This window comes from Daphnia magna, linkage group LG6, assembly GCF_020631705.1.
Source record: "Daphnia magna isolate NIES linkage group LG6, ASM2063170v1.1, whole genome shotgun sequence".
NCBI classification, from domain to species: domain Eukaryota; kingdom Metazoa; phylum Arthropoda; class Branchiopoda; order Diplostraca; family Daphniidae; genus Daphnia; species Daphnia magna.
In genome coordinates, this window is record NC_059187.1 from 26556 (window position 1) to 148451 (window position 121896).

The following is a 121896-nucleotide window of genomic DNA, read 5'->3' on the forward strand; positions in this document are numbered from 1 at the left end:
ATCAACGGTGACGTCTTGCGGCAGACGGGCGCTTCGCGCCCGCTGCCGCGTTTACAATTATCCTTATTGCAACACAACCGAGCCCCTCCTCCTAAAAATCACATTTATCGGTTTTATCTCTTTTTCTCCAAAATTTCACACAAACAAGTTCAAAAATGATGTTATTTCGACTAATTTTGATATTCTGCGTCGATCTAGACCATTCCTTCTATTCTACGATTTATGGTTCAAAAGTTAGCTATTTTGCATAAGGTTTCCTAAGTTCTCACTGTAGTAAAATGATGATTTCTCACGAATCTTTGATATTTTAATATTGAAATGCGTAGATTCCGACTAATTTTGAGATTTTGCGTCGATCTAGACCATTCCCATTGCTCTAGAATATACGGTTCAAAAGTTGGCAAATGCGGCTCAAATTGAAAATTCGCTTTAACTCCTCAACCGTTAGCCGCACGATTAAAATATTTATGTGCCGAACTGCTTTTTGCTTTCCCGACCGTGCGGTGCTGTCAGATTTCCGATTTACCTGAATGAAAATTTTGACTCCGGAATTTTCAGAAAAATCGATTTTGTGGCTCATTCAGTCGGAATATTTATGTGGCAGCTCCTTATGTGCCCACATTCTCCTAACGTCAAATTTGTGATTTACCTGAATGAAATTTTGACTCCAATTTTAAATCGTTTTGTGGCTCATTACAAGTCGCCCGGAATTTTTGTAAGCTCCTCTATGTGCACTTATTTAATTCTACGTGCGTGCTGTCAGATTTGATTTACCTGAATGAAAATTTTGACTCCGGAATTTTCAGAAAAATCGATTTTGTGGCTCAATTACAAGTCGCCCCGAGGAAATATTTATGTGGCAAGCTCCTCCCTATGTGCCCCACATTCTCCTAACGTCAAATTTGTGATTTACCTGAATGAAAATTTTGACTCCAGAATTTTCAGAAAAATCGATTTTGTGGCTCAATTACAAGTCGCCCCGAGGAAATATTTATGTGGCAAGCTCCTCCCTATGTGCCCCACATTCTCCTAACGTCAAATTTGTGATTTACCTGAATGAAAATTTTGACTCCGGAATTTTCAGAAAAATCGATTTTGTGGCTCAATTACAAGTCGCTCAGAGGAAATATTTATGTGGCAAGCTCCTCTCTATGTGCCCCACATTATTCTAACGTTAAATTTGCGATTTACCTGAATGAAAATTTTGACTCCGGAATTTTCAGAAAAATCGATTTTGTGGCTCTATTACAAGTCGCCGCGAGGAAATATTTATGTGGCAAGCTCTTCTCTATGGGCCCCACACTACCCTGGTGTTGGAATTGTGAACTACCTGAACGAAAAATTTCACTGCGAATTTCCGAGAGAAAACTCGTTACTACGCCAAAACTGCCGTTAATATCTTTACGAAATACATCGGAACGTATTATCTAACAAATTCTGCATCTTTCTAGACCGCTCTCGTTGTCCTAGGATGAACGGTTCAAAAGTTGAAGAACACATTGCAGCATTCACAAGTTCTCATCATAGAAACATGGCTATTGCCGACGAATATTCAGAGTTCATCGAATGAAATGCATAGAATCTCACTAATTTTGACATTCTGCGCCGATCTAGACCATTCCCGTTGCTCTAGCATGGACGGTTCCAAAGTTAGCAAATACGGCTAAATATGCAAATTAGCTATAACTCCGCAACCGATAGCCGCCCGGTGAAAATATTTGCACGCCGAGCTCCTCTCCTCCTTCCCGATCAAGCCCTCAAGTCAGATTCACAATTTACCTGAACGAAAAAAATCAACGGTGACGTCTTGCGGCAGACGGGCGCTTCGCGCCCGCTGCCGCGTTTACAATTATCCTTATTGCAACACAACCGAGCCCCTCCTCCTAAAAATCACATTTATCGGTTTTATCTCTTTTTCTCCAAAATTTCACACAAACAAGTTCAAAAATGATGTTATTTCGACTAATTTTGATATTCTGCGTCGATCTAGACCATTCCTTCTATTCTACGATTTATGGTTCAAAAGTTAGCTATTTTGCATAAGGTTTCCTAAGTTCTCACTGTAGTAAAATGATGATTTCTCACGAATCTTTGATATTTTAATATTGAAATGCGTAGATTCCGACTAATTTTGAGATTTTGCGTCGATCTAGACCATTCCCATTGCTCTAGAATATACGGTTCAAAAGTTGGCAAATGCGGCTCAAATTGAAAATTCGCTTTAACTCCTCAACCGTTAGCCGCACGATTAAAATATTTATGTGCCGAACTGCTTTTTGCTTTCCCGACCGTGCGGTGCTGTCAGATTTCCGATTTACCTGAATGAAAATTTTGACTCCGGAATTTTCAGAAAAATCGATTTTGTGGCTCAATTACAAGTCGCCCCGAGGAAATATTTATGTGGCAAGCTCCTCCCTATGTGCCCCACATTCTCCTAACGTCAAATTTGTGATTTACCTGAATGAAAATTTTGACTCCAGAATTTTCAGAAAAATCGATTTTGTGGCTCAATTACAAGTCGCCCCGAGGAAATATTTATGTGGCAAGCTCCTCCCTATGTGCCCCACATTCTCCTAACGTCAAATTTGTGATTTACCTGAATGAAAATTTTGACTCCGGAATTTTCAGAAAAATCGATTTTGTGGCTCAATTACAAGTCGCTCAGAGGAAATATTTATGTGGCAAGCTCCTCTCTATGTGCCCCACATTATTCTAACGTTAAATTTGCGATTTACCTGAATGAAAATTTTGACTCCGGAATTTTCAGAAAAATCGATTTTGTGGCTCTATTACAAGTCGCCGCGAGGAAATATTTATGTGGCAAGCTCTTCTCTATGGGCCCCACACTACCCTGGTGTTGGAATTGTGAACTACCTGAACGAAAAATTTCACTGCGAATTTCCGAGAGAAAACTCGTTACTACGCCAAAACTGCCGTTAATATCTTTACGAAATACATCGGAACGTATTATCTAACAAATTCTGCATCTTTCTAGACCGCTCTCGTTGTCCTAGGATGAACGGTTCAAAAGTTGAAGAACACATTGCAGCATTCACAAGTTCTCATCATAGAAACATGGCTATTGCCGACGAATATTCAGAGTTCATCGAATGAAATGCATAGAATCTCACTAATTTTGACATTCTGCGCCGATCTAGACCATTCCCGTTGCTCTAGCATGGACGGTTCCAAAGTTAGCAAATACGGCTAAATATGCAAATTAGCTATAACTCCGCAACCGATAGCCGCCCGGTGAAAATATTTGCACGCCGAGCTCCTCTCCTCCTTCCCGATCAAGCCCTCAAGTCAGATTCACAATTTACCTGAACGAAAAAAATCAACGGTGACGTCTTGCGGCAGACGGGCGCTTCGCGCCCGCTGCCGCGTTTACAATTATCCTTATTGCAACACAACCGAGCCCCTCCTCCTAAAAATCACATTTATCGGTTTTATCTCTTTTTCTCCAAAATTTCACACAAACAAGTTCAAAAATGATGTTATTTCGACTAATTTTGATATTCTGCGTCGATCTAGACCATTCCTTCTATTCTACGATTTATGGTTCAAAAGTTAGCTATTTTGCATAAGGTTTCCTAAGTTCTCACTGTAGTAAAATGATGATTTCTCACGAATCTTTGATATTTTAATATTGAAATGCGTAGATTCCGACTAATTTTGAGATTTTGCGTCGATCTAGACCATTCCCATTGCTCTAGAATATACGGTTCAAAAGTTGGCAAATGCGGCTCAAATTGAAAATTCGCTTTAACTCCTCAACCGTTAGCCGCACGATTAAAATATTTATGTGCCGAACTGCTTTTTGCTTTCCCGACCGTGCGGTGCTGTCAGATTTCCGATTTACCTGAATGAAAATTTTGACTCCGGAATTTTCAGAAAAATCGATTTTGTGGCTCAATTACAAGTCGCCCCGAGGAAATATTTATGTGGCAAGCTCCTCCCTATGTGCCCCACATTCTCCTAACGTCAAATTTGTGATTTACCTGAATGAAAATTTTGACTAATTTTAAAAATCGATTTTGTGGCTCATTCAGTCGCCCCGGGAATATTTTGTGGCAAGTTCCTCCTTATGGCCCCCCATTTTCCCAAACGTCAAATTTGACCCCAAATTTCATTTTATTTCGTAGATGTAATTTTGAGTTTTGCTGATAGACCATTCCCATTGCTCTAGAAAATACGGTTAAAAAATTGGAAAAAGGGAAAAAAAAAAAAAACCCCCCCCCCCCTAGCTAAAATATTATGTGCCGAACTGCTTTTGCTTTCCTGACCGTGCGGTGCTGTCAGATTTCCGATTTACCTGAATGAAAATTTTGACTCCGGAATTTTCAGAAAAATCGATTTTGTGGCTCAATTACAAGTCGCCCCGAGGAAATATTTATGTGGCAAGCTCCTCCCTATGTGCCCCACATTCTCCTAACGTCAAATTTGTGATTTACCTGAATGAAAATTTTGACTCCAGAATTTTCAGAAAAATCGATTTTGTGGCTCAATTACAAGTCGCCCCGAGGAAATATTTATGTGGCAAGCTCCTCCCTATGTGCCCCACATTCTCCTAACGTCAAATTTGTGATTTACCTGAATGAAAATTTTGACTCCGGAATTTTCAGAAAAATCGATTTTGTGGCTCAATTACAAGTCGCTCAGAGGAAATATTTATGTGGCAAGCTCCTCTCTATGTGCCCCACATTATTCTAACGTTAAATTTGCGATTTACCTGAATGAAAATTTTGACTCCGGAATTTTCAGAAAAATCGATTTTGTGGCTCTATTACAAGTCGCCGCGAGGAAATATTTATGTGGCAAGCTCTTCTCTATGGGCCCCACACTACCCTGGTGTTGGAATTGTGAACTACCTGAACGAAAAATTTCACTGCGAATTTCCGAGAGAAAACTCGTTACTACGCCAAAACTGCCGTTAATATCTTTACGAAATACATCGGAACGTATTATCTAACAAATTCTGCATCTTTCTAGACCGCTCTCGTTGTCCTAGGATGAACGGTTCAAAAGTTGAAGAACACATTGCAGCATTCACAAGTTCTCATCATAGAAACATGGCTATTGCCGACGAATATTCAGAGTTCATCGAATGAAATGCATAGAATCTCACTAATTTTGACATTCTGCGCCGATCTAGACCATTCCCGTTGCTCTAGCATGGACGGTTCCAAAGTTAGCAAATACGGCTAAATATGCAAATTAGCTATAACTCCGCAACCGATAGCCGCCCGGTGAAAATATTTGCACGCCGAGCTCCTCTCCTCCTTCCCGATCAAGCCCTCAAGTCAGATTCACAATTTACCTGAACGAAAAAAATCAACGGTGACGTCTTGCGGCAGACGGGCGCTTCGCGCCCGCTGCCGCGTTTACAATTATCCTTATTGCAACACAACCGAGCCCCTCCTCCTAAAAATCACATTTATCGGTTTTATCTCTTTTTCTCCAAAATTTCACACAAACAAGTTCAAAAATGATGTTATTTCGACTAATTTTGATATTCTGCGTCGATCTAGACCATTCCTTCTATTCTACGATTTATGGTTCAAAAGTTAGCTATTTTGCATAAGGTTTCCTAAGTTCTCACTGTAGTAAAATGATGATTTCTCACGAATCTTTGATATTTTAATATTGAAATGCGTAGATTCCGACTAATTTTGAGATTTTGCGTCGATCTAGACCATTCCCATTGCTCTAGAATATACGGTTCAAAAGTTGGCAAATGCGGCTCAAATTGAAAATTCGCTTTAACTCCTCAACCGTTAGCCGCACGATTAAAATATTTATGTGCCGAACTGCTTTTTGCTTTCCCGACCGTGCGGTGCTGTCAGATTTCCGATTTACCTGAATGAAAATTTTGACTCCGGAATTTTCAGAAAAATCGATTTTGTGGCTCAATTACAAGTCGCCCCGAGGAAATATTTATGTGGCAAGCTCCTCCCTATGTGCCCCACATTCTCCTAACGTCAAATTTGTGATTTACCTGAATGAAAATTTTGACTCCGAAATTTTCAGAATTTTAAAAAATCGATTTTGTGGCTCAATTACAAGTCGCCCCGAGGAAATATTTATGTGGCAAGCTCCTCCCTATGTTTCTCTAACGTAAATTTTTACTGAATGCGTTTTTTCCGGAATGAAAAATTTTCGGAATTTTAGAAAATTTTGCTCAATTACAAGTCGCCCCGAGGAAATATTTATGTGGCAAGCTCCTCCCTATGTGCCCCACATTCTCCTACGTCAATAACGTCAAATTTGTGATTTACCTGAATGAAAATTTTGACTCCGGAATTTTCAGAAAAATCGATTTTGTGGCTCAATTACAAGTCGCTCAGAGGAAATATTTATGTGGCAAGCTCCTCTCTATGTGCCCCACATTATTCTAACGTTAAATTTGCGATTTACCTGAATGAAAATTTTGACTCCGGAATTTTCAGAAAAATCGATTTTGTGGCTCTATTACAAGTCGCCGCGAGGAAATATTTATGTGGCAAGCTCTTCTCTATGGGCCCCACACTACCCTGGTGTTGGAATTGTGAACTACCTGAACGAAAAATTTCACTGCGAATTTCCGAGAGAAAACTCGTTACTACGCCAAAACTGCCGTTAATATCTTTACGAAATACATCGGAACGTATTATCTAACAAATTCTGCATCTTTCTAGACCGCTCTCGTTGTCCTAGGATGAACGGTTCAAAAGTTGAAGAACACATTGCAGCATTCACAAGTTCTCATCATAGAAACATGGCTATTGCCGACGAATATTCAGAGTTCATCGAATGAAATGCATAGAATCTCACTAATTTTGACATTCTGCGCCGATCTAGACCATTCCCGTTGCTCTAGCATGGACGGTTCCAAAGTTAGCAAATACGGCTAAATATGCAAATTAGCTATAACTCCGCAACCGATAGCCGCCCGGTGAAAATATTTGCACGCCGAGCTCCTCTCCTCCTTCCCGATCAAGCCCTCAAGTCAGATTCACAATTTACCTGAACGAAAAAAATCAACGGTGACGTCTTGCGGCAGACGGGCGCTTCGCGCCCGCTGCCGCGTTTACAATTATCCTTATTGCAACACAACCGAGCCCCTCCTCCTAAAAATCACATTTATCGGTTTTATCTCTTTTTCTCCAAAATTTCACACAAACAAGTTCAAAAATGATGTTATTTCGACTAATTTTGATATTCTGCGTCGATCTAGACCATTCCTTTTATTCTACGATTTATGGTTCAAAAGTTAGCTATTTTGCATAAGGTTTCCTAAGTTCTCACTGTAGTAAAATGATGATTTCTCACGAATCTTTGATATTTTAATATTGAAATGCGTAGATTCCGACTAATTTTGAGATTTTGCGTCGATCTAGACCATTCCCATTGCTCTAGAATATACGGTTCAAAAGTTGGCAAATGCGGCTCAAATTGAAAATTCGCTTTAACTCCTCAACCGTTAGCCGCACGATTAAAATATTTATGTGCCGAACTGCTTTTTGCTTTCCCGACCGTGCGGTGCTGTCAGATTTCCGATTTACCTGAATGAATTTTCTGTTTTCAAATGCTCAATTCAAGTCGCCCCAGGAAATTTTTCAACTCCTCCCCACGTATTTTATTTACCTGAATGAAAATTTTGACTCCGGAATTTTCAGAAAAATCGATTTTGTGCTCAATTACAAGTGCAATATTTAAATGCGTAGTCTAATTTTGGATTTTGCGTCGATCTAGCCTTCCCTTCTTATTACGTTTAAATGCCTCAATTTCTCCTCCCTTCCGCTTAAAATATCCAACTCTTTTGCTTTCCTGACCGTGCGGTGCTGTCAGATTTCCGATTTACCTGAATGAAAATTTTGACTCCGGAATTTTCAGAAAAATCGATTTTGTGGCTCAATTACAAGTCGCCCCGAGGAAATATTTATGTGGCAAGCTCCTCCCTATGTGCCCCACATTCTCCTAACGTCAAATTTGTGATTTACCTGAATGAAAATTTTGACTCCAGAATTTTCAGAAAAATCGATTTTGTGGCTCAATTACAAGTCGCCCCGAGGAAATATTTATGTGGCAAGCTCCTCCCTATGTGCCCCACATTCTCCTAACGTCAAATTTGTGATTTACCTGAATGAAAATTTTGACTCCGGAATTTTCAGAAAAATCGATTTTGTGGCTCAATTACAAGTCGCTCAGAGGAAATATTTATGTGGCAAGCTCCTCTCTATGTGCCCCACATTATTCTAACGTTAAATTTGCGATTTACCTGAATGAAAATTTTGACTCCGGAATTTTCAGAAAAATCGATTTTGTGGCTCTATTACAAGTCGCCGCGAGGAAATATTTATGTGGCAAGCTCTTCTCTATGGGCCCCACACTACCCTGGTGTTGGAATTGTGAACTACCTGAACGAAAAATTTCACTGCGAATTTCCGAGAGAAAACTCGTTACTACGCCAAAACTGCCGTTAATATCTTTACGAAATACATCGGAACGTATTATCTAACAAATTCTGCATCTTTCTAGACCGCTCTCGTTGTCCTAGGATGAACGGTTCAAAAGTTGAAGAACACATTGCAGCATTCACAAGTTCTCATCATAGAAACATGGCTATTGCCGACGAATATTCAGAGTTCATCGAATGAAATGCATAGAATCTCACTAATTTTGACATTCTGCGCCGATCTAGACCATTCCCGTTGCTCTAGCATGGACGGTTCCAAAGTTAGCAAATACGGCTAAATATGCAAATTAGCTATAACTCCGCAACCGATAGCCGCCCGGTGAAAATATTTGCACGCCGAGCTCCTCTCCTCCTTCCCGATCAAGCCCTCAAGTCAGATTCACAATTTACCTGAACGAAAAAAATCAACGGTGACGTCTTGCGGCAGACGGGCGCTTCGCGCCCGCTGCCGCGTTTACAATTATCCTTATTGCAACACAACCGAGCCCCTCCTCCTAAAAATCACATTTATCGGTTTTATCTCTTTTTCTCCAAAATTTCACACAAACAAGTTCAAAAATGATGTTATTTCGACTAATTTTGATATTCTGCGTCGATCTAGACCATTCCTTCTATTCTACGATTTATGGTTCAAAAGTTAGCTATTTTGCATAAGGTTTCCTAAGTTCTCACTGTAGTAAAATGATGATTTCTCACGAATCTTTGATATTTTAATATTGAAATGCGTAGATTCCGACTAATTTTGAGATTTTGCGTCGATCTAGACCATTCCCATTGCTCTAGAATATACGGTTCAAAAGTTGGCAAATGCGGCTCAAATTGAAAATTCGCTTTAACTCCTCAACCGTTAGCCGCACGATTAAAATATTTATGTGCCGAACTGCTTTTTGCTTTCCCGACCGTGCGGTGCTGTCAGATTTCCGATTTACCTGAATGAAAATTTTGACTCCGGAATTTTCAGAAAAATCGATTTTGTGGCTCAATTACAAGTCGCCCCGAGGAAATATTTATGTGGCAAGCTCCTCCCTATGTGCCCCACATTCTCCTAACGTCAAATTTGTGATTTACCTGAATGAAAATTTTGACTCCAGAATTTTCAGAAAAATCGATTTTGTGGCTCAATTACAAGTCGCCCCGAGGAAATATTTATGTGGCAAGCTCCTCCCTATGTGCCCCACATTCTCCTAACGTCAAATTTGTGATTTACCTGAATGAAAATTTTGACTCCGGAATTTTCAGAAAAATCGATTTTGTGGCTCAATTACAAGTCGCTCAGAGGAAATATTTATGTGGCAAGCTCCTCTCTATGTGCCCCACATTATTCTAACGTTAAATTTGCGATTTACCTGAATGAAAATTTTGACTCCGGAATTTTCAGAAAAATCGATTTTGTGGCTCTATTACAAGTCGCCGCGAGGAAATATTTATGTGGCAAGCTCTTCTCTATGGGCCCCACACTACCCTGGTGTTGGAATTGTGAACTACCTGAACGAAAAATTTCACTGCGAATTTCCGAGAGAAAACTCGTTACTACGCCAAAACTGCCGTTAATATCTTTACGAAATACATCGGAACGTATTATCTAACAAATTCTGCATCTTTCTAGACCGCTCTCGTTGTCCTAGGATGAACGGTTCAAAAGTTGAAGAACACATTGCAGCATTCACAAGTTCTCATCATAGAAACATGGCTATTGCCGACGAATATTCAGAGTTCATCGAATGAAATGCATAGAATCTCACTAATTTTGACATTCTGCGCCGATCTAGACCATTCCCGTTGCTCTAGCATGGACGGTTCCAAAGTTAGCAAATACGGCTAAATATGCAAATTAGCTATAACTCCGCAACCGATAGCCGCCCGGTGAAAATATTTGCACGCCGAGCTCCTCTCCTCCTTCCCGATCAAGCCCTCAAGTCAGATTCACAATTTACCTGAACGAAAAAAATCAACGGTGACGTCTTGCGGCAGACGGGCGCTTCGCGCCCGCTGCCGCGTTTACAATTATCCTTATTGCAACACAACCGAGCCCCTCCTCCTAAAAATCACATTTATCGGTTTTATCTCTTTTTCTCCAAAATTTCACACAAACAAGTTCAAAAATGATGTTATTTCGACTAATTTTGATATTCTGCGTCGATCTAGACCATTCCTTCTATTCTACGATTTATGGTTCAAAAGTTAGCTATTTTGCATAAGGTTTCCTAAGTTCTCACTGTAGTAAAATGATGATTTCTCACGAATCTTTGATATTTTAATATTGAAATGCGTAGATTCCGACTAATTTTGAGATTTTGCGTCGATCTAGACCATTCCCATTGCTCTAGAATATACGGTTCAAAAGTTGGCAAATGCGGCTCAAATTGAAAATTCGCTTTAACTCCTCAACCGTTAGCCGCACGATTAAAATATTTATGTGCCGAACTGCTTTTTGCTTTCCCGACCGTGCGGTGCTGTCAGATTTCCGATTTACCTGAATGAAAATTTTGACTCCGGAATTTTCAGAAAAATCGATTTTGTGGCTCAATTACAAGTCGCCCCGAGGAAATATTTATGTGGCAAGCTCCTCCCTATGTGCCCCACATTCTCCTAACGTCAAATTTGTGATTTACCTGAATGAAAATTTTGACTCCAGAATTTTCAGAAAAATCGATTTTGTGGCTCAATTACAAGTCGCCCCTGAGGAAATATTTATGTGGCAAGCTCCTCCCTATGTGCCCCACATTCTCCTAACGTCAAATTTGACCCCACATTCCCTCACGAATCTTTGATATTTTAATATTGAAATGCGTAGATTCCGACTAATTTTGAGATTTTGCGTCGATCTAGACCATTCCCATTGCTCTAGAATATACGGTTCAAAAGTTGGCAAATGCGGCTCAAATTGAAAATTCGCTTTAACTCCTCAACCGTTAGCCGCACGATTAAAATATTTATGTGCCGAACTGCTTTTTGCTTTCCCGACCGTGCGGTGCTGTCAGATTTCCGATTTACCTGAATGAAAATTTTGACTCCGGAATTTTCAGAAAAATCGATTTTTGTGGCTCAATTACAAGTCGCCCCGAGGAAATATTTATGTGGCAAGCTCCTCCCTATGTGCCCCACATTCTCCTAACGTCAAATTTGTGATTTACCTGAATGAAAATTTTGACTCCAGAATTTTCAGAAAAATCGATTTTGTGGCTCAATTACAAGTCGCCCCGAGGAAATATTTATGTGGCAAGCTCCTCCCTATGTGCCCCACATTCTCCTAACGTCAAATTTGTGATTTACCTGAATGAAAATTTTGACTCCGGAATTTTCAGAAAAATCGATTTTGTGGCTCAATTACAAGTCGCTCAGAGGAAATATTTATGTGGCAAGCTCCTCTCTATGTGCCCCACATTATTCTAACGTTAAATTTGCGATTTACCTGAATGAAAATTTTGACTCCGGAATTTTCAGAAAAATCGATTTTGTGGCTCTATTACAAGTCGCCGCGAGGAAATATTTATGTGGCAAGCTCTTCTCTATGGGCCCCACACTACCCTGGTGTTGGAATTGTGAACTACCTGAACGAAAAATTTCACTGCGAATTTCCGAGAGAAAACTCGTTACTACGCCAAAACTGCCGTTAATATCTTTACGAAATACATCGGAACGTATTATCTAACAAATTCTGCATCTTTCTAGACCGCTCTCGTTGTCCTAGGATGAACGGTTCAAAAGTTGAAGAACACATTGCAGCATTCACAAGTTCTCATCATAGAAACATGGCTATTGCCGACGAATATTCAGAGTTCATCGAATGAAATGCATAGAATCTCACTAATTTTGACATTCTGCGCCGATCTAGACCATTCCCGTTGCTCTAGCATGGACGGTTCCAAAGTTAGCAAATACGGCTAAATATGCAAATTAGCTATAACTCCGCAACCGATAGCCGCCCGGTGAAAATATTTGCACGCCGAGCTCCTCTCCTCCTTCCCGATCAAGCCCTCAAGTCAGATTCACAATTTACCTGAACGAAAAAAATCAACGGTGACGTCTTGCGGCAGACGGGCGCTTCGCGCCCGCTGCCGCGTTTACAATTATCCTTATTGCAACACAACCGAGCCCCTCCTCCTAAAAATCACATTTATCGGTTTTATCTCTTTTTCTCCAAAATTTCACACAAACAAGTTCAAAAATGATGTTATTTCGACTAATTTTGATATTCTGCGTCGATCTAGACCATTCCTTCTATTCTACGATTTATGGTTCAAAAGTTAGCTATTTTGCATAAGGTTTCCTAAGTTCTCACTGTAGTAAAATGATGATTTCTCACGAATCTTTGATATTTTAATATTGAAATGCGTAGATTCCGACTAATTTTGAGATTTTGCGTCGATCTAGACCATTCCCATTGCTCTAGAATATACGGTTCAAAAGTTGGCAAATGCGGCTCAAATTGAAAATTCGCTTTAACTCCTCAACCGTTAGCCGCACGATTAAAATATTTATGTGCCGAACTGCTTTTTGCTTTCCCGACCGTGCGGTGCTGTCAGATTTCCGATTTACCTGAATGAAAATTTTGACTCCGGAATTTTCAGAAAAATCGATTTTGTGGCTCAATTACAAGTCGCCCCGAGGAAATATTTATGTGGCAAGCTCCTCCCTATGTGCCCCACATTCTCCTAACGTCAAATTTGTGATTTACCTGAATGAAAATTTTGACTCCAGAATTTTCAGAAAAATCGATTTTGTGGCTCAATTACAAGTCGCCCCGAGGAAATATTTATGTGGCAGCTCCTCCTATGTGCCCCACATTCTCCTAACGTCAAATTTGACCCCACATTCCCCCCACGAATCTTTGATATTTTAATATTGAAATGCGTAGATTCCGACTAATTTTGAGATTTTGCGTCGATCTAGACCATTCCCATTGCTCTAGAATATACGGTTCAAAAGTTGGCAAATGCGGCTCAAATTGAAAATTCGCTTTAACTCCTCAACCGTTAGCCGCACGATTAAAATATTTATGTGCCGAACTGCTTTTTGCTTTCCCGACCGTGCGGTGCTGTCAGATTTCCGATTTACCTGAATGAAAATTTTGACTCCGGAATTTTCAGAAAAATCGATTTTTGTGGCTCAATTACAAGTCGCCCCGAGGAAATATTTATGTGGCAAGCTCCTCCCTATGTGCCCCACATTCTCCTAACGTCAAATTTGTGATTTACCTGAATGAAAATTTTGACTCCAGAATTTTCAGAAAAATCGATTTTGTGGCTCAATTACAAGTCGCCCCGAGGAAATATTTATGTGGCAAGCTCCTCCCTATGTGCCCCACATTCTCCTAACGTCAAATTTGTGATTTACCTGAATGAAAATTTTGACTCCGGAATTTTCAGAAAAATCGATTTTGTGGCTCAATTACAAGTCGCTCAGAGGAAATATTTATGTGGCAAGCTCCTCTCTATGTGCCCCACATTATTCTAACGTTAAATTTGCGATTTACCTGAATGAAAATTTTGACTCCGGAATTTTCAGAAAAATCGATTTTGTGGCTCTATTACAAGTCGCCGCGAGGAAATATTTATGTGGCAAGCTCTTCTCTATGGGCCCCACACTACCCTGGTGTTGGAATTGTGAACTACCTGAACGAAAAATTTCACTGCGAATTTCCGAGAGAAAACTCGTTACTACGCCAAAACTGCCGTTAATATCTTTACGAAATACATCGGAACGTATTATCTAACAAATTCTGCATCTTTCTAGACCGCTCTCGTTGTCCTAGGATGAACGGTTCAAAAGTTGAAGAACACATTGCAGCATTCACAAGTTCTCATCATAGAAACATGGCTATTGCCGACGAATATTCAGAGTTCATCGAATGAAATGCATAGAATCTCACTAATTTTGACATTCTGCGCCGATCTAGACCATTCCCGTTGCTCTAGCATGGACGGTTCCAAAGTTAGCAAATACGGCTAAATATGCAAATTAGCTATAACTCCGCAACCGATAGCCGCCCGGTGAAAATATTTGCACGCCGAGCTCCTCTCCTCCTTCCCGATCAAGCCCTCAAGTCAGATTCACAATTTACCTGAACGAAAAAAATCAACGGTGACGTCTTGCGGCAGACGGGCGCTTCGCGCCCGCTGCCGCGTTTACAATTATCCTTATTGCAACACAACCGAGCCCCTCCTCCTAAAAATCACATTTATCGGTTTTATCTCTTTTTCTCCAAAATTTCACACAAACAAGTTCAAAAATGATGTTATTTCGACTAATTTTGATATTCTGCGTCGATCTAGACCATTCCTTCTATTCTACGATTTATGGTTCAAAAGTTAGCTATTTTGCATAAGGTTTCCTAAGTTCTCACTGTAGTAAAATGATGATTTCTCACGAATCTTTGATATTTTAATATTGAAATGCGTAGATTCCGACTAATTTTGAGATTTTGCGTCGATCTAGACCATTCCCATTGCTCTAGAATATACGGTTCAAAAGTTGGCAAATGCGGCTCAAATTGAAAATTCGCTTTAACTCCTCAACCGTTAGCCGCACGATTAAAATATTTATGTGCCGAACTGCTTTTTGCTTTCCCGACCGTGCGGTGCTGTCAGATTTCCGATTTACCTGAATGAAAATTTTGACTCCGGAATTTTCAGAAAAATCGATTTTTGTGGCTCAATTACAAGTCGCCCCGAGGAAATATTTATGTGGCAAGCTCCTCCCTATGTGCCCCACATTCTCCTAACGTCAAATTTGTGATTTACCTGAATGAAAATTTTGACTCCAGAATTTTCAGAAAAATCGATTTTGTGGCTCAATTACAAGTCGCCCTGAGGAAATATTTATGTGGCAAGCTCCTCCCTATGTGCCCCACATTCTCCTAACGTCAAATTTGTGATTTACCTGAATGAAAATTTTGACTCCGGAATTTTCAGAAAAATCGATTTTGTGGCTCAATTACAAGTCGCTCAGAGGAAATATTTATGTGGCAAGCTCCTCTCTATGTGCCCCACATTATTCTAACGTTAAATTTGCGATTTACCTGAATGAAAATTTTGACTCCGGAATTTTCAGAAAAATCGATTTTGTGGCTCTATTACAAGTCGCCGCGAGGAAATATTTATGTGGCAAGCTCTTCTCTATGGGCCCCACACTACCCTGGTGTTGGAATTGTGAACTACCTGAACGAAAAATTTCACTGCGAATTTCCGAGAGAAAACTCGTTACTACGCCAAAACTGCCGTTAATATCTTTACGAAATACATCGGAACGTATTATCTAACAAATTCTGCATCTTTCTAGACCGCTCTCGTTGTCCTAGGATGAACGGTTCAAAAGTTGAAGAACACATTGCAGCATTCACAAGTTCTCATCATAGAAACATGGCTATTGCCGACGAATATTCAGAGTTCATCGAATGAAATGCATAGAATCTCACTAATTTTGACATTCTGCGCCGATCTAGACCATTCCCGTTGCTCTAGCATGGACGGTTCCAAAGTTAGCAAATACGGCTAAATATGCAAATTAGCTATAACTCCGCAACCGATAGCCGCCCGGTGAAAATATTTGCACGCCGAGCTCCTCTCCTCCTTCCCGATCAAGCCCTCAAGTCAGATTCACAATTTACCTGAACGAAAAAAATCAACGGTGACGTCTTGCGGCAGACGGGCGCTTCGCGCCCGCTGCCGCGTTTACAATTATCCTTATTGCAACACAACCGAGCCCCTCCTCCTAAAAATCACATTTATCGGTTTTATCTCTTTTTCTCCAAAATTTCACACAAACAAGTTCAAAAATGATGTTATTTCGACTAATTTTGATATTCTGCGTCGATCTAGACCATTCCTTCTATTCTACGATTTATGGTTCAAAAGTTAGCTATTTTGCATAAGGTTTCCTAAGTTCTCACTGTAGTAAAATGATGATTTCTCACGAATCTTTGATATTTTAATATTGAAATGCGTAGATTCCGACTAATTTTGAGATTTTGCGTCGATCTAGACCATTCCCATTGCTCTAGAATATACGGTTCAAAAGTTGGCAAATGCGGCTCAAATTGAAAATTCGCTTTAACTCCTCAACCGTTAGCCGCACGATTAAAATATTTATGTGCCGAACTGCTTTTTGCTTTCCCGACCGTGCGGTGCTGTCAGATTTCCGATTTACCTGAATGAAAATTTTGACTCCGGAATTTTCAGAAAAATCGATTTTGTGGCTCAATTACAAGTCGCCCCGAGGAAATATTTATGTGGCAAGCTCCTCCCTATGTGCCCCACATTCTCCTAACGTCAAATTTGTGATTTACCTGAATGAAAATTTTGACTCCAGAATTTTCAGAAAAATCGATTTTGTGGCTCAATTACAAGTCGCCCCGAGGAAATATTTATGTGGCAAGCTCCTCCCTATGTGCCCCACATTCTCCTAACGTCAAATTTGACCCCACATTCCCCTCACGAATCTTTGATATTTTAATATTGAAATGCGTAGATTCCGACTAATTTTGAGATTTTGCGTCGATCTAGACCATTCCCATTGCTCTAGAATATACGGTTCAAAAGTTGGCAAATGCGGCTCAAATTGAAAATTCGCTTTAACTCCTCAACCGTTAGCCGCACGATTAAAATATTTATGTGCCGAACTGCTTTTTGCTTTCCCGACCGTGCGGTGCTGTCAGATTTCCGATTTACCTGAATGAAAATTTTGACTCCGGAATTTTCAGAAAAATCGATTTTTGTGGCTCAATTACAAGTCGCCCCGAGGAAATATTTATGTGGCAAGCTCCTCCCTATGTGCCCCACATTCTCCTAACGTCAAATTTGTGATTTACCTGAATGAAAATTTTGACTCCAGAATTTTCAGAAAAATCGATTTTGTGGCTCAATTACAAGTCGCCCTGAGGAAATATTTATGTGGCAAGCTCCTCCCTATGTGCCCCACATTCTCCTAACGTCAAATTTGTGATTTACCTGAATGAAAATTTTGACTCCGGAATTTTCAGAAAAATCGATTTTGTGGCTCAATTACAAGTCGCTCAGAGGAAATATTTATGTGGCAAGCTCCTCTCTATGTGCCCCACATTATTCTAACGTTAAATTTGCGATTTACCTGAATGAAAATTTTGACTCCGGAATTTTCAGAAAAATCGATTTTGTGGCTCTATTACAAGTCGCCGCGAGGAAATATTTATGTGGCAAGCTCTTCTCTATGGGCCCCACACTACCCTGGTGTTGGAATTGTGAACTACCTGAACGAAAAATTTCACTGCGAATTTCCGAGAGAAAACTCGTTACTACGCCAAAACTGCCGTTAATATCTTTACGAAATACATCGGAACGTATTATCTAACAAATTCTGCATCTTTCTAGACCGCTCTCGTTGTCCTAGGATGAACGGTTCAAAAGTTGAAGAACACATTGCAGCATTCACAAGTTCTCATCATAGAAACATGGCTATTGCCGACGAATATTCAGAGTTCATCGAATGAAATGCATAGAATCTCACTAATTTTGACATTCTGCGCCGATCTAGACCATTCCCGTTGCTCTAGCATGGACGGTTCCAAAGTTAGCAAATACGGCTAAATATGCAAATTAGCTATAACTCCGCAACCGATAGCCGCCCGGTGAAAATATTTGCACGCCGAGCTCCTCTCCTCCTTCCCGATCAAGCCCTCAAGTCAGATTCACAATTTACCTGAACGAAAAAAATCAACGGTGACGTCTTGCGGCAGACGGGCGCTTCGCGCCCGCTGCCGCGTTTACAATTATCCTTATTGCAACACAACCGAGCCCCTCCTCCTAAAAATCACATTTATCGGTTTTATCTCTTTTTCTCCAAAATTTCACACAAACAAGTTCAAAAATGATGTTATTTCGACTAATTTTGATATTCTGCGTCGATCTAGACCATTCCTGTTGCTCTACGATTTATGGTTCAAAAGTTAGCTATTTTGCATAAGGTTTCCAACCGTTAGCCGCCCGTTGAAAATTTTTGCATGCCGAGCTCCCCTCCTCCTTCCCGATGAAGCCCTCGAGTCAGATTCACAATTGACCTGAACGAAAAAATCAACGGTAACGTCTTGCGGCAGACGGGCGCTTCGCGCCCGCTGCCGCGTTTACAATTATCCAGATGGATAACGTCTGTATTTCCTGAAAAGAGTTACTTTGTATTACTACTATTATGTCATTGAATTTAGTTAATTCAATTTGTTATTAAGTTAAATAAATTAAAATTACCATTTACCTTACTATTCAGCAATACATTAAAAAAGTAAAGTTTAATTCAGTATTGTTTTTCTATTGTTTTCCGAGTAAACTTTATTTTATAAATACTTTACCACAGACTAAGAGGGTAAAGACTACGAACTGGGATAGGGTTGAGAGGAATGGTCAAGGACATGGTCGTCCTATGCCGTATGGTGGCGCGTCGATCAGATGATCTGAAAAGAATTATTTTTCCTCGTCTCCCTGCCGACTTGAGTCTTCACACACCGTAAGTTTGTTATTTAACTACTTAATATTCCAACAATGTTTTTTTTTGTAAATAGAGCTTAGATATTCCCCATTTAGTATTAATTATTTCATATTTTTATGTGTTGTCTACACATGGTCCATAAAATACTTTATTACACCCCCTTTTTCCCATTTTCAGATGGGAAAGAGGGAGGGGTAAAAAAGAGAAAAAGGGGGTGGGAAAAAGGGAAAAAGGGGGTGTAATAAAGTATTTTATGGACCATGTGTAGACAACACATAAAAATATGAAATAATTAATACTAAATGGGGAATATCTAAGCTCTATTTACAAAAAAAAACATTGTTGGAATGTTAAGTAGTTTAATTACAAACTTACGGTGTGTGAAGACTCAAGTCGGCAGGGAGACGAGGAAAAATAATTCTTTTCAGATCATCTGATCGACGCGCCACCATACGGCATAGGACGTGCATGTCTTCAAGGGGTTTATAGAAGATCGTAGTCTTTACCTCTTAGTCTGTGACTTTACTAAACATCTTTAGTTAACATTTGGGTGTGTATTGTTACGTAATAATAGTATTTATTCAAGTATGTCTACGAAGTACGAACGGATCTATGTTTCTGAGCTCGTCAAGTGATGTTATCAAAAGTTATAGTGATAAGCTTGAAATGTTTTATTTCAAATGCAAAAAAAGAAATCTACACCATTAGAAGAAATTCCTGGTTTCATCAGTCTCATTTAACGATTCATGAAATCTTGACCCTAACGTATTATCCTGGTGGAGTGAAATGTCACAGAAGTATGTGGAAAATGATTTTGATTTAAGTATGTTTCCATTTTTTATACTTAACTATATTATACTTTATTTTTTTTTTCATGCTATGCTTAACTGTACTATTATACAATGTACTTTACTCTTATGTCGTTTAATATTCTATTACCGTTATAGTGGATTATACTATTTTTTACAATACTGTACCATACTATACTGTTTATTTATACTATACTTTTCTATAATACACTATAACATTCTGTAAGCTACTTTTCTATGTTTTAATATACTTTACTATTATTTTTTTAACTCATGGACCACCCATTGATTGGTATAATTTTTGCCATGAAGTTTCGGTAGATATTGTTATTAATAATTCTGAAAAGATTGGTGGCATCGGCATTACTGTAGAAATTGATGAATCAAAGTTAGGCAAAAGTATTTAATTTAAAAATTTTTGGTATTTTTATGGTTCTAATATAATTCTTGTATAGAAAAATATAATCGAAGGAAAAGGGTTGATGGAGTCTGGGTATTCGGTGGAGTGGAAAGAGGGTCCGGAAAATGTTTTCTTGTTACCGTTATTGATAGATCCGCAAATACATTGCTGGAAGTAACCAAAGAATGTATTTTACCTGGATCTATCATAATATCTGATTGTTGGAAAGCCTATGATAAGCTAGAGTAAGTATTAAGTGTTATTTATTTTTTGTGTCTTATGTGTATTAAGGTTAAGAATGTGGATTTGGAATAGGGAACGTAATAATTGCATTCATTTAAAAGTAAACCCTAGGTTGCATTTTAAAGATCCAGAAACTGGAGTCCATACGAGCCAATTAGAAGGTTAATTTATTGTAATTAATTTTAATACATCATTTGTTTATTCTTTTTATTTTTTTTATTGTGGAATTTAGCAAAAAAAGTCTTCCAAACGCAAATAGGAGTAAAAAATTTTTGCTTGATATCTAGCTACGTTTGTGCTTGTGCGTTATGCTTATTTTGTAAGTAGTCTGCCATTGTTATTCAAAAATTGCTCCATATACTTCAATGAAGCTTGTCGTAGCAGCCACGGGATTCATCCTTTTAAATTTCTCCATATGGGGATTAAGAATTCGGTTTTTTATTTTTAGATTAAAATTTATTTTCTTTTAAAAAACATGATTGTTATGTTAATACTTGTTATGTCTTCCACATATTTGGGATTCATTTTTTCCCTCACGGTGGTTCCTTGTTTTCCTCCTTTTCCAGATCCTTTATGCGCTAAAAATTAGATATTAAAAGAATTTTTATTTTTTAGTAAAAATTTATTATTCTTACTTTTTTAGTATTCATTGATAAAAATTGACGACATCAATTCATTCATGAATTTGTAAATAGTATAGTGGGAATTTTTTACAATATTTATAGTCCAATCTTCTGAGACGATTACGTTAAGTTTTTCAAGGTGTGTTTTCAAACGCATAGGGATATTAAATGGCTGAGTGATTGGATATTTCTGTTTGAATTAAATTTTAGTCAAGTTATTAGTTCTTATTTACATATTTTATGTCGTAATTATTACCGTCAATTCAATGTTTTCTATTGTTAAATCTGATTCATCATCAGATATTTCATTATAAACCTCTTACAGAATGCGGATAGCAGGATTCCTGTAGTCCGGCAATGCCTCTATCCACCATCTTCCGCACCTTTTTTAAACAGGATTTCTTATGGGATTATTTTTTCTAGTTGAATAATTTGGTAGAATCCGCAAGAGTGCGTTCGCAAACAGGGGGGGTCGCGTCAGTCACTTCCTCTATTATATCATTACGTTTAAGTTGTGACATTTTGTAATTGCCCTTGTTATATTTATGAGTTTCATGTTACACGGTAATACGATTCTCATACAGAAATAATGAAATATAATCACATTTTAATTTTCGGAGTGAACTTATGCATTTATTGTTACACGTTTGGACTTATTACATCCCTTAAAGACAGGTTGGTATAAGAAGAATAGTAAAGACGTTTAAGTAAAAAAGTATACTGAATGAATATTTTTTATTAGTAATTCAAATTTCATTACATAGTTATGGTGTATTCTTCTCATTTTGATTCAAAGTTATGCCACCCATACAAAACCGCTTTCTTAACTTTTCTAATCGCGGAGTGAAATCGGAGATTGGAATCGGGGATTGAAATCGGGGAAGGCACAGAGCACCGAATTCACCACACCGAGCACCGAAATCACTTCCCCGATTAAGATTATCCCCGCACCGGATCGACTAAAAAGAACCCCGATTGGCGAGGGGTCAAGCGCTACCCCTATAAGAATTTCCGTATGTTAAGTACAACTATTGCGGATTTTTCATTTTTCAAATATATATATATATATATATATTTTTTTATTTTTTTATTTTTCATATTTTTTGCTTAAAAATATTGGTGGAATTTTTTTTTCGAGTTGACAACCTCCGCTATAACTCCTCAACCGTAAGCACATCACAATAATTTTATAATTTAATAATCAACAGCTAATAAAAGCATCCAAATTCCATCACATTAATGAACCATGAGGCAAGTGGTAACTCTGGAACAACCGAGAGGTCACCGACTCTATTTCTCGAGGTTCACCGCTTGAGAAAAAGCGGATAAGAGGTAGAAATAGGTATCGGCCCCGATCCTAATCGGGTTTCGAAATTCGGGCCTTAGGGCGGGACGTTCGGGGCTCGGGTTGAAAATTTTTTAATCCCGATCTCAATCGGGATTGTATCGGGGTGCCTAATCGGGGATGCAACCCCGATGGTATTCAATCAATCGACGTAAAAACATAATCGATCGAGTCGAAATCAATTATTATGATGAAAAACGGGGAGTTCTCCCCGGTTGCCCCGATAAAAATCCCGACCCAAATTCGTAGTTTGAATTCAGGCGCCTTTTTTGCAAATGGCGTCGGGGTGAGCGGGTTAATCTCCATTTTTGCTCCGCCCCGTGCTGACGAAGTAGCACCCCGATTCAGCCCCGATTGCTGGGATGGGCGGGGCATTTAACCCGATTTTGGCTAATCGGGGCCGATCACTACAAAACGCCATTATTTGGTAGCGTTCCTTTGTTGTGTAGCTATATGGCATCACTGTAGTCGCTAGATATTTAATATAGCAGACGACGTAAATACTTGAAAATGGCGCTATGAAAAATCTAGAATTTGACGTTTGCTGTCTTTTGAGGAAAAATAGACTAAATCTGGCGTTGCATCTGATCACTATCATTGAACTACTAAGATATAACAACAAGGGATCAACCACGAGCATATCGAGGCGCTTTTTGGCCAATCGGGGTTCACATTTCGGGGCATCAGGGTGGGGCTTTCGGGACTAAATCGGGGTACGCGCTACCCGATAGCTGCAACTAATCCATTTATAGTAAAACCTAATCGATCGAGTATTTCGACCCGATTGCCCCGATAACACCCCGATTATATTTATTCTGCCCGCCTACCCCGATTTTTTACAATAAATGTGGCTTGATATTAAAAATAAAATCAAATGAAATCATTTTCTTTCATTTGATTCCATTTTCTCTTGGTTTATCCGGTGGGTGATAGTAAAAATAATAAAAAGGGAAATTGCGGAAATTTACAGTATTTTGGGAAAAAACTAGAAATTAAGGAAATTTACGCTAATCAAGCAAATAGAAAAATAGGCAAATACGGACATATTTCCCAAGGCTCACCCTGGAAAAGAGTAGGCGACCCCTGAACAACAACAAGCAAAAACTTTCCTTAAGAAATGGATTTTGCACCAAAAAATCGCTGGCTAGGTTCAAAATTCTTAAAATTAAATTTTAGACAAAACCAATTTAACTAAAAGTTGTTGAAAGAAGCCCCTGATCGCCAGGGTTTCTTGTTTAAGGCCCAGTCGTCGGGAACTCGGGGCCACCGGATTTGATCCCAGGCCCAGCTTACCCTTGGCATCGCAGTCCAATGCGATACCAATGCGGCGAGCTACGACTCTAATTCATATTACTTCATTTTCGATAAAGTTCGACTACTGAAACAACTTGTCAATTGTCACGTCAGATTTGAGGAAAATGTAACAGGTGGCTGCTGTACTAAATGGAAAATTAAAATTTTTAATACAATGATCACGTCCCACGTCACTTTCTTTTCGATTGGCAAGTTTTCCGCCAGTGTTCTTCTGCGTATCTGCCTGTTGCCGTTAACACAAAAACCACATTTGCGATGAAAATGTGTATTCCATTTTAAACCAGTCAGGTAGGTCCTTAAATACCATATTATTGTCGTAGGATCTCTTTTTAGTAAAAAAACTTCAAAGACCAAACAAGTTTTGCAAGAAAGGTCCCTGCTGGATTTCCTTACATGTAATTTTTAGTCTACATTGCTGGCATTAATGCTTGCCTCTTCAGGGTGGTATACATTTTATTTCAGCATGCATGAATCATATATTTAACCCAACTGGGTTATCGTTGCTTAACTTGCTTAATTTGTTAATCATTTATATTATCTTGATGGCTTAATTTGGTCCTGCAGATGTAGCCTACACCATCTATAGTTTCTCGATCTTTTCATTTGTTGCAGAGCAGCACATCCCTGTATGGAGAGTAAGAGCTTGAATGCTGATGTCTACAAATGTAATGCATCATGCAAAGAGCATGCGTTCATTTCGTACGATATTTATGTGGAAGCATCGCGACGGCAGACGCTTTTAGTTAGCAGCACGTTACTATATATGGGATGTTCCGGCTTGATCTCCGGCAGTCGGTGCTCGACCACCATTGACAGCACAATACATCCGGCATTCCTTCTCCGTCGTATCCTTGTGGGAGGCGTTTTCCCGAAGACTGCACAAAATCATCCAGTGTTCCTTTACGCATAATTTGGAAAATGTCTTGTTAATGACTGTCTCCTTTGCGGCCACCAGCAGCACCATACCAAATCAATGGCTTTATTAGTCTTTATTCCATATCGTTTAGGCACCGCTACTCTCGTCTTCACTTGCTGCATGCTGATAACTGGTAAGTCTTGATGCCAGCATTCTTTCATATTTCTTCCAAGTTGATTACAATAGCAGCGCATCGATTGTACAGTAAAGGCCGTATCTCGGTCTTGTCGAATGCTCTGTGAATGCACTTTATTGCCAGGCAGAGGTTTTTGTATCAACCCAATGCTTATATTTGGTTTGCAAATGATTGAGTCTGTTTAAAGGGCGATTATGCTTTTGCTGCGCTTCCGGACATGAGCAAACCGGACAGACGATATTATTCAAATTCTTTGCTGGATACTTGTACCCTTTTATGTATATGATTTGGGAGAATAAAGGGAGAAATAGCGCGACAGACACCGACGTAGCCTGCGGATTTGTGCGTTCTTGTGTAATGGCCTTAGACGCCCGTATGTTTCTTTTTTTTTTTCCGTAGATGTTGTCCTTATACATGTCTGTTCTCTTTTGCGTTTGTGGGCGTATATATGTACTCATTTCTTTGTCCTGCTTCCCTTTTGAAAAGTATTTGGTCTGTCTCGGTATCGACATATGCGAATGGCTTGGCGGATGGGTGGGAGAGGCTTTGCCACATCATCCGCATATTCTCTCCTACATAGCCAAGCATTTCGTGTGCAGCACGTTCCCTCGTTGCCTCATCCAATCGATAGATTAGACGCAAGTACTATAGAGCCACAAGCCTTTTCTCTAATACGAACTAGAGGCTGTCTGTAGCACGTCACATGCTGTGCTCAAGAGACAATGGTTGTTGTTTTTTTCTTTTTTTTTTTTTTCGCGACCACTTTTTCTACTTTTTTCACTACTGAACATTCAAGACCCTTTTCTGTTGATGGGAATTTTGAATAGGATCGATATCGGGAGATTCGTTACGCGTGATTATTGCGGCTCAATCCTGTGTTTGTGTGTGTGTACAGATGAAGACATTGTTAGCTAGGTGCAGCTAGTTCTGATATAGCAATGTCTTCATCAATCATCTAGTGATGTCTTCATCTAGTATTACAGACCCCAAACGATGTACGCTGCCTTCTTCCTTGCTGCTGCCCTCTGTCTATTGTGCAGTCAAAGTTAATTAGTTATTCGTTTCTTGTTCGCTTTTCATTTCTATATAGTAATAAGAATCTTTCATCAGATTTGCATCAGTTAGTGTACACGAGGAGAACTGGAAAAAATCTTGTAGGTCTACAAGTTTCGAGGGATGTACCGTGTAATATTGGCGAATAACGTAGTAAACAAGCAGCTGCTGTTAAAACTGATGTCAAGTTAGTGGGGTATCGACGTATAAGAGCTCATTCTTTGTCACAACAATAGCCTACATATACTGTAGATATAGGGAAGGGTCTGCTTATACGAAGAAAAAGAAAAGAGAAGATTTCACCGGGTTTAAGTCTGTGTAAATGTTTTTGGCACGAGAACAAACCAAAAGACAGCAATACTAAAAAAAAGGAGGGAAGGGGGGGAGAGAGACAGTTGTCGGGAAACAAATGATGTCACGGTTTCCGATCGTTCCCCCGGAGTGCATCTTCAATAACAACCGGAGCAACCACTCTTTTCTTTTTCTCTCTCTCTTTTCTATGTCTCTGTTGTGTGAATCTGTGCGTCTCTGCTGTTGCTTCTACATATGGATCTATAAATATGAAAATAGTTTGCCTAAACTGAAAAAGAAACGGGGGGAGAAGCGATCCAAAACAAACAGTCTAATATATATAGTCTATTCACCCAAAAATAAATGTTTGGCTGATTGCTTGTATACCTATGTGTTGCAACGTATGAGATGTTTTGGATGAAGAAAAAACACTCTCCCGATATTGTATTGAACTTTTTTTCGTATATAGGCTACACGTCTAGTGCTATAGCTAAAGACCACATATGGCTAAACTGTCTTTTAAATGAAGTCTATTTTCATTTTTAAAAAAAAGGAAATGCTTGAAATTTGAATGTGTTGGCTTGAGGGCTGGTGCCTTGATGTGTAGCTAGATTTAAGAACGATTATTTATTAAGGGGTTTTGGAAGTGGTGAAGCGCAAAAGTGGCTGGATCTCTTACTCCATCTTTTTAAATGGCTGGGCCCAAAACGCTTTGATTGTGTTCGCTTCATTTCGTTTCTCCATCACTTTCATAATATCGACCAAAAAGACATTTTGCTTTATTTTTTACTTGCCTACTGCTCAGAAGAGCAACACGAGAGAACAAATTCGCACAGAGGAAAAATGGAGTTTGTTTCGTCTCTGAAATGAAAAGAAACTCATCAAGGTAGACGAAGAAAAACTCTAGAATAGGTAGTATAATTGATTTGCAAGCCTGTCGAGAATCGCCAGCAAATTCGGAAAATCCGGAATCCTAGAGACGAATAAATGCACTTGACACGTCGACGATGTATAGAAAAATGCGTGCGGGATGATGATGTCTTCTTTGACTTTCTTTCGGCAGCAGCACGTGTCTAGACAAACGGAAATCAGTGCACATCATCCGTCAGTCGATTGCACTTGCGTTCCCTCCTTCATCACTCATCTATTCAGTACAATTGTAAATACCCATTTTCTTTTGAAAAATGAACCTCACTTAATCTCGCAGTTTTTCTTCTACGCTTTCATCGAATGCCGCACATAACATTTGTCGAGTGGGCGTCTAGCTGTGCGATCAACAGCCTTCGATGCTACGATTGTGTCCTCTTTTGTTTTCCACTGTCATTTACAAAAACTCAAGCCACACTTTTCTTCATAAAAGAAAAAACCTTGGGAGTAGATTGTCTTTGTTCTTCCCATTGGTTTTTCTCATACCAGCACTGAAGAGTTAAACACAAAACTTTTCTCTTGGCCGATGTAATATTCATGGAAGGCAAGCCGTTAAAAATGACAAGATAGTCGGATTGTCTGATGGTTGCGTCATAGCACGTCAATCATTGACCATAAATTCAACTTTCCCTATAAACATTTAGAGTTTCTTGTCGTTCATTTTTCAATATCCAACCTATATTGTCCTACAATCTTTCAAACCAAATAACGGATACGAAATATAATCAAGACAACATGAATAGTTAGGGACATAAGCAATGGGTATTGATTATATACATCGTGCCTTACTGGTTAAAATAGATAAGCGTCGCTTTAAATGTTGTCGTAGTTGGAAAAAGACCGATGGTGTTAGCCCCGCGCTTCGACGACTTGCTACCTAGTTGAATTTTGTTCAATATAAATTATTAATTCAAGGTGACTCACAGAATTATCCAGTTGATAAAGCTCATTTTTTAAAATTATGAATAAAATTACAGTTTTCCGTTAAACCTTTCAGATTCTGGCTTGGTAGTCCAGTGGAAACAATTTCCGTTAAAAAAGCTTGCCATTTTGGCACTTAAGAATGAAAAGTTTTGAATTCAATTCTTAAAATTATTAATATTTTTCATTTTTAAGGTTCCATAATATTTCATTCATCCTTTTGTCCTTAATTATTTTGTGTCATTCAAAATATTGGCAACATTGGTCATTCTAAAAAAAACCAAAAACTGTTTTTGTTCTATTAATCTAATCAATTTACGTTAATATGTTGCGAACTAATAAATTTAAAAAGTGAACTATATTCAGTAGACTATACTGAATACAACTTTGTCGTAAAAAAGGAAAGTTTGTAAGGTCTACTACAGTTAAAAACTGTTAAAGCGTTAGAACTGTCATCATCGGTACTTTGCCGAGAATGACATTATATATAGGGGCCTTTTTAGCTAAGGAATCCCTCTGATGCTGACTGGATCTGCCTTATGGCTGGTAGAGTATATCGTTGAAAGGTAAAGTTGTCTTGTCTACTGTAATAAATGTCCTATGAAAAAGAGATAGGCGTAAGAAATATCATTTTGTTTGAGCTAATTGAAGATACTCGTCAATATAGTGGCAACACCTGTATCGAAAGGTAGTTTACTTATCTTTTAGACTGTTCTCTTGACAAATAACAGAAGTTGTACAGTAGAATAGTTGACGTGATGTTGAATGTGTAAGCTAAGACGTGAACAAGAAACGCATGTCGACCGAAAAAATTGACAGCTGCTGCTGGATGGTAGGCGTAAAGGCTGGCATCGACTGTCTGGAGGCTTTACGAACTCGTGGGTAACATGCAAGACGAACGGACACGTAATTTATGTAACCAAAGAGCGAGAAGAAGAAGGTGATGACACATTGACAAGTAGAGCAGCTCGTCTCCCTCTTGCTCTGTGCGCTATCAGATACAAAGAGAAATGTGTAACCTAACATAGACTGGGCTTTTCTATATATTTCCCGTGTCGCTATATACACAGCCAGTGAGCGTTAGATTACACATGTCGCCTTCTGATGGAAAATGGTGCAGTGGAAGAAAGTAAATCGAATTTAGCTTGGCTGCAGAGGCGACAGAGCAGATGACCAAAGTTGACAACAACAACAACACAGACCGGTGTTCGACTATACTCGTATCTACTGTGACAGCAACGGAGACGTTTGAGTTGGTGTGCAGTACAGCATCTTTTTACTTTCTTGCAAACTTTAAAAGAGGATCTCTACTTTTCGTTCGTGTTCTGTGTAGTCTACCATCGCTTCCCATCAAATAGTCAAGTCGAATTTATATACAAGTTTTCTCTTTGCCTCTTCTTTTTTTGTTGCGCCGTTGCGTCCAACAAGAAATTCGACTGCTGCTGATGGCAGGTTGTGAATGCAACTGCCGTTTTTGAGAACAGAAAAGTGTCGCATGTTTTCTGTTTGACATGTAAACCTATCAGGCATTGGATCGAGCTCCGACGGAAATGTAGAGGCCATTTGCAATTCACGATGTAATTCTCTTTTCTTGAATCGCTTTCAGATGTGTACTTTAGAAAGAAAATCTCGTCGATGCACGTGCTATTCTACAGATTAAACGACCTGGCAACGACAGCCAAGTAAACGTGAACAAGGGAAATGTATGCGCGTCTCGAAATCTTTTAAGCTCTTTGTGTCCATCAGCATGTTTTCGTGCATATTGGACTGGAGGAACAGCAGCACGAGCAGGGATTAATATCCCAACTGTATATTGGTTATTTTTATTTTGGCCGAGTTTTTCAATATATGCGAGCAAACGGACATGTCCGAGAGAGCAGCAACAGCTTCCGTCTGTGAACGTTGAAGCGAGTCTAATCGATAATATGCCGAGCAGCAGCGTCGGTGGCCACCTTTTATATAAACAGGCTTGTACGTTTTAGACGTATGAAACAAACGTGCCACGTGCTGCGAGCACTAAATAGTGCAGTACGAGATGTAAGAGTTGAATCTGTAGATGCGCTTTGTCTGTGCGTTTCGTATCGAAAGAAGAAGAAAACCAAGAAGAAGATAGAATTGTCTAGTATGGCCAAACAGTGCTCGTCGTCATCAATGAGAGCGGCACGTTCATCCGCCAAAATTGCTGAAACAGCAACCATCATCCGCGCACGGCGAAAAAGTGTAGAGTCAGTCACGCGGAACGCCCGCCTACATGGACGCAGTCGACCTGACGTTATCGCCCGCATCAGCAATAGCTGCCAGCCAAAGAACAATGGCACTCGTCATTCTCGATTGTCACGCAACTCTTTTTCGATTGACGTGATTCGTCAAATTTTCGTGCATATTCATCAAGTCTATTTGGCCGGCAAGAGAATAAAGAAAACGCATTCCTGATCAACGGCGAATTTTCGAATGTGTGCGTCAAACACACAAACAGTCTTAACTGGTGCGTCCGACTGTGCTGCCGTCTATTCTAAATGGGCTGCATTATTTCGACAATAATACAATTAGAAGCAATTAGTTGAAGGCTGAACTTTGAAACAGCGGCGGTTGCAAAAGTGATCTCCAAAGTTTCGCTATTGAAAACTGTCGACGCCACTGACGCCGAGACCAAGATCCAAACTACGCCGCGTCTTGTTCTCCCATGCAACGTCTAAGATTCTCAAACGCATTTGTTATACCAAAAGCTCTTTCTCTTCGACATCATGTGAAGAAAACGTGCTGTTGGTAGCGCTCGGTAGAGACGCGATAAATGCGGAATCGATCCACCACATTTATCTGGTAGAGTCGACTGCTTTTCTTGCGATACGCCGCCAAAAGAATAGACTCTTGATGTGTAGTATTGCTCGCCGGATGGGCACAGCCGCATTTATTGTCTGCGGCTCTCCATTAAAACTGGATTCCCCTTTTCTTTCGACATCTCCTTACTTTTTATTTTTTTTTTTGGCCCCACTATTTTCATTCTACACATTAATATGGCTGCGCAGCATTTAAAAAGGCATTCAAATGGTTTTCCATTTGAATGCTGCCCTTTTTTTTTTTTACAATCAATCGAGGAAAAAAAGAAAAAAGGGGAAACCAACTGGTAGCAAGAAAAAAATTCTTTGGAATTGAATTGCACACGTGCATTGAAGGGATTTGCCTATTAGTTGCTTCAACCTCACATTTCGTCATGTGGACGCAGTACACTATAGACTTGGATCTGTTCTATTGTGCTCGCCTTTGCACAGCGATCGATATGTGTAGTGTGTACTATACGCCTTTGTTGGGTTCCATCGGAAACTCTTTTCATGGCTCTTGACGACGTTCTACGAGGTCATATTTCCTATTACACACACAGATAGCCTATCAATGTGCTTAAACTCGGATGCGTTCATATGTACGTCTGTAGCAGACGGACGTAACGATCATTTCGACGCCAACGTCAATCTTCATCAAGGCTCTCAAACTCGCTAAAGATGTTTGGTTAGAAAAAAAAAAGGGCCGCATTCTGCATGTCAGTCACATGATCCATTATGCAATCGAATGATTCGAAATGTATTCCGTTTCTCTTCTGCTGCGCCTCCATGTCTACGTATATCCTTAGGGGTATTGTTCGACAGGATAGTCGAGACTCGAGAGGCAGCAAGAGACACACACACGAGTCGAAATAATCACGAGCAAAGTCTGATATCGAAACGTTCTTATTCCTCTCGATCGCCCTTGACGATGTGGCCCCTTTTTCTTGGCATCCAACAGCACCCGAAACAATAAAAATAATAAAAAGAAAGAAATAAATAAATAACGTCGGATGTTGGAACAGAGGAAAATAAATATATGGTGAAAGAAAAAGAAAACGAGCACGCCTATATGAAGCTCCTGCGCGTCGTTGCATCTTTTATAGATTGACCCTGACGACAGCGAGCACTGGCTCGATCGATAATCAATTATTTTCGTCGTCTCCCTTTTATTTTCTCTTTCGCAGCGTCTGCTTCATCGGTTCATCGCGTCTTGTGCGAACATATTCCTCACTATGAGCCTCCATCACCTACAGCATCATTATTTCTTATTACCTGATTGTTTTTTGTTTTTGTTTTTTTTCGTTCTTTCTCACTTCCCTGTTGCTCCAACGTCAAACTTGCAGCGGGAAATTCCATTTTAATTGGTTTCATCTGGCCGTGCCCTTTTGCCATGTACTTGTTCGTTTAGCCAAAGTCTTGTTTCCTAATAGGATTGCACGCCAATAGCAGCAGCAGCGGCAGCAGCAGCAGCAACGTGATTGCTTCATCCAATCAACACGCTGGCAGCGGAATGATGGACACATTTGCGTCGTCGGGAACAGCAGCAGCAGCTGGTCCTCGTTTCCAAAATCAATTGCCATCAGACGTGACTTTTACTCCCGATCGAGGATTCACCATCGAATGTCCAGTTTGGGGACAACCTACACCCCAAATCACTTGGCTCACATCCAAAGGTTAACACAATTCTATTCCCCTTTTCATTTGAGTTGTATAATGAACGGAATACTTGATTTTAAAGAACGTTTAGGCAGCAGCGCGGCAGGCAGCGGCATCTGGAATCCAGTCGAATCATCTTCTACGTCTGCACCGTCAACTGCAACGTCAACTGCAACGACAAACAATCTAATCACGTTATCACCGAATGGCAGTTTGACTTTGCACACCTTCCGGCCGGAGCAGTTCCGACCAGACGTTCACGCTGCCACCTACAGGTGTTTGGCAGCCAATTTCATTGGTCGCATCCTCTCCACTCCTGTGCGCGTCCGTGCAGGTACTAGTCTCGTCAAACTAACAATTATATTCGCCTTTTAAAACACAAAAATTGTCTTACTTTTCTTTTTGGCGCCAAAAAAAGTGATTTTGCCGCCATTCGAGGTCAACGTCGAGAATCCTCGAGTTCGTCGTGGCAGTACGGCTGTTTTTCGTTGCTCTGTTCCTGATTCTGTTCGTGATTATGTTACAGTCACTTCTTGGATTCAAGACAATCGATACGACATTTTTCTTACTTCCAGTCAAGGTAGACTATGCCAAGTGGAAATCAACGACTGATTGCATTTTCATGTGTGTCACCTCGCTAACTGTCGATCGACAAATGAAGTAATACGGGCCACGTTGACCTAAGGAACCATAAAAAAAAAAACACCCTTCTGCTCAGGCTCAATGAAATTATCCTCAAAGTTTTGACCTCTTTGTTTGATTTAGTATACGTAAATATTTGTTAAAACTAAAAAGATTGAATTGTTCCTATGTAGAAAATATCGTTACTCCTGGCTTTTGTTTGAACTCAAATCTGCTGCCTTTGCATATTTGGCAATCGCTTTTCTTTTCGAGTCAACGTTTACCAAGCGGTTTATTCAGAAATGGCTACCGTCGGCATGGGACGTCAGTTGCAACGGCTCAAATGGAACACAGTTTCTGAAAGTTGAAAAAGTTCCTCGAAAAAGTTTGGTTTTCAGTGTTCACTTTCCATGCCTTTAGCAATTAAAATGATTAAAAAACAACATGAAAAACTCAAAAAATTGTTTTCGTAAAACAGATGGACGTCACGTGATGTTGGCCAATGGCGACTTGCACGTTTTGTCTGCGCGTCAAGGCGACGAGAATCATTTGTATCATTGTCGAGTTCTCGTCCAGCCCAACGGGCAAACAATGACCAGTTCCACTGCTGGACGAATCATCCTCAGTCAAGGTATCTGATTGTGTCAACATTATTGATTTTCCAGTTGAGAAACAATGAAACATGACCTTTACGTGTACCCTAGAAACCATGACAAAGATGGCACCAGTCATTGTAGAAAGTGTGAATCGAATTCGAGTTTGGCGTGGACAAGATGCCGTTTTACCTTGTGTTTTTCACGGATATCCTCCACCTAAAGTCAAGTAACTATTTATTGACACAGTTCTTTTGTCTGACCAATTGTACGTAACCATAAATTGATCCATGCAGATGGTACAAAAGTCAAACGATTCAGTATGGCAATTTGTTGTTGCCACTGGTGGCATCAGCTGCCACGCAAGAGCATCGTGGTGGAGTGCTGGGACTTGGGCGTCATCGCCTCGTTGGTGGCACTTTACTCATCGCTTCCGTCGTCGCCGAAGATCAGGGCCGTTACATTTGTTCCGTCAACAATTCTATGGGATTAGTCGAATCACGTACCGAACTCGTTTTTCGTGACAAATTACAAGTCAGAATCGTCGAATCGTCGAACGTCGTCGTCGTCGCTGCCGCCGCATCGGCTGCCCAGCACATTCAAGTCGTCGATGCAGAGACGTCCGTCACCATCACGTGTCATTTCTCCGGTAGTCCCAGGTTAATCAATTTCACATTTCTTGTTCAATGGAATAACAACTTAACTTAAAATCTGGGGAAAACAAATTCTAGGCCGGTTGTCAGTTGGCTGAAAGATGGCCAGCGCTACTTGGTGGGCAATAGTGGGCGTGTCTCTTCTTCATCCGGCGACGACGGCTACACCGATATGGTCCAGTTATCCATTTCGTCCGTCCAACGTGAAGATGAGGGAATATACCAATGCCTGGCATCCAATGACGAAGGAGATTGGGCCCAAGCATCGGCCCAGCTGGCCATTGGAGCATTTCCTCCTCATTTGAAAGAAACGTTCAGTCGGCAAGTTTTACATCCGGGAAGTTCAGTCTCGTTGAAATGTTTAGCCTCTGGCACTCCGCTGCCTCATTTCACTTGGACGCTGGACGGGTTTCCGTTATCGCCCGTTTCCGAACGATATTTCCTCGGCCAGCAGCAACAAACGGGTCACGACGATCTTGTAGTGGCTCATCTCAACATAACCCACGTCCGAGTCGAAGACGGAGGCAATTACAAAGTGAGTTTTCGTGCAATAGGTAGCCTACCGTACGTTTTTCTAGTAATTCTTCGATTAAATATGGCGTTTGTGGCGTTTGTGCGAACAGTGTGCAGCGGAGAATCGAGTGGGTCGCGTAGAGCATTCAGCCAATTTGCATATTTACGGTAAACAATCGAGTCAAATGAGCGCAGTCAGCCGATGAAAAGAGGAATTTGATTTTGCAGGAGCTCCTTATGTGAGACGGATGAGTACAGTCGTCGGAGTTGGTGGCAAACGACTGGAATTACCTTGCCCTGTCGCTGGTTATCCCATTGAGGCCATCACGTGGGAAAAAGGTGACAATAAAAATGAAATTGCGTTTGCTGAATTCAATCAGCAAATAGTCAGAAAAGCGTGAATTTAGACTTGACTGTGTTAAACAGACGGGCGTCGTTTGCCGCTGAATGGCCGTCAGCGACTTCAATTCAATGGCAGTTTGACGATCGATCCGTTGGATAAGAGCAGCGACGCCGGTCTTTATAGTTGCGAGGCGCGTGGCCAGAACGGACTCTCGGCTCGCCAGTCACTTCAACTCAACATCCTCGGTAAGTTTCGGCACTTTTCTTTCCCTCTTTTTATCTGGAAACTTAAGCTTTTCCTTTAATAGGGATGAATAATCAAAGGCTAAATTATAATCAACCATCATTCGAGTAGTCCTTTTTTTTTTCTTTTTTTCCTTTTTTCTATCGCATTTTCTTAGAAGAAATGATGGCACTCGAGTTGATTAGAAAGAGTAAAAATTATAGATCCTCGGCAAGAGAAAACAAAAACGAAACTTAAAAAATAGCCTTTTATTTGATTTTTTTGGTTTTTCCTGCTCGCAGCTTTGCGACAATATTGACTCGGCGCCTTTTTCTTTTCCCCCGTCCTGTAAACTTGCTCGGTCGCTGTGTATACTCTTTGATGATGAGAAAGTCAACAGCGCTTTTCTATCCGGTCTGGGAGCAGGAAAAAAAAAAAAAAAGAAAGAAAAAAAGAAAGTTTTGTAGCCTCACGTCAAGTCCCTTTCCCTTGGCTCCTCCTCCTTTCTAAAAAATAAAGAAAACAAATAAAAATAAACAAAAAGAGAGAAAAGAGGAAAGCAAATGAGACAGACCGACTATATCGATCCAGCAGCCAGAAGCCAATTTAAGTCTCTCCCCTTTTATTTTTGTGAAAAAACAAGAAAAAGGAGATGAGTTAAGTGGGTAGGAAGGATAAATTAAGAAATTCCTCGACGTTCTTTTTTGTTGTTGCTTCCGGTCGCCGGAATTCCGTTAAAAAAAACAAAAAACACGAAAAAAACAAACGATATTGGATACAGACGCGCCTCATATAATGGCAATGAGCGATTCGGCCGTGTTGAATGCCGGCGAGCGATTGGCTCTTCAATGCGCCGTAGTTAAAGGTGGATTGCCGTTGTCCGTCAGCTGGTCGAAAGATGGCCAAGCGATTGCTCCGACAACTGCAACGACTGGGCCAGCAACTGCAACGACGACGACTAGCGTCCGTTTGGTGAATGAATTCACAGCCACGTTGACGATTGAATCGTTGACTGGACAACATGGTGGATGGTACGTCTGCCGGGCAGCCAATGAAGGCGGACGGGCAGAATCAGCTGTTCACGTCGTCGTTCAGGGTACTCCAACTACTCCATCCTTTCTCGCGTCCGCATTAGCCTGTTCCTCCTTTTCTTTTTCTTTTTTTCATATCTTATTTGATCGAACTTTATCACAAACACGAAAACAAAGGAAAAAGACACAAAAGTCTTTCTTTTAGGTCTGTGCGTGTGTGTGTGTGTGTGTGTGTGGGCGTGTGTGTTGCATGATTATATTTGACACACTAAAAGTCTGAAAAATCGACTCCAACATTGAATGGATTAGTTATACGACCAACCGGGAAAAGTTGAAATCCGCGGCCTTCAAAATTCGATTGTACTTTGCAAATTTATCATATTTACCATGTATTTATCTTTAAACAAACTATACCTATACACATTGAACTGATATAGGCTGCTTACGTATATGTACTTATTATTTTTGTATTCCCTTTGATTTGATTTGATTTGATTTCAATTTTCCTCGGCCTATTTCCCTTTGTTTTGTTTTTTTATGATTTCGAATTGTTTTGACGGGTCGATGGGGGTGGGCGACAGCGGGCCCTCGAATCACACCGTTCGGGATGCCGTCACGCAACGTGATGGTCAATTCTCGAGTGCAGGTGTCGTGCGTCATTGAAGAAGGCGATCCTCCTTTCCACATCCGTTGGTACCGTGATGACAAGCCACTCGTCCATCCCCATCACCACCTTTCTTCTTCTTCGGCTTCGTCTCCGTCTCAGCATCGTCCAGCCAATCCAGTGGGAGTGGCTTCCTTGTCCAGTACCGATCCGCCAATCAGACTCGGCCCATTAGGAGCCATAGCCAATGGATTACGATTGACTGATTTCAATTCTTATTCCTCCATTTTAACCATCGACCAGGTTCGCTTTTTATTTCGCCCCCTTTTTATTATTATGTTTTTTGTTTTTTTTTGATTTACTTTTTTGCCCACCTGAAGGAAACAAATCTCTTTACTAATGAAAAGTATACAACAAAAACATACGCCTCTCCCCCCCACCCCCGCCCCCAACCAAACCCAACAAAACAAAACAATAAATTAGGTGACGGTCAATCACGGCGGCAACTACTCTTGTCGGGCAGAGAACGCCGCTGGCACGGCCGTACATTCCACTTTACTTCACGTCAGCGGTAAATTTTGATTTTTCATTTCTGCCCTCTTTTATTTATTTTTTGATTTATTCATTTATTCATTTATTTTTAGATTTTTAGATTTTTTGAAAATTGATTTTCTCATATTTTTCTATTAGGGTATTAGGACCAAACAAATAGTTTGAATGCTTTATTTTCTTTTGATGGATGCTTAGCCTTGTTGTCTGGACAACAACTGACAGTCGTCCATGAGCTGTAGTTGCATGTTTCTATTTGCTTGATTGCCTGTTGCCCGGATTCCAAGAAACATCCTCTTTAACATTAAGGGCAAGCCACTCCATCTAGACGCCAACAAAAGAACTAAAAACTTTCATTTTTATCTTTCTGGGGTGCGAAAAGTTCCGCCTTTTTGGGTCAATCAACAACCACCCGCCGACACAGTGCAGACTGTCAGCGGCCACAGCGTCGAGCTGAAATGTCACGTTCACGGCGTACCTACACCGCAAGTCATTTGGTCTTTTACTAGAGGTCACTCATTTTTGTTCGTATTCATTGCCATTTGTCAAAACTAGATATTGAATCTTAATCTAGTCTTTTCATTGTGTCTATAGATAAAACGGCCGACAAGTACACGACGCTATTCGCCAATACTAATCGAACTTTATTGGCCAATCAAAGTCTGGTTATTAGTCCAGTCGATGTGTCCGATGCTGGTTACTATCAGTGCGAGGCATCCAATGGAGTTGGAAATAACATCAACGCTCTTATGGCTCTCCAGGTTCACGGTCAGTTGTTTAAAACGTTTGAGCGAACCAATTGAAAAGAATTGATGTTTTTTTTGGTTTTTTTCAATCCAATTTTTAAATCCCCCTCCAATCAGCTCCGCCGGAGGTGCATTTAAATCAAGATTATATGGCAGTTAGACGTGGATCACTAACTGGAACTGTACTGAAATGCTCCATCCGAGGCGATCCACCGCTCAACATCCATTGGCGGAAGGACTCTGTCCCTTTGGATCCTACCCAGTCTCGTGTAGTTACCAGAGCTCAACCGGCAACTGGGTCGCATCCGTCGTCGTCGTCACTCCATCCCACCTTGTTAACGAGCGAATTGAGTGTCACCAACGCCGCAGTTGCGGATGAAGGCCTTTACGAATGTGCAGCTTCCAACATGCACGGAGAGGACAGCGATGCCGTTTTCCTTCAAGTGCAAGATGTTCCGCAACCTCCGCTAGATGTCAGAGTTGCCTCGGCTGCTGGGAGAAGGATCCAATTGGAATGGAAACCTCCGGCCGCTGATGGAGGCAATCCTCTTCAAGAGTTTATCATTTTCTACCAATCCCCAGGTATATGGACAGCCCGTATTGTTTGACGCGGGAGTGGATAAACGCGGAAAAATGCTCATAGTCTAAATCAAGAATTGATTGAATTCGTAATTCGTAATTCGTAATTCGTAATTCGTAATTCGTAATTCGTAGGGGGAGATGTGAGACAAGAACGGATAATGGCCAGTCAATTTTCTGGTTCTATCGGAAACCTCCAGCCGGCCACAGTCTATCAAGTGTACATGACGGCCTCCAACGCGTTGGGACAAAGTCAACCGAGTCTCGGCCTGACGGTCACGACGGACGAGGAGGCGCCAGAAGGCCCTCCGCTACAAGTCGGCGCCAGTTCAGTCCATGCGCGTGGTTTCACACTCAGCTGGGCACCGCCGGCTCATCAACTTCAACACGGAATCATCCAAAGCTATTTGGTGACGATCGATTCCGGCCGGATGCTTAATCGAACGGTGTTGCCATCGAGCAGCAACGAGTACACGATGGCAGGCCTTCGACCCAACACCAATTATCACGCTTACGTGCAGGCAGTGAACAACCAGGGAAGTGGGCCAGCTAGTCCTTCCGTGTCGGTCAAGACAAGCGAGGCGCCGCCGGAAGAGCCGCCACTGAACGTGGCTTGCGTTTCGCTGAATTCCCAAAGTCTTCAAATCACTTGGCAACCCCCGCCGGCCGATTATCGCAACGGGCTATTGCGAGGTTACAGGATTTTTTACGAGCCGCTCAGCGAATTGCTTTACCTTTCATCGCCGGACCAGTCGGATTTGCAAACTGGTTCATCACAAACCACCACCGAGTTGACAGTTTTCCTTTCGGGCCTTCAGAAATTTGCCAATTACAGCATTCAGGTGAGTGAAGGGATACGTCTAACGTCTAACGTCTAACGTCTAACGAACATTTACATTCAAATAATAATCATAATTTTTTTAAAAACAACAAAAAAACAACAAAAAAAAACAAAACAAAAACAAAAAAATTAGGTATTGGCTTTCACTGGGGCCGGTGATGGAGTTAAAAGTCAGCCGTTGACTTGCACGACTGAGGAAGATATTCCGGAAATGCCCACGCGATTGAAAATAGTCCAAAGTGGGCCGGATAGTTTGACAATCAGCTGGTTGCCGCACCCTCGTCCGACTAGCCGCGTCACCCACTTCACAGTTTACAGCAAAGAAATCGAACGTGGCCAAGATGTCAATCCGCAAAAGTGGACGGCTGCCAACAGCGGCCCGTCTGCTGGTCGGCTGGAGATCCGCAATTTGAGGCCTCGACGGGCCGTCTTCTATTTCCAGGCGGCGGCTGTTAGCAGCCAGGCGGGTGAAGGTCCGAGAAGTTCGACCGTCAGTTTCACTTTTAACCCGACCAATAAAATCGTCGCTGCCGTCGTGTCGATCGGGTCCGGTTATTTGGTGGCGCGCGGATCGCGTCTGATTCTGCCGTGCACGGCGCTAGGTGACACTCCGTTGCAGATCAGTTGGTTGCAGGACGGGCGCCAACTCAGCGATTGGCTCAACCTGAACCCGCTGAAGCTGGGCGAGCAAATCCAACAGCCGTGGATACAACAGCGACCCCACGATCCAGACGACCCAGACGACCCAGACGACGAGAACGCAACAGCCGGACTGATTCAAGTGTTGACGAATGGATCGTTATCCATCGGCCAGCTGAGCCACAACGGCGGAGGCAATTACACGTGCCAGGCGCGCAATCGTCACGGCCAGGATCAGGTCGACTATTGGCTGACTGTCGTCACGCCTCCGGCCGCACCTCAGCTCCGTTTCGCCGCATCCAACTGGTCCTCCGTTACGCTTCAGTGGGCCAGCGGCAGTCCGTCGACCGATCAAAGCAACCGGACAAGAGTTTCAGCGGCTCGCCATTACGTCATCAAATATCGACCGAGAGAGGCCGCGAGATGGGCGCAGATAATGCTTCCGGCCACTTGGAGGTCGGTTCCCGTTGGAGATCTCAACTGCGGCACCGAGTACGAATTCGTTTTGGTGGCCTCCAGTCGCGTGGGAAACAGTTCGTCCAGCAACGTGGTGACGGCCAAGACCAAAGGATCGCCGCCGGAATATTTAGCCGCCGACGCGCGCCATTCCGATTTGACTCTGACACCCACGTCGTGCACCGTCGATCTAGTCCGTTGGCAGGACAGAGGTTGCCCCATCCAGCAGTTCATTTTTCGCTTCCGGCTGGCAACGGATTCGGCTGGTGAGTGGATTATCGCTGGTGCCGAATCGCCTCCGCAGCAAACGTTCCTCCTCGCGGGATTGATTCCAGGCCGAGACTATGCCGTCCGCGTGACGGCTTTGAATGCGGCCGGATCTGCCCAACGCGATTATTCCGTTCGGACGCCTCCGCTGATGGACTCTCACAGCAAGTCGGATGTGCACGGCGGCAGTTTGGCGCCGCTCTTTTCCGATCCCCGCGTGGCCGTCCCCATGGCCGTGTCGTCGCTGGCCATTGTGTTGACCATCGTCACCCTTTTGCTGCGCTATCGCTACCGATCCGGCACCGACTACCTGCGCCCAGATTCGCATCCTCAAACGGTCGGCAATGCCAACGTCCGGACGTATGCCGATGGTGGAGATACGCCCGAAGACGGTAATAGCAGCACGTTGTCGGCTTGTCAGAAGCGTCCGCCTCCGATGGACTGCAGCGGGCGCTTGAGCGACTACGCACCGGATCAAGTGTCTCCGTACGCCGTCTTTCCAAGTCTGACGTCGTCGGGAGGCAAATCTCAGTTCTCGTCCAGTCGGCGGATGAAAACGTTCGTTGTCGACGGAAGCAAAGATTCGCTGTCGGTGGAGATGAGCAATTACGCTCCTCCAGCGCCATCTATGATTAGGCGCATGCACCAACAGCAAGCGGAGGAAGAGCCCATGTACGATTACATCGCGCCGTGCGCAACAGCGAGCGGCCCGAATCCGAGCGGGCCCAATCCGAGCGGCAGAAGCAACAAGTTGACGAGTAATCCGCAATCGGTTTTCGTGCCCATTATTCCGGCACGGAGTACGTGGAATCAGCAACAGCAAATGTATCGTCAGCAACACGGGCCTAATCAGTCGTCTCCCCATTATCATGGCGACTGGAACAACCAGGAAACTTTGGCACTCAGCCAGCGGCTCTAAGTGGAAAACTGTCTACCGCATTTGTTACTTACTCGTTCGTACGTGTCCCTCCACCTGAAACTTGGCTGACAATTTCAATCGCTTTCTTAACAGGAAAGTTGTAACAAAACAAAGGAAAACTTGTGTGTTTGGCCAGTCTTTCATGTTGACTGTTTCTTCTTGTTCAAGATCTTGTTTTATTATTATTATTATTATTATCATTATACAATTACCAAAAAGAAATGTTTGTTGGTAAAGTATTCAATTAATAAACGAATAGCAGATGTTGAAATAAACGAAATTTGTTTTCGTTTCGGATCTTCATTAATCATTATATATTACATGACGACATTCGCAACCAGCGATCGGCCAACCCTCGTTAATCAGGAGCTTATTCCTAACCCGTTTTTTGCATCAAAATTTCATTATCATTATAAAATATCGAACAAATTATACATACATATATATTTTTCATTTCAGCCGCCATTTTCTTTAAATGGTGGCGGGGCGGCCGGAAATCAGCCCCACACCGCCCCACCAGAAAATGATCACCGGGTCCCCGATCGGGTAGAGCTTTACAACTAATTTTACTGCTCGTCATTCAAGGCAGTGTTATTCACATAGTAGTACTATAATTGTACTGTCGAAAACAGGTAACACAACCTGAGAAAAACTCTGTTAATATGGCGGATGTCCTACCTGCCTTTCCACTCTTTGAATTTTTCTCGTCTACGTGGCCTTCGTCACTTTACATGTGACTGCATTTGAAAGATGTACGAGTTTCAATACTGGGTTGAACTTGAATGACGAGAACGTGGCTCGTTTTGGAATCGAAATTGATAAGACAAAGTATTCGCGAATAATCTGTCTGTCAAGTCAATTTCATACTTCTTGTCTGCACGAGTCGCTCAACGTTAGTCGTATTCAATTCTTCACCATCAGTAGGGACTAGGGAGGCGCCCCGGGCTCAAGGTTGACTTAATCAATTAATAAATTAAGATTAAATTCTAGATGACATCCCTTTTACAAATTTAAATAGAAAAAATCGTGCAATCACAAAAAGAAATTGGAAAATAGGAAAATTCAAAGAAAAATTATTCAACACTTTTTCTGCCCATCTAGCGAGGATGATTCGAAGCCATTTGTCTATTGCCAAGCATTCGTATCATTTCATCCATTAATGGCGTCTCCGTGATTTTGCGTGCTGCACCCTAGTAACTTCTCTCCCTGTTTCTTGGTTTGATGGTCACGTAGACCAATAGCAATGTGCGCTACCCTCCGTGTTTGCATTAACGAAACCAGTGGTTCTTGATTTGTCAAAGAATCTGGAATCTGGCAGAAATATTACATTTTGACAGCTGTGCCCGCTGCAGAGGTGCGTTGTGTTGCCTACGTTATTTGACCCCAATAACAATAACATAACACCGAAGAAAAAACATGGAGTGTGCTCCCAACTCTTCTTCTGGTGGAGTGCCGAAAATTCAGGTCTTTCGGCCCACGTGGGAAGAATTCAAAGACTTCAATAATTACATCATCCAAATTGAGAAATCAGGGGCACACAAAGCTGGCCTAGCTAAAATTGTGCCCCCACCTGAATGGAAACCTCGGGCTGATGGCTACGATATGAGTGTTATTGGAGAAATTGAGATCCCTGCTCCAATCTCCCAAGTTGTTCAAGGCAAACAAGGAGTCTACCAAGTATTCAATATTCAAAAGAATTCCATGAAAGTGAAAGACTTTATGCGCCTAGCAAATAGTGCCAAACATGTGACCCCAAGTCACTTTGACTACCAGGACCTTGATCGTAAATATTGGCGCAACATCAGCTACTGCCCACCAATTTACGGGGCTGATGTTTCAGGCAGCTTGACTGATCCTGACGTTGAAGAATGGTATGGAATTCCTTGGTTTTCTTAAGTCGTACCGTTCCACATTTTACGTTTCTTTATTAAAGGAATATCAACAAGCTGGGATCAATTTTAGATTATGTCAATGAAGATTATGGTATAAGCATTGAGGGAGTCAACACAGCATACTTGTATTTTGGGATGTGGAAAAGCTGTTTTGCTTGGCATACAGAAGATATGGATCTCTACAGCATAAATTACCTCCATTTTGGGGAGCCAAAAAGTTGGTATTGGTAAGTTGCGTTTCCTATTGTTAGTCAGGTTGTAAAGACAAATTTAAGTTTAACTGTCAACGTGTTTCTCTAGCGTCCCTCCCGAGCATGGCGCTCGACTGGAGAGGCTAGCCAACAATTTCTTTCCCGCCAATTATAAAGAATGCCCCGCCTACCTGAGGTAATTAGTATTGAATCATGTTGCGTCTTCGCAGTAACTCTTGAATGTTTGGTCTCTTGATAGACACAAAATGTCGGTAATTTCACCGATGGTTTTAAAAAACCATTCAATCCCCTACAACAAAATCGTACAAGAAGCCGGTGAATTTATGATAACCTTTCCCTACGGTTATCACGCTGGCTTTAATCACGGTTTCAATTGTGCGGAATCGACAAATTTTGCCTCGCCGCGCTGGGTAGAGTATGGCAAACGGGCTACCCAATGCGCTTGCAGACCAGATATGGTTAAAATCAGCATGGAAACATTCGTCAAACGATTTCAGCCTAAGCGCTACGATCTTTGGGTCCAAGGTATCCAAATTAATTTGTTATTTAAGAATCCACTAACGTCAGCCTCATATCATTATCAGGCAAGGATATTGGCCCGCATCCGGAAATGCCTGGGCGTTTTTCGGCTGCACCCCATCCGTCTAAAGATGATCTCCTTTGTAACAAGGATTACACAGACACCGATTTACCTGAACATTTTGTAGAACCGACCAATAAAAAGGCCAAGCGGCATTTGATTCATCAAAAACTAGAACAAGAACAACAGCAACAACAACAGCAACAACAACAGCAACAAGTGAATCAGACGGAAGAGGAAACGGCAAACAACCAGGAAAGAGTTGCCTTGAAAACTGAAAGTAACGAAGAGCAAACCAGTGTGATCATTGAAGAAGAAGATCTTCTGAATGATGAGCACTTTGAAGTGATGAAAGAGATTTATTACAAAGCCGGCGAAATCGAAAGCGATGGACTAGAAGAACAAAAAAGTGATCAGGATGAACAAGAAGTATGGGAACCGGATATCGAAAATCCCGATTCCAAAGCCAAGGTTGTGTCTAAGAAATCGATCAAAAGAAGCAAGTCAAAGACGAGCGCAGAGGGCCATTTAACTAAAGTCAAATATCGTCGAACAAAATCAGAGTCGACTCCGAGATCCCTGTCTCCACGATCTCATATCGGCCATGTTTCAGAAATAACAACAACAACAACAACAACCAACCCACCAGTTAAATGTGCACAATTGAAAACAAATGTCATGTTTTCCGGATTCCGCATACCTAAAAAAGTCCCATCACTCGATAATCAGAGTGTTGCGGTTTGTGGCTGGGCCGATGCCGAAAACGCATCAACGCAAAGAACTAACGCGTCATTCAATTGCTACTCGACACCTAAAGTTTTGAACGAAGAGTCCACATCCCAGGACTTGTTTAGTAAAACAAGAATACAGAAACCATCACCAAGTTCTCACATCAAATCGTGTCCTGTTGCAGTAGTTCAGCTGTCTGCCAATTCATCACCTCTGCTTGCCACTCCATCGCCTGCAACAATGAAACCCCCGTCACTAAGTGCATGCCCCTCAAAAGTAGCAACCAATCCATCGAGTACTACAGATCTCCTGCGACAACAGTTAACCTCCATCAAATCCGGTACCAACAAAATGTCGCCGTCTAGTTCGGGAGATGAACGAAGATCGAGAAAACAAAAGAGCCCACGTAAGGGACTCGATTCCAGAGACACGTCAACTAATCTGTAAGTTTCATGTCTTTGGATTTGTGAAATGTATTACTCATTTGACGTTTTGTTTTGTTTGTTTTTTTTTGGGTTTTGTTTGTTTTTTCATTTCTAGGACGATCATGTGGGATCAGCAAAAGGATTGGACTTGGGCTAAAGAATGCGAATTCAATTTGTTGAATAGCCACCAAGAACCGTACTGTTGCGTTTGTAGTGTATTGAGACCGTCTGTGCCGCAGAGACCGCAACAGCATCAGCAAGAGCACTTGTCACGGTCTAGCGTTTTGGTGCCGGAAAAAGTGTTCGGTTCCAGTCGAGTTTCCATCACCTCTTCACTCTTGTTGCGCTGCTCTTCGTGTTGTGTTTGCATCCACGCCAAATGCTGTGGACTAGCCGAATCGACGGTGGCCGACAACTGGTTGTGTCGGCGTTGTGACCGCAACGAGATGCCCCAACACAAGATCAAATGCTGCCTCTGTCAACAGCGAGGAGGGGCCCTGAAGGGGACTAGAGACGGACGCTGGGCTCACATTCTCTGTACCATCTGCTTGCCGGGTGTGTCCTTCGGTCATCCAGACCTTCGTGAACCCATCATTATCAATCCGCTAGGCTGGAAGGAATATGTGCTGTTGAATTGTGTCTTTTGCTCCAATAGTCGGCCCGATTCGAGCACCAACTGTGTAACGTGGCATCGAGGTATTTGCCTTCCTTGCGTCAAACAATGTGGACGGGCTTTCCATCCAATGTGTGGCCTAGTCAACGGTGTACGATTCACCGTCAGTCAGGATGGCAATCAATTGTCTGCCAATTGTTGTTCGTTGATCTATTCCCCGCGATCGACAACAACGTCGTCTGCTACTTCAGCAGTCGGGAAAAAGAAGGTTCCTGTTAATGTTTCACTCGGCCAGCAAGTCTACGCCAAACATCCAGAAGCGGGTGAATACCGCCTCGTAAGTCACCGACAATTTATTATTTCATTCAGAATTTAATTTTAATGGTTTGTTTGTTTGTTTATCACAGGCTGTTGTAACCGACAATACTCAAACGGTCACCTATTATTCTGTTGATTTCAACGATGGGACTAGCAGCCAAGATACGTATCCGGAAGACATACGCAATTACAACTGCAAAGAAGACGGTCCTCCCCCAGAAGGAGCTGCCGTCGATGTTATGTGGACCGATGGGAAAAGCTATGATGGCTTCTATCGTGGAAGTACAAATCGTAAACTGTACAGCTTGTCTTTCTGTGACGACGGAGACACTGTCATCACCGCCGAAAGATGCGAATTTTACCATCCTGACGAAGATCTTCCTAAAGATCTAAACATCCAAAATGGACAAGCAACGGGCAGCGGCATCAGCAGCGCAAATTGATAGGCTTCATACATGTTCAGGCATTCAACCTTGATTGTGTTCTTAAATCAAACCCGAGTCGCAGAAGAGCAACTATAAGCCTCCCTCTCCCCCTTTTTTTTTTTTTTCTTTCTTTCTTTACATTTTGTATCAATTGTCACCTACCTAACTATCGTTAAGTTATTGAGGAATCAGTTTGGTTGGATACGCCATTTAAGGTTCATCCCATCCAGCAATTGTGTACTGAGGTTGAATTAACATACTGTGACTTCTACCTGAACTTAATACTAACATGGAATTAGCAAACTGATTTAAACCATAGCAGTGAGAGCCCGAGAGAGAGTATGATTGTGATGACTAATTTTTTTTTTTCTTTTTTTTTTTTCTCTCTCGCTTTGTTTTGAACTAAAGAGTGTGTGGCCGCGCAGTGTAGCGTATTTTTTTTTTCTTGTTCTAAAAAAATACCTCGTTAATCGCCGTCACCATTTAATGTGTGTGCGTGTTCACACAAAAATAATGTATACAGCTTTGTGTTACTACTATGCGATTCGCACCAGCATTTGAAGAGCAATTTTGCCTCCACCTTTTCTTGTTATCACTCCCAAGGCAAAATTTCTGTGTGTACCAGAATTTAGGAAGATAACCGTCAACTACTGACATGGCTGTTTGAATCGAATAAAGTAGTCGCAGTATTAATAGCTATGTATTATTTTGATTTTTGTCTAAACGTTTATTCGTGCAGGAATACAAGAGTGTAAGGTATCATTCTAACCTAAGGCTCTGCCCCAGCTTACCTGAGCCCGTACGGAAGCTACTGGCGCGACAGTTCAGAATATTGAAAAAAAATGTGATTAAAAACATGTGTGTCGCGCCAGCACCTTCCGGTAGGAAGCCGAGCCCTATTCTTATCATTCACCATTGAATTTGGTAAGAACTGAAAGATTTTTTAGCAGTTGCGAAATATTATTTTGTATTCATAAAATTTATCAATTATGGAAATGGAAACAAGTTTATGTCTAGCTGGGCAGGTAGCAGACGAACATTGCTTGCTAGTTCGACCGCACCGGTCACGACAAACAGCTGCTACATTTAAAAACAGGCATTAGACAATTAAGGATGGCGCTCAAGTACACAATAGAGGAAGCCGTGACCGCCTGGAGACGAGCATCGCAAATTGTTTTTTATAATGCAGGTCGATTAAGTATTCAAGATGATGTTGTGGACGTTGCCGTCGTAGCAAGGTATCCATCAAATTTGTAACTATAGCGAGACTCGCGTCTATTTTTATGTATTTAAAGTCAACGAAACTTGGCCAAGGAGGAAAGCATAAGATTTCAGACCCATTTCATAGTGCAGAAAAGCAATTTGAATTTGCTTTCGCAAACTCCATCATCTGATATCTCCACAGAGTTAGTACAAATGGTTACCATTTCACTTCTTTCTTGTAATTTACAGTTATTAATTGTAGGAAGCTTATAGCATTTGGAAGCAAATCAAATGTGACTGCCATCATTAGGGAAACCCCTGATACAAAATCATCTGAAAAGAAAAATAAACAAATTCTAGAAATTTGGAAAGATAACTGTCTGTGGAACAGTGTGGACCTTCAGCATCTGGATAAACATGGCAAAGTCTACACTGATGGTGAACTACAAAATAAATAAATTTCCAAACCTAGTTGTTTGAGTGACATTTGACTTAAAGGAACATTTGGCTGTTTGGAGTTTTCACCGGATGAGAAGCATCTGGTGTATTTAGCAGAGAAAAAAGAACCAAAAAAGCAATCATTTCTTCAGTTTGGCGTAGCCTCATCAGCTGAAGGTTCCAAAGTGGTAAACTGTTTGACTTGTTCCAGCTTTAACTGAGAACTAACTCTCATACATTAAAAGGGAACCGAGTATGATTTTGTAGAGGATTGGGGAGAGCAGCTTGTTGGAAAATCCCAGCCAGTCATTTGCATTTACAAAGTCAACTGGGAACCCTTTCAATCAGAAGATGCTGTTCGAATTTTGGAAGCCAGCGATGAATGGAGTCCGGGACAGGTGAGCAAATGAAGCCGTTTCTCTATCACGGGATGATGTTTCTGTGATTTCGAACCTTAAATTTTCAGCTAGTGTGGTGCTCGAATGAACATTTGGCTGGCGTCGCTTGGTATCATCAACCCCGGCGATTAGGCATTATATATTGTTCTAATCGCCCGAGTCAAATTTTCAAGGTTGATGTGTCTTCCGGCAAATATGGTAAATTAAATTTTTGATGGCATTTATAGCTCATGTGAAATCTTTCTTTTTTCTCTTTTACTTCTGTTAAATAGATTGGTTCGGCTTAAAGAGAAACACAGCAGCATCACCGCGCCACCATGCAGAATCCAATACACTTGTCTATTTGACAAGCTTAGCATATGGACCTCATCACAAAGAGCAACAAATTGCGATCATCAGTCCAGACGGAACAGTTCAACAGGTGCATAGTGACTCCAGCGAATCATATCAAGGAATGTATAATCAATCGTTTCCTGAGCGTTGCTGGTCCTCTGATGGAAAGCTTGTCTTTTTCACAACACCGTGCAAGAGCAGCGTGCAGTCTTACGCTTTAGTGCTAGGTAAACATCAACATATTGCATTTTCTAGCTGTCAAACTAAGCTGTCAAACTAAAGTATATGTCGTATTCCACATTTTACAGACTCTTTTAAAGTTCACAAGCTTTCTTTACCGGACGGATGCACTGGAAGTGTTGTTCTTGACGTTTTTCAAGATTTGATACTCGTTTGTGGGGTTTCCTTAACCAGACCAGATCAACTATTTATTGGCCGCTTTGATCCGGCCAGGGTAAATGAAGCGCCTATACAGTGGAAGGGGCTTTCAGGCAACAACGTTTTACCGTCTGCCCACTCGCTTGCTACTGACGTGCTGTCGTTTAAACCTGAAGATGATATGGAATATGAAGTGCGCTATCTGTGTAAATTTATGATAGCTTGACATCTAATTTCGTTTGATTATCTAGGCTAGTTTGGTCTTCCCGAAAAATGCATCGAAAAAGACCCCCTTAATTGTTGTCCCTCATGGTGGTCCCCACGCCGTGTCGACAGACCAATTTAAATCAGAAGTTTACTTCTTCTCCCAGCTAGGTAATCAGTCAACAATTTTAGTACCTTTTATTACTAGGTTATGAATTGCTACATTTTCAAAAAGGATACGCTGTTTTGTTTGTCAATTATCGCGGTTCGACTGGATTCGGCGAGAAGTCGTTGTATTCTCTGCTAGGAAAAGTCGGCGTGCAAGATGTTCAAGAAGTTCATCATGCTACCGTTCAAATGGTGGAAAAACACTCCAAAGTTCTTGATAAAGAGCTCGTGTTTTTATTTGGCGGATCGCACGGCGGATTCCTCGTTACTCACTTAAGTGGGCAATATCCTGACTTTTATCGAGCCGTCTCCACCCGCAATCCTGTGATAGATATGGCCTCCATGTTTCCCATTACGGATATTGCCGACTGGACCATTGTTGAATCTGGTCTCGGGGATGGCAGCGAGCTCGAGAATCTGCTCGAACCGCAATCATTTTCACGGATGTGGGAGTTCTCTCCCATTAGATACGCCAAACAGGTAAAAGCTCCCACTTTGTTGCTTGTGGGGAAAGTTGATCGTCGGGTGCCTCCTACTCAGTCAATCGAATACTATCGAGCGTTGCAGCTCAGTGGAATTAAAACAAGGTACAAAAACAATCTGTTAGAACTTGGGAGAAAACTGTGTTTAACATTTGGGTTTAAACAACAGGATGATTCTGTACGAAGACTGTCATTCCCTAAGTCAAGTTCCGGTCGACACGGACGCACTCATCAACACGGTTTTGTGGTTCCAAGAGAGCTTGCAATAGGTTATCATTTATAGCTTGGATAAGTATTTTCTTTATTATCTTTGGTTGAGTGCTGAATATTGTGCGGTTAAAATAAAAATGGGATAATAATTTTTCTTGTTCGCGGATAGTCTTCGAACTTGGCGAGATAATAATTGTGATGGTGCCATGCTCGCATACCAAGATAGCATGCAGAGAAAAGGGCAAAAATAGCTGATGGAGGACTACAGGAAGCGATAGCAAAACCGAACCACTCAACAATTTCTCCAAAGAAATTGCCTCCAGTTACGTAGTTAAACATGCCTCCGACAGGGATTTTGTATCCAGTTTCTCCCGGTTTGCGCAGGCGAATCAATAGCTGATCTATGTTTTCAAAAAATAGAATTTTTGTGCAAAAAAAACCTTTTAAGATAATACATACCAGAGTGGACATTAATAGCTAACCCAATACAAAATATGATCAATCCTAATAAAGTAACATTGTTTTAAAGTTGATTATTTATCAGATTTTGGTTCTATGAATTAGAATTACCTATAACAAATTGTGGTGATGTTGCCCAATTGTCGTCATACTGATAATAATTTAAAAGGTAATGGCCTTGCATGAAGCCATTGAATAAGCAAAAGCTCAATGCCGAGATGTAGACTAGAAATGGTGAATCTTTGGCACCCCGAGTTGTCAATGGGAAAATTAAACTCCTGTACCAAGAAGAATTTCTCTCACACTACAAATTCAAAATGAATGGAAATATTTAAACCGCATTTACCTTTGAAAATAGTGAATGAAAAAACCTGAAAATAGAATTTTATTTGCTGAAGATTTCCAACATGTTGCTGAAGTAGTCCACAGTAAAATAATTGGTACTAAAAGAGCTGGAGACTCCTGGGTTATCCAGGCAAATTTTCCAGGCAGTAGGAACCCAAACCGCGAGCTGCTGTATCGACCTTTAAACAAACCTACTTTCTTATCTCGAACAAGGTATCGTAGCCATACAAATGGCGTTACCATACGGCGCTGGTAAGACGGCCATCGTAGCGACAACACTTAAAGTATAAAAGAAGAAAATCCAGACCATGTTAGTTAACATTTCTGAATCATTGCTGGTTCTAAAGAGTGGATGTATGTAATCTATAATAAACTTGTCGCCTGAATAAGTTTCGATGGCCATGGTTATAAAGAATAGCGAATAAATACCACCACCGAAATGTTATAGGGAGTCTGTGTGAAAGATTATATGTTTATATTGACAGTTCTTTCCTCGCAGATTCGATGTTCCGTCAACGTTGCCGGATTTACAATGAAATGGTTATGCAAATGATTAACTTTATATTTAACTTTAAAACAATTATTGAATGTAACGTGCATATGGCGTTATTTTAGCTAATCCATGAAAAGAAATCCCATTTGGTTTTGGAAGAAAAAAGATACTTTTCTTAAGTGTGTTGACTTTGAGTGTGCTGATAAGAGATGGCGTTTTGGTAGTGGGTAAACTTTGCGCGCCAAATTTTTCACTACAGTATTCAGCAGGGAGACACTGAAGGTTAAGGTTCTACATCATTCATCCATCCTACATCATTGTGCTCAAACTTTTACAGGTAGTAAAGGGTTTTTTTTCATTTTTACTTGTTCTTGCATTAAGGTTTGGAACAAACCAAGTGTCTCATGTTTGTTATCAATAGCTCATCAATGGCATATATGGTTTCTTCAAACTTCCGACCATTGGTGGTCTATTAGCGAGAGCCACGTGCATGAATTCGATCGTAGAACCCTCAGGTGAATGCTGTTTTAATTTAAGCCATAATTTTTGTTGAGTTAACTAAAAACACTGAAGCTTACAGAAGATCATGAATTTTGCATGAGACAAGAGGTGATAACTCAATGGGTGAATTTGCTGACAAAAATGAGACATCACAAATTGGAGGCTCCAACAACTGCTATGTTTTCTGAAGACTAAACTGCTACATTTTCCTAGTACACAAGACTTTGTTATAGTAAAGCATCCCACAATTAATGCCTGACTTTTCTTCTTAAATGTAGTGTTTTTGCTTCAAATCTATTGCACTTCCTGCAGATGGCTCATTTTAAAGATGATTTGATACAAGTCTTCCCTCCTCAAAGTAGGTCTGGCCTACCATATTCCAGGACAAGATTATGCCATGATGCAATAATCTAGAAGAAATCTTAGAATTAATCTAGAGAAATCATCATACACGTTGCCCATGAAAGGTAAAATATGATGGAAGGAAGCGATGACACGTGGCGATTTTTTTCTTTAATTAATATATATTTTTTATTTCAGAAGATTTCCGTTGCTACAGTAGACGATTGTGCCAGCTTGTCGTGTCTCTAGGGAAACTTCCAAAAGGAAGCGTGCGAGAACATCTAAGAAACGACTCGTAAAGGTCAGTTTATTCTACATCTTGTTGGCAGTTATTGTTAAATTGGCAAGGGCAATCAGTTAAGGTCTAAGCAGGGAAAACACTTTCATTCATTCGACAAGGGAAGTACGTCCTGTGTCAAGACCTTCATAAGTTCCTTTTCTCGCCGAAATTGTTTTCAACGTTGCAATTTGTTGGTGTAAATTCTCCTGTCGAATTTTACTAATGCTTGATATTGAGTCTATTTATAGCGATTAGGTGCAGATGGTGAAGATTGGTTTTAAATTGTTAAAAACGCGCATTCTTTTTGATACGCATAATAATGGTCCATTATTTGCAAGGAAGCAAAAAATTTGTAACTACAAGGATAATGGTAACTTGTCGTAGACGATCCACAGAAAGTCTCACGTCATTCTTATATACACCCAATAAGGTTTTGCATCTTAAATGACAAATCATTTCGAAAAATCCAGTCGTTTTATTCGTGAATGTGATGGTAAAAGACGACAAATGAAGATGATAATTGGACAGGTATTAGAAAATGTAGCATTTTAATAGCGTCTGTGGCTTTGCACGGGAGCAGCATGTGCTTGTTGCTGAGTTGCTGCGGGGGCTGCGAAAGAGATTTGTTGTTGGAGAGCAGCCTGTTGTTGGGGAGCAGCCTGTTGTTGGGGAGCGGAGAAGGTCTGTTGTTGGAAGGCAGCAGCCGGGGCGAATTCGGAAGCGGATGAAGTGGCAGCGGTGGATTGATGAGCTGAAGCTGCGCTGGCAATGGTGACACACGAGCAGATTTGTTGAGTAGGTGTAGAGGCACTTGGGCTTGATGCTGGGCGGACCAGTGGGCTTGGTGCTGGCATCTGTTGCTCAACAGTAAACGCCGGAGTATTTGAAGCGAATTGCTGATTTTTGCTGGCGTAGGAGGCCGACTGACCACCCATCATTCCACTTAGACCGCCAACATTTCCTGTTTGAGATCCTTTGCTGCCCCACGATCTATACGCATACATCACGATGTCAAAAACAAAGGCACTTGATTTAAAATTTATTGAAATCAAGTCAACTTACTGGGACATGTACTGGCCGGAGCAGGAGACAGCCATCATGGCGCAGATTACAACGACCTGCATAGGACAAAATAATTCAAGATCAGATATAAACGAAATGAAGCAAGTCACGTCCAAACCCAATCTAAACCTAACACTAAATGAATTAAAGTAAATTGGCTTTTCACCGAGGCGGAATACTTACGGTTTTGAAGGTATTCATTTTGAGGATTGAACTCGAGTGTTGAACTTGTAAAGATCAAATGTGTGTCTTTTCTACGAAATTGCAGGCCTTTATATAGTCCTGACAGCAAGATGGAGTTGGTTGCCATGCAAAGAGAAAACGGGTCAAAAGGAAGAAAACTGACCTAGTTCAAAGGTAAAACCATTGAGCAAAGCTTTCACCTGTTGCTGTGACTTTTCATAGAGCGAGGTTAGCCTGCGACCCATTTTACTTTGGGTCTAAACCTTTCCGGTTTGACCTTGTATTTCACAATGTATTTGTGTACCAACAACTGTTTATTCCTTTCTCTTTTATTGAAACCATTGGAAATCTGAGGTCATTTCAATTTGGTTTGGTTCGTAAAACCTCCGTGTTCCCAAAAATGTCTCAGTCTGCATGGACTGTACAACGACTACTATGTTTCTACTCATGAAAATGCTTGTTGTGGATCCTCTCAGGTGCTTTTATTATTTTCTAGTAAAAACCAATGATTGGCGACAAAGTAAGGGATCTGACGCTTTTTTAACAGAAAACGTTAAGTAAAAACCGAGATTTTTCCACATTTTGAAGACAATAGAACTATACAGACCAGAAGTAGTCTAATGGAAACAAAGCTTTTATTGAACGTAAATGAAAAAAATTTTGATGCGTAGTATTATTAAAATAGATTTCTCGCGTGCACCTTCACTGATAGTAAAATGCGTGTACCTTGGCCCATCTAACATTTTCTTCAACAGCTTGATATTGAAAAAGTCAATATTACGGCTGTCAATTTTTGTTGATTTATGTTTAAAGTTTTTATTTGCTTGACGCCTTTTATAAACACGGGTGTCACCGAGTTACTTTTCGATAATCTTTTTGACGTTAAACGTAGGTTTAAGTGACCTTAGTCTCGCTATCTTCTAGGATCCAAACTTTGCTTGTGGCGTCTATATTAATATATTGCTCGCGACACAACGCAGATCCCCCAAAACATCAACAAGGTAATGATCTAATCCTTTTGCCTCATATTCAGTAAATGTATTCATTCCATTTATATATTTACGTAAGTTAAGAATGCAGGTTGCTTCTTACTCCGTCATTGTTCTAGCGGCGTTGTTCGCTTCTTCTCTGGCCGCAAGGACATGCTCACAAGAAGGATATGACTTAATTAAGGGCTTCGAAGGCCTTAGTCTAGTTGCTTACCAGTAAAGTTTTTTCTTTAATATTTTATGTTGTGCTGAGCATGCATTTGACATATTTCATTTCACTGCTACAATTATTGGTGATTCGCAGGGATGTTGGTGGTGTTTGGACCATTGGTTATGGCAATACGATGTATCAGGATGGTAGCCCTGTTCGCCAAGGAGACACTATTACTCAGCAAGGTGCTGATGACCTTTTCGAATTTTGGGTCGATGAGTCGGTAAGTATGTGCAAAGTTCCCTTTTATTGCACAAGAACATTTGAAGATTATAACAACATATTATTGCTCAATTGAAGTTTGCACCAGAGGTAGACCGATTGGTTGGGACTTCAGTGGTCATTAGGCAAGTTCAGTTCGATGCCCTGGTTTCCTTCACCTACAACATCGGGGTAAGTGCTTTCGCCGATTCGACTCTGTTGAGAAAACTGCGAGTTTTCCCGGACGATCCAACCATCCGTGACGAATTCATGAGATGGGTCTATGTCAACGGAGAGGTCGTTCAAGGACTCGTTAACCGTCGTGATGCTGAAGCTGATTTCTACTTTTCAAAAGTTGAAAGTATGTGTTAATGCATATATCTGCGCTAAGAATGTTTAAAATACCTGTATCTAACCAAAATACTATAATAAATTTGATCTACCTTTTGTTTCATGACATATGCAATTATGCATAGTTGGTGTTGGGAAAATACACATTCATGCAGGATTTTAAAAATGAATCTTCACGGAACTTAATTCGAAATCTCGTGTAAAACCTGTCACCATAAGCACACGACTTGAAGTTTCAAGTAATATCGATTTTTTAAAACTTTTAATACTAAAGTACTTTTTCAAATTTGTTTCTTCCTCTACTAAACTAGTATTATGGTACTTTAAATTTACAAGCATTTATTTATTTTTAAAGATGGTCGTATTATCAGAAAACTTGGCGTTGTCGGACACGATTTGCATGCCATTGCATTTGCCACGGTCCACGTTTGATTAGAACCTGAAAGACGTTTCTGAGATCAAACGCAATTCAGGCATAAGAAATTTTAAAAAGATAGGTCACTTCGCAGATATTGTCTCCCGGATTCCAGTGGACACAGATTTAAAAAAAAAAAAAAAAAAAAGCTGCTGCTGCTAGAAAGCTGAGTCTTCGCCCATATTTTGAATAACCTACTGCTTCGGTTTCCCTAGCACGTCCGCGTGAGTTAGTAGTATAGGAACTGCGTCTGTAAACTTGACTTTAGGTATAATATATATATTTGATTTCTCTGTTCAGATATATGGCTCAGAAGGAAAACCCACTACAGCAGTTTTGTTAATAGAGAGAAAGACAAGCAGGTATGTGCAGGTATCATAACTTAGAAACATGAGGTATAGATTTCCCCTGCAATATTTAAAATGTTACGTAAGATGGAATTTTTACTTTCATGTTTAAAATATAAATGGAAAAATTATCGTTCTAGTCTTAGGATAGTCTTCAAATTTTGAGAGATAGTATTTATGATGGTGCCATGCTCTAAAGATGAGAAACACTGCTGAGAAAAGAGCGAAGATAGCTGCTGGAGCACTGCAAGAAGCAAGAGCAAAACCAGCCCATTCAATGATTTCTCCAAGGAAATTGGCTGCTGTAACATAGTTGAACAATCCACCAACAGGGATCTTGTATCCTGTCTCTCCTGGTTTGCGTAAATGAATCAGGAGCTGGTCTGTTAACAACAATCAGTTAATTAGATTTTTTCCAAAGCAATTTAACCCTTTGCAATAACCACACCTGAATAGATATTGATGGCCATCCCAACAAGGAACATGGTGTAGCCTGGAATCAAAATTGATTCAAAGTTTGTTTTTTTGTTAACATATGATTTTTATGTTATTCCAGTTTACCTATAACAAACTGAGGTGAAGTTAACCATTTATTATCATATTGATAGTAATTTAACAGGTAATGCCCTTGCATAAAGCCATTAAAGATGGAGAATAACATTGCCGAGATGTAGGGTATAAAGGGAGTTTTCTTACTGCCTCGGACACACAAAGGATAAATTATACTCCTGCAAATAGTGCATTGTTAATGTTACGCTAAAACACAAATTGTAACCAGACAGTAACACTTACCTATTAATATAATGGGTGACAAATCCTATCAAGAGTAACTTATTGACTAAAGAACTCCAACATATGGCTGAAGTACCCCACAACAAAACTAAAGGCATTATAAAAGATGGTGATTCTTGAGTTATCCATGCAAAAATTGTTGGGAGAAGGAATCCATATTTTGAACTGCTGTATCGTCCTTTAATTAATTAGAATATTTGTAAAAAAAAAAAAAAAAAAGAAAATAACATCTTATTACCATAGGGAGCTGGAAACATAGCCATGCTAGCAGCAACACTTAAAATGTAGAAGAAGGATATCCAAACCATTTGGGTAAACATTTCTGAGTCATTGCTTGCACCAAATAAAGGATGCAAGTAGCCATTAATAAAATGGTTTCCTAAAGGTTGTAATTTTGATGACATTTTGACGATACGAGAACGCTAGTCCACAAGCGTTGTGTACAGACGTACGAATATACCTGTTTTCAAAAAATATACGTCAATATGACGTTTTGTTTTCCTATTTAAAGCCCTAGTCACGTGTACAAAGTTGCCATATTTAACTAATAAAGTTGGCGGGACGTTTAAATTTCTACAGGAAGAATTTTTGCGGCAGATCGGGTTACGGGTTGCCTATTATTGTCCTGTGTCTCGTCTCTCGTGGGGGTTTCATTGCATAGAAAAGGTGAGCGAGTGATGAATGCAGGTAAATAAAACAAGAGCAACAAGTGATTACACCGCACTTAAAATAGCCTTAACTCTAGTTTATACTTATTTATTCTTAATTTAACTATTCTTTCTAGGCTTATCTTAGAATCCGGCAAAATACGGTTTGGCATACGTGACTAAACTATATTCCAGTGCCGATGCAGTGCTTTTCTAGTGCTTGATTGGTGTATCCACCAACTACGAAACGCATCCAGCTTGTGAACAAAAATCTTAACCATGTGCGACAGTTGCGTGAATCGCTACACGGGAATTAAAAGCGAAGAATCTACACTAAAGCATATTGTGCAGGCGAGTTAGCTACTATTCTGGAATGAGCAAAACGGCATCTTAATTATTGATTTGCCCTAGGTTATTCGTCTATTCTACGTCACCGAAATGGATTGGGTCAACCAAAGGGGAACGACCATATCCCCGAGCTCACGTGGGAAAAAAACACTTCTTTCTATCGACCCTCAGGATTATTTCCCTACCTTAAACTTTAGTTTGGGGAAAGGCAGGATGTGGAACGTGTCTGCGGGTATATAAGGCGGTAGACAACACGACATTTCATACCCGTGTAAGAATCCTCCATCGGAACTGTCTGCTGCCCCAACATCGCCGTAAGTGGTTTCATTAACCAGGTATGTTTTTGCTTGGTTTGTCTTGTTTGGTAGTAAAGTTTTCTAAATTCTTGAAATGTATATTAGTAATAGTACTCTTTATATTCATAATTTTTAACTTACGAAAATCAATTAAGATACCAGACGTTTTGCATTGTATTCTAAATCCCCATGAAAGAAAAATTACAATTGAAAATCATGTACAATATGGAGACTAGGATCTGGAACAGGAGACATTTATAGTATAATAAAATTACTGTAAGGTCATCTAATAATAACAGGAAAGAAATTGCTTTTCACAAATAGTCAATAAAACTATACAATCATAGAGTTTTTCTTCTTAACCAAATTAGATAGCATTACAATAATTTGAATTTAACTTGTCGGCTGTTCCGTCACCAATCTATCGCCATAAATATTAAGGAAATCCATGATTACACCATTCGTCCAGCCAAAACCAAGCTGAACGTCGTATTCACCACCACCTATCGAATAGATTTTTGTTTAAATTAATCTTATTGATAAAGATAGTTTATATAATTGATAACTTACCTCCAGGAAGGCCAACAACGGTAACGTCATACTAGAAACAGGGAGAAGGTTGAAATTAGACATTTCATACGCGGTCTGTTAACAATAACGACTTACTTTCTCAAACATGGCATTGGGCATACTCTGTTGGTACGCGTCGTAGTTGTTGATTAACCATTTTTGTGCGAGTTTAAAGGCCAAAGCTTTGGCTCTCGGGTCTCCCGTGTTTTCAAGACCGACTACCAGCATGTGCTGCAACGGTGGCCAACCATTAGGGAAATCCCATCTTCAAAAGTAAGGAAATCACTTTGTTAATCATACTCTTAGTTTAGAAAATCATTGATGTCAAAACTCACTGTTGTCCAGTATGGAGCATTGAAGTCGGAATTCCACCAGCAAATCTGGATAAGGACAGCCATGTAAAAATGTGGAACGAATAACTAATTGTAAAAGCTGATTTACTTTGTGGATTGACTCTTTTCCAGGTAATCGATAACTTTGTGCACGACGGCGTCCACAGCAGTTGGCGTGGGATCCCAGCAACCAGCCCACAACGGAGCGATGTTGGAAGCATAAAAGTAAGAACGCTGCACATTGTTGCTAATATCATAGTCTAGCCAGATCCCTTGGTCTTCATTCCACAACACCTGTACGTCACAGAAAAAAAATCTAGCATTAGTAAATCAATTTCCAAGTTCTATGAGTTATTTTCACACCTGTTGAATAGCCGTTTTCCATTCAACGTACTTGTCGTGATAAAGTCGTGCTTTTCTCTCGTCGCCGACTTTGCGGAACATTTCGGAGAGTATTCGAGCGTTCATACAAATGAACGCGTTCAGATCGACTGGTATTATGTCTCTGGTACTGATGTGACTTAGATTTCCTTCATTGTGACCGCCATCCGCTATGAACCACCTGGAACTGAAATCCCACCCGGATTCGGCGCCAGACTTCATGTTAACGTAGAATTCTTGGCGAGCACTTTCGCTCATATGTGCAGACGAATGGAAATCCTCCCTGCATTTAACAGAAAAAGTTGATGAATCCCAGCCTTTTTAAAGATAAATCAAACAGGGCAAAAAAACGTACATGTAGGATTCCGGTCGTGGACCGTCTGTTTCGGAATTGAAGCGAGCCAAAGTGTGTCCCCTGACGGTGACCGTCCGATTAGTTAACCAGAATTTGAACTCTTTTTCCAGGAGATGCAGCCGGCCATTAAGGAAGTCAACATCCCCAGTGGCGTTGATGTAACGATCGACCATAGGGATTAACATGGGAGGCTGTGACCTTTGCTGATAGTAGATACGTCCGCCGTTGGGAACTAAACCGTAAACATCCACCATCTGCATGAAATTTTCCAACATGCCCCTCACCTACCAGAATCGACCAAACAGGAAACAAGATTGTGAGTATTCTGTACAAATATTAAGAGGGCAAAGTTTTTATGATACCGTATGGTTCATTTGCGAGAGAAGAAGCCCTTGAACGATCCAGTAAGAATCCCAGTAATAAATTTCTCTAAATCTTCCTCCAGGAATTATAAAGGGATTTGGTACGTAAATCATTGAATATAATTCGGGGCGGTCTCGAACGTCATCTGTTACACAAGAATCACGGTTTTAGATTTTTTTGTCTTTCCGTTTTTTTAAATGTAACGAAAAATAGATTTTTCTGCATACCTTTGATTTGGCGACCGAGAAATTTCCAGGCTCCGTGCAGTTCTTTCCCCCAGTTTCTCAATTGTTGATTGCTAATTTTTTTTAGAAAGGATGGATCGTCGAGCCAATCGGAGGGATCCCACGGCTGAAACTCGGATCCTTCACTTTCAAAATGTTGGCTAATGAAGATGATGAGATCGTTTTGCGATGGCTTATTGTGTGTGAGATTCATCAGTTGAGAAAAGTTGGCAGCAACTAGATCAGGGTCGAAACGTAATTTCTTGTCCACGAACGTTTTCGAATCGTGGTAGATTTTGGCCATCTGAACCGTGTGTAACAGTGGGCCATGACAGTAAATGGGGCTGTCGATAGAATAGAGAACAATCAGTACTTTCAAAGTGTTTCAAAGTCAAAATTACTTTACCTTGGACATGGCGGTGGTAGCGGTTTTACTTGGGTGAGTGCAAAGGTGGTAGAAGAGATGAACAAGAAAAAGTGGACGAGTCGCACCATTGTTCAAAATGCACTGACGATAAAACTCGACCAGCTCGTTCTAATACAACGCTGCTCGCGGTTTGGCGATGTTGCGCTTCCTTGACCTTGACCGCAAAAGACCTCTTCCCACCGTTAATTCGTGGGGAGAAATACCACCCTTCTTTAAGTCAACGACCCTTTTATTTGAGAGGGTACGGGTAAAACGAAAGACGCCCTTTTTCTTCTACCTGTTCTTCGGGGACTCTACGGAAATGAAAATGCGAAGGAAAACAATTTCCCATCTACTTGCTGACCTCACTAATACTTCTGAATCTTCAAGACGCAATAAGGAAAAACAGAGATTCGTTTTTCAAGTAGGATTTCGTCGAACTGGAGGAAAGACGCAATTACAAATTACAATTTTACGGACCAGTAGACGCTTCCCTATTGGGAATTTCACTACTACTTCGGCAGGCCGTCCTTTTATATAATCTGGCGTCTACATCGAAGGTCGAGGCCTTGAACACAATAAAACATTGATTACAAAACTATTATTTTGAATAAAAAAATTTTTCAAGGGTTACGCAACAAAAGATGGAAGTTATCAAACAATGAAACGTAACCCTTGCTTGAAAAAAGGACAATTATGGATGACACAACCATAAAGATACTCAACAACAGATTTCAGCTTAGTTGCATTATTGAGGTTAAATAGTTATATCACGTCACTGTGCCTACAGTATAGTAGACAAAGGAATGCAACGTAAAATAAAACCTAAAACTACTAATATCGCACTACGTCGTTGGTCCACACAAACAATCGTCGGGGCTAGACTGTTACTCTGTTTTTACAAGTAGGCCAAACGTTCGTCTGCTCTATTTCCGTCAGACATCTAGCGAGTCTCATGGAGATTACGGGCGGGGAACTGACGGAACTCATACATTTTCCCTTACAACCTTGAAGGTTAATGTTACGTCACATGGTTCGAGTCATCGCCAGCAGTGTTGACATTGGTTTGCACCCCGTTCCCAGTTCCGACAGTCTCGTGACCTTATATATGACATGAAGGCTGGTGGGTGTGTGAGTCGTGGCGTACTGGCTTTTGACATCAACTACGCCATAACTCCATCCATACGATTTGCTGAATTTGTTATTGCGAAAAAGTTCGTGAGCGTAAACTTATTAGCACCTTCAAAACACGCGTGATCAAATTTCCGACAGTATAGTAAATGTAAACAGTTGATGCGCGTTATCAATGGCTCAGTCTATTGTTATCATTATTTAGTTCATCTTTGGAAAATCTCTTAATTTCCTTTTGTTTATCTTCAACGAATTTAGTATTTTGAATTTTGATTACAACAAAATGTGAAATTTTTGCTTTGGAGTGATAGACAGCACTGCAGTATTAATGGCAGTTGTCTGATTTTTCATCTCTTGCATTTTCGTCTGCTTGCGTCCGTTATTTTCGTGTTTTCGACAAAGACGACAAAGACATCTAACTGAGGAAAAGCGAAATCCTTTCGTATATCTATATTTTCGTGTATCAGCATGTCGGAAAGCAAGCCTGGTGTATCTTTTGGTTTTAGTTCAAAACGGAAACATGATAACGTAAAACTGACTCAGTCAAAACTGCTGGATTCCACGCAAGAAATACATGAAGAGACTGATTTCATAAAAACGGTTGAACATAATAAAATCAATGGGTAAATTAGTTTTTCGTGCCAATAAGATATGCTAGCATAAATTGATTTATATATTAATTGTTTAGATCTGTTAAAAAACCAAAGAAAAAGGAATTGGTGATCCCACTTATTTCGAAGAATAGGTGGAGAATTCCTGGCACAGCTAACGATGGAAAAGCAGAAAATTTAGAACCTTCTGAACTTGACAAGCAGGCAGAAAATGAAATTCTTCAAGAGACACTGAAAGCTGTTGATGGCTGGGAGAATAGAGGCAATGGGGTACCCTCTAACATTGATATTCCACTATTCATGCAAAATCGTGTTCCATCTGGATTTGAAACAGACGAGAAAGTTGACGTTACCCTTCGTGCTGACCAGGTACAACTAATACTTTGATCACAGTTTTTTGTGCATTAAATTGTCTTGACAAAAGAATTTTATTAGTCTACACTAGACGATTATGAAGCAATCCCTGTGGAAGCGTATGGAATGGCAATGTTAAGAGGAATGGGTTGGAAAGCTTCAGAGGGTATTGGCTTGTCAAGAAAAGGGTATCAGCAATGTATACAGTGGTATTATTCTATCATATTTCTAAATGTGTGTTCAATTACTGTAGAGTGGCTGCTCCAATGGAAGTAAAACTTCGTCCAAAAGGTTTGGGACTTGGTGCAGACCGAACTGTCCTGGAGAACGCAGCTAAAGCCTTAACAAAACCAAAAGATGGTGAGGAAGAGCTCAAAGTGGTGGTAGGTGCCAATGTGCAATTACTTAGTGGGAAACACCAAGGCTTATATGGACAGGTATGGTTCTATTACTGGGGATTGTAGGTTGGTCATTTTTGCAATAAATTTATGTGATTAGGTTCTTAGCATGGATGCCAATACTGGCCGTGCCCTCGTTCGTATGGCTGTGGGAAGCAACGAAATTGAAATAAGCGAGCTCTTTCTCAAGCCAGTGACTGTGAAAGAATACCGAGATTCTGCCAGAGTGCTTAGTAAGTTTCCTAACGCATTTTTGTAAATAGTTAGAATTTTCTAGCGCTTTAAAATCATCAATGCAATTTATCACTTCTTTTTAGACAAGGAAAAATACGATGAGTATAAGACTAAGCAAGAAAAGGAGCGAAGCGAGAAAGAAAAAAGAGATCATCATGACAGCAGAAAGAAACGGAAACATAGCCGGAGTCCTAGACATGGTAGTTATTGAGTTTTCCATGTTACTGCTGAAAAATAGATTGCCCAAACTCCTCCTATCGAAGGTCACGCTAGCTTTGGTGATTTATCACTGCTATTGACGTCACACGCTACTCTTTCTTATGGCGTCTAAATCTGTTAAAATTTAACGTCATATAATTTTTTCTTTTTTAAGAATAACTGATAAAATTTAAACGAAAATTTCTGGAAGAAGAGCAGCGATAATGACGTATTAATTGTAACGTGGACGAAGCCCATTGAAAGTTGAAGATGATTTGATGGTGCATATAATTCATCCTGTTTAAATTAACTTTTAAGGGAGTCGCCGCCGAAGCAGCAGTCGAGAGCGAAGAGAAATTCGAGATGACAAGAAAGATTCTCGCTCAAAGAAGCCCTCGAAAAGTTCGGACGTGAAAAGAGAACCTTGGCTTCATCCACTTTTGCGAGTCCGCTGCGTCGATTCATCATTCAAGGACGGCCAATTCTACAAGCAAAAAGTATTAACCATGTCCATAAATATCCATAAAGAATGGACGTGTTTACAGAAAATACCTTGTTTATCATTTCCTCATCTAGATGGTGGTCGTGGACGTGGTTTCGAAGAATCATTGTATTTGCAAAACCGAAAGTGGTCGACTTTTAGAAAATATTTCGATTTCAAAATTAGAGACCGTTATACCACGCAGTGATCCTGCCTACGTGATGGTTGTCAAGGGCAAGCGGAAAGGACAGGTACTATGCGATGGAAATGTTAACATTAGTATTTCAGAAGACTGCTGACTATCTTCTTTTTCATGAAAAAAAAAGGTCTGCGAAGTGATTGAGAGGGACAAAGAGCGATACACGGCTACTGTCCAGATACTGCCGGATCGCGACGAAGTTTTCCAGTTAGATTACGACGATATATGCGAATACACAGGTGACGTGCGGAATTTGTAATCAAATAACACTCAAACTTGTTTTTAATGTCAATAAAATTGCTATTCGTGTTTTCTTTTCTAAACGAATGACGTCAACATCTAATGACTTGTTTGTGTATTTGCCTCTCACTCAATTTTTTGTGTAACATTGAAAGTACCGTGACCCAGACAGACTGAAAAGAGCATTGATCACTTTATTATGCACAGAAACGATAAAGTTGCCGAAAGGATGTTTTATCCTCGTTTATTTAATTACACGCTACCAAGAACTCGGGATGAAAAAGTGGCGCACAAGGCGCGTCAGTCAGTCTACACAGAACTTGGGATTTCTAAAGTTACCATCATAAAAGCCCGTCACAAAGGGGAATACGGTAACGGTAGCCTTCTGAATTGTCCCCCGGTCATTTAAAAAGCACCTTTCACGCGTGTCCCCCTTTTCCCTCGTTCATTATCTTTTTTGCGTCGATATTCCCTGAGTACGCTGAACTCAAGTCAGCAGTAGGCTCTCTCAATTCTTTAAATAAAAAAAAAATTGCAAAGTTTCCCCACCCAACGTAAGGAATGAAAGTTGGTTCTTTTTTCTTCTTTCTTTTTTTATTTATGTTTTTGGGGGGGTAATTTTTCATGGCCTGCCGACAGACCGACCGGACGACCGAAGGTCTGCCTGTATGTGTGCAGACTACGTAACAGCACGGTAACAGAACCGCTCGTCAGTTGTTTCATTACTCTCGCAGCTGATTGGTTGTTGCGTTGTTACTGCCGAGACTTATCACGCCATACAACAACAAAAAAACAACGCTCTCTCCCTTTCGCTCATTCTCGTGGTCACCGTGTCTATTCTCCCAATGTTGTGTATCCGTCACTGAGCTCCTCCATATAATATTTCAGCAAGCTGTTGATTGGCAAAGAGGAAATCCATACATTCACTTTAGTTGAATGGAAATGTTAAATAGTTACCGCACGTAAGATCTTGTTATTATTTTGCTTAACATATGCCGTTTTGTGCGATGACGGTGAGCACGTTTCTTCAACTCAGAGAATCTGAATGTATGGTTATTGTATTGACAGGTTTGGGTCATGATTCTTGCTGCCCACTGCAACATGTCTGAAGAAGCTGAAGAATGGAGTAGCAGGTTGAGGTTTACAGGTGTATGTCAAACAGTGAATAATGTACCTGATCTCAACCTGTCTGACAATCTGCATGAAACAACTGAGCAGCAGCATTACGATGGCATAAAGCAAAAACGGAGGATACTAGAAAAAAGGGTTTCTTTCCCCTCTGATGAGACCATGTTGGTCCAAAACCTAGAGCCCACAGTTCCTGATGTTCCAGGTACTGCTGTAGCACAATAAATTGAATGTTCAGTTTTTGCTTTATTTTTTATTTTTTTACTTCTACATTTACAGAGTGTGTTGCAACTGAAACAGAAACTGATATCAACATTGTTGCTGCCTACACATCATCATGTAAGAAAAATGAGGCAGAACCTGTGGAGCACATTATTGAACAGTTAAAGGTAATAGCACACATTTCTTTTGCTCATAACAAAATGCTAATTTACCACTTTTTTTTTAAGACGCTAGATTTGAGTCGTCCACGTTCAGCCAGCCTAACGCTAAGAGGTCGCAACTTAAACTCCCATGACTGTGAATCACTAGAAGATGTCTTAAAAAATGTACCTCTGAAACTTTTAGATATAGGAGATGCCCACTCAAGTGATGATGTAAGTATTATTTAAGCAAACTATGTGTCTAATATTAATGTCTATTTTTCATTGCTAGGGTCTAATTGCATTGTTCGACATGATCGAGTTTTATGAAGCTGCCACCCATGTAAGCATCGCTTCCAACAAAAACATGACAAGTAGAGGCTGGCAAGCATGCTGTCGCATGATCAAAAGGGTTAGGTTTTTTGTCATATTCAACTCTTGGCTCATGATTCATGAATTTTTTTTTTTTTTTTATGCTCAGACCGAGTGTTTGGAATGGCTGGACGCAGCTCAAGTTGGGTTATCAGAGCATAGTTCAACTTTACTGGCCAGAGCACTGAGATCCAATTCCCGTCTAAGAGTTCTATACTTGAACGACTGCGGTCTCACCGGAAGGTCACTTGCCATTATCGGTATGGGCATTTCTATACTTGAATGAATTCGTGAATGCTTGTCTACAAAAGAATCTTATCCCCTGGTTTTGCTTCAATTTGACGGATAACAGCAAGTTCGTTGAAAATGAACCGAAACCTTCGTGAGCTGCACCTGGCCGAAAACAAATTAACGCCTTTCGACGCCTTACAGCTGGGTATTCTTTTGACGGGAAATTCGTCTCTTCAACACGTAGACTTGAGGTATGTCTTAAAAACAAAACAAAACAAAATAGATAAGACGTATACAAAATTGTCGTTTGTTTAAATAGGAACAACGAAATTTTGGATAAAGGAATGGGTTACATTTGCGATGCATTGTTGGATAATGTTGGACTGATCTCGCTCGTCGTCTGGAACAATGGTATCACTCAAGAATCGTCACCAGCTTTGGCCAAAGTTTTGGTATTTTTTAAAATAGTTTTTGTTTGTTTTTGAGGTCAAAACTAATGTTTAAAAAATTTTGCACAGGCGACTAACCAGACTCTACAAACACTAAATCTCGGCCATAACAAGCTTGGTGATGATGGAATTATCAATCTAATTCCATCTGGACTTGAACGCAATCGTTCGCTATTGCTACTAGGACTTCAGGAAAATGGGCTGACCTGTCCGGGCATAATTTCCCTATCAGAATCGTTGGCTACTGGAACGAAACTAAAGCGGATTGATTTACGCAAAAACAGCATTGGACTAGCAGGATTGATGGCGCTTGCTGCTGCTCTTAAACACTGTCCAACCATCAGCCAAGTCGATTTAGACACAGACAACCACCGAAACGTGAATTCTTCTACCTCATCGCCTGATCAGCAACAATTGGAACATAACACTGCCGAATATCGACGACTTACTGAGGAGATCGCTACCCTCTGCGCTGCTCACGAGACGGAAGCAAACGACAGCGACACTCTGTCCAGCCTGCCCAGCGATCTCAACAAACAGTCCACTAATATTACAGAGGAGGTGGAAATGGCAAATGCAGATGATGTGGCCTCACGCAAGATATCGCTCACGTGTCTTGTCCCTCCGAGCGAAAAGCTCTTGCTCCTCCCATTAAATAACGAAGACGATCAACAGCCACGTGTACCACGGAAACTTCGCAGTCCATTGCCAAGTCCTTCGCCCAGTCCGTCACCCAGTCCATTGCCTTCACCTAGCGGAGGAAGATTCAAGGTAGAAACAAATTTTTAAATATTTACTAGTTGTTATTGTTAGAAATTTACGTCGGGTTTATTGTAGGTCACTCGAGTGGAGGCGAATAATTCGCCTTTACCCTCTCCTCGTTCACGTTTCACGGTTACTCCAGTAGCTTTCGTGCCACGGGTTGAAGAAGTGTCAACAGAAACCAGTGAAACAGCGGACGTCCCTTCATCTGACAGTGTCCTTTCTTCATCTAACAATAATTCTGCAACCGAAACCGACAACAGTATCGCCAAGGACGACAAAACCGCAAGTCCAGATTATACCAGTCTTATTCGTAGTTCCCCTAGCAAAGTTATCGTCGGATTTGACGTACTAACTACCTGAAAGCATCTTAAATCTCCAATACCGGTCCTTTTTAAAATTGCGTCACACATCCGTACATAGGATCTGTTTACCCACAGATTTATATTCTATACTTACTTAAAAACAAACAAAAAAATACCTTATTTTGGAGAGGGAAAACAAAAACACAGTACCAAACCAAACCCGGTGGTTTATTTCAAATGCATTTTTTTTTTTTCAGTTATATTTCTTCAATCCACTTTTTCTCTATATAACCCCTCTGCCATTCAAACATCCCCGTTTCTTGTTGTTGATGACCAAAATATCGTCAGTTTTTTCTCCCTTGTTACCGTTTACAATTCCGCCAAGTTGTCGTGCGCTTCCTATTTTTTCCTTTTCTTTTTCTAATGAAAACCAAAAAACAGGGAATTCACGGACGCACTTTCATAATCTCCATTCACTTGGATGGTAACAAATTTTGACATCTTTCCCCCTAATTGTTGGTCAATTTTTGTTTTGTTGGGCATTGAAGGATGCACATATTTTTTTTAGGTATATGCCTTTTCACTTTGTTTAGTGGAATGGTTATACTCTTCGTGCCGGAATCGCTTTTCGTTTTTCCATCTCTTAAGGGCATCAAAAGTTTGGCATTGACGTCATCACGCACGACTTTGTTTGTTTGGGATCTTTGTTATCTGTTTTTTTTTTTTTTTATCATGAGTTTTCTCCTCAATTTGGTCACCACAAACGGCTTGACAGTACAAAAACCCAAAAAAATAAAAAAATAAAAAAATAAAAAATAAAAAATAAAAAAAATATATAACTGCATGTGTTCAGTATTTGTTCATCGAAAGACGCATTTCGAAAAATACAAACATGTTGGCCAAAGATTATTCCATCAAATGTCTTGGTATGCCTAAATTGCACGTGCAGTCTTTGCAGGCAGCCTTTAGAAGTAAAAGTCGCCAGCATATAAATTAAACAGGCCAACAGAACAAACCTCTTAAAGATGCGATTCTATTCAGTTGGTACGTTGTGCGATAAATTTACCTTTGTAAGTTAGTCAATAAGATTATAATATCTTGTTTGTTGTTTGATCATCCCAGATAAAAGTTTATGCGCAGTCCTCAATTTCATCATCTACTATGGGGTCTAAAATTGTAGACCTAAAACCGAAGAGTTATCTTTCTCACGTGTCGTCTTTGAAGAGAGTTAAGCAGTTTGAGATTGCTAAGCTTTAACGAGGCATATAAAATGCTTGGGACTTCACCAACGAGTTGCAGATCGTTTCGAAACCAAACGGAAAGGTATTCTTACTCCTTACTTTGCTCTTTTTCTTTCACTTTCCTTAACTTACTTAACCTAATTAATAGATCAAAATGAAAATTACCGTGTATTGCGTGGTTGTATTGGCAGCCTTGGTTGCCCCGTCGCTGGCCGCAAGGACAGTTTCGCAAGCTGGTTACGACCTGATCAAGGGTTTTGAAGGCCTGAGTCTAGTCGCCTACCAGTAAGATTTTGTTTGCATAATTTCATTTTTCACATTCGTAATTTGAATTATTTCACTAATAATTTGCAGGGATATTGGAGGTGTCTGGACAATTGGTTACGGCAACACTCGCTATCAAGATGGAAGTCCCGTTCGACAAGGCGACACCATCACTCAAGCAGGTGCTGATGACCTTTTCGAGTACTGGGTCGATGAGTCGGTGAGTTACTTTTCTGTCTACAATTTTCTTCTAAATAGTATTGAGAAAAACTGCTTTAATAATGAGTAATTATTTAAAAATTTAGTTCGCACCAGAAGTAGATCGTCTGGTCGGCAACGGCGTCGTTCTAAGGCAGCAACAGTTTGATGCCCTAGTTTCGTTCACCTACAACATTGGTGTTGGTGCTTTCTCCAGCTCAACTCTACTTGCCAAAGTGCGCGTTTGGCCCGATGATCCAACCATCCGAGATGAATTCATGCGATGGGTCTATGTAAACGGAGAAGTTTCTCAAGGACTCGTTAACCGCCGTGAAGCTGAAGCCGATTTTTACTTTTCATAAAACTTTCAATCATTTCCAATAGTACCTGATCCATGCAAAATTAACCCATTAAATAAAATCCTAATATTGGAGAAATAATTACCTTTGAATCATAGTTGAATTTGAAGATACCTAATATCTCTGTTTTAGGACAAATTCATAAAAACAGAAATTTATTCAAGACATTTCATTACATACATACTTTTAAAACGTGTTAATTGATTAAAAGTCAAATGTGTCAGCTTCTTTTAAAATTATTGCAGCTTCAGTGAGTTCTTCAGCATGACAGTTCAAATCAACAGCTTGCTTTGCAGCACTTTTTAGATTCTCCAAAATTTTCTTAGCCCCAAGTTTTAGTTCTTCTTTTTTGTATGGCACTGACTGCCTCTTGTACTTCTGCACATTAACAACTTCTGAAGCCACCTCCAAAGACATCTGGTAAATATATGTATATTGCAGCAATCATTAAAACAAAAAAACTAAAATATGAATCAGGGATACCATTCTTTTTTGCTCAATGGCCAAAGTTTTCTGTAGTACATCTCGACATGCTGTTGTCCCTTGCCTTCTCTTGCCAATTATTTCCATCACAGTTTTTTCATGTTCCATTGCCTCTATAGCATTTAATTTGTGTGGTAAAGTTTTAATGTGGAGTGTAACACAAAAATAATTGTTTTGTCTTAATTTTTCGGTACCTTTAGTTTGATCCATTTCTGTGCTACATGCATGCTCATCTTCTTTGAAATAAACAGTATTGATGGCTGATGCCAAATTTGAAGGAAAGAACTATTTAAAATACAAAATCATTTAGCAGATGGTGTTGAAGGGAATGTTACAGACTTTTTTACTTTCAGAAAGAGTTCAGTTGGGCTTGACATTGAATCATCCCCTCCTTTGGTTCCATGACAATTTAAAATTTCCCGTGTAGCCTCTTCGACACACTTCAATATCTGAACCGAAATATCTTTGGAAGAGTTCATGCTCACTAAAATAATACTAAAATAAACGATAATCTATTTCATAAAAAAAAAAGGCGCCGTAAACAATTGGAAATCAACAAATTTTCAAACTTCAACCAACTATCAACGGTGCCAGATCACTCTCCACATAATTAATTGAAAAATAAAATATGTCGACTAATTAGCGTGCGATTTTAATTTAATTTCACCAAATAATGATTGATAATCAAATTCTTTTAATTTTTTATTTTCAACAATGGAAAATTATAGAACGAATTCAACGAAAAATGTATTTCCTCTGTTTCTCAAAACTGCCACCAGATGATCTTCAATAACCGTTGCGCGCCATTATTGTGAAACGAGAGGAAAAAAGTGTTTGGTGTTGGCTAGCAAATTATTCAAATTAGCAAAAGAAGGATGGGGCCGCAACGAAAGAAAAATGAAAAAACTCGGAATCGAATAGAAAACTCCGAGAATCAGATGCAAATTTCTGAATCTCTTAAAGTAAAGGCGAACAAAATTCGTTTTCAGAACAACAAAATAGCACTCAAGGATTTGACAAACAAGTCAGTAATTACCCCATTGAAAAACATGGGCAATACTACAGATAAAGAAGATGGTCCTGATTCTGATCAAAAGCAATCAATTAACCAACCCTTTGGTCGACAAACCAGAAGTAAAGCAAAAACATTGGTTTCATCAAGTCCCATTGATAACCACAAAAAGCAAACAAATTGCAAGAATAAAAGTTTATTGGATACTTTGTCAAAGACAGAACATCCTGTGGATAACAAACATCAGGAAGAAACAGTAAATGTGGGAATAAATCGTAGCAACGGTGTGAAATGCTCGAGGAAAACCAGACAAACAGTAAAAAAGCCATCAAGTTCACCAGAGAACCAGAACCCTGAAACAGCAGATAATGTCAGCCAACCCAATGGGAGCCCTGTTCAAACATCCATCCAACAGATTCTCGTTAACTTTCCTAATGTAGCAGAAACAGATGACATGGGTAAAACTGATAATTCCTCTGAAAAAGGGCCACTTCCAACAGGTGTGTCAGGTAAGTCTACTATTTTTTTCATCTAGGCAGATACCATAATTTTTTTGTTTTTTTTCAAATTAATAGGGTTAATTTCCAATTCTGATCTGGGAGAAACAGTACACAACTTGACAAGAAATATGGGGAAACCACACAATATATCAAATGTGAACAAGTCTAATGATACGAAAAAGGTCTCACCTGAAGTATCTGCGAAGTGTACAAAATATGATATCGAGGAAACACTACCCTGTCAAACAAGATCTCAAACTTTACAGTCCGCTATTTTGAAGAACGAAAAAAGTCCTCAGTTCAAAAAGAAGGGAACATCCACAGCTTCAAAACCGAAAAGGAAAACCGCACTAGAAAAATGGATTGAACAGGCTGGTGAGGTATCGTTACTCGACGGTTCATCGTCGTTATCCGGATCCTGTCGAAAATCTGCCCGCTTGTCCACTCCAAAACTTTCTTCTGGGAAACTGACATCTACGAAGAACGAGTCAAAATTGAGTTCCCCCACATCTGCAACGAAGCGGACTTTGATGGCAAAAAAAGTTCCCGTTTGGAGGACTGAACCAAAACCAGAACTCTTGCACTCGGCCGTCGATGATATTTACGGTGTGGAGTATGATTCAAGCGAATGTAAACCAGCAAAGAAAAAGAGAACGAGAAAGCCAAAAAAGGAAGATGATGTTTTCAAGGCCAGCAAAAGCGTCGTGGCTCCTAAACAAACCAAACGACTTTTAAGAACTGCTGCTGTTAAAACGGCAGGTGTACAGAAATCCCCCGTTGGATCAAGAAAAGGGACAAAGCCACCAATAACCGATAGAGCCGCTGCAAACGATACTACACCACTGCTCAAAGCGGTTGCTGAAAAACTTAGCAAAATCACTGAGCACGTGATTGTTGACGAATCGGAAAAAGAAGAGGGTCTTGATGATATTAGCCACATTTATCCCATTGCTAATCAATCAACTAGCATCGATGATGTCACGTTGCCAGAAAATACGGATGCCGATCATGAACTATGTTCAGAGGAAAGGGACAAGTCTACTGAATCTGGTGTTCTCGCGGGAGATTTCGAAGAGACTCAACAGGTCATACCGTCCCATTCTGATCAAGTGGAAGCCAATATGGAAAACCTTTTTGGATTTGAAGATCCAGAAAATTATCCTCCTGCTTCTACCGTGGATAAAACAGTTGAAAAGCAGTTCGTCAAGTCAACGCCGATCAAGCAACAAATGGTCACAGAGTGCTTCGTGTCTTTGTCGCCAGTCCGTAAAGTTGCAAAAGCAACTAGAACTTCAGTCAACCGACCAGCCAGAATCGATGAGGATGTAGCTCGTGATTTAATTCGGGGTATTAGACCTCTTCAACCGGTCATGGATAAACAAAAGCACCCTTCTTTGAGGCAGTACATAAAAGATGTTGCGGAAGTGGATCGTGATGGGGAGGATAATGAGCAAAAGACTCAAGTCCCTCCCACTCCACCAACTGTTTTCTCACAAGTAAGATTCTTGCATTAGAAAAAGCTTTATTTTATAAATATCTATATTATTATTATTATATATTTTTTTTTCATAGCCTCCCCGGCGATCATATTCGAAGCGTGAATTGCGAACAGTTAAACGAACAATATTGCAAGCGGATGATGACGATTTTGAGCCTAGCGACGAAGAAGTTTCTTCTAAAAAGATGAAAAAGCGAGTGGGCGGCAAAACCATCCAAAAGAAGAACAAACGTGATGAAGAAGAGGAACAATGGTGTAAGGTGATGAATTCTCATTTTGAAGATATCGACAAGTTTAATTTATCGAGTTAATTTTTAAATGTCCCTACGTTTATTTGGTCAGAACTCACCGAATATTTCACTTGTTTATTTTGCTTTTCCTCCTTAAGAAGCTGTTTTTTTCCTTTCCACTCAAATAAAACAAAGTTTACAGGCAATTCTTTAGAAATGAGTTTTATTCAATATCTTCCGGTCTGACTGGATGAGTCAGCGGCACTACCGATAACTTATCCACGTCTCTCGATAATGATTTTCGCATGTCTGTAATAAAAAAACGCGTCATTTGGTGTCAAAACATTGTTAGATTTGTGTAGAACTTGCAACATACCATAGGCATCTTCATCAGGTGAACCTGAATAATATTCCAGTACTGTTCTGTAAATAATATAACCTAGATTTTTGTACATGTTGATTGCAACTGTGTTGGAAACTCTGACAAACAAGTCAACAAAATAGGCTTGTTTCCTGAAATGAGGAACAAAATCAGTCGCAACTCTGGGTGTTATTCAAAACATTTGTTTAAAGTTATATACTTTTCAGAAATTTCTTCCAATCCAGACATCAACTTTGCTGCTAGCCCCAGTCTTCTGTAGTCAGGTGCTACACTTAAAGCGGTAACATGACCATGCCAGTTGGTGCCATGCCCTTCTGCTTTACCCATAACTGTGCAGAGAAGCTGTGTCAAATCTAGTGTTGAAAGTGTTGGTGTTTGTAGTTACCAACTTACTATATCCCATGATTTCTCCACCAGGCGCTTCAGTTAGTTGAAAGTATTCTGGCCAATGAGCCATATATTGCAGGTAGAAGGTGAGTCCATACTACATACCAAATGATTCCAAAAACATGAAATTTATATTTATAATTTGAGATTTGAATTATTACCGTCTCGGTGAGCGGATCAAGATTTCTATTTCAATACAACAAAAACAAAAGTGGAATAAGTCAATGTTAGATTTTAAAATCTAGTACATCAAAGACTTACACAAAATTAAATCGAAACATATCGTCACAGGTGAATGGCCTTAACGTCGTCATTGTTAAACGAAGGTTTCTAATGTTTTTTTAGGGAAATCAAAAGAACGATTATTTGTTGGTTTTCTACTTCTTTCGCCAGAAGGAGAATTCGCCCTAGAGGTCATAAACCATATAATCGAGAGGGATTCGTTGCCGTATGGGAGGAAGAGAAAAAGAGGGGGAAGGCGTCTGCTCTCCTGTCATTAACGGAGGCGCCGTCTGGACTTGGCACTTGGGCTCGGGTCATCGCGACGGGGTCTAATACGAGGGAAACGAACAGCAGGAAAGTAATTCACGGGAATTGATAAAAATTGATTATTAAGCAAATGTATTCATATTTTTTTTTACTTTTTTTATCTGCCATTAATCCAAAACTAAAACGCTCTGCACAGTATAACAGTGTTCATGCCGTCCTGTGTCAAAACATTTTACTTCCTTTCGGTTTTCTGATGTATTAGCTTTGACTTCCGCACTCCGTTTCCCATCTTAAAGGATTGCGTACTGGGTTGTGTAGAATTGACTTTACCTTCTGCCGAGACAGCCAGCGAGCCTGTTTAGTGGTAAAACAAGATGGTGGTGATGTTGCTTCCAAGTTGTCACAGAGTCAAATTGAATTACAACAAGTGAGAATGTCGGAGGATCAAAACTCTCGCTGAGTTGGTCGTTGAAGACAAAAAGCATTTGTCTTAATCTTTTGTTTATGTACGTTAATCGATCAATGTGGTATTCATCCACTTTACAAGCTATACACCTGACCATCCATTTATAAGAAGAGAATAGTCGGGAATTATTGAAATAGTCGGATTCCAGTGAGAGAAAAAAAAACAGATTATTTTAATATCAAAAATGGGAGCCAGTGCATCAGGTTTTCATGAAGGAAAGTGTGTTACTTCCACTAGCAATACACCTTGCCACCGAACTACAAGAAATTCAGATTCTTCCAAAACATTCTCTGCAATGCATTCTGGTGATCAGCTAGTAGGAGTATCTGTCAGGTGTGTATTTAGGTTCATTTCCTTCTTTTTGTGACTGCTTAAATGTTTTTGTTGAACAAATGAAAGTTAAAGCCTGTTAAAGTTTGCAATAACAATTAATTGTGATGCTACGTGGTTCAAGAATCTGGCTTGCATGCCTCCAACTAAAAACGCTAAAAACTTTCATTGTCTCATTCAATGTAGAGAAAAAAAGAAAAAGATGACAGGCTTTGCCACGTTACGTCGTAAACTGATTCGTCGACGTAGGACATCAAAGTCTTATGATCATGGAAAAGTTATAAGGGAATTTGTGGCCGATTGGAGCCCATTGGAACTCAACACATTGGTGGAAGAGTACGAAGCGACGGCGGCACTGAAGGATTTGTCCGTCCAAGCCGATTTGGCCCGTCCACCGGCCTCAACACACAAACAAGATTTATCGGATCTGTTTGACTACAAATACGCCAGTGATGTGACGCTCATTTTTCAAGGGGCCTGTTTCCCCGTTCACCGAGCAATTCTCAGCTCACGCTGTTCGTACTTCCGCGAGCTGCTGACCAGCGCAGGAAGTGGCAACAACACCCGAACGGTTCACGGTGCCCAAGTTCATGTGGACTCGTTGCTTCAATCGCGCGGTATTGACGTCCCGACGTTTGCGGCGTTGCTTCGCTATCTCTACACGGGCGATTTCTGCCTACTCGACGGTGGTGACACAACATCTCAAACGGACATGGATGTGCTGATCCGCTTGGGCCAGGAATTCGGTACTCCGAACCAGTTGGAGCACGACCTTCGTTATCTCATGGACACCGGTGATTTAGCCGATGCCGTCCTAGTATTCGCTTCTGGCCAAGATTTCGCCCTTGCCACGGGGAAACCTCATTGCTCCAACTCGTCGCTCAGTAACAGCACAGGCAACATTGGTTCGTCATCTTCAGATTATGGATTTTATCCACGAATGGAGATGCGATGCCATCGTGCCATTCTCAGTTCTCGTTCGCCTTTTTTTCGGAGTCTCATACAGCGTCGCTGCAGAACAACAGAAAATGGTAATTTCAATCTTTTAAAATTGTTGACTTGTTATATGGACAACAGCTAAAATATGTTTCTTTTTTTAAGCCGTAACTCCAACGCGGATCATTCTCGATGAATCAGTTATACCGCGACGCTACGCTCAGGTGCTCATGCAAGCTCTATACTTGGATACGGTTGACATGAGTTGTATCATACGAAGCGGACCTAGTGAATCTAGTAGCACAACAGAAGAAGCACCAAGTTCGACCAATGGAGCTGCCGCTGGCCTTCCAGCGGCCGCGACGGGATTGCCTGTTTCTCGTCCGATACCTCCAACTCTTTTCGAAGAAGCAACCGAACTGTATCAGGTACGCCATTGCATTGTGTGTGGCCAACCGTGTTATTTTTCATTAATTAGAACATTTATTTTTAATAGATTGGCCGCTTTTTAGAGTTGGACATTCTTTCCCAAGGTTGCGAAGACGTGATTGTTGACAATTTGTCGTTAGATAACCTACCTCAAGTGCTTAGATGGTCTGAATTACCCCATGGTTCTCCATGGGTCCGTAGACAGGCGCTGCAATTGCTCCGCGAAGAATTTAGTGCTATCGCCCAGGCACCGGTCTTGCTGGAATTGGACAAAAATCATTTGGTCGAAGCTCTCCAGAGCGATTTTCTACAGGCCAGCGAGCTGGAAGTATTGCAAGCCGTTCTTCGTTGGGGAGAACATCAACTGGTAAGGCGTATGGAAGATCGTGAACCCAACATTGTCAGCCAAACTGCTCACTCGGTTGCGAGAAAGGGTGTTAGAAGGAGGGATCTGAACGACGTCGAACTCAGGGACATTCTCTCCGAATTGCTGCCCCATGTTCGAGTTGACCACGTTCTACCGCCCAGCCACGAAAGTCTCGCTCAGGCCATTAGGCGGGGATTGGTATCAACGCCCCCTAGCCACATGATTGGTGGTGACAATAGTCACAAGTTGTCTGCAAGCAATGGTGGACCTGGTGGTGGTCGAGGAGCCCTGTCTGCCTGGATCCGTGGTCATCATCATCACCAGCACCACACCGCCAAACACCACACCGGCCTCTACGTTAAACCACGCCTCTTTATGCCTTACTTTGAAGAAACCAAAAGCTTGTTGGCCGATCAACTCGTCCAAGAGATGGAACTCGTTCGACATAGAATGGTTCGCATGTCATCGCACATTCCCGACACTTTGTACATGATTGACGATGCACCTGCTGGAATGGAAGCATTCGGTCAAATGGCTACTTCCTCATCCAATGCCACCAATGACTTGGACGTTGTTACAGGAGCTGTTCCAGGTACTTAACTTTAACGAATAATTTAAAAATCTCCCTTATCATCATCGATTGTTTTTGCGAAATCCCTATAGTTCCAGATTCGGAAACGCTTCAAGCCATGATTCGTCGGGAGAGGAAACTCCGGCTATCACCTTTGGCTCAGCGAGCGTATTCACTTCAATTGGCTTCACGTCGCGACATTAACCGACAAATCCGGTTGCGAGTCGTACGCGAATTCAATTTACCTGATTCGATCGCCGAAGAGCTGGAATCGGCAGCTTATCAATTCGCCGAGGAAGCAGATGAATCTCAGCAACATCAAATCCAACAACAGATTCAGGCAACGTCGGCTCTGATTTGGGAGCCGAGGAAATCAAGTTCCATAGCTGTACGTGTCCCAGTCCCACCGAAAAGGATGACTTCTCGTCCTAAACCTTTTCAAAAGTCTGAGCCGGTCTTAGACTTGGCAATGGACGACGACGGTCATCAACTGCATCAATCGCAGCTGTCAGAATTTATTCCAGATATTGCTGCCTTATCCATCAATCCACTGCCGCAATTCGTCCCTTCTCTTCAACCAATTGAGCCCTACAGGTTTTATTTTTAATTCCATATACCTTGATACATACAACCACACGAGAAAAGAACATTCTCATCTTCCAAACTTTTTCACTTCATAGGGAACTTCAATTGGATTTAGGCGATGGAGCAAGCGTATCCCGTTTGAGCAGCGTGGAATGGTCTTTTGTCCGTTCGGGGGTTAATCCTTCTCTCCCCGCAGCCTCCAACCCTATCAGAATGTCCACTTTTCGGTCTGATGATGAGTGGGCCGAACAACAGGCAGAACGACCGTCTGCCAGTTTACACAGGGCAGTCGAAGATGGAGCAGTGGGAGCTGTTGCAGCAACGTCTACTGGTACTGGTTCTCCTCGAACACAGCGGCGATCCCGTTCCGGACGAGCCGCTGACGTACGAGTGTTTATCTGATTTTGTTTTCTTCTCTAAATTGAATACTCTTTTGTACAATCATGGCTGCTCTGTTGATTATGTAAAATAACGATTAACTTGCTCGTCCATTTGCCCCTTTTTTTTTTCTACAAAAAAAGATCTGATGGAGGTTTTGGTGTTGTGAAAGTTTTTCCTTTGCGAATCGTTCTTTTGTCCCGCCCTATTGTTGACATATTTTTTCGTTGTCTTTGTTGTTGTGATGGGGATTAAATGGTTTGTTTTGCTGGCGAAATTGTAATTTTTAAGAGTCTCTTTTCCCGTCATGTATGGCACATCGAAGTTGAATTATTTTCGTCTTTTGACACTCTTTTCTCATTGTTTGTTTTCTCTTCTCACGTTCTCTCCCATTCCGATATGTTACAGGTGAAGATCTCCCCCGTCCGGCAGCATCGTTTCATCCTTTCCTAAGCCATCATCACGTGATTTTGTAATAAACGTTGACAAATTATACATTTTGTGCGACCAGTGTGCAAAATCGATTGTTTGGAACAAAGAATTAGTGAGATTTCATCACGTGTAAAATGGATAAACAGACAAGATTTAACATCAAATCAAACACGATCAAGTCAAAGAATATTATTTGTTGGTAGATGGAACATTCGCTAAACTCGATATTACGGTAGGAAATGCAATTTCAGTACATCTTTTTCTTTGTCGCCGTATACCGCTCCATGTACTGTGTGTAGCCGTCGGCTTTCATGAAGTCTTTACTGTCAAACAAGTTGCCGTCAACAGCCAACAGGGAAATTGATGAATCTTTAAGAATTGTGGGGGAAATGATTGGTAGGCAGTTTTCTTCTAGACGTAAAGTCTTTAGTCTTGGACACTGGGCTAGTTCATCAGACAGTGACTGGATCTACATAAACAATTTTGTCAGTAATGACAACATTTTAAAAACCCAATAGTTTCTTTTTACTTGGTTCTGGTTAAGGTTTAGTTCAACAACTTGCAATTTTCCCACACCTGCTGGAACTTCGGTCATTTTGTTCATTGATAGGTCAAGCACATCCAAGTGTTTCATATCGCAGAACTCTAGAGGAAATGTTGTCAGGCGATTGTCACTGCAAGTTGTACCTTAAGCTGATGTTAAATATTTTCAAATTAATATTTCATTTATAATTGCCTCAAATTGACTAGCTTCAAGTTTCTTAATTTTGACAGAGTGGATGGAATGCTGGTTAGTCTGTTGGAACTCAATATGAGAGTTTCAATTTTACTGAGCTGGCCTAGTTCGGGTGGGAGTGAACCTGTAAAAAAATGAAGCTAGTGCCAGACCACGAAACAAAAACAGAAGCACTATATAACTAAGCACCTACCAAGCCTATTTTTGTTGAGGGTCAGGTGTTTTAGCATGTTAAATGAGCTGATCCTGGGAGATAATTGTTCGATTTTGTTTCCCGACAGATCTAGAGTTCTTAGTGTTTGAGCAATTTGAAGGAGTTCCGGGGGTAACTGCGCATTAAAGATTATCAGTTTTCGTACGCAAGAAAGGTATGGGATAGCTTAATTACCTCTGAAAGATTGGCATCTTTAAGTTGAAATACGCCAGTCTTACTAGAATTTTCCAGATGCTGCTTTAGACCCGAGTTTCCCATGTTTCTAAATCAGTACAAAAAGAACAATTTCTCTTTTTGTTGACAAAGTCATCAACAACACGGTGTCACCCCGAATTGCCTAAGGCAACGACTAAAGTCGTCTGCACGGATAAACAGGGACTGAAGCTCTTTCTCGGGGAAAGGAATGGTGAAGGATTTGGCATTATTATTGAAACCAATAGAGAAATTTATTGCGATTTTCAAAAATATAACTGGGGAATAGAATTTTTAAAATTTTGAAAGGTTTCACAGTTATTAGGGGGGAGTGGATTGGTTCAAAGCAAGCTCCCAAACTGAACCAAGAGTTTTTTCTTGCTCTGTCGTTTGCTTCTTGAGTTTCTCCACTAATTGGCGTAGTTCGTTGATTTCTTCATCCTAGGAATTCGTAAAGATTATTTATTCAAGCACAATATTTAAACAAACAACCAACAAACCTTATTTCTCAGTTGTTGGTACAGTCGTTCCCGTTCAGACTCCCAATCAGCTGGAAGGGAAGTGGTAAGCGGAGTAGGATGCGATAGCGGAGTATCTACAGCAGTTAAATTTAGGTCAGTGGTTGATTCATCCATAGGATCTTGCTGGTTGACCTATCATATCAACAAAACACACTATTAGATTAGCCTTGGCACAAAATTTTCGTGATTACACTTACTTGTTCGACTTGATTGACAAATTTGCCCGAGGATCTTCTTCGATTGAGTTCTACTTCTGCACGGAGAGCGTCGTCACGCTCTTTTTCGAATCGGAGTTTCCACCCTTCGGTTTTTGATTCATCGTTTGGTGGGGCAGAATTTCTAGTGGTTTTTGCTCTGTATACCACGAAACCACAAAAAACAATTTAAGTTTGCCATAAAATACTACCCAAAAATGAAAGAGACCTTGGGCCAAATAATTTCACTAAATCGCTGACCGATGTGCTGCTAGCCATTTTTTCCCCACGTGGTGTAGCCCAGACGGTCGAGCGCGAAAAATGCGACTGACGAAGGAGACAAACAATCTAAGACTGAGGGAATGGCGTGAACGGATGACTCAATAACCAAAGGAAATAATGATGTACAGTAAAAATGAAGGATAAAGGGGATGTCATATAAAACCCCTGATTTCCCTTCAAGTAGGTTTATCCATTCCCCATTTTCGCGGTTCAAATTTCTTAGTTTCAAGAGATTACATGCCGTAGGCAAAATAAAGTGAAATATAAATTCTGGAATAGCTTCATTGCTTTTCGTTCTGTTCAAACTTTTAAAACGGAAAAGTTTTGTGTATCCTTTGTTTTCCATTGGAAATTTAAATGATTGGATAACATTTATTCTAATTTTGTGGCGTTGCCATTTCCTAAAGTTTGTTTCAACTTTTAAGCAATCGAATATATAAACATTTCATTTAGCACTAATAATATTTCATTTCATTTAAAGCTAAAGAATAAAGTGAGAGCATTGAAATTGAATTACTAATAAAAATTAAGTTTTTCAGTTTTCACGATCGAATTTTTTAGCAAGTAGTAGGCAACGTCTCACCTCATGTGAAAGACATGTCTAGACGTATCCGGGTATCCGCGGTTAATTAGAATATTAGATTCAAATGTGAAATGGTCGCCGAACTAGTAGGTTTTGCCGAGATTCCAGGATGTTATTGGTAATCTAATTGTCTGTTCTTTTATTGTTACATTTGTCTAATGTAGTTAATGGTGTTCTGTTTGTAGAGCTGCATAAGCTCATGTTTTTTGGCTGAAGTTCTTAAGTTTATCCCTTTTTGAAGAAATTATAGTTGTAGTTGATCTGTATTTACGCACATGTGGTTGAGTTTTTACAATTTGTTTCCTTTTATTGATCTGAAGACACTTTCACCTCTTGTGTGCTTTTATGTTGATTTAGATTTCCATAAACTGGAGAAATGCTATCATCAAATATTCTGGGAAAACGAATCTACCTTCAGGTTTGATGTTGTGTAACCTCCTTTTATATCTCATAATACTTCTAGTTTTAGTTAATCCCTTTGGTGAAACATGGTTTTTATTTTTTCTGCTCAAAGGACGATGTGGACCAGATGTCACACAACTGGAACTTCTCCAAAACCTAGGTATGGGCAATTTTATGTTTTTTTTTTTTTAATGTTTGTTGCTATATAATTGTGCTTATTATTATTAAAATGTGCAAATTTATTCCAAATGTAGCACAACTTACGCTCCTTTACGAAGAAACAAATTTCTCCGAGTTGTGGAAAAATACGATGGAATTTGACGGTCGAGTTATACCTACTAGTTCTGCCAGAAAAAATAGTATTGGATCGATAAAGAAGACATTCATCCGAGCCCAATAGAAACCTGCTCTCGTTTGTGTCGACCACTGATAATGTGGACAAAAGGTTTAGATCCTTAAGCATTATGGTTGTCGATATTAGCTTGGAATCTACGTTTTTCACTTGGTCGGTTATCTGGCTAAAAAGGACTTGTTCCACCAAAAACGAACCGGTTTCTAACTAGCGGTTAACTTTATTTGGGCAAAAATCGGAAAGGTAGCGTAACATTCCTTTGTTATTTTAACGTTATTATTTTTTTTTTCTCTCTTATTACTAGGATGACCGTTTCTTTCTGGAACACTTTGAACTGATTTGATACTGGTTGTTCGTTTTCGGGAACCTTTCTTCTAGTGGCAAGCCAGACTACTTTATGCCAGAGAGGCATGTACGAATGGCGTTGAAAATTGTGGCTTTTTGCAAATGATGTTGCAAAGTAGTTCTGTAAGACAAGCTCATACGAACAGGTAATCGGTTCATTAAAGATATGCCTTGATCTTAATATATACTTAATTTTAATCTCCTTTCTTAACCATGGGATTAAGACTCGCGTTAATGGAGCCCTGCGGGTTCCATTGTTGTCTGGCAGAAGCTGCGAAATCAATAATTCTCCAAATCAAACCTAATAAGCTGTCGGTTGCACAGGTGTTTTGTCGTCTTTTAAAGGGTGACCAGTAAAAATTATGGATTTCAGTCATTTAGGAACTCAAATTAATAGTAAGTTTGTTGAACGAACTTAAGTAGCCGTGAGCCGCTTTTCCAGGTTCGGCGGATTGAAAGAAAAAGGTATAAATCCATATGGTTTTCCTATCTGAAATGTTTGTACTTTCTGTTGATACCGCCTCCTATGGACCGTGAAAACCTTCGTGGACTACTGGGTGGGATGCACGGTATTCACTTCAGTAATGTCCGTGAATGAATGTGCACTTGACCTAATCTTTGCGTTATTTAGGGCAGAGAAAACTGGCAACAACCGCAAAGAAAGTGAAGTAGATGCACAGTGCAGTTCAGTATACTGTTGTCTATACAGAAGGAACCCAAAACGTTGCCGAAACACTGTACAAATAAGAACATGGATGACGAATGCTTCACTTCGTAATTCTTAAAGGTTAGTTATTTTTGAATGAAGTCTTCTGCCTCTTCAGTGTTTGCTAAAAGCTGATTATTGGAAACCAATGGCAATCATTCTCATTCCGGTAAATGTATTCACATATGTAATTTGTTCTTATCCACCTCGTAGCAAAATTGTATTTCGTTAGTTTTGCAATTGTTCAAGGGCTTTAACCACATCTGGCGATGAAATTCTGTTTTCCGGCTCATCAGTCAACATCTTCAAAAGTAGCTCTCGTGTGGATTGCGATTCTATTTCTAATTTTGAAAAGAAAAACGTTAGTTTAGGTCAGCAATTCAGGGGGGGATTTACGTTCGAGATTGATGGGGTTTTGGCTGATGATGTTTGACTGAATTTCAGCGTGATCACGACCGAAAGGATGTTTTCCGTTTGAAAGAAAATAACCAAAGACGAGGCCTTCACCAAAGACGTCGCTTTTAACAGTTCCCTTTTGAAGTTCTAAAGTATTCCTCTTCATTGTGTCTCTTAGCATTTTCATTTTTAAAATTTCAGGTGCCAAATAATTGAGGGTTCCTTTAATTTCGGTTATGGTATAACTTCCCGTTGCGTCAACATGTTCGCATAGCCCAAAACCAGACCACTTCATCAACACTTTTTGCGTTCTAGGCTCAACCCAGATGAGAACATTTTCCGGTTTCAAGTCACGATGGATAAATTCCATTCTGTGGATATATTCGAGTCCCGTGGCCAGTTGGTGTAGCACTTGTAGTGGGGGAGGCATTGGTCCGCAGTATTTTTTAGGATCCCCTTCTTTCAAAAATAGTTTTTCCAACGAGGCTTGGCACAGCTCCAGAGCAAAAAATCTAAATGTGAACTTGAATACGATATTTTTTTTCTTTCACATTAACAAGGTCAAATCTTCTTTACCTGAGGACTATGCCACTTTCAGCGTGGAACAATTTGATGACATTCGGATGGTCAAGTTTTCGTAATGCCTCCTCTTCTTGTCGAGTTCCTTCGGCGTGAAGGAAAACTCTTTTTACGGCCACTGGTCGACGATTCACTCCCCATACTCCTTCAAAGACGGTGGCATAACCTCCCCTTCCCAACACTTTGTTTCCGCAGTCGATTTCCATCTCGGTGTAGTGGCCAACACTTTTTCTCTGCAGTCTGAACTAACCTGGCTCTTGGTGGAGTGTGGCAGGGACCGCGTCATTAAGAGTCTCGCGCTATTTTTCACTACTTGAAATGTCAACCGATTGAACTCGTGCAACGATCATGTTTGAATTCTTAACGCACTTTAACGAAGCGATTCTGCATTACCGTCTGCTACTTATCTCGCAATCATCGTAGACTAACGTTCCGTTTCTTGTGTAATAGCCGTGATGGCCACGGGGACGGGGAGAATAGCCACTTTTGTTGTCTTGACAATATTACCCACGTAGATAGGAGATCAAGTCGCGAGGGTAGCAACATTCCATTTGATAGACGAAAACTGGGTATGCCCGCCGTCACGTGAATGTCGCAGCACTGTTTTTTCTTTCTTGGATGGTTTATCCAGTTAAATGTCTATGGGTGTATAAATAGGGAAGAATGGCATGTGAAGTAGTCTGTTCCGTTACGAGTTGCGCAGAAAACAAGACTCAGCCGTCTGTTTTAAATGCTGATAACTAGATGGGCCTGTCAAGGCTAGGAAATTAATCTGGCCTGATAAGGGCGTCTCCCTTTTGTTCGTCCTCGTTGAGCGGATTCGTCTATAAATGGCTTCGTATTTAGATTATTTCTCCTTTCAATTACCGCCGATTGTCTTCAATGGCTTTGCAAAACAGGTGCAGGTTATTCTGCTTATCAGTAAATTATGACGTTTGCTTTTTGAAACGGTTATGAAATGAAGCGATTTAGCTCATCGTAATACCGAATTGCGGATGCGTTGATATTTACCAGCTTTCGCAACAAACTGACTTGTTTTTTGTGCTCCTCTTTTAAAATTATATTCAGTAAGATAAACTTTCCAGTGTTAACTAAATATGTGCGCCGAATTTAAATGCAGTAACTGTAATGGCGTGAAATCCTTTTCCTTTCAATCTTTTTTTTTGTTTGTTTGTTTTCCTAGGTATCGTCGTTCGAATGGAAGACTTTACTCAGAAATGGGTGCTTCTTGAAAATGTCACCAGGAAACAATTTCCTTGGTGTAGTTTCGTCCGTCTTTTCGCTGACGTCCAGTATCAAACCCATTGTGTGCCCAATCTATCGTCATTGATGGATGACCACGAATCAACGGCCTTTTAATCAAACAATGGTAAGTTCATTGATTGGTTAATTTTGAATTTTCTACACTTTTACTTTGATAGTTGATTGAGGAAAACGGTTCTAGAGGATGTTACAAGTAATTGATCGACTGGACATGTAATATGCGCTCAAATGACTAGTTTTTGTTTCATTTAAGTTAATTACGATGGGTTTAATCGTGACCTGCGATATAGTAAAACTTTTCTAAGGGGCCCCCTAGCTTTTTATTTGCAACAACACACTGTCGTCGTTATTAACATGGTCATCTTCAGTTTTAGAAAATAAGGTGCGTTTATTACCGAAATTGCATTATTTCCCCATGGTTTTTATTACTTAGCCAAAGAAGACAACACGAAACGAAAATATTGGTCAACAGACTTTGAACAATGACAAATACGTGATAGGACAAGCCTTAATATCGATATGATTTCATCAGTGCTAAATGCAGTACGTATACCGTTAGACGCGCAGCATGTGTCAATAGTTTCCGCTATTGATAATGTGATAGGATGACCAAAACTTCTATAATTATCTTTTTTTGCGATTTCCACATTTACCGATTGCTAGGGTGGACCTTTCCGGTTGCGGAATGAAATTGAAATAACGGACCGTATGGTGGCAACGAAAGTAAATGTAGGCACAGATGCACTAAAAACGTTGACTTGAAAGTCTACAGTCACAATTTCTGTGTCCTTTCCTGCATCACGTGATCCATCATCATATAATCCAACAAGTGTCATAATATTTCAAAAAATAAAGTGCCAAGAAGATTTCCTCCAACGAGATCCCGACGTGCCTTGCTGGACATTGAAATGTAATGGTTTTTCTACCCGCATTTTGGTAGGGAACCGTTAAATTGGTGTTGAAATATTATTATTACTAAGAAATTATGTATTATTTTGAAGGGCGTTGATTGGAATAGGGCGGATCGATTTTGTCGAGCTGAAAATTTTACGCTACTAAGTATTGAAACCCAAGAGGAAGATCGATTGATTCATCACCACCTCGCATCAGGTGAACAATACCAACAACCATCTTCCATTTCACTAGTTATCAGATGATAACATTTTTCGTATTAAATTGTAAACTTAGAGCTACCCGTTTATGGGTCAACGTATTGGACGTCAAGGAAATACTACATCCCCCAATGGGAATGGGCTTCAACCTAACCTTTCCAACCATTCGACTACGCCAATTGGTATCCGGGAGCCCCTAACAACAATAGACCCGACTATTGCATTTACCTTTACTACGATGGTGGGTTCGATAGCAGCTATTGGCGTCACAATCTCTGCTTCACTTTGACTAATTTCCTTTGCGAAGCAATTGATTAAAACCCACATCAAACGTGACGAAGTGACTGTTCGAAACCGGCTGAAAAACGAGATTGAAAAAGGAGATATAATTACATGCCATTTGGTCGAATTCGTTTTACGTATGGAAATTATTGCGTTTGACGTTTTTCGGGGGGAATGCAACGTGTTGCACCCACCGTGAGAGAAGGAACAGTTCACTATTTGAAAGGCACTTATCGTAAAAAAATATTAAGCCAAGTTTGTTACACTAGCTATTGAAAAAATGGCTTTAATAATTAACGTCAGTGTTCACAGCTCGCTTTTACGGAATAGGCTTGGATTTCTTCGTACAAATTCTGCGCTGTAGCGAATTATCTGTGTTGGCGGAGAGAAATTTAGGTTGTCTAGCATTAACATTTGTAATTAATACCAGGAATTATCTGATTGTTCTCAAATCAAGGTCCGTGAAAAATTCTAATGAACGCTTTTCCCATAAATTGTTGACAGCGCCGGGCGTTCACCAACATAAAAATGTTCAATTAATTCCTGGCAGCTAATATTCCCACTTGTAACTTAACGTAAATTTCCTGAAAAATGTTAAGACAGATGAAGGAAAAGCGGTTAGACCCAGTTGTTGCGCAATAAAAATTCACGCTCAAACGCCATCTGGTGTTCGAAAAAAATACTTAGTTCATTGGAAAGACCCAAAAAGCCGGTCTTACAAAAAGAAAAAAATCCCGACGTGCACGTCGTCTGTACATCTCCGTGACTGTGATAAACCAGGAAAAAAAATCACAAACACATTTTACACAACATGGCTGCATCCACACGTGCAGTTTCCTCGTCTGGACTTTCCTTGCCTAAATGGCAAATAGCCCTAGCAATTGGGGCTCCAGTAGCACTAGGTGAGTTAAAGGTTTTCCAGACGTCGATTACTTGGTACTAAACAATGTACAAATGTGGTTTTTGTTTTCAGGACTAGGAATATGGTATTATCGATCGAGAACAAACAAAACTCAGTCTGCTGAAAAGGAAGATAAGCAAATCAAGAAAAATGTGGCAGATGCTGCTGCCAGTGTGTCGGTGCCAATAGAAACACAGAAAGATGCAAAAAAAGTTAATGGCATTGGAAAGATTAATGAAAAGGAGAGTGTAGCTCCTGTTGTGGAGGAAGAAGAAGACCCTTTCAAACAAGCTCAAACCTATAAGAACAAAGGCAACAAGTATTTCAAAGAGGGCAAATATTCAGATGCAATTAAATGTTATCAGCAGGCCATAGATGTTTGTCCAAAGGATAAAATTCAGGATGTTTCTACCTTCCATCAGAATCGGGCAGCTGCCTTTGAACAATTGGTAACTTCAAATATCAAACTTGAATGGCATAAACTCATTTTTTCTTTGTATAGAAAAATTATGAAGCTGTTATCAGGGATTGCACTGAAGCACTCAAGTACAACGGCAAATATGTCAAAGCTTTGCACAGAAGGGCTAAGGCCTATGAAATTACCAAGCAGTTGGAGCCATGTCTAGAAGATATCACAGCTGTTTGCATTTTGGAGGCCTTTCAAAATCAATCGTCCCTACTGATGGCTGACAGGGTGCTCAAAGAATTAGGTACCTTTTTCTTATTGTATTCCTTTAGAATTGGCTAAAAAAATATTGGTTGCTTCCCGCAGGAAAGGAGCACGCAAAAGAAGCCATGATGAACCGACAGTCAGTCATTCCGTCTAAACATTTTGTCAACACTTTTATGTGTTCTTTTGCCGAAGACCCCGTTTTTAATCTATTAAAACGGGAGACGGTAAACAAATAATCTGAGTTTTTATCGTGCTTGTCAATAATCTTATTTTCCCCAGCAACAAGAAACAGATGAAGCAAAGGGTGCTTTTGCCAAAGCCTTGGACAAATTAAAAGATAAAGAATTCGATAACATCATTGAACTGTGTACTAATGAGCTCGACACCGAATCGGTAAGGAAAGTAGCAAACCAATTGTAATTGAAGTGACATATTTATCTTCTATCACCAGAGTGATATCGCAATCAAAAGGCTTGCAAGGCTTTTAAGAGGAACCTTCCTTTCTTTGCTGGGTGAACATGAGAAGGCCTTGGAGGACTTGTCAGAAGTCTTCAATGACCCTGACGCAGACCCACAGGTGAATTGATAAAATAGACGAAAGAGAGATAAGCATCTCACTATTCTTCTTTTGTAGGTTAGGGTGAACGCTCTTGTGAAACGCGCAACCCTTCGAATGCAACTTGGCTCACCAGAAGAAAGCTTGCACGATTTATTGATGGCTGCAGAACTAGGTCCCGAAAATGCCGATGTCTTTCATCACAGAGGACAGGTACCACAATTATATTCCGTTTAAGGGAAAGGTTTCGTTCGAATATCTAATCAATTCTTAGGTTTACATGTTGCTAGATCAAGCAAATGAAGCCATTAGCGACTTTGCCAAAGCTGTGTCTTTGAATGGCGATTTTCCCATCGCCCTCGTTCAGAAATTATACACGGACTATAGGGCTGCTGTGTCGATGAGCAATGCCCAAAAAGTCGCTGCAGCGTTGACCGCTTTCGAAGACGCTATTCGTCGGTTTCCTTCTTGCCCAGAGTGCTACCTTCTTTACGCCCAAGTCTGTTTTTTTTTTTTTCTAAAGTTCCTGTGATTCGTGGTTTAACTGTTGATTGCATCCTCTCAGGTATTGAGCGATCAGCAAGAATTTCAAAAGGCAGACGAGTACTTTATGAAAGCGCTTGACGTTGACCCAGAGAACGCCACCGCATATGTTCATAGAGGTAGGAATTGCGTGTTAATTTTAGAAGCTATACGGACCCTGGTTAAACCTATTCCTGAATAACAGGTCTGCTCCAGCTGCAGTCGGCAGGTAATGTTGAATTGGCAACTAAACTAATCGAAGAAGCCATTCGGATGGATAACAAGTGTGAATTTGCTTACGAGACTCTTGGTACTATCGAAGTCCAGCGCGGCAATCTCAGACGAGCTATCGAGCTCTTTGATCAAGCAATCCCCTTATCAAAGACTGAAGCAGAGGTATCTCACCTCTTTTCGTTAAAGGATGCAGCTTTGGCCCAGCTTAAAGTGGCACTTAACCTTGGAGTCACTCTTCCGTCACCGATGAACTGATTTGGAAAACCATTCGAAATTATAATTGACTATTTTTCCTAAATTCCCTGTAGACTTTTCGTCTTTCAAAACTTGATATGGAAATCGACCTTAAAACGCAAATTTAGCTTGAATAACAAAGTCACCGTCTTGATCGTCAGGGTTCGTTTTGTAAAATGTGGGTAGTAACATTTATAATAAAATAAAGATGAACACATGTTAAATCGTTATTTGAAAAGCATCCACGGTTTTTATTATTCTTGACGCACACAAGGAAGCAAAGCAATACAATCGGAAAGGAATCGTCTGAAAATCACTTAACCAGGGGCCTGTTTTTCTCCTCTGTCAAAATTAAGAAAGATTAAACCACAACAACCAACAAAACGAAGACTAAGTAAGTATACCTTCATCCCCAAGTCGTTCCTTGTACTTTTTCACTTCACTCATGTACTGAGACCAGGCATCCGTTTTCCCCTACGACACAAAATGAAATTGTTGTAATAACTTAGTTAAGTAAGTAAACAAAAGAAAATGCACTTACACAACTTTCTTCTTCTTCTTCTGGTCGTTTCTGCTTCTTTACAACTCCAACGGGAAGGGATTTGCCGCCTCGTCGTTTTCCAACCTGTACGGATATAGAAATGACTCTCCCGTTAGTCTCGATCAGCAATAACTTTGAATCTGAAACCGCCGCGATTGTCGGGCTAGGATATCATCCTTGGGATCACTGGAAGAGAAACGTCTGTTTGAACGATTCAACACCTGAATTGGTTTGCTGGAATCTGGAGGAGATGAACTTACTAAGGACATGAGACCAGGTTTCTTCTGAGCAGGCTGTGGTGGTACGGCTTCCTTTTCTGTGTGAGATGAATCGGCATGGGAAGACGGATTGTCAGGATTTTTCATTTGCAACTGTGTGACGTCTTTCTTCTCAGGTGCAGGTACTTGTGGAGACTGTTGATTGCTCTCTTGCATCTTTTTGAACATTTCCAGGAAACTTCCGTCATTCTTGAACTTTACAGCACTCTGACCTGGTTTTCCAGAAGATGAATCTTCTTCCTCAGAATTTTCTTCATCAGAACTAGAGGAGCTTTCCAACAATTCACCGTCTTCTCTGGGGGACGCCATTTTTGTGTCTTTATTCACTCTCTCGTTTAGTTGACAGGCGCACTGCCGCTAGGTGTCAGGCTACGCGATGATAATGCCAGCGGACAAAAATGCGTAATTCGAGAAAAGAAATTTGACGCAACTTATTAAAAGTGATAAGAGATCGACGTCCGTAAGCAACTATTCAAAATATTTCATTTTAATTTCATTTCGTAGTACACTTTTTGTTTTAATATATTTTTGTGAAATGGAGATGAAACACTCGCCGACGGTATCAAATGACCAAGTCAATGTCAAAACAGTCGTGTTAAGGGCAACGAGGGTTGACTCGTCGGACTTGTTCAACTCTGTCAAAGAAAAAGAAAAACCGTCGTGGCTTTGGATCATATTGCTGATGGATTTGTTGTTAAATAATTATGCACAGATTTTTCTATTAACTCATTTATCTTGACGGGACAAAGTAAATGTGCACGTAATTTTGGGTGAATGACTCAGGTCATAGTCCCCGTGAATCGAACTCGAATGAACTTTGAAATAAAACAGAAAATGAAAAGTAAAAAACCATATCTTTTAGAATTCCATGAAAAATAAGCAACGTCGAGTCAATGTCGACATAAGATGCACTTGAGGGGGTCATTGTCTTTTGACCTGTCATGACCTCAGACAATGCATACAATGGTCCTCACAGACTGCTGCACACGTATAGTGTTAAAGACTTTTTGCGGTGCTGGGCGCCATATTTTCTCCAGAAACTTGTGGTCTTCGGCGTCCGATCGCAATGTGTGATGAAAATGTGAGCCAGGTCATCGGCCTGTCATGAAAAGGAAAGGGCTGGCTGAAGGTAAAATATCCCGACCTATCTGCAATTTTTCCATGTTAGTCAACGTGGCGAAGTAGTCTGTCTGCATCGTCTGCTATTCGACGTGGGTGAATCGATTTCTCCGTTTCCCCCAGCAAAATAATATAATTGCATTAGGTAAGCGAAAAAGTTACGTAATGATATTATTCAATTACGATTGCAGCATAAATTCATATTACTCTAGTGTTTATATAACAAGTATGTGGCAATGGGTCGTAATAGCAAGAGAGAAAAGGGTATTGTCCTCAAGACGTAGTTTCACGTGGGATTCAGCACACATGAACTAGTAATCTTTCGATTTCTCGGTACAACAAGGTCGAGGGACTTCTAGATTCTTTTACATTTCATTTTAAAAGAATTTTTTCAAAAATGTATTGCTCTAAAGTCAAGTGCCCCGTTTACCGAGAAATGTCCGGTGGACTTGGATAGTATTTCCTTCATAATTTTCTAATGAGTTTTTTAACCATTGTCAAGGCCTTTAAAAGATAATCAGTAAATGAACTATGCTCCAGACATGTGTCGAAAGAGTGCTCGTTGTACGGAATCGAGAAAAAAGAAACAGCCGTCACCGTGAACTTGTGTGTTTTATCCGCTCGTTTCTACCACGTTTTCAGCAGCCGAAAGGAAAATTGCCTTGGGTACCAGAACTTTTCGAAGGGTAAAGAAACTCCGAGGTCAACTTTGACCTGTTTAAAACAAATTTTCTTTTTTTTTTCTGTTTCACTAAATTTTTGTTTCTCTTCCCTTTCAAGAAAAAAAGGAAAGGTTGTCACTCTCCCCACTGACACTTTTTGACTATATAAGAGGACTGGGTTAGAGACTTTTGCATTGTCAGATTAGAACTCGACCTAGTCGGAGCTCTCTCCCAGATACTTGTCTTTGAATTCTCTTTCATCATTTTGTTCGATTAGCGAAAAAACGCCGTCCGATCAATTCGCATCGTGTCGTTTTGTTTATCATGATCATCGACAACACAGTAAGTCTCTAAATTATTCAGCTTGTTAACCCCCAAAAGAAAACCTTATTTAAAAGATTAGATTTTTCTGCTATCGGATGGCTGTTAGCGTTAGACCGGCAAAATCACAAGTGTTACTTTGTAAAGAGAAAAAATGTTTTGATTGAATGCAGCTGATCGCCGGGTAATTCAATGACGGTCAGGGCACAAGTCGCTAGAGACGTTTCAAATTTCATTGGTAGTACCTGCTTGTACCATGGGGAAAATAGTTAACAATTTCTCTTATTTTATGTGAAGGGTTGTCGGTTAGAATTTGACTGATGACGAGATGAGGTGTTGGGTGGTGTGAGAAGGGGTGGGGTTTGAAAGCGGAGGAGGTTGTTTGCCGGTTCTCCTTTTTTTAAATATGTATTTTAGCAAGAGATTTCCATCGTCCGGCTCGCAGTCGAGTGTGATCCGTTTCAGACTCTGGTCCAAACTTAATTTTTGTTTTGTTTGTGGGGAAAAAGAAACCTTTGGCCCAAACTAATAAGTCACCCCATTATTTTGTTTTTTTCTGTGGTGCACACACACACACAATGGATCTGTGAAAGCGGAAAGACACAGTCGCATCCTTTCGAGATAAGAAGTCAGATCATCAAACTTCCGTTGGTCCAGTAGCTTTCAGTGTGTCTTTCTTTATCGCTGCTCGAACAGACAAACAATTATTTCGAAATTTCAATTATTTTCTAAGTGAGTTTGTTTTCTAGGTGAGTTTTTGCGTAGTCGTTTGTGATTCATGTTGTCGTCTGTGATTCATGCACAATCTTTCATCATGACTCTTACTAACATGGTCTCGTTTTTCTTGAATAGGTTTGAGAAAAATGATTGAAGTGATGACTCAGCTGCCTCCGCCGCTGGTCAGCATCGATTGCGACCAGCTCATGTACCAGGACGATCCGATGCTTACGTGTCTCAATGACACGACCTTGTCGTCGTCGTCGTCCTCATATTCGTCATCTTGGAACAACAACAATATTAGCGGCAACAACAGTTGTTCTTGGGACCGTTTTGCTCCAGCGGAAGAATGGCTATCTGATTTGTACTATAATCCTGGCTGTCCAAGTTTCACGTCAAGTCCTGGTAAGTCTTTCTTTGAATTTATTTTTGCATTTTCAGCCACTTTAATTATTTCTGTGTCTGGTAGATGGATCTAGTGGACATTCGGATGATAGTAATCAACCGGCAACTTTGGATCAAAGCGATGCTACAACAGACGATGACAATTATCTGAATTATCTCCTCAATTCGCCAACTTTGCCTTTGCTGGACGATTTGCTGCTCGATCCCAATCCATCCTGCACTGCTATTCCGTCAGTCAGCCCGCAGCAACAAGCCTGGACGTCACTGGATGGAAACGATGGTGTTCCAGAAGCTTACAGAGAAGATTTTGCCGAATTGGACTGGGAAGTTCAATCACATCCGATGACAAACTGCCCTGCCGTTCCGATCCTTCCGGAGCAGGAGTCTCTTTTAACGCCGTTCCAGGTGGAGAATTGTGAGCCGAAACGGTATTATCCGTTGACACTGGACCCGCCTCCTTTGATATCCATCCATCAGCAACAGCCCATGGTTATCCCAATGGAGCCCAGCAAACCTGGCAGATCCAGCGGTGGACGCTCTTTACTCATCCAGCCTCGGTCTCTCAATCAAACAATCAAGGCAACAACCAACAGTAACAGTATCAAGAACAACAGTAGCAGTCCCTCGAAAACGGCCATAAAAGAAGAGGACAAGATTTTTCCTTGCACGTATCCAAATTGCAAAAAGATTTACGCCAAATCGTCACACCTCAAAGCTCATTTGAGGAGGCACACTGGCGAGAAACCGTTTGCGTGCACTTGGGCAGGTAAATGTTCACTTTGTTCGTTTTTACCTTCAATTCAACAACTAATATTTTATTTTATTTAGGATGTGGATGGCGCTTTTCTCGTTCGGACGAGCTGGCCCGTCATAAGCGTTCCCATTCTGGCGTGAAACCTTACGGTTGCCCGGTTTGCACCAAACGATTTTCTCGTTCGGATCATCTGAGCAAACATTTAAAGGTCCACCGAAGGGAACGTGGTGCTGCTGGGCAGCTAAATCAGCCTATTCTTCCAGCTTCCACTGGCGTCCGACGTGGTAGGCCACCTGGAGCTGCTTCGTTGGCTGCAGCAGCTGCTGCAGCGGCCGCCGCTGCCGCTGCTTCCATCGGCGGATGTGTTGCTCCATCTCTGATCAACACATACGGAAACAATTCCAGCCACCACCACAACCACCATCTCAATCAATCACACCAAGTATACAATAGTAATAGTAATACTTTGCATTGATAGCTGTAATAATACGTTGAACGACGATTTCATTTTGTGAAACAACTGCCAAAGATGTTTTTTTCTTCCTAGTTTCTTTTTCATGTTGTTTCGCGAAACGATCCTATTCTTGGTTAGTTAATTTCTTTCCTTGTCCGTCTGTATATCTCTATATATAATAGTTCGGAAGAAAGTAAGAAAAGCAGCAGAATCGTAATTATATGTATTATGTCATTCTACTAATGTAAGTGTAATTGGGGTCGTTCTGCCGGAACTTTTTTTTTTTTTCAAATTTTATTTCCGGTTATGTCGATTCATTTTCTATTACTCTCCATACCTCCCACTCGAGCGAAAGTAAGTGCAAGTCGCAAATTTAAAACTTTTTGGCTGAATTATGTTAATGGGATTCTTGTTGTTGGTTTTTGCATGTTGAGTCGTATATTTTTATGACTTGAGAGGAAGATCGTAACAATCCCATCTGACATTCAGACTCAATTTGTTTTCTTTGTCCGTTTGTAAATAGTTTTTGACTGTTATGCTATAGAAATTTAAAACAGGTGTTTAGCTGTTGTTGTTGTGGATGGCCTTGTTCTATCGTGTTGCATTAGTATTGTCTTATTGGATGTTTTGTTTGAAATCCCGCCCCTGCTACTGGCTACACAAGTGCCGTGTTATACGAGTGAATCGTCTTGTTAATTTCTTCGGAGTTAAAGTCATTCCTCGTTTGTTTTTTGTTTTTTTCAAACTTATTTTGCATTCTGGATATGTACCATTGTGCCTGCTTGAATACTCTTTGATGAATTGGAAGCCTTAACATTTTCTAGTGTATTACATCATTGTATTTTGTGTCTACTAAGAAATATGTCGTAATCCATACATGAATCATTCCATTTTATGTAATCTGTTGCTGATCGGGTACTGTTGCTATTTCTCCACATTATGAGTGAACTGATTGTGTTTACTTAGCTCTCAAATGATGCATTGAAATTCTCGTAAAATAAAGTTATTGAGAAATCACTACTTGAAGAAATTTTACCTCGCCCTTTTTCACGTAAAAAGCATCCCCAATTTAAGTCCTGACTCTTGAAGTTCAACTCACTTGCTCTGTTGCTTACTATTCATGTCGTCAGTCGCCATTGTGGTTGCACCGAGTCAGGTCGGACATTTTGGCGGCAATGGGTTGTGGTTAGTTGGTAAAGTGTAGCGACAGCAATTTATGTATTTGTAAGTATACGTCCCAAGTTGACAGGGATCCTTTACTCATTTGTTATTGAAAAAAAAAACGATTATTTTATTCTGGAAAGTCTGATTTCTGTATTTCTCTCTGTTGCAGCGCGGTTGCAGTTTCGAGTTAGGGAAGATTTGATTGATAAACTACTGGGTGATGGTGATACTTAATAGGAGAAGGAAGCAGTGTGAATCTTTGTTGCATAGTTTATTTTTTGTTGTTATATATCCTTTAGGTATCTTATGTCCTGCAGTGGTTCAATTTGTGGAAAAACTATGTTGGGATAACTGAGATCAAGATCCTAACAATATTGGAGATCCTTCTTCTCATCTGAGAAATATTGATAATCAAGATCTTAAAAAAAGTATTAAGAGCCAAAAGTTTAGTGAATTTTGAAATTTATTTTAATATTTCATATTCTTTTCATAGAAATACAGCAAAAGTAAAAAAGCATTTAACAGAAGACATGTATTTTCCATTGGTAGCTGAACCAGCATGGAAGGTCTTTGCACAGTTGTATGTGGTTGCCTATTGGAAGGGAACAACAACCTAATGGTATTTTTAATTAATAAAAAAACTACATAAATTAACATTTACTTTGTGTATGTTTAGGTTGTAGGCCATGGAATGTTGACCATTGATCTATGGGTAGAGATCTACGTGACAGCTAATTTTGGCCTATAATCCCCTGTCTGAGAAAACACATGCTAAAAACTTTTTGAAAAAAAGGTACTGTAGTAATATTATAAAAGCTTTTTGAAAATCAATTCACCAAATATTTAAATATATTTTTTCAGCATCAGAAACTGTTGTAGGAGCTCTATGGGAAATTCTTGAAATGAGTGAAAATAGCAACATACACATGTGGACAAAATAAAGCAATACAGGTTATGAAATATAACCAATGAAAAAGCAATCAACCCATGACCTGAGTCAGATGGAAAAGAAAAATTTTGTGACTGTAGTACAAAACATGGATGGTACATGCTGCATAAGAAACCATATTCATAATGGTAGTTTTTGACATTTGCACATTGTATTGTTTCAAATTACTTCCTTTTGTTTCTTCATCCATCTTTGAAATTATTGAGTCGCCATTAAATAGAGATTCTTCAAGTTCTTCTGGGATGCGTACCGCTAGAAGCTGCAATCAATTCCTATTCCAACCATTTTGGACCACACAACATATTTTGGCTAAATTCTGCAATTCTTGTAACTGAATACTGCAATGTTTTAACTTCTCCCCATTAACACTTACATTTGTTCTTTTTAATATATTTTCAGATGAACTTCAATCTCTCCCTATGGAGATCTTATGTATTGTCATCATATCTACCTTTATTCACCGAAAGCCGGCCTTGGCCAACATTGGTACAACATATACTTGGAAAACGGGTAGCAATTTATATATACCTGGTGAAGTTGGTGCTACTGCATGCCAACCTCTACAATACCTTTAGTATCAGTTAACACCAATTGTTCCGATTTCTTGGCCTAAATTTAAGCCAGTCGTAGTACGTCGGCATTATCTTCCGCCCCGTTCGGTTCCAGGACTGCTACTCTGGTTAATTCCAGCACAAGGCCAATCACAGTCAAAGGCTCGCAGAGTTACGAAACCTCCAGGTAGATTGACCACCAAAAACAACTTCCTTTACGTTAAAAAATCATCTTCCAATGTTGATTTTATTGTAGGATCGCCTGTCAATAGTTCAACATAGGGGGAGGACATGGATGTGACGAGCTCCTCTTCCCCACCACCCTCTGTCGCACCTACCAACGCCAAATCGCTCCTTCCTTCGCCAACGCACTCCTCCGTCGATTTGGGCAGACGAAAGACAAGTTATAATTCAAACGTCTTTCTTTTTTATCATTATCGGCTGGATGATATTTCCTTTGAATTTTAAGTTTCAGGGGGACTAAACACAGCCGGAATGGGTTCAGCAAAAGTCATAGATTACAGTGATAAATTACAGTGTAATCGGTTACTCTGGTTCAGCTAGTGCTGGACTCCTTAAAATAGAAATTCGCAGCAATTTCAAATTGCCAATTTGCCTTTGCCCATGAATTTGATCAGTGCCAAAAACGAGAAAAAGGCGGACGTGGCACTGGCCAACACGGTGCCCATAAAACAACACCTGCCGATGAAATTGGCCAAATTAGGAACCGCCATGGAAGTGGGACGTTTAGCTAAATCTTTATTTAAACGAATAGCTTCAAACAGTATTGAAAAATTAAGCTTTGTGACGTTATCGACAGATGGCATTTCAAGAATGACGTCTATCTCCACGAGAGGCTCTGACAACTGTTTCTCACCAGTTATAGGACGGAACTATTGCGTATCAAGGACTCAAGGTGTCAGTTGTACATGAAAAGCACGGTGCTAGAATACAAATTTGTTTGCTTAATAGAGATCAGTGTATTGCACGAAGTTTCGGGCGCGGGATGTCGAGAAATTTCCTAGTTTTAACAAACGTGTTACCCATGCTTTGTTACAACCAGCCATCCGTATATGGATTAGGTTTCATGCTTCGCAAATGGGGAAATGGGTTTTAGAAATGTCTTAAATGCCGTACTTGCATTACCTTTTTTTTTTTAACTCTCGCTTGTAAGCCACGTGGTCCATGCTACAAGGTTTGCGGTTGTATCTCTTCGTATCAGTTGCATCCAGCTGTTTGAGATGTGAAGCTGTTGCTGTGGATAAATTTCATTTAGTAGAAAGTACTGGATGATGAAAGTTCATTTGGAGGTGATTTGGCTAAGGCAAAAAAGTAAAGGTACTGTGTGTTAAATACTATGCCTAAGAACATAAGTTATATTTGACTCGTTTTTATAGGTTGTCACATATATGTCTCGTGTTCCATGCTGAAGGAAGCTCAACTACTGGATTTTGATAAAACTTATCTTAAATACCAAATTGCAGGGCTTAGGTGAGATAGTAAAATCTCCAGCATGTGGTAAGCAAAAGTTATTTTGGCAGATATCATGCACCTAAAGATAAATAGTCAAATTTAATTAATTACCCTAGCAAATTTTACCTGATCATTATCTTGAAACAATTGTAGGTCACCCATTGTTGCAGACTGCAATCTGTGAAGGCATCCTGAAAATAAATACTGCAGTGTCCAGTGATGACTAAAATTGGTGACAATTTATCTACAACAGGTAAACTTATTCCAATCAAAAGATTTCAGAAGAAAAGATATGTATAAAAGTGCTGTCTAGATTTCCCTATAAGGCATTCTAGAATAGACTTTACCCAGCTGGAAAAAAAGAAATAAAACAGGGATCTTTGGAAGAGCTGGATCTTTAACAAAAGGTTTTTTTTTTTTGTCTTGGTTTAATTTTTTTGAGTGTGTGTTTTTTCCAAATTCAATAGAAACTCGATATTAATACGACAAAATTTTAAAAATTTACGGTGGACATCAACTCTGATGACAGGGCAGACGATATCGAAATGGAATGTACTGCTGTCCAGTACGTCTCTTGCTACACTAGCATTACATTCAGTAATGCAATCCCACACATGAAGCGATGTTTTAACAAATACGAGAGCCAAAAATGGTTCGATTCAATCTTTCAAGCTAACATGGAAAGCAACGTTATGTTTTGTGGTTAACAATACTAGTAACCGAATATTCTGCAACCGACTTGGTGTCGATGTCCTTAACATTGCAAACATCCTAGGGTAAGCCTATGGATTCGTATCTCTATGCATAGAATGAAACTCTTTGTCGTCTATTTAAAACAATGACACACTAATGTATGCTTGTTTCCTTAGGTATTGAGTTTCTGTGAAAATGCTGAAGAATGCTGTCTTGTTAAAAAAAAGAAGACATGGCAAGCACAATAACTGGAAAAAAACTGCGGAGAGCATAAATTGATGTGAAAAGAGCCCTCCAGTGGCTTTAACTTGACAAGTTATTCCAGAAAGATTGACAGACTTGAACTGCAAGCTGAGCTTCAACCCCTTTCACTGCATTCAACTTTCAACTATGGATTGATGCTGCAATAGCACTTCGGACCACCTGGCGCGACTGCAGAGATCTGCGAGACCTTCACAAATAAAAGCCAATAAGAAAACGCCACCAAAGAAGATGGCGCATGTTGAGGATAACAACGAACAGTACCTAATAGTTCCAGTATACCGAAAAGCTCTACTGTATTTCGAGACACAGCTTCTGTGTAGTTAGAAGGGGGAAATTAGTCAACCATAGCGATATGCCGTAATTTTAAGAATAGAATAATGCTTGCTGAAATCGTGTTGCGAGTATACGATTTAAAGTCGCAGAGCAAGTTAATAGTAAACGTGGGTTATTCGGTGCAGAATATTCTCTAGATTTGTGAAATCTCCACTCCCATTTTCATTTCTGAGATTTAAACATGGATTATCTTCATATCTTTTTGGTGTTGGTTTCTGAAATACCGGGCCTTTGTCTTGGTTTCGGTTTCCGTTCTCCCGAACAACTTAATCGGTTGTCGGACTTGCCGGGAATCTGCTTGTTCTTCCACTCATCCCAGTCACTTTTCTTAGAGCCATTTCAGCGTCTTTTATGCTTTATTGTTTTCAACTATTTGACTGTGGGCTACACTGTTTGTTTCTAGTCGTTTTCTTTATGAAATTGACAGTAGCACAAAGAGCACACAGTCTTACGCAATACCGAATTGTTTGTGTGTTTTTGTATTATATATCTTGTGTTTTTATACCATTATACGGCAACCAATTGATTTTCTGGTGTTACGTGTACCTTGGCTTAATCTAGTTACCATGTGTTTTTTAAATCACCAGAAGACAAACTGTAAAGTTCATTCTGGAGGAAGTGTGCAGTTGTTTGTATGCAGAAAGAGCAGTCAAGAAATGATAAGCCCGATTTAGACAAAATATTACTTTACATTCTTTATATACTTTCATTTTGGTCGGGTACTCGTGTTAAACAGTTCACATTTAAAGGTCAACCTTTTTTTCCCCGAAAGCCATAAGTCGGGCTTATTCACAATACCATCAAGTTTGAGTGTAAAAATATATATTTTTTTTTTACTTTTGCCTTTCGGGAAAAAAAAAAAAAGTATTAATTCGGAGTTAGATGACGCTACTGCGCTCCTAGGTTTTTTTTCTGTGATTGAGTGTGACTATGAAACCTGTGTTTGAATGTTTTGTAACTGTGTTACATTTCAACGCAAATTCGAACAAATCAAGTGGTGTGATATCAACTATTAAGTGTTTTCATCCTTTTGGGTATTTTGGAAATTGAGCACATCAAATGGATTATTTCTTTGGTAATGGGTATGCTTCAATGCTTGTGATCAGGTATGCCAGCTGTCAAACCCACAAACTGTTAGCAACCAATGACTTTTTCAACCCCAAATAGTATTCTGTTGATAACTAAAATGTATCAAACTTAAATTTTATTCTATTAGAATTCCATTGACATGATTTTGCTTTAGGTTTAATTCGTGAAACTTGAATTGCAAAGGATGCTGACCGTTTAGAAATTTCATCAGTGATGCAAATCCTATGTTTTGAAATACCATCGTCTGATTCTGCTACTATTCACTCATCATGTTCTGTAAGTTCTGATCTGACAAATGCAGTAGATTACTCTATGTTGTGTTGCCAATGGTAAACCCACCATTTTAATGATCTTTTTGGCATTTCTGCGAGCCTAGAACTGCCAGCTTCTTCTTGCTTCCCATGAAAAAGACAATCAAAATTCTGGCCTTCAAGTTTAACCTCAATCAAGCCATCAAATTGTAAGTTCCATTTAGGATCGCCCACCAAAAAATATATTTGTTACATCATTATTCTTTATTTATGCAAAAAAAACAGAAAAAAACAAACAAAAGGTCCTACAGAAAATTATGGGGAATTGGAGGAATTCGCCGTTGCTGGGTTTATCACCCCGTCTTTGCCACTTCAACTCGCCCGTCTTCAACTGGCCCGTCACTCCGTCTACAACTCGCTCGTCACCCCGTAACAAACTCGTCCATCGGCCTGTGATCACCTCGCCCATCGGCCTGTGATCACCTCGCCCGTCGCCTTGCCCGTCGCCTTGCCCGTCGCCCTGCCCGTCGCCCTGCCCGTCGCCCTGCCCGTCGCCCTGCCCGTCGCCCTGCCCGTCGCCCTGCCCGTCGCCCTGCCCGTCGCCCTGCCCGTCGCCCTGCCCGTCGCCCTGCCCGTCGCCCTGCCCGTCGCCCTGTCATCGCCTCGCCCGTCATCCCTTCGTTGCCTCGTGGTCTCCCCGTCTTCGCCTTGTGGTCGCCCCGTCATCGCCTCGTGGTCGCCCCGTCATCGTCCCCATCTTCGTGGTATCGTGTATTATGTAATGTGTGTAATGTGTATTGTTAATTAACCCGTTGGCTGCCACCCACTTTGATCCCCTTTTTTTTTTTAGCTTGTTAGGGACGGGCCGCGCTGTTCTGCTCCGTGGTCTATCCTGCCATGGGGTGGAGCAGTCGCAACTGCCCAAGATTCGCCTTCGGGCGCTTTAGGCAATGCACCACAGGGAATCCCTTGATCGATGCGGTGATGTAGACCTGGGATGTGCATTTCCGTAAAGGTCTCATCATCGTGTCAGCCCGGACTCAAAGTCCCCCTTGGTCGCTATCCGTTTGATAGCGATGTAGCTACTGTAGTTTTAGTGGCGTGGCAGCCAACGGGTTAGTTGTAAGTGTATTTGTGTATGTATTGTATGTTGTGTATTGTATTTTGTAATGTATAAAATAGTGGTGGATTTGTGGGTGGATGGAGGGAAAATACACAATTTATACTTTATTTAATTTTGTATTTATTTATTCATTTGTGCATGAGCTAAGCTGGGGATCGAACCCAAGAATTCTACCATGCCAGCCACGTGCTTTACGATTAATCCAAGCATGATTTAATGTCATTGCAAAAGGCATTCGGTAATAACCTAGTGTGGAGTGCATATCTAAAATCCTACGTATCCATCAAAATGTAAAGTATGAGTTGTAAGGATAACTATGGCACAATGGTAGCGTACTAGGCTGAAATGTCATTGGTCTGTTGTTCGATTCCCAGGTCGGTTACTATTGCTGTCGGATAGGATAAGATAATTTCTGGTTTGTGGACGTTACATCTTCGAGCAGGCAGCATTTTCCCGTTTTTTCCCATTTTTCCTTATTTCGACATTTAAACATATGCGATGAAAAAAATCGTAACGTCTGTGGGACTCGAGCCCGAGACCTTCGACTTATCAACCCGACGCTCTTCCACTGAGCTATTTACTGATATCTTAATCTTACTATTTTTTAGTGTCATTTTAGGAAAGAAGTTTGGACTTGGAAAAAAAGACGAAGACTTCCCTTTCGTTACCTGAACATTGGCTGGCTTGGAACGTCGAAAGCCAGGTCACACGCTACTTGCCTTTCCGAATACCAGTACCCGAATTCCTATTTTTTTTCTCACACGTAGATTTTTCTATCACACGGTCAACTGTAAGTCGAAATCCACCATTTTACTATGTGGTGTATCTTTTACGAAATCGATTTTTCTACCTGTCAATTGTTTGTGGTTGCAGTGACGCATTTAACGTCAAAATAAAAGAATACGACCACCACAGCTACGTGACATTTCAGTTCAGAACAAGTAGTGTATTTGCCACACACAAAAGACACAGACGAACTACTAGGAATTTTCTACAAAAAAGAACAAAACAAACAGAAAAACAAGATCCGCCATATTTATCAAAGCCGAACAGTGCCCACCGAAACATAGACAAATGCACGTCGCAATCGACATTTAACGCGAAAACATTTTTAGTTGGCAGAGCCGTCTCTGAATTTTTTTCGGAATTGAGCCGTGTGGATGGGCGGCGGATGCGAATATTGAGCGGCGTCATCAAATTGGTTCAAACTCGGATGCAGGTGATTGAAATGTGGTGAATTAAAGCCTTAACTGGTGGCGACGATGTTGTTGCTGTTGCTGGAGGGATATCAATGGCGACTGTCGCCATAAGATCGAGATGATTAGCGACTGACGTCACTGCTGTTCTAACAACGATCTTCCTCGCTTGATCTAGCTGGTCTTGAAAGACTGCGGGGTCTCGTTACACCTGAATTTGTTGGTTGTCGCTGCACAGACAGAGATCGCTACCGCCACATCCAGCGTTGCTTTCACAACGTCCTAGTAAACAGTATCAGAAACCATTCTACTTTCTTCTTTCGTTTCTTTCGCCCTTGTTTTGTGGGCCCTTTCAGCTCGTCTCAGGTGAGGCTTCATGCAGGTGTGGTTCCACGACGAAGCGGAGTGGTATCCTTGCTGGAGCCCTCTATACGTTGTTGTTTGCCATGGGTCAAATGCAGCGGGGAGGCTTGCGTTTTGGTTCGGAATTGGGCAATCAGTTGAGCGTCCAAGCGGCATCTTCAGCCAGAGTCTGATTGGAAATTGGTGGGGGTGGTGGTTTTCAGGAGTCGGTCTATACTTCCATTTGCTTATTGTTGTTGTTGCTGCTGCTGCTGGAGCTGGACTTGTGGCGAATTAACGCCTGCTGAGCGCGAAGTTGTTGCTGACGGGGGAAGGGTCATCCTGTTTGGGGCCGCCATTGCCAGAATCACGTCAGTACGATCGAATCTAATGAAATCAAAGCGAGAAATCGGCACATTAGTTTACCATACATCATACCATTCATGTCCGGATGATAAATATGATGAATCACCTCTAGTTCGTTGGTGTAGTTGACCATCGTCTGCTGTTTGAAGATGCGAGTGCTGGATCGCAATTGGCTCTTTTTGCTGTCGAGTCGCATGCTGCTGCTGATCCTTCAAAATTGCTGTCGTTGTTGAAATCAATTGTTCGTTCATCGATGAAGAAACGAGGGATGGACGTTAAAAACGTAACAGACGCAGCGTGGCAAAAATATTCAAAACGAGATTGTGGTCTGTCCACATCTGGCTTCAGTATAACTGACACAAGTCCACGGCAACTGACTGGGGACTCGCGAAGAATCAGCAGCAAATGTCGGACTGCAATTACATTCACTGTCGCTAATGTTCTCATCGATAGTCCCATAAATCGACTGATGTTAAACGCAACTGGACAATTCATGCGTGTGAAACGCATCGCCTGAAGCAGAAATGGCTTAACGATATGTGATTTCTTATAACAGACAATATCCCATTAAAAATTTACTCTATTCCAGTTTCAATTAATTAAGTGATCTTGTTACCGAATAGATAATGAATAATACCATGAAATCAAATATATCAGCAAATCCTGCCAGTTCCAGTAAACAGGCAGGTTCAAAAAAAAATGTGCCAATAGCCCAACAATAGGGCCGGTAGAATATTCAAGGTAATGAGGTGAATAAGGATAAAGGATCATTTGCTTGTGCGCTAGTCAGCAGAAGGTTCACCAACAGAATATCACTTAAAGAGGATGTGCCATCAAGGTACCCTAAAGCCAAAGGTGAACACTTTATTTTGAAAATATGGTTCATTAGTCTAAAGAATCACTAACAGTAAGCTTGCTGATTCATACTTTGCACTGTTGTTGATACTATCTTAAAACTCATTATCTCCAATGACCAATACCTCCAAAACTTTTACGGCTGACGCAAGGTCCGGAGAACTTCTGAAATCCATGTGTACAGTGAGTGCTAATGCCATCACACCACAAATGGTATTGCTTTTGGAGTGATATTGTCATGGCATAAAAAACCACTGAATAAAAATTAGGGGTAAAATTACACAATCTTGTTGAGAAAGATAAGCAGATACCTGTGAGAGATGGAAGATATTCATACAGAAGAATAAAGACTAAAATTACAACTTTCCAGGAAATTGATCAATGTTTCTTCTTCTATGCCTCATTTTTTCTCCTTTAAAAATGAGCTTGCCAGCACTCAAACTATGCCAATATAATCGAGAATATCAATTTTTCATCACTTATTTCTGTTGAAATCCATGAAATGAACATTACTTACTATTTCTGATCACTGTTTCCACTGCTTCTTATCTTTCTGTAAGAAAAAGAACTTCAAATATCATAACATAATTCCATCATACTAGAGGTAACCAAAACAAAACGCACGATGCAAGGCCAGAACAGCTCGAGATACTGCTCTTAACTAAACGCGGTTACTCTGGCATCTGGTAGAGGTCGGCGAAACGATTTCAGCAAGCATTATTCTATTTTCGAATTTACGGAATTTAGCTATGGCTGACTGATATGTTTTCCCCTTCTAACTTCACCGAAGCTGTATGTCGAAAACACAGTAGAGCGTTTCGGTATCCTGGAACTATTAGGTGCTGTTCGTTGTTACCACAACATGCATCTTCTTATTTGGTGACGTTTTTTATTGGTTGTGATTTTGTGAAGGTCCCGCAGATCTTTGCAGTCACGCTAGGTTGTCCGAAGCGTTTTGGCTACATCTGTATATTGAAGCAGAAGTGGTTGAAGCCCAGCTTGCTGAGCTAAAACGGATCAAATCTGTGGATCTTTTTGGAATAACTTGTCAAGGTAAATCACTGTGTACTCTTTTCCTATCTCTCTGTAGTTTTTTTTCCAGTTATTGTGCTTGCTCTTTCCTCGAACAAAGCAGCATTCACTGGTCTCTTCACAGACTCACCGTACTCAAGGAAACAAGCATGCATCAGTGTGTCATTGATTTAAATGGATGACAGAGTTTCAATTTGTGGATGGAGAAACAAATCTGTAGGCTTGCCATAAGATCTATAAACATCAGTAAAAAAAAAAATAATTAAATTCCAGAAGAAAAAAATTAACCTTTTGTTGAAGATCCAGCTCTTCTCATCTTTGTTTCTTATTTTTTCTTCATTTAGGCGAGACTCATTCTTTAACGCATTATACCAGAATTTAAACAGCAAATTCGACATCTTTTCTTTTGAAATCTTTCAATTGGAAAAGTTTACCTGTATTATATGAGTTGTCACCCATTTAAGACCTCACTGAACACGGCAGTATTTATTTCCATGACACCTTGATAAATTATAGTCTGTAACAATGGATGACCTATAATTGTTTGAAACAAATAGTCAGGTAAAATGTGCTAAGGCAATTTATAATTTTGACTATTTCTCTTTATTATATGATAACCTGCCTAAGTAACTTTTACTTACCCCACTCTGGAAATTTTACTATCCCCTTCCCTTCCCAATTTCATATTCAGAGTAAGTGTTATCAAAATCCAGTTGGTTGAGCCTCCAAAATGCAATATTTTCTACTGGGTGAATTTCATCAAAAACGAACAACATTACATATCAAGCGTCCGAATGTGACTAATAGCATTCGATACAACTGGAACCATACATTATGAAACACAATGTGTCTATGCAACACAACCTGTAAAAATGAATCAAATATAACTTTTAACCTAAGGTATGGCCATGGTATGACATAGCTTGGCCATACTTTTAGCATAGCACAATAATTTTATTTTTTTTTTTAACTTAGCCAAATCCCCTCTAAATGAACTTTTATCATCCAGTACTCTAGTAAATTAAATTTATACCACAGCCAACAGCTTTACATCTCCAATGGCTGGATGCAACTGATACGAAGAGATACAGCCGCAAACCTTACAGCACGGACCACGTTACGTATATGCAATACAATCTAAAAAATAAGTCGCATACACGTTATGGCCAAAAGTATGGCATTAAAGACATTACTAAAACCAATTTACCCATATGTGAGGGGTATTTGAACTTAATCCATATACGGCTGGCTGATTTGGAAAATGTATGTAATACACGTTGTTTAAACTACGAAATTTCACAACATCTGCGTCCGATACCTTATGCAAAGCAGGTATTCTAGCACCGCGCTATTCACGGACGACTGACACGCAACACTTCCTAACGATATCTGATACAAATTATGAATTTTTCAACAGATTTTAGCGCCTCTTGTGGAGGTAAACGAAATTCCGTGCAATGCCATCTTTCAGTAACGTCACAAAGCTTAATTTTTCAATACAGTCTAAAGTTGTTCGTTAAATAAAGATTTAGATACGAGCAAATAAAAAAAATTAATAAATGGCAAACCAAGCTGAAGAGAACGTCTAGAAATTGGTTTTCTCACGGCGTATTCGTACAATCTTCACAGACTTTGGATGTGATAGCATAAAAATTAGATTTCCCGCTAGAAACGCTTTAATGGATGACTTCAGGTAGAGGTCATCAATCGAATTTCTTTATTACCCTTATATGCATCTTATAGTAGGGCAATACCTAAGCAATAGTAGTGGCAAGATTCAATTAACATTTTCTTTTAAAAAATCTAAATGAAATAATTATGAATACAAATAGGGGGGTGGGGGCTGGTGTCGTATGGTTCCACGACACAGGCCTCCCCACCTCTATTGTTAGGGGGGGGGGGGGCTAGTAACGGACGGGGCTTGTGTCGGGGGGGCTTACTGTCGGGGGGACTGGTGTCGGGTGGTCCAATGTCGCGTTCCCGTTTCGTTTTGGCTTTCTTTGATGGCATAGAGTGGAATTCTTGTACACATTTTTGTTCTACCTTCGTAATGTCGTTCGTTGTGTCGTATGCCTTCAACATCCAAGAATGGCATCCAAGTTGTAAAGGTCACGTGACTTTACATTTAACAATGATACAAATGTGACCGCCAGATGCTGCTACTTGTCAAAGCGCCCAAATGTCCTCCATGTGGTCAGATGTGGCGTATTGGCGTTAACATTAAAGGCGCCTGCTGAAAAAGCAATATTGAAGCTGAGGAACTTCTGCAAACGATAGAGCAAATATATCGAACAAGTTGGCAATTAAAGGCTACACCTTTCAACAATATCTAATAATTGAAATGGAAAAAGGAAATGAATTTTCCGAAAACTCCCCAATTGCCGAGCTTGATGCCCCAAATGGCTATTATTGAAATGACAAACACATAAATGCGCCCTTGTGTGTAGGTGAGCATGTTTTTAATGAGTACATTAGCAATTTTCAATTAAGCAATTGGCTTTATCAGACTATTCATAAACTCTTTCATGCACAACTTTGAAATCTAATGGAGACACTTGTCAATTGCAGATGTCTTAACTGGAAGCAATGTGAAAGAAACTCAACATTGTCTCCATTGTTGGTTGGCCCTGAATGTTGTAGGTGTTTAACCAGGAAGAATGAATACCAGAGTGTCATATGGAAACAAATCAACTAGGACAATACCATCAGAGCATTCCAGGTATTTTAACATTTTGTTCATGGTGTTTTTTATGGTGTTGTTCACCTGTCTACCGTTTTTCTGGTTTCTGGTTCTATACAGTTGGGTATAGTAATGATGTGACATAGACATTAAGTTAGTTACCAGAGCTTTAATTCTGTAACTAATCAAGACTCTGTTTCCTTTTCTAGATATTTGATTAATGCAACCTAGGACTGATGGGGATGTGAAGCTGACACTTCCTTGCTAAATTGAATGGCTGTTAGGATAGACACGTTCTCGACGTTTGCATTGTTGAATTCTTCTCTCAATTGAACTGGTCGCATACGTCCCATTGACACCAGCCTCCCGTCCGTTGAGCTGAGCTACGACCCTCTTAAGGTAGGAAACTTACCCCCTATTTAACACTACTCTTGCGATTTTTTGCAAGCTCCTTTCACGTTTAGATAGCCGATTAGAGTTGTGACTTTATTCGACTTTTCGCATGAACTCATCCGAGAACATTCGGAATTCATGTCTTCTACATTTGCTTTCTCTCACATACTGACGTTTAGGATAGCTATGGATTTGATTGACACAACAAGTTTTAGTACGACTTTTCATCAACATTTTGTTTTACGCTTACGCTAATTCCTTATTGGATTACAAGATTAGTTTCGTCGAAGCGATCAGTTAGTTACTATCATATGCGTTTGTGGTTATGGCAAAAGCAAAAAGTTAACGTTTGAAAATTCTTTGTCATTTGAAAGAAACGGAAGTTTGTTTGATTGGTGTGAACATTTTCCAACATCTAGAGAAACCGTTGAAACACTTTTAGGTCGATTTTCTATCGACTAGCAGATAATTCTTTTATTCAATTCAATTTGTTGTTTGTTTGTTTTTTAATATATCGAGTTAGATACTGCTCGACGCTTAGTTTTGTTGGGAGGGGGGGGGGGTTATTTCTTATCTCTTCTTTTTCCGTGAATACGCAAGCTTTGCTTATCGTTGTTTTGTTAAGAACATGCGTAGGCAACTGTTCAAATTCAAAGGGAAATTATCCACTGCAGGTGCTTATAAACGGTAACATTAGGCCCGTTTGAAAACACTGCTTCCAGTATAATCTTTTAATGCCATTTATCCTTCCACAAGGTTATCCGTCGTACCTCAGCAGAAGCACTTTGCTTTCGAGATTTAGCTATTTCTTGATAAATAGCACAGCGTCAGAATCGTCGCAACTGGAGGCATATTTTGATTCATTTTTTAATGAAAATCAACTGTTTTGACCTTGACATGAAGTTAGTTGTACTTATAATTTTGTGAATTTGAACTTAAATTTTCTGCATAAATTTATAGCAATGTGATTCAAATCTTGTTTGAGGATTTTGAGAAGAAAATATTTTGACGCAGTATCCTCATTAGACAAAAAACAATCTCTCCACCAAGTTCCCTCTTAAACTTTCAGCTCAATTGAAACTAGTGCTCTAGCATTATTTTATTTTTTTGCGTCAATCGCTTTTCGACAAATCAACTTTTATTGTGCAGGAGAATTATTTCAAATAGTAAGCACAATTATGTTGTTGCTCGTTTGTTGGCTTTTTGTTTTTTCCCGTGAAGAACTCGACAAAAGTTATTGTTTACATTTAGTTTTCATCTGTTTATTAAGACTGGCGTAGGTGGCTGATAACAGAAACTCAATTTTTTTTAAATTTTGTGCGTTGCATTCACATTGATTGCGAGGCGAAAACTTTCATTGGTTTAAATAAATCCGTTTGAACCGATAAAACGTGGACAGCCAATTCCGGCCAATTCTTTCAGACAACAAATTTATAATCCTAGTATTTTAGCTTACAGCGAACGATCGATCGTCTAGATAATTTCTCAACTTGCAATTGCATTGAATAATAATATCTCATTTTTAATGGTTAAGCTTATTTGCTTTTAAATCCAGTCCTAGTAAAAGAATAAATACTTTCCTAACTTGCGTAATAATGTACAACTATGGCAAGTGCATGGCCAGTGAAGTTTTATGAGCAAACCAGCTGATAAAAATTCCATCAAGAAGATCAGAAGCAATGTTGACATTTGCCTATTTGATAAAGATGATTGATTTGATTTTTACGATCATTGTAAGTTTTTGAATAAGCTTCAGCTTTTTGTAAGTTTTTTCAGCAAAATGGAACTAGAGTCATAGATTAGATGGTCAAACTACTCCTGTACGCTCGACTCTCACTTTTCGCCAACTCCACTCCCTCCAACAGTGCTGCACCAAGCGGATTTTGACTGGGAAAGGATAGTAAGGATAGCGTTTTGCATCGCGGTTGGTGCACACTGTCGGAGGGATCGAGCCATGGTGAGCGTTAAAAAATCCGATTCGTGAAATGTGACGTGGTTTATTTACAAGCGTTTAACATGGAGTACTTTAACCATCTAATCTATGACTGGGATGGAACATTTAGCCTTTTTGGCTGCTTTTGGGGCTGCAGATTGCTGACTTCCGCAGGCGGTCTGGCAACTTTTGTATTATACAGTGGGACAAGTGGTCTAAGCCCATAGCAGATGCAAATTAGCAGACAAACTTTAGATTTTAAAACTTAATACTCATTTACCATGTATGATATTCCAAAATTTCGAACGCGGTCGAACGCGCAAAATATCCACATGCGTATGTGTATGCGAGATTTCATTAGTCTTATTGATTGGACCGTGCTGTAAGCCTTTAATGCAGCATGCAACTTCTGTCTGTAGACTGGATGAGTTATGAAATTAATTCTAAAAGAGTTAACTCGTCTCTAGTGGAAATATCTAATGCGGATACAAAGTTGTTTAAAAAAATAAAAAAATAGTACACAATTTTTTTAAAATAGTTTAAAAAAATAAAATGCAAGTATTTCGACAAGGTTTCAAAATTAGCGTAAGTTTAAATGTAAGCTTTTTATTTTCTGGAAAGCTAAAAAACAAGCTTTATCAGACAACGCTGCAAGCTTCCTCATTTTTCAAGGGGAAACACTGTGACTTTCTTATCTTATCGCACGGGACTTTTTTCGTGTTCTGTCCGTCTTGATATTTGAAAAGTAAACGCTTGGACTGAATGGTGTTCACAATTTCGTTTGTCTGCGGTAAAGTGTCTCGTAGAATTTCATCGTAAAATAAAAGTACAGTTATTTGGTGTTGCATTTCGGAATGGCACAGCAAAACCAACACAACAACGAGCTGGGTGGATTTGCAAATCCTCAATTTGTTTTGATAAATGGCGTTTTTTGGAATTCCAACCAAACCAGGAGGTATATTCAAGGACAAGTTTGGCTTAACGAATTTACAGATATTCTGCTCCGATGTTTACTGCAAATTTCGGGCAAGAGACCCATGTGGAAAGGACCCATTCCTCTTGAAGAAAAGGGTTCGGGGGAAATTTTGCGTTACGCAGAAAAGGCTGAAGACTTACACAATCATTCGCCCGTGATCGTCGCAAGGGACTTTTACAAAATAAGATTACAAAGAAACATAATGACTCACGAAGTCAGAAAGTGGAACCAATCAAACGATCATTTAAAAGAACTTTTGATTCAAATGACGAAGACCGCTTCGTAAGTGTCAGATCACTTTTTATTTTTACTGTTCTTTTTGTTCCAAACCCATGTATATCAAATATTTTTATAGGAATTTGGAACCTTGTTTCTCCAGTGGTGATTTGCACTCAATCATAAACGATTTCCGTTCCAAATGTGAAAGAGAACTCGAACAAATGGATGACGTGGACCACGAATCCTTGTATTAGCTATAGTCACCGATACAATTTCAATTGGATTTGCTTGAAAATAGAATCGGTAATCGATTTGGCCTGGTCAAAATGGAGCTTTCTTTTCCGTAACTTCTTTTCATGTCATTATTGTTGTAAAGTTAGAACAATAGTGTCAATAGATGGTGGTAACCATCAGTCCATCACATTTAAAATGATAAATCACCGAGGTTGTTCCGAGCAATTTTTGCATTGTAACTGTCAATAAAATTCCTTTCTGATTTCGAAGGATTTCCGGCTTTAACAGTCGAACGTCTGTGGAACGTAAGGAATGCTTCATCAAACCTGTTTAACTTACGTCTTAACTGCGTTAACCTTAAAATCCTCGTAGTTGCCAGTATTTTCTGGAATTCATTCGTCAATGTTTTGAACATGGTATCTTTGTATACGTGTTACAAATAAAAATTTAAAAAATGAATTCTTTAAATGATCAAAATTGGAGAGTCGTTTGACCTATGTCAGTGTTTAAATAAAAGTTATTCGATGCGAGTGGGCTATTTAGTGTTACGGTATGTTTCTTACGATATCGATTGCTATAGGCCTGCTCAATATCGAAATGCTAGTTTGTTTCTCTAACCATGGTCATATAAGAATAATTTGACCATGCTCTAACGTCTTTGTGCGATCAACGGCTACGTATGTCTTACTAGTGTATTTTAGACCGCCACACTAAGGGGGAAAACTACAAATCAGTTAAGGAAAAATTCTAATCAATGTGAAACATGAACTTCACTTCTAAACATGGGCCAGCTTCATTTTGCAAGGTGTGGGGTTATTTTGTAGCAGTGGGACCCAAATCGCTTAAAGTCCGTCTGCCTACATCATTTCTCTTTTTCTCTGAACAAAAATGATTGCAAGAACCCTGCAAGTCTTAGGAAAAGCAAACTTAAGCTAACAAAGAACACGCTTCGTCAAGTAGTTCTATGATTTCTTCTATGTCGCTTTTATTATAATGTTGGCGTAATATAGTTCTTGCGTCGTGGCCGTTGGACATGATGCAAATTCCTAGTTCAATCAAGAGCTTAATAGCGTCGATTAATGTTGAGCTGGAATTGTGTTGGCACAGGTAATGAAGTGCATTCCGCCCGTCCTTGTCCATTGCGTTCACGTCGATTCCGAGGCTAGTTATGTCTCTGATTTTTTGCACTAGAGCCGGAGAAGAGTCAGTAGCACATAGTTGACGCAATTCTTCTTCTTTTTCATAAAGCTGAATAGGATAAATTGAAAATAGTCTAGATGATTGGCATCTGTAACATTTGTTGTACCTTATTTTCGATGGATTTCATTTGCTTAGCGATCTCTAACGATGTCATTCTTTTGTTGGCGTTGGTTTCCAACATCCCCCTAAAGAGTTGCTCCACGTAATGGTTTTGTGATTTGCCATCGATTTCTAGGAAAAAAGAAAAGTGCTTCATTAACAGAATGTAGTATTACTGTCAGGAATTATTCTTTATGTTGATAGATTTTCTTTTGTTCTACGTTTTACTTCGTTCTTGTTTATTGGAACATTAGAAATGAATTAGTTCCGGAATTAGTAATTATGTCTTATTATAGTCTATACCGTTACGTAAAAGGAAAAAACTACAAACTAAAAACGGCATAATGTGATCAATCAAAACGAAAACATGAACCCTTTCCAAATCCAAATATATGCAAAATTTGTACTGTTAAGCCTAGAGCTCACCATGGCACTTGTGTTTGAACTCTTTGGGCAGGAAAAAGCCGTCGTTGGCATCTTCTTTCATAAACGTGCCGTAATATTCGTCAGTTTCTTTGTGTGCCCAGCTGAAAAGCGTCCTGTCCCATTCCATTTTCGCTCGTTTGATGTCTGATTCTTTTTCATCACCATAATCAATAGGGAAATCAAAAGGCAAAAGATAAAACCATTTGTTTTGTCCCATTGACTCTTTGGCGTCAGTCATTTCCGCTATCGAATACATGGATCTCAAATAGCGTTCGTAGTGGTCACAATTGAATTCACTCGAGTTGCTCCCTTTTTTTACTTGTTCACTAACGTCAGCCATGACTTCAAAATCTTCTTTGAAGCTTTTTCCGGTTTCACTTTCACCGTATTGTTCTGCTTTTTCGCGCAGCCATTTTGTTGGTTTGCTCATATCCAGCTCTGATTCCCCAGGTCTTTGGTTTGATTTTGCCCATTTTTCTAAATGTTTCATGAGAAGGTGAAATACTCCGTAGCAGCTGCTAAACATTTGGTGGTGCTGTAATCGCACTCGGGGACTTTCTGTAATGGACCTGACGAAAGAAAATAATTCATAGCGTCATTTATATGTTATTTGTCTAATCATAATAACAGCAGCTTACAGTATTTGTTGGCAATTTTCACATGCGTCGTGCCATCCCAGACGAATTTCTTCTTTTACCAGGAAATCAAAACAAATTTTTCCACAATTATCGTTTTCTTTGAAAAAGTCTTGATATAAATTGCAACTTTCTTCGTTTTCGCTATGTACTTGAATCCCGTGTCGGATTAAAAATCTGAAGACGTTCGATTTCAAATGGTTATCCATATTGCTGTTTCTGATTAAGAAGAAGAGCGCATTCCTTCCATTTTTGTCCTTTTCTTTCACGTCGATTCCTTGTTGGATTAATATTTGAATTACGTCTATGAAGTTCGAGGTTGAATGGTTTTGACACAAGAAATGGAGCGTATTGCATCCATCGTTTGTCTTTTCGTTCGCGTCGATTCCGTGTTTGATTAACATTTGAATTGCATCCCTCAAGTCTGAGCTTGAATTAAATCGACACAAATAATGGAGTGCGTTCCATTCATCGTTGTCCTTTTCCTTCGCGTCGATTCCGGTATCGATAAAGAGTTTAATTGCCTCTACTAAATTGGAACTGGAATTGTCTTGACACAAATAATGAAGCGCGTTCCGTCCGTCCTTGTCTTTATCATTCACATTGTACCCGATTTTGATCAAGCGTTTTATTTCGTTGATTAAATTGGAGCTTGAATCGCTTTGACACAAAACATGGAGTGCATTCCTTTTACCCTTGTCCTTTGTAATCACGTTATCGTCGTGAATGGATACTCCGCTTATTCCCGGTAGAACCGATGAAAACTCTTGAGGATCCATTTGATGCAATTTTTCTTCCTCTTCAACGAACTGAAATAAAGAAATTGTTTGACGTATTATTTTTTTTTTCGATGTATAAAATGAATTGTCTAGGTTGTTACTTCCCAACCTAAAAAAATAATAATAATAACTATCTTACCTTAAATCTGTCATGCTTATATTCTCCATATTTCAGTTTAGAGAAATCAGTAATAGCTGCGTTCTCTAGGAATTGAATGGCCTCGTCCACGAATTGTCCTTCCCTTTTTTCATATTTCTGCCGTTCTTCTTTTCTCCGATATTCTCTCAAGAAATTGACCGCTTTCCTTTTCATCTCGTCCATTGCGTTCACGTCGATTCCGAGTTCGACCAACAGTCGAATTGCATCGGTTAAGTTTGGTGTTGAATTGTTTAGACACAAATAATGGAGTGCGTTCTTTTCGTATTCGTCCTTTGCGTTCACGTCGATTCCGAGTTCGACCAACAGTCGAATTGCATCGGTTAAGTTTGGTGTTGAATTGTTTAGACACAAATAATGGAGTGCGTTCATTCCTGTGTCGCCCTTTTCGTTCACGTCGATTCCGAGTTCGACCAACAGTCGAATTGCATCGGTTAAGTTTGGTGTTGAATTGTTTAGACACAAAATATGGAGTGCGTTCTTTTCGTATTCGTCCTTTGCGTTCACGTCGATTCCGAGTTCGACCAACAGTCGAATTGCATCGGTTAAGTTTGGTGTTGAATTGTTTAGACACAAATAATGGAGTGCGTTCATTCCTGTGTCGCCCTTTTCGTTCACGTCGATTCCGAGTTCGACCAACAGTCGAATTGCATCGGTTAAGTTTGGTGTTGAATTGTTTAGACACAAAATATGGAGTGCGTTCTTTTCGTATTTGTCTTTTGCGTTCACGTCGATTCCGAGTTCGACCAACAGTCGAATTGCATCGGTTAAGTTTGGTGTTGAATTGGATCCACACAAAAAATGGAGTGCGTTCTTTTCGTATTTGTCTTTTGCGTTCACGTCGATTCCGAGTTCGACCAACAGTCGAATTGCATCGATTAAGTTTGGTGTTGAATTGTATAGACACAATAAATGGAGTGCGTTCCTTTCGTATTCGCCCTTTGCGTTCACGTCGATTCCGAGTTCGACCAACAGTCGAATTGCATCGGTTAAGTTTGGTGTTGAATTGGATCCACACAAAAAATGGAGTGCGTTCTTTTTGGATTGGCTCTTTGCGTTCACGTCGATTCCGAGTTCGACCAACAGTCGAATTGCATCGGTTAAGTTTGGTGTTGAATTGGATCCACACAAAAAATGGAGTGCGTTCTTTTCGTATTTGTCTTTTGCGTTCACGTCGATTCCGAGTTCGACCAACAGTCGAATTGCATCGATTAAGTTTGGTGTTGAATTGTATAGACACAATAAATGGAGTGCGTTCCTTTCGTATTCGCCCTTTGCGTTCACGTCGATTCCGAGTTCGACCAACAGTCGAATTGCATCGGTTAAGTTTGGTGTTGAATTGGATCCACACAAAAAATGGAGTGCGTTCTTTTTGGATTGGCTCTTTGCGTTCACGTCCAAACCACGTTGGCTGAAATCTTTGATCAAATTCATAAAATCCGATTTCTTCCTTTCAAACTGCTGAAGCAGCTTTTTTTCTTCCTCGACAAGCTTTAATAGAAAATAGTAGCGTTGAAGAACAAAATAATTTGTCTGACGAAAAAATTTGAATTTAAACGACGTAATTACTCTTATTTTTATGTATTGAAGTCGAACATGGACTTCTTTAGATGTCAATCTAGTAGCAGGTGGCTTAGTCACCATGTATTCTATCAAATTAGGGGCCCAATGATTTTTGTGAATTTCTGTAATCAAACATTTGAAACACATTAAATTAGCACACACATATTATGATATTTATTTTTCTTCATTTCAATATTTAAAAAATTAAAATAAAAGATAAAAATGGATGTGTTTGAATAGGAAACTTACTATCTATATAAACTGGTTTGTTATCCTTGAGGTTTTCCATGATTGAATGACTATCCTCACCGTAGAGATGTCTTCCTTTTATGAGAATGTAACCGAAGACGAGGCCTTCTGCGAAGACATCGCCTTCCTTGCTGGTTTTTTCTAGGCTAAGGTTTTCGCCAAACATTTTGAACAGTTCGGGGGCGAACCAAAGTGGACCTCCTTTGATTCCACTCGTTGTGAATGTTTCCCGTTCGTCGACAGCTTTGGAAAATTCAAAGTCACTCCACTTGATGGTTACCTTATCGCCACAGTCAGTAGGTTTCACAGAAATCAGAATGTTTTCCGGTTTAATGTTTCCATGGACCAGATTCTTTGAATGAATATATTCGAGACCAGAGGCTAACTGGGAGAAAACCTCAACGTGATTTGTTAAGGCAGGTCCTTTATATTTTCGAGGATCGTCCTGATTCAGAAACACCTGATCCAATGATGCGTCGCACAATTCCAAAGCGAGATAACTGAAACGCCAATAATCATATGCAAGTTGCCTTTTTAATTGAAATTTATCACCTAATAATCTTACGTGAAATCGTCATCGTCATCGCTTACGTAGTGAAGAAGTTTTACAACATTTGGGTGGTCTAACTGCTGCCAAACTTTTAACTCCTCAATTGATGGAAACCCGTCACTTCTCTTCTTAATTCGTTTGACTGCTATACTTTGACCTTTATATGTACCACGATACACTGAACCGAACCTACCGCTCCCCAAAAAATCGTTGCGATCGAATTGGATGCCATCGACATTTACGGCAGTAATAGTCGAAGACATTTTGGGTTTGATTGCAGTCGAGGCTAGTGAAACAACAATTTGTGCGAGCTACTATTGAAAAATACCATTTGACACTGGAAAACCCTACTACGCTTCGAGTGCTATCAGTTTATCAGTCAGACTATCTGTCAAGCATAAAATGATTCACACTGCAAAATGAGGTATTGAAATTTCGTCAGATGATGACTTTTTTTCGTTGTTGACATCAGAAGCTTGTTGTAGTTTTGCATCAGTTACCTCGTTTGCTCAGTTGGCCTTTCTCTTTGTTTTCTTTATTTTTTTAAATATTTGTTTAATGCTTCTCAACCTATTACACGTTTTGTCATCAAACGTTAGCTATTGCGCTGTACAGTGTCTGTCGCTTTTGACGTTGATTGTTTGCCCTTCGGTCGAGTCTACAGGTTATAGTGAATTTATTAGTTGTTTTTTTGTTGTTGTTGTTGTTGTTGATCCAGAAACCGCTGAAATACTGTGTCGTAGAAAACAGCTTTCGT

The 121896-nt window shown here is 40.3% G+C and overlaps 22 protein-coding genes and 5 long non-coding RNA genes across 78 annotated transcripts; 14 read left to right on the top strand and 13 right to left on the bottom strand.

The window, feature by feature from the left end:
* Positions 1–24082: 24082 nt before the first annotated feature.
* On the bottom strand, positions 24083–24491 carry LOC123473947. The gene is made up of 2 exons (XR_006648465.1): positions 24351–24491; positions 24083–24271 (listed from the first exon to the last, which is right to left on the bottom strand). It is a non-coding gene; the product is annotated as an uncharacterized LOC123473947 (long non-coding RNA).
* On the top strand, positions 24480–42234 carry LOC116924665 (Down syndrome cell adhesion molecule-like protein Dscam2). 6 transcript variants are annotated; one of them, XM_045175596.1, is made up of 19 exons: positions 24480–24696; positions 32141–32383; positions 32449–32700; positions 32785–32946; positions 33466–33618; positions 33692–33809; positions 33877–34239; positions 34312–34768; positions 34857–34914; positions 34975–35085; positions 35173–35334; positions 36093–36407; positions 36924–37249; positions 37430–37517; positions 37878–38006; positions 38090–38263; positions 38359–38823; positions 38956–39662; positions 39795–42234. In XM_045175596.1, the coding sequence occupies exons 1-19, from the start codon at positions 24621–24623 to the stop codon at positions 41940–41942; spliced, it is 6507 nt and encodes a 2168-aa protein (XP_045031531.1). In that variant the 5' UTR covers positions 24480–24620; the 3' UTR covers positions 41943–42234. The 6 variants fall into 6 exon arrangements, with proteins under 6 accessions (XP_045031531.1, XP_045031532.1, XP_045031533.1 ...); XM_045175597.1 differs by having other exon boundaries at positions 32458–32700; XM_045175598.1 differs by lacking the exon at positions 36093–36407.
* LOC123473946 lies at positions 32377–33216 on the bottom strand. The gene is made up of 4 exons (XR_006648464.1): positions 32936–33216; positions 32761–32871; positions 32594–32703; positions 32377–32535 (listed from the first exon to the last, which is right to left on the bottom strand). It is a non-coding gene; the product is annotated as an uncharacterized LOC123473946 (long non-coding RNA).
* Positions 42235–43069: 835 nt separating the features above from the next.
* LOC116924666 (lysine-specific demethylase 4B) lies at positions 43070–47829 on the top strand. The gene is made up of 7 exons (XM_032931193.2): positions 43070–43813; positions 43876–44061; positions 44135–44221; positions 44285–44571; positions 44631–45798; positions 45896–46730; positions 46801–47829. The coding sequence occupies exons 1-7, from the start codon at positions 43359–43361 to the stop codon at positions 47152–47154; spliced, it is 3372 nt and encodes a 1123-aa protein (XP_032787084.2). The 5' UTR covers positions 43070–43358; the 3' UTR covers positions 47155–47829.
* A 336-nt stretch (positions 47830–48165) lies between these two features.
* On the top strand, positions 48166–51458 carry LOC116924668 (acylamino-acid-releasing enzyme). 2 transcript variants are annotated; one of them, XM_045175603.1, is made up of 12 exons: positions 48166–48374; positions 48432–48542; positions 48602–48777; positions 48838–48965; positions 49023–49175; positions 49244–49373; positions 49448–49735; positions 49817–50079; positions 50138–50261; positions 50326–50845; positions 50910–51009; positions 51120–51458. In XM_045175603.1, the coding sequence occupies exons 1-11, from the start codon at positions 48250–48252 to the stop codon at positions 51007–51009; spliced, it is 2118 nt and encodes a 705-aa protein (XP_045031538.1). In that variant the 5' UTR covers positions 48166–48249; the 3' UTR covers positions 51120–51458. The 2 variants fall into 2 exon arrangements, with proteins under 2 accessions (XP_045031538.1, XP_032787085.2); XM_032931194.2 differs by lacking the exon at positions 51120–51458 and having other exon boundaries at positions 50910–51099.
* On the bottom strand, positions 51021–52255 carry LOC116924669 (3-oxo-5-alpha-steroid 4-dehydrogenase 1). The gene is made up of 5 exons (XM_032931195.2): positions 51995–52255; positions 51756–51933; positions 51521–51687; positions 51410–51454; positions 51021–51351 (listed from the first exon to the last, which is right to left on the bottom strand). The coding sequence occupies exons 1-5, from the start codon at positions 52155–52157 to the stop codon at positions 51077–51079; spliced, it is 828 nt and encodes a 275-aa protein (XP_032787086.2). The 5' UTR covers positions 52158–52255; the 3' UTR covers positions 51021–51076.
* Positions 52256–53830: 1575 nt separating this feature from the next.
* Positions 53831–54731, bottom strand: LOC116924677. The gene is made up of 3 exons (XM_032931207.2): positions 54616–54731; positions 54433–54488; positions 53831–54360 (listed from the first exon to the last, which is right to left on the bottom strand). Exons 1-3 carry the CDS (start codon positions 54631–54633, stop codon positions 53919–53921), a joined length of 516 nt encoding a protein of 171 aa, XP_032787098.2. The 5' UTR covers positions 54634–54731; the 3' UTR covers positions 53831–53918.
* LOC116924675 (lysozyme RrrD) lies at positions 54359–56537 on the top strand. Of its 5 annotated transcripts, none has more exons than XM_032931205.2 (6): positions 54359–54625; positions 54701–54789; positions 55508–55616; positions 55684–55820; positions 55909–56038; positions 56116–56537. In XM_032931205.2, the coding sequence occupies exons 4-6, from the start codon at positions 55690–55692 to the stop codon at positions 56386–56388; spliced, it is 534 nt and encodes a 177-aa protein (XP_032787096.1). In that variant the 5' UTR covers positions 54359–54625; positions 54701–54789; positions 55508–55616; positions 55684–55689; the 3' UTR covers positions 56389–56537. The 5 variants fall into 5 exon arrangements, with proteins under 5 accessions (XP_032787096.1, XP_032787094.1, XP_045030820.1 ...); XM_032931203.2 differs by having other exon boundaries at positions 55689–55820; XM_045174885.1 differs by having other exon boundaries at positions 55540–55616.
* A 212-nt stretch (positions 56538–56749) lies between these two features.
* LOC116924678 lies at positions 56750–58915 on the top strand. Of its 2 annotated transcripts, XR_006647857.1 has the most exons (4): positions 56750–57006; positions 57083–57144; positions 57270–58608; positions 58706–58915. It is a non-coding gene; the product is annotated as an uncharacterized LOC116924678 (long non-coding RNA). The 2 variants fall into 2 exon arrangements; XR_006647856.1 differs by lacking the exon at positions 58706–58915 and having other exon boundaries at positions 57006–57144; positions 57270–57949.
* Positions 58916–59368: 453 nt separating this feature from the next.
* On the bottom strand, positions 59369–62736 carry LOC116924672 (trehalase). Its single transcript, XM_032931198.2, has 10 exons — positions 61844–62736; positions 61441–61781; positions 61213–61358; positions 60851–61134; positions 60478–60778; positions 60224–60408; positions 60118–60162; positions 59879–60047; positions 59783–59813; positions 59369–59715 (listed from the first exon to the last, which is right to left on the bottom strand). Exons 1-10 carry the CDS (start codon positions 61930–61932, stop codon positions 59606–59608), a joined length of 1701 nt encoding a protein of 566 aa, XP_032787089.2. The 5' UTR covers positions 61933–62736; the 3' UTR covers positions 59369–59605.
* A 186-nt stretch (positions 62737–62922) lies between these two features.
* Positions 62923–65792, top strand: LOC116924673 (G-patch domain and KOW motifs-containing protein). Its single transcript, XM_032931199.2, has 9 exons — positions 62923–63597; positions 63663–63954; positions 64021–64127; positions 64193–64376; positions 64438–64570; positions 64655–64771; positions 65088–65266; positions 65346–65501; positions 65577–65792. Exons 1-9 carry the CDS (start codon positions 63443–63445, stop codon positions 65706–65708), a joined length of 1455 nt encoding a protein of 484 aa, XP_032787090.1. The 5' UTR covers positions 62923–63442; the 3' UTR covers positions 65709–65792.
* A 615-nt stretch (positions 65793–66407) lies between these two features.
* On the top strand, positions 66408–70204 carry LOC116924670 (protein phosphatase 1 regulatory subunit 37). Of its 2 annotated transcripts, none has more exons than XM_032931196.2 (10): positions 66408–66702; positions 66758–67022; positions 67097–67206; positions 67267–67413; positions 67472–67591; positions 67661–67811; positions 67904–68033; positions 68102–68234; positions 68301–69002; positions 69069–70204. In XM_032931196.2, the coding sequence occupies exons 1-10, from the start codon at positions 66682–66684 to the stop codon at positions 69354–69356; spliced, it is 2067 nt and encodes a 688-aa protein (XP_032787087.2). In that variant the 5' UTR covers positions 66408–66681; the 3' UTR covers positions 69357–70204. The 2 variants fall into 2 exon arrangements, with proteins under 2 accessions (XP_032787087.2, XP_032787088.2); XM_032931197.2 differs by having other exon boundaries at positions 66408–66651.
* Positions 70205–70462: 258 nt separating this feature from the next.
* Positions 70463–71441, top strand: LOC116924676 (lysozyme RrrD). Its single transcript, XM_032931206.2, has 4 exons — positions 70463–70621; positions 70688–70824; positions 70894–71023; positions 71109–71441. Exons 2-4 carry the CDS (start codon positions 70694–70696, stop codon positions 71361–71363), a joined length of 516 nt encoding a protein of 171 aa, XP_032787097.1. The 5' UTR covers positions 70463–70621; positions 70688–70693; the 3' UTR covers positions 71364–71441.
* A 57-nt stretch (positions 71442–71498) lies between these two features.
* Positions 71499–72423, bottom strand: LOC116924674. 2 transcript variants are annotated; one of them, XM_032931201.2, is made up of 4 exons: positions 72191–72423; positions 72038–72128; positions 71844–71956; positions 71499–71777 (listed from the first exon to the last, which is right to left on the bottom strand). In XM_032931201.2, the coding sequence occupies exons 1-4, from the start codon at positions 72320–72322 to the stop codon at positions 71565–71567; spliced, it is 549 nt and encodes a 182-aa protein (XP_032787092.2). In that variant the 5' UTR covers positions 72323–72423; the 3' UTR covers positions 71499–71564. The 2 variants fall into 2 exon arrangements, with proteins under 2 accessions (XP_032787092.2, XP_032787091.2); XM_032931200.2 differs by having other exon boundaries at positions 71844–72128.
* A 200-nt stretch (positions 72424–72623) lies between these two features.
* LOC116924680 (microtubule-associated protein futsch) lies at positions 72624–75289 on the top strand. Of its 2 annotated transcripts, none has more exons than XM_032931209.2 (3): positions 72624–73364; positions 73431–74851; positions 74928–75289. In XM_032931209.2, the coding sequence occupies exons 1-3, from the start codon at positions 72719–72721 to the stop codon at positions 75162–75164; spliced, it is 2304 nt and encodes a 767-aa protein (XP_032787100.2). In that variant the 5' UTR covers positions 72624–72718; the 3' UTR covers positions 75165–75289. The 2 variants fall into 2 exon arrangements, with proteins under 2 accessions (XP_032787100.2, XP_032787101.2); XM_032931210.2 differs by having other exon boundaries at positions 72624–73355.
* On the bottom strand, positions 75205–76321 carry LOC116924683 (N-alpha-acetyltransferase 20). The gene is made up of 6 exons (XM_032931213.2): positions 76114–76321; positions 76014–76038; positions 75859–75949; positions 75665–75794; positions 75460–75596; positions 75205–75392 (listed from the first exon to the last, which is right to left on the bottom strand). The coding sequence occupies exons 1-6, from the start codon at positions 76164–76166 to the stop codon at positions 75307–75309; spliced, it is 522 nt and encodes a 173-aa protein (XP_032787104.2). The 5' UTR covers positions 76167–76321; the 3' UTR covers positions 75205–75306.
* Positions 76322–76507: 186 nt separating this feature from the next.
* LOC116924679 (BTB/POZ domain-containing protein 7) lies at positions 76508–80898 on the top strand. The gene is made up of 6 exons (XM_032931208.2): positions 76508–77140; positions 77324–78168; positions 78239–78501; positions 78570–79461; positions 79533–80034; positions 80121–80898. Exons 1-6 carry the CDS (start codon positions 76992–76994, stop codon positions 80425–80427), a joined length of 2958 nt encoding a protein of 985 aa, XP_032787099.2. The 5' UTR covers positions 76508–76991; the 3' UTR covers positions 80428–80898.
* Positions 80899–80948: 50 nt separating this feature from the next.
* LOC116924682 (leucine-rich repeat-containing protein 57) lies at positions 80949–82175 on the bottom strand. The gene is made up of 5 exons (XM_032931212.2): positions 81960–82175; positions 81765–81900; positions 81572–81695; positions 81365–81509; positions 80949–81304 (listed from the first exon to the last, which is right to left on the bottom strand). Exons 1-5 carry the CDS (start codon positions 82041–82043, stop codon positions 81083–81085), a joined length of 711 nt encoding a protein of 236 aa, XP_032787103.1. The 5' UTR covers positions 82044–82175; the 3' UTR covers positions 80949–81082.
* Positions 82176–82206: 31 nt separating this feature from the next.
* On the bottom strand, positions 82207–83080 carry LOC116924684 (kinesin heavy chain). The gene is made up of 4 exons (XM_032931214.2): positions 82922–83080; positions 82696–82852; positions 82478–82630; positions 82207–82418 (listed from the first exon to the last, which is right to left on the bottom strand). The coding sequence occupies exons 1-4, from the start codon at positions 82969–82971 to the stop codon at positions 82299–82301; spliced, it is 480 nt and encodes a 159-aa protein (XP_032787105.1). The 5' UTR covers positions 82972–83080; the 3' UTR covers positions 82207–82298.
* Positions 83081–83159: 79 nt separating this feature from the next.
* LOC116934101 lies at positions 83160–88501 on the top strand. 5 transcript variants are annotated; one of them, XR_006647854.1, is made up of 11 exons: positions 83160–83675; positions 83915–83975; positions 84072–84119; positions 84214–84554; positions 84616–84802; positions 84881–85002; positions 85080–85225; positions 85288–85443; positions 87521–87706; positions 88034–88143; positions 88264–88501. It is a non-coding gene; the product is annotated as an uncharacterized LOC116934101 (long non-coding RNA). The 5 variants fall into 5 exon arrangements; XR_006647853.1 differs by lacking the exon at positions 88034–88143 and having other exon boundaries at positions 84214–84404; positions 84486–84554; XR_006647852.1 differs by lacking the exon at positions 88034–88143 and having other exon boundaries at positions 85077–85225.
* On the bottom strand, positions 85521–86781 carry LOC116924698 (serine/threonine-protein kinase/endoribonuclease IRE1). The gene is made up of 3 exons (XM_032931232.2): positions 86335–86781; positions 85759–86270; positions 85521–85703 (listed from the first exon to the last, which is right to left on the bottom strand). The coding sequence occupies exons 1-3, from the start codon at positions 86541–86543 to the stop codon at positions 85591–85593; spliced, it is 834 nt and encodes a 277-aa protein (XP_032787123.2). The 5' UTR covers positions 86544–86781; the 3' UTR covers positions 85521–85590.
* A 1184-nt stretch (positions 88502–89685) lies between the features above and the next one.
* On the top strand, positions 89686–92331 carry LOC116924692 (mitochondrial import receptor subunit TOM70). Its single transcript, XM_032931224.2, has 10 exons — positions 89686–89896; positions 89968–90344; positions 90398–90605; positions 90668–90792; positions 90848–90961; positions 91020–91145; positions 91203–91337; positions 91399–91623; positions 91690–91786; positions 91852–92331. The coding sequence occupies exons 1-10, from the start codon at positions 89806–89808 to the stop codon at positions 92133–92135; spliced, it is 1782 nt and encodes a 593-aa protein (XP_032787115.2). The 5' UTR covers positions 89686–89805; the 3' UTR covers positions 92136–92331.
* A 10-nt stretch (positions 92332–92341) lies between these two features.
* LOC116924706 (telomerase RNA component interacting RNase) lies at positions 92342–93278 on the bottom strand. Its single transcript, XM_032931241.2, has 4 exons — positions 92916–93278; positions 92656–92739; positions 92519–92588; positions 92342–92456 (listed from the first exon to the last, which is right to left on the bottom strand). The coding sequence occupies exons 1-4, from the start codon at positions 93240–93242 to the stop codon at positions 92428–92430; spliced, it is 510 nt and encodes a 169-aa protein (XP_032787132.1). The 5' UTR covers positions 93243–93278; the 3' UTR covers positions 92342–92427.
* Positions 93279–94049: 771 nt separating this feature from the next.
* LOC116924695 (Kruppel-like factor 1) lies at positions 94050–104341 on the top strand. Of its 15 annotated transcripts, none has more exons than XM_045174878.1 (20): positions 94590–94738; positions 94833–95056; positions 95888–96157; positions 96222–96923; positions 96986–98589; positions 98699–98752; positions 98829–98957; positions 99023–99148; positions 99206–99322; positions 99391–99805; positions 99878–100216; positions 100286–101367; positions 101427–101547; positions 101656–101755; positions 101816–101909; positions 102032–102278; positions 102372–103826; positions 103899–103980; positions 104036–104157; positions 104258–104341. In XM_045174878.1, the coding sequence occupies exons 3-5, from the start codon at positions 95899–95901 to the stop codon at positions 97384–97386; spliced, it is 1362 nt and encodes a 453-aa protein (XP_045030813.1). In that variant the 5' UTR covers positions 94590–94738; positions 94833–95056; positions 95888–95898; the 3' UTR covers positions 97387–98589; positions 98699–98752; positions 98829–98957; positions 99023–99148; positions 99206–99322; positions 99391–99805; positions 99878–100216; positions 100286–101367; positions 101427–101547; positions 101656–101755; positions 101816–101909; positions 102032–102278; positions 102372–103826; positions 103899–103980; positions 104036–104157; positions 104258–104341. The 15 variants fall into 15 exon arrangements, with proteins under 15 accessions (XP_032787119.2, XP_045030813.1, XP_045030807.1 ...); XM_045174872.1 differs by lacking the exon at positions 103899–103980 and having other exon boundaries at positions 100286–100767; positions 100850–101367; positions 102372–103898; XM_045174873.1 differs by lacking the exon at positions 103899–103980 and having other exon boundaries at positions 100286–100432; positions 100499–101367; positions 102372–103898.
* Positions 104342–106180: 1839 nt separating this feature from the next.
* Positions 106181–110430, bottom strand: LOC116924708. 19 transcript variants are annotated; one of them, XR_006647850.1, is made up of 10 exons: positions 110365–110430; positions 110254–110295; positions 109688–110183; positions 109335–109580; positions 108532–109280; positions 108326–108455; positions 108087–108268; positions 107776–108002; positions 107266–107705; positions 106181–107180 (listed from the first exon to the last, which is right to left on the bottom strand). It is a non-coding gene; the product is annotated as an uncharacterized LOC116924708 (long non-coding RNA). The 19 variants fall into 19 exon arrangements; XR_006647849.1 differs by having other exon boundaries at positions 109335–109402; positions 109481–109580; positions 110080–110183; positions 110254–110421; XR_006647847.1 differs by having other exon boundaries at positions 109688–109788; positions 110080–110183; positions 110254–110421.
* A 4254-nt stretch (positions 110431–114684) lies between these two features.
* LOC116924707 lies at positions 114685–115940 on the top strand. Its single transcript, XM_032931242.2, has 2 exons — positions 114685–115310; positions 115384–115940. Exons 1-2 carry the CDS (start codon positions 114907–114909, stop codon positions 115499–115501), a joined length of 522 nt encoding a protein of 173 aa, XP_032787133.2. The 5' UTR covers positions 114685–114906; the 3' UTR covers positions 115502–115940.
* Positions 115941–116159: 219 nt separating this feature from the next.
* Positions 116160–121629, bottom strand: LOC116924688. 2 transcript variants are annotated; one of them, XM_045174866.1, is made up of 9 exons: positions 121155–121629; positions 120590–121089; positions 120347–120462; positions 120080–120268; positions 118760–119746; positions 117845–118650; positions 117207–117775; positions 116788–116912; positions 116160–116729 (listed from the first exon to the last, which is right to left on the bottom strand). In XM_045174866.1, the coding sequence occupies exons 1-9, from the start codon at positions 121400–121402 to the stop codon at positions 116409–116411; spliced, it is 3861 nt and encodes a 1286-aa protein (XP_045030801.1). In that variant the 5' UTR covers positions 121403–121629; the 3' UTR covers positions 116160–116408. The 2 variants fall into 2 exon arrangements, with proteins under 2 accessions (XP_045030801.1, XP_045030800.1); XM_045174865.1 differs by having other exon boundaries at positions 118760–120268.
* Between the last annotated feature and the right edge of the window lie 267 nt (positions 121630–121896).

What these genes read in the sequence shown, in the direction of transcription:
- LOC116924665 (XM_045175596.1), top strand. Translation starts at nt 24,621, where the DNA reads ATGGCTTTATTAGTCTTTATTCCATATCGTTTAGGCACCGCTACTCTC. An exon ending in CACTTTACTTCACGTCAGCG is followed by an intron (nt 37,518 to 37,877) that starts GTAAATTTTGAT and finishes GGGTGCGAAAAG; the next exon opens with TTCCGCCTTTTTGGGTCAAT. An exon ending in CATTTGGTCTTTTACTAGAG is followed by an intron (nt 38,007 to 38,089) that starts GTCACTCATTTT and finishes TTGTGTCTATAG; the next exon opens with ATAAAACGGCCGACAAGTAC.
- LOC116924666 (XM_032931193.2), top strand. Translation starts at nt 43,359, where the DNA reads ATGGAGTGTGCTCCCAACTCTTCTTCTGGTGGAGTGCCGAAAATTCAG. An exon ending in CTACGATCTTTGGGTCCAAG is followed by an intron (nt 44,572 to 44,630) that starts GTATCCAAATTA and finishes TATCATTATCAG; the next exon opens with GCAAGGATATTGGCCCGCAT. An exon ending in AAGCGGGTGAATACCGCCTC is followed by an intron (nt 46,731 to 46,800) that starts GTAAGTCACCGA and finishes TGTTTATCACAG; the next exon opens with GCTGTTGTAACCGACAATAC.
- LOC116924668 (XM_045175603.1), top strand. Translation starts at nt 48,250, where the DNA reads ATGGCGCTCAAGTACACAATAGAGGAAGCCGTGACCGCCTGGAGACGA. An exon ending in GACGTTGCCGTCGTAGCAAG is followed by an intron (nt 48,375 to 48,431) that starts GTATCCATCAAA and finishes ATGTATTTAAAG; the next exon opens with TCAACGAAACTTGGCCAAGG. An exon ending in GTCTTACGCTTTAGTGCTAG is followed by an intron (nt 49,736 to 49,816) that starts GTAAACATCAAC and finishes CACATTTTACAG; the next exon opens with ACTCTTTTAAAGTTCACAAG.
- LOC116924669 (XM_032931195.2), bottom strand. Translation starts at nt 52,157, where the DNA reads ATGGCCATCGAAACTTATTCAGGCGACAAGTTTATTATAGATTACATA. An exon ending in TTCATTCACTATTTTCAAAG is followed by an intron (nt 51,688 to 51,755) that starts GTAAATGCGGTT and finishes TTCTTGGTACAG; the next exon opens with GAGTTTAATTTTCCCATTGA. An exon ending in ATCACCACAATTTGTTATAG is followed by an intron (nt 51,455 to 51,520) that starts GTAATTCTAATT and finishes TTACTTTATTAG; the next exon opens with GATTGATCATATTTTGTATT.
- LOC116924677 (XM_032931207.2), bottom strand. An exon ending in TCCGGCCAGTACATGTCCCA is followed by an intron (nt 54,361 to 54,432) that starts GTAAGTTGACTT and finishes GTATGCGTATAG; the next exon opens with ATCGTGGGGCAGCAAAGGAT.
- LOC116924675 (XM_032931205.2), top strand. Translation starts at nt 55,690, where the DNA reads ATGCAGGTTGCTTCTTACTCCGTCATTGTTCTAGCGGCGTTGTTCGCT. An exon ending in CTTAGTCTAGTTGCTTACCA is followed by an intron (nt 55,821 to 55,908) that starts GTAAAGTTTTTT and finishes GGTGATTCGCAG; the next exon opens with GGATGTTGGTGGTGTTTGGA. An exon ending in AATTTTGGGTCGATGAGTCG is followed by an intron (nt 56,039 to 56,115) that starts GTAAGTATGTGC and finishes GCTCAATTGAAG; the next exon opens with TTTGCACCAGAGGTAGACCG.
- LOC116924672 (XM_032931198.2), bottom strand. Translation starts at nt 61,932, where the DNA reads ATGGTGCGACTCGTCCACTTTTTCTTGTTCATCTCTTCTACCACCTTT. An exon ending in CCACGACCGGAATCCTACAT is followed by an intron (nt 60,779 to 60,850) that starts GTACGTTTTTTT and finishes TGTTAAATGCAG; the next exon opens with GGAGGATTTCCATTCGTCTG. An exon ending in CGTTGTTGGCCTTCCTGGAG is followed by an intron (nt 59,716 to 59,782) that starts GTAAGTTATCAA and finishes TCTATTCGATAG; the next exon opens with GTGGTGGTGAATACGACGTT.
- LOC116924673 (XM_032931199.2), top strand. Translation starts at nt 63,443, where the DNA reads ATGTCGGAAAGCAAGCCTGGTGTATCTTTTGGTTTTAGTTCAAAACGG. An exon ending in TTACCCTTCGTGCTGACCAG is followed by an intron (nt 63,955 to 64,020) that starts GTACAACTAATA and finishes GAATTTTATTAG; the next exon opens with TCTACACTAGACGATTATGA. An exon ending in TAGCCGGAGTCCTAGACATG is followed by an intron (nt 64,772 to 65,087) that starts GTAGTTATTGAG and finishes TTAACTTTTAAG; the next exon opens with GGAGTCGCCGCCGAAGCAGC.
- LOC116924670 (XM_032931196.2), top strand. Translation starts at nt 66,682, where the DNA reads ATGCCGTTTTGTGCGATGACG. An exon ending in CACAGTTCCTGATGTTCCAG is followed by an intron (nt 67,023 to 67,096) that starts GTACTGCTGTAG and finishes CTACATTTACAG; the next exon opens with AGTGTGTTGCAACTGAAACA. An exon ending in CTAGCGGAGGAAGATTCAAG is followed by an intron (nt 69,003 to 69,068) that starts GTAGAAACAAAT and finishes GGTTTATTGTAG; the next exon opens with GTCACTCGAGTGGAGGCGAA.
- LOC116924676 (XM_032931206.2), top strand. Translation starts at nt 70,694, where the DNA reads ATGAAAATTACCGTGTATTGCGTGGTTGTATTGGCAGCCTTGGTTGCC. An exon ending in CTGAGTCTAGTCGCCTACCA is followed by an intron (nt 70,825 to 70,893) that starts GTAAGATTTTGT and finishes AATAATTTGCAG; the next exon opens with GGATATTGGAGGTGTCTGGA. An exon ending in AGTACTGGGTCGATGAGTCG is followed by an intron (nt 71,024 to 71,108) that starts GTGAGTTACTTT and finishes TTAAAAATTTAG; the next exon opens with TTCGCACCAGAAGTAGATCG.
- LOC116924674 (XM_032931200.2), bottom strand. Translation starts at nt 72,322, where the DNA reads ATGAACTCTTCCAAAGATATTTCGGTTCAGATATTGAAGTGTGTCGAA. An exon ending in CAACTGAACTCTTTCTGAAA is followed by an intron (nt 72,129 to 72,190) that starts GTAAAAAAGTCT and finishes TATTTTAAATAG; the next exon opens with TTCTTTCCTTCAAATTTGGC. An exon ending in CCATTGAGCAAAAAAGAATG is followed by an intron (nt 71,778 to 71,843) that starts GTATCCCTGATT and finishes TATATTTACCAG; the next exon opens with ATGTCTTTGGAGGTGGCTTC.
- LOC116924680 (XM_032931209.2), top strand. Translation starts at nt 72,719, where the DNA reads ATGGGGCCGCAACGAAAGAAAAATGAAAAAACTCGGAATCGAATAGAA. An exon ending in ACTTCCAACAGGTGTGTCAG is followed by an intron (nt 73,365 to 73,430) that starts GTAAGTCTACTA and finishes TCAAATTAATAG; the next exon opens with GGTTAATTTCCAATTCTGAT. An exon ending in CACCAACTGTTTTCTCACAA is followed by an intron (nt 74,852 to 74,927) that starts GTAAGATTCTTG and finishes TTTTTTTCATAG; the next exon opens with CCTCCCCGGCGATCATATTC.
- LOC116924683 (XM_032931213.2), bottom strand. Translation starts at nt 76,166, where the DNA reads ATGACGACGTTAAGGCCATTCACCTGTGACGATATGTTTCGATTTAAT. An exon ending in ATGTTTCGATTTAATTTTGT is followed by an intron (nt 76,039 to 76,113) that starts GTAAGTCTTTGA and finishes GTATTGAAATAG; the next exon opens with AAATCTTGATCCGCTCACCG. An exon ending in TTGATCCGCTCACCGAGACG is followed by an intron (nt 75,950 to 76,013) that starts GTAATAATTCAA and finishes TTTGGTATGTAG; the next exon opens with TATGGACTCACCTTCTACCT.
- LOC116924679 (XM_032931208.2), top strand. Translation starts at nt 76,992, where the DNA reads ATGGGAGCCAGTGCATCAGGTTTTCATGAAGGAAAGTGTGTTACTTCC. An exon ending in CTAGTAGGAGTATCTGTCAG is followed by an intron (nt 77,141 to 77,323) that starts GTGTGTATTTAG and finishes CATTCAATGTAG; the next exon opens with AGAAAAAAAGAAAAAGATGA. An exon ending in AAGCAACCGAACTGTATCAG is followed by an intron (nt 78,502 to 78,569) that starts GTACGCCATTGC and finishes TATTTTTAATAG; the next exon opens with ATTGGCCGCTTTTTAGAGTT.
- LOC116924682 (XM_032931212.2), bottom strand. Translation starts at nt 82,043, where the DNA reads ATGGGAAACTCGGGTCTAAAGCAGCATCTGGAAAATTCTAGTAAGACT. An exon ending in CCTCAACAAAAATAGGCTTG is followed by an intron (nt 81,696 to 81,764) that starts GTAGGTGCTTAG and finishes ATTTTTTTACAG; the next exon opens with GTTCACTCCCACCCGAACTA. An exon ending in TTGAAGCTAGTCAATTTGAG is followed by an intron (nt 81,510 to 81,571) that starts GCAATTATAAAT and finishes TACAACTTGCAG; the next exon opens with TGACAATCGCCTGACAACAT.
- LOC116924684 (XM_032931214.2), bottom strand. Translation starts at nt 82,971, where the DNA reads ATGGCTAGCAGCACATCGGTCAGCGATTTAGTGAAATTATTTGGCCCA. An exon ending in GTGAAATTATTTGGCCCAAG is followed by an intron (nt 82,853 to 82,921) that starts GTCTCTTTCATT and finishes CGTGGTATACAG; the next exon opens with AGCAAAAACCACTAGAAATT. An exon ending in TTGTCAATCAAGTCGAACAA is followed by an intron (nt 82,631 to 82,695) that starts GTAAGTGTAATC and finishes TTGATATGATAG; the next exon opens with GTCAACCAGCAAGATCCTAT.
- LOC116924698 (XM_032931232.2), bottom strand. Translation starts at nt 86,543, where the DNA reads ATGGAAATCGACTGCGGAAACAAAGTGTTGGGAAGGGGAGGTTATGCC. An exon ending in GAAAGTGGCATAGTCCTCAG is followed by an intron (nt 86,271 to 86,334) that starts GTAAAGAAGATT and finishes GTTCACATTTAG; the next exon opens with ATTTTTTGCTCTGGAGCTGT. An exon ending in AAACCCCATCAATCTCGAAC is followed by an intron (nt 85,704 to 85,758) that starts GTAAATCCCCCC and finishes TTTCAAAATTAG; the next exon opens with AAATAGAATCGCAATCCACA.
- LOC116924692 (XM_032931224.2), top strand. Translation starts at nt 89,806, where the DNA reads ATGGCTGCATCCACACGTGCAGTTTCCTCGTCTGGACTTTCCTTGCCT. An exon ending in TGGGGCTCCAGTAGCACTAG is followed by an intron (nt 89,897 to 89,967) that starts GTGAGTTAAAGG and finishes TTTTGTTTTCAG; the next exon opens with GACTAGGAATATGGTATTAT. An exon ending in TCTTTCATCACAGAGGACAG is followed by an intron (nt 91,338 to 91,398) that starts GTACCACAATTA and finishes ATCAATTCTTAG; the next exon opens with GTTTACATGTTGCTAGATCA.
- LOC116924706 (XM_032931241.2), bottom strand. Translation starts at nt 93,242, where the DNA reads ATGGCGTCCCCCAGAGAAGACGGTGAATTGTTGGAAAGCTCCTCTAGT. An exon ending in AACCTGGTCTCATGTCCTTA is followed by an intron (nt 92,740 to 92,915) that starts GTAAGTTCATCT and finishes ATATCCGTACAG; the next exon opens with GTTGGAAAACGACGAGGCGG. An exon ending in AAGAAGAAGAAGAAAGTTGT is followed by an intron (nt 92,589 to 92,655) that starts GTAAGTGCATTT and finishes TTTGTGTCGTAG; the next exon opens with GGGAAAACGGATGCCTGGTC.
- LOC116924695 (XM_032931228.2), top strand. Translation starts at nt 95,899, where the DNA reads ATGATTGAAGTGATGACTCAGCTGCCTCCGCCGCTGGTCAGCATCGAT. An exon ending in AAGTTTCACGTCAAGTCCTG is followed by an intron (nt 96,158 to 96,221) that starts GTAAGTCTTTCT and finishes TGTGTCTGGTAG; the next exon opens with ATGGATCTAGTGGACATTCG. An exon ending in GTTTGCGTGCACTTGGGCAG is followed by an intron (nt 96,924 to 96,985) that starts GTAAATGTTCAC and finishes TATTTTATTTAG; the next exon opens with GATGTGGATGGCGCTTTTCT.
- LOC116924707 (XM_032931242.2), top strand. Translation starts at nt 114,907, where the DNA reads ATGGCACAGCAAAACCAACACAACAACGAGCTGGGTGGATTTGCAAAT. An exon ending in CAAATGACGAAGACCGCTTC is followed by an intron (nt 115,311 to 115,383) that starts GTAAGTGTCAGA and finishes ATATTTTTATAG; the next exon opens with GAATTTGGAACCTTGTTTCT.
- LOC116924688 (XM_045174865.1), bottom strand. Translation starts at nt 121,402, where the DNA reads ATGTCTTCGACTATTACTGCCGTAAATGTCGATGGCATCCAATTCGAT. An exon ending in ATAAGCATGACAGATTTAAG is followed by an intron (nt 118,651 to 118,759) that starts GTAAGATAGTTA and finishes TCTTTATTTCAG; the next exon opens with TTCGTTGAAGAGGAAGAAAA. An exon ending in GTTCAAACACAAGTGCCATG is followed by an intron (nt 116,913 to 117,206) that starts GTGAGCTCTAGG and finishes CTTTTTTCCTAG; the next exon opens with AAATCGATGGCAAATCACAA.